At 39.0% G+C, this 121155-nt stretch overlaps 4 protein-coding genes across 5 annotated transcripts; 3 read left to right on the top strand and 1 right to left on the bottom strand.

The window, feature by feature from the left end:
* Positions 1-13319: 13319 nt before the first annotated feature.
* ppil4 (peptidylprolyl isomerase (cyclophilin)-like 4) lies at positions 13320-23924 on the top strand. The gene is made up of 13 exons (XM_079432880.1): positions 13320-13409; positions 13660-13727; positions 13991-14055; positions 14132-14249; positions 14334-14476; positions 15714-15810; positions 16003-16119; positions 16203-16327; positions 17364-17430; positions 18441-18552; positions 18776-18872; positions 19288-19402; positions 22381-23924. Exons 1-13 carry the CDS (start codon positions 13340-13342, stop codon positions 22576-22578), a joined length of 1392 nt encoding a protein of 463 aa, XP_079289006.1. The 5' UTR covers positions 13320-13339; the 3' UTR covers positions 22579-23924.
* A 3724-nt stretch (positions 23925-27648) lies between these two features.
* Positions 27649-39575, bottom strand: LOC306879868 (S-adenosylmethionine decarboxylase proenzyme-like). The gene is made up of 9 exons (XM_079433090.1): positions 39254-39575; positions 35933-36019; positions 34523-34649; positions 34172-34274; positions 34019-34061; positions 33136-33280; positions 32841-32933; positions 32304-32459; positions 27649-29965 (listed from the first exon to the last, which is right to left on the bottom strand). The coding sequence occupies exons 1-9, from the start codon at positions 39361-39363 to the stop codon at positions 29825-29827; spliced, it is 1005 nt and encodes a 334-aa protein (XP_079289216.1). The 5' UTR covers positions 39364-39575; the 3' UTR covers positions 27649-29824.
* A 465-nt stretch (positions 39576-40040) lies between these two features.
* cdk19 (cyclin dependent kinase 19) lies at positions 40041-108303 on the top strand. 2 transcript variants are annotated; one of them, XM_079433087.1, is made up of 13 exons: positions 40041-40313; positions 44600-44675; positions 53712-53822; positions 55773-55913; positions 77469-77526; positions 78529-78660; positions 78743-78886; positions 88414-88483; positions 88784-88856; positions 89650-89747; positions 90370-90448; positions 96230-96445; positions 105379-108303. In XM_079433087.1, the coding sequence occupies exons 1-13, from the start codon at positions 40186-40188 to the stop codon at positions 105490-105492; spliced, it is 1440 nt and encodes a 479-aa protein (XP_079289213.1). In that variant the 5' UTR covers positions 40041-40185; the 3' UTR covers positions 105493-108303. The 2 variants fall into 2 exon arrangements, with proteins under 2 accessions (XP_079289213.1, XP_079289214.1); XM_079433088.1 differs by lacking the exon at positions 105379-108303 and adding an exon at positions 102216-103055.
* LOC306880670 (uncharacterized protein) lies at positions 68615-73477 on the top strand (the record flags this gene model as incomplete). Its single annotated transcript, XM_079434363.1, has 3 exons — positions 68615-69486; positions 72321-72943; positions 73172-73477. The coding sequence occupies exons 1-3, from the start codon at positions 68703-68705 to the stop codon at positions 73475-73477; spliced, it is 1713 nt and encodes a 570-aa protein (XP_079290489.1). The 5' UTR covers positions 68615-68702.
* Positions 108304-121155: the final 12852 nt, after the last annotated feature.

Raw genomic sequence — 121155 nt, forward strand, 5'->3', positions numbered from 1 at the left:
ACCAAAATGTAAGTAATAATCCATTGAAATATAATGCATTTACATGGGATTTCACAATCACTTTATTTATGTAATTAAAACAGCAAAAAGAAAACTTAATTGGGGATTTATTTGTTTAGGTCTCAAACACAGTGTGCTTGATTGCATAAAAAAGACAAAAGTAATTCCTTACAAATATACTGCAAATAAGCCTGACCAACACAACCTTATGGTTTCCAGAGCAATCATGTGGTGATTATTTCAACCAACAGAGAGAGATGCAACCTACTCTGGTCGTGTGCTGCTACTTTCACCAGAAGAACTTCACCTGGACAAGAGCAGAGCATTAATGCAGTTTTACTTCAAAGTATAGTAAAAAATGGTATGATGCATTTCATGATCACATAGTGTACCTCCTTGTTCGAGGAATAAAAAGAAGATCATTTTGATACCAAGAAAGTAACTCCTAGACGATATTAAAGCAGAGATAAACTCATACACTTGAATATAGGAGTTTAAAGTCTAACTAACACAAGTAAAGGTTTGTAACTAGGTTAATATAATAGGGGAATATACATACAACACATGCATATACCAGATACATTTATAAATGCTTAATTATGGCCTAAATAAAGAAAATGTGTTTGTGTGTGTGATGTGTATTTGGAATTGTGAAGACAGATCACTGGTCTAGTCGGGCCGTTGGTGCATGGCACGGGGGTCATTCACTCCTCTTCGGAATGTGTTTGATAGGGAGACCAGAGAGGTGATCTGCTTAGCATCTTTTTGATAGTGGGGAAAAACCATTGGCAATTTAGCACCCATATAAATGTAAACGGTGAGGCCAGGTCGGTAATTTATATGCAAATGTCAAAAGGTTAAAAGGGGTTGTTAAAGCCAAGTGTAATCAACCATCAATGAGCTTACGCAGATGCTACAATTCTTATGCAATCTTGCATATTAAAAAACAAGTTGGTACAAAGTACTATAACTATTTCACCTAAAAAAAATTAAGGCACCCAAATAGTTCCCTTATAGGCTAAGGCATTAGGCTCCCTTAAGACATCTGCTGAATGCACTCCTGTTTTTGATTTAAAGGGGACCTATTATGCAAAAATCACTTTTATAAGGTGTTTGAACACAGTTGTGTGGCCGCAGTGTGTGAAAACAACCAGCCTATAATGTTAAAAATCCACCCACTCATTTTTTTATAAAACTAATAAATCATAAACAGGCTCTCAGAATGAGCAGTTTCAGATTATCTCTCTGTTCCCGTCACCGAGGGGAAAAATAGAGCTCTCTGCTCTATTAGCATAAATACAGCCCTGAGTGAGAAGCTGAGTGCGCCTCCGCCATTATTGATTACTTGCTGCTGGAGATATAATGTCAGCGCCAAAGAGGCATTTCAAGTGTTGTGTTTTGGGATGCACTAACGAACATAATCTGAGCCGCTGAGGACACTGTGGTCAAGTTTCATTGTCTAAGAAAATGTCCTGGAAAAAATCGGTAAAGTCCCCAATAGGGATGTAACGATTACCGGTTTGACGATAAATCATGATAAAATTCCCCACGGTTAGTATTACCGTTTCATTTTTGAATTATCATTAAAACCGTATTCAATTACCACGATTTGAACAACTCACGATAATAAATACTGTCCGGCAGCATAAAGCGCAGTTTTGCACGGCAGCAGAGTGGTTTTGTTTTGAGTGAAAATAGGGCGGAAAAGCTGGGAGGCTTTAAAAGAGTGCTAAGGGAATTATACTAATTAATTTATGAATGAATTAATTATATGAATGTACCTCTGAAGGATCTGACTGTCTTCAGAAACTATTCGATGGCATTTTGTTTTCATCTTCGCTCCATGTAATACTTAAAAGAAGTGTTCTTAATCGCAATACTGCTTTGTTCGCGGGGTTCACGGGGATCAGCTATATTCAGCTTTTCTATAGCGCCACCTGCTGTCAGAAAGTGGATTTACAGACACTTATTTACATTCAGCCTGTGCAGTTTTTGTCTGGCCAAAAAACAGACTAAATTTGCATGACCTGCTGTAAATTTTAACCGGTTGATGAAAAACAAGCTCATGTGGATTCTACACATTTAAACAATTCAGATAAGCTATATAGAATTATTTATGGAGCAGATAAAATACATATAATCATTTATTAATCAATTATCATTTTGACTTAATCCTTTTCTTTATTTAAAGGCTGAAATGTGAGGTTTACATTTTTATGAAGCTTTTTCAAAGCTTTATTTGAACATTTACATTCGATATATAAACATGCTATTAAACTGGTGTCAGTCTAATTGTCATTTTAAATCCGAACATCATTGGTCATGATATTGTTTTAGTGATTATGCAAACAAAACGTAATTTTATTTGTTGTTTGTTCATTTTTAAATATAAAACTTGATTTATGTGTCAGTCATTTTTGAACATCTCCAGCACATTTGAACAATACCGTGATGATACTGATAACCGTGATCATGGTCACTATAATCGTGATAAGAAATTTTCACACCGTTACATCCCTACTCCCCATTACGTGTAGGGATCAATACCAACGCTTTGTGCGCGAACGTCACGCGAACATCAGCTCCAGACAAAGTAAGTATCACGCGTTTGTTTCCCAAATTGCCTTTCTGAAAGAGCTTCTTGGCACTCTGTAAGGCTAATGATGCTAAAGCTACCATTGTCTCTGTCTGTTTTCACTGGTGCTGCCTTCATGAATGATCGTGAATAGGAATGTGGTAGTTAAAAGTTGCATATGAAAGCAATTAAAGCATATGAAAGTCGATTGAGTTTATTGAGTTTATAATCACGAGTGGGTCTTATAAAGTTTGTGATAGCATGCCTTGCACCATGAGACCAGCTATGTTGTTATTTTTATCCCGCTGTGCTCTCCACCTGTGTAATTCATAAACACAAATTTATTATCCACAGTATAATCAGATGACAGACTTTGAAACAGAGTATGTTTTCTGTAAAGATATCAGGCTTGTACTAATAGGGGAATGTTTATTTGCAAAGGTTAGCACTGCTAATGACTTGAGCTCTAGAAGCTCCGCCCTCTTCTCTGGGAGCACCAGCTCATTTGCATTAAAGCAACTCACTCAAATACAGACCTGCTGCTCTAATTAATGTAATGCACAGACATCTGACCTATTGCAAAGACAACAATAAAGACTATAATTTCCTTGTAAAAGGTAAGGATATATTTGAAACCTTTAAAGGGACAACCCTAATCTAACTTAGCTTGTTCAACTGTGTTTAATTAGGGTTGGAGCTAAACTCTGCAGGAAAATGGATTTTTGTTAAATTTCTTTTGCCTTTTTTTTGTTTGTTTGTTTGGTTTTTGAAGATGAGACATTTTAATATGAATGTTTCACTTGTATTAATGCATAAATGAACACTTTACATAAAAACCGAATTGTGCCTACACCTACTTCCCTTAAAAAAAATAATAATAATAACAATAATAACTGAACAATCAATACAAAAAGGGTTTACACACAATTCCATTAAATAATGACCAATATTAGATACATCACACATTATTAACAAACACAAACGCATACTCATCTTATAATAAATTGAAAATGGTTACAAATAAACAGTTAAAATAAACAAGTTATACAAAAAATAATAACATTACATACTAGATTGTGAATGACATTACAGAGACATTGTAATGAGATTCAAACAATCATACACAAGGAAATCATCTAAATGTATGGATTCCTTTAAATACTTCTCTGTAATATTTCAGGAATCTTACAGGGTTATTTATTCTTCATAAAGTAAAGAAATTTCAGAATTAAGTTTAATTCAGTTTTAAAAAGGGATAGGATGGGAAACTATTTGCACGTTTGTTTTTGAATGAAAAATATACCACATAAATAAAAGATAATAGTATATTAATATAGTAATAATTAAAAAAATGAATAGTATTATTAATATTATTATAAACTAATAAACTAAAAAAACTAAAGGAGTGTTCAGCGATGGCGAAATCCAATATATGAGAACCTTGGTCAGACCAAGGGCCAATTCCAAACGGATGTGAGCATCCCTATGCCCTACTCCCTTCGAAGTGCAGAGCCCTTGAAGTGTGTTCTTTGAAGGGTGTTGGGCAGCCCTTGGTGAAGGGAATGACTGACCAAATGTTGCCTTGACAACTCTGCGCGTGCTTATTATTTTACACTCTATCAGTTGTTGCAAATAAATTTCTTCTTATGATTTTATTCAAATATTATCGAATTATGTCTTATAACTGTTAAACTCTTTCAAGCTAAACTTGCTTAAACATGCTTTCACTACCATCTTAAATCATATTTCATATCACTGACGAAAAATATTTTGCATTACATTAAAATAAAGACAAATTTAATTAGCATACTCTACGTTTGTATGTGAAGTCGAAATCAACTTTGCTTTAAAATGCATCACAAGATTTCCTAACCGAAGATCACATGATCACAAATGGAAATCACTTCTGTGACGTGACCATTCGTCATCAGCTAGGAATCTAGGCGTACTTTTTGATAGCAATCTTTCCTTCGAAAAACATGTTTCTAGCATTTGTAAAACTGCATTTTTCCATCTTAAAAATATATCTAAATTACAACCTATGCTCTCAATGTCAAATGCAGAAACATTAATTCATGCATTCATGACCTCGAGGCTAGATTATTGTAATGCTTTATTGGCTGGTTGCTCTGCACGTTTAATAAACAAACTCCAGCTCTTCAAAATGCAGCAGCTAGAGTTCTTACTAGAACCAGGAAGTATGACCACATTATCCCGGTTCTGTCAACACTGCACTGGCTTCCTATTAAACATTGTATATATTATAAGATCTTGCTAATTACCTATAAAGCCCTGAATGGTTTGGCACGTCAGTATTTGAGTGAGCTCTTATCGCATTATAGTCCTTCACGTCTGCTGTGATCTCAAAACTCTGGCCATTTGATAATACCTAGAATATCAAGTGTTTTTGAATCTCGATGAGCTCACAGAGACTGTAACATCATATATCAGTTTCTGTGAGGATGTGTGCATTCTTACCAAGACTCATCTAACTTATAACAACGACAAACCGTGGTTCACTGCAAAACTCAGACAGCTCCGTCAGGCCAAAGAAGATGCTTACAGGAATGGGGACAGAGTCTTGTATAAACAGGCCAAATACACACTGGAAAAGGAGATCAGAGCGGTAAAGAGGAATTATTCTGATAAGCTAAGGATCCAATTCTCTTCCAGTGACACGGCTTCAGTGTGGAAAGGTCTGAAAGACATCACCAATTACAAGACACCAACCCCTAGCACTGTGGAGAATCAACAATTAGCAGACAATCTGAATGAATTCTACTGCAGGTTTGAAAAAAACACCATTCACACCTCCTGCAACCTCCCTCTCCCCCACACCTGAACTGCAGATAAGAGAAGATGACGTGCGCCAGATCTTCAAAAAGAACAAGAGAAGGAAGGCACCAGGCCCAGACGGTGTGAAACCAGCCTGTCTGAAATCCTGCGCTGACCAGCTGGCCCCCATCTTCACACAGATCTTCAACAGATCACTGGAGCTGTGCGAAGTCCCCTCATGCTTCAAACGCTCCACCATAATCCCCATCCCAAAGAAACCCAAGATTACAGGGCTTAACGACTACAGACCTGTGGCTCTAACATCTGTGGTCATGAAGTCATTTGAAAAACTGGTTTTGGCTTATCTTAACGACATCACTGGACCCCCTGCAGTTTGCCTACAGAGCAAACAGGTCTGTGGCTGATGCAGTCAACATGGGACTGCACTTCACACTGCAACACCTGGACAGACCAGGGACTTATGTGAGGATCCTGTTTGTGGACTTCAGTTCGGCCTTTAACTCTATCATTCCAAACCTCCTCCTGCCCAAACTAACTCAGCTCTCCGTCCCCACCTCTGTCTGTCAGTGGATCAACAGCTTCCTGACAGACAGGCAGCAGCTAGTGAGGCTGGAAAAATACACATCAAGCACTTGCACCATCAGCACTGGAGCTCCTCAGGGCTGCATACTCTCCCCACTGCTCTTCTCCCTCTACACCAACGTAGAATGTACCTCTAAAGACCCCTCTGTCAAGCTCCTGAAGTTTGCAGATGACACCACAGTCATCGGCCTCATTCAGGACGGGGACGAGTCTGCTTACAGACAGGAGGTTAAGGAGCTGGCTGTCTGGAGCAGACTTAACAACCTGGAACTTAACACGCTCAAAACTGTGGAGATGATCGTGGACTTCAGGAGAAACCCCCCTGCTCTCCCCCCACTCACCATCATGAACAGTGACTGCAGTGGATTCAGATTTCTGGGCAGCACCATCTCACTGACTCTATTGTGAAAAAGTCCCAGCAGAGGTTGTACTTCCTTCGCCAGCTGAGGAAGTTCAATCTGCTACAGGAGCTGCTGAAACAGTTCTACTCCGCCATCATTGAATCCATCCTCTGGACTTCAATAACTGTCTGGTTCAGCTCAGCTACCAAATCTGACCACAGAAGACTACAGAAGGTAGTCCGGACTGTACCAGAAGGTAGTCCCTCCCCACTCTCCAAGAACTGTACTTATCCAGAGTGAGCAAAAGGGCTGGCAAAATCACCCTGGACCCCTCACATCCAGCAAACTCAAAAAATCCATCTCATGAACACTTTAACTCTTAACAATAAACATGAAACACACAACACTATCATACTTTTTTTGTATTTAATACACATATTTATTACATTTCAAATTTGCACCTAACATACCTGTACATACTGAATTGTCTATTTTGTATATTGTGTTTGTGCTATTTTGCATATTGGCTATTTGTACATTATTTTTTTATTATCAGTGTCCTGTCCTGTTGCTGTCATTCTGTCGCACTGTGGAGGTACTTTCACTAAAACAAATTCCTCGTATGTGCAAACATACCTGGCAGTAAAGCTAATTCTGATCGATACAGCATCATTTTTGTAACACTGTACAATAATTTCTATTTTTGCATAATTGTAAGGGGTAGGTGTAGACATTGATAAAATACAATCTAATAGGTAGAACATTTTATTTAATTGTTAGTTTCCGAGGTACAGAGGTAGTAAATCAAAAATGACGTTACATTCAGCAGATCATTATACAGTTTATATTTTTTAGTGTTATAATTAGGTAGTTAAAGTCACAAAGAAAATTATGTAGTTTTGGGGATGTTGAAGAAAATTTACATTTATGAATATAATTGTCACGAACAGGCTAGGAGACACGGAGGAGTAAAGTCAATACAAGGTTTATTGGAATTGGTGCAAGGGTGAATGCTGAGTGGAGGAGCGGGGGCAGGATCCAGGAAGGGAAGTCGGCGGTGCGCACTGCCGCGGGGAGGACCAGGACTAGGAAGTTCCAGGAGCGGTGGAGAACAGGAGCGGTGGAGACTTGGAACGGGGGAGATCAGGAGGTCTGCAGGTAAGTAACACAAGGTTAGTAGTCTGGCTAGGTTCGGGTAGTGAACGGTAGACCGGACGAGGAAGGAGTGCTGGCGGTGAGTGAATATAGTGCTGTTCATTAGCAGGTGACAGGTGCGGGGAATCAGTACACAGGTGATTGAGATCTGGTTAACAAAGCTTGCAGGTGACTGTGATTCTCTGACAATAATATTTTCCCAACAAAATAAATACATTTCCTATATATATTCTATGTTATGTTTACAATGAGAAAAATAACAAAATATATCACACATAGTTAAATCAATGTCTACATTGGATTTTGAAGAAAATAATTTTGATGCTTCAGATCAAAATTCCTAAAAGAGGTCATCGGATGCCCATTTTCCTCAAGCTGATATGATTCTTTTGGGTCTTAATGAAAAGTCTATAACATACTTTGGTTAAAAATTCTCAATAGTATTCTCAAGTTCTCAAAACACCTTTTTAAACCTGTCAAAATCAGCTCTGTCTTCAGCACGCTGTTCTAGTCCATGTTGCTTTAAATGCTCGTGAGCTCTGCTGACTCCGCCCCTCTCTTCCGTGGAGTGACGAGCAGAACATATATGTGTAGATCCCTATTCGACCGCTCCAGATACGTCGACGCATCAGCCATCTCGCATTCACCATAATAAGCAATGAATATTCAAAGATATACAAGCTTATAACTTGCTGTTGTAGACGCACATAGTCAATGCGCTCAAAGATTTGTTCCGAAAATGGCGGCTGGCTTACGTATCACAGCCCATAGAAACAGTCCATAATGAGGCATCTAGGTATATATATCTATGAAGCATACTAAACTTCAGCCGCGAAACTGGCTTACTAACACATTATTAGGAAAGGTGATTTGCAAAGATTCATAAAAAGCCTTATATTCACTTCTGTAGATAAAGCTGGATCACGAATGATTCGGCCGAACATAGATGCATTTATGTAGATCGGGGATCGGTGCATTCACTTCAAAGCGAAATGTTACGTTAATCCTCTGCGTCTTCAGCAGCTCAGATGTCCGAAGTAAATGATGACTGCTATATTCATTATTACATCCAACAACTAAACACTTTAATTGCTTAATCGGAGACATCTTGTCTTGCAATGCGAGACGACACAATGGCGGACAGCTCTCAGCTCACTCAGGGCGGGTCTAAGGTAAGAAGCAGATCACAGTATGGCCAGACAATGCCACCTCAGCACTGCAGGACTGCTTCCAGGACACAGACTGGAATATGTTTAAAGAGGCAGCCACCTACAACAACCACACAGACCTGAATGAGTACACTGAAACTGTGACTGCTTACATCAAAAAGTGCACTGATGATGTGACAGTCACCAAAACCATCACCACACGTGCAAACCAGAAGCCATGGATGACAGCAGAGGTTCGTGGGCTGCTAAAGACCAGAGATGAAGCATTCAGATCAGGAGATAAAGCAGCCCTCAAAACAGCAAGAGCCAATCTGTCCTGTGGCATCAAAAAAGCAAAACGGTCATATGCCCAAAAAATCAACAACCACTTCACAGACAGCAGAGACACACGGAGCCTGTGGCAAGCCATTCAGACCATCACTGACTACAAGCCCCCGCCACAGGCCTGTGATGAGGACACATCCCTCCCCGATGCACTCAACCACTTTTATTCACGGTTTGAAATGCAGAATGACACACCTGCACAAAAACTGCCCACACCTCCCAACGACCGGGCGCTCTGTCTGTCCCCAGCCGACGTAAGGAAGACCCTATCTAGGATTAACCCACGCAAGGCTGCGGGTCCTGACAACATACCTGGCCGTGTTCTGAGAGACTGTGCTGCACAGCTGACAGATGTCCTAACAGATATCTTCAACACCTCGCTGAGTCAGGCAGTCGTCCCCACGTGTTTCAAATCCACAACAATCATACCGGTACCAAAGAAATCACCTGTGTCCTGTCTCAATGACTACCGTCCCATAGCACTGACTCCAATCATGATGAAGTGCTTTGAGAAGCTAGTCATGCATAACATCAAAACCAGCCTCCCCAACACACTTGACCCGCTCCAGTTTGCATACCGTCCAAACCGCTCTACGGACGATGCAATTTCCTCCACCCTCCACCTGGCTCTTACCCACCTAGAAAATAAAGACTCCTATGTTAGAATGCTGTTCATTGACTTCAGCTCGGCATTCAACACAATAATCCCACAACAGCTCATAAATAAGCTAAACCTGCTGGGCCTTAACAATTCCCTCTGTAACTGGATCCTGGACTTTCTAACTGGAAGACCTCAGTCAGTCCGTGTCGGCAACAACACCTCGAGCACTACAACACTGAGCACAGGTGCCCCACAAGGCTGTGTGCTCAGCCCGCTGCTCTTCACACTGCTGACCCACGACTGCACTGCCAAGTTCAGCTCCAACCACATCATCAAGTTTGCTGATGACACAACAGTGGTAGGTCTCATCAGCAACAACGATGAAACGCACTACAGAGAGGAAGTGGTACAGCTGGCTGAATGGTGTGGCACAAACAACCTGTCCCTCAATGTGGAGAAGACAAAGGAGGTTGTGATGGACTTCAGGAGAAACTCCGTTGACCACCCCCCACTGACCATCGACAGCTCGACTGTGGAGAGAGTCAGCAGCACTAAATTCCTGGGGGTGCACATCACAGAGGATCTCACCTGGACCACCAACACCATGTCACTCTCCAAAAAGGCACAACAGCGCCTACACTTTCTCCGCCGGCTGAAAAGAGCAAGTCTCCCTCCACCTATCCTCACCACATTCTACAGAGGCACCATTGAGAGTGTGCTGACCAGCTGCATCACTGTCTGGTACGGGAACTGCAGTGCTGCTGACCGCAAGACCCTCCAGCGGACAGTGAACACAGCTGCAAAGATCATCGGTGCCCCTCTCCCCTCCATCCTGGACATCTTCCTTACACGATGCTCCAGCAAAACCAACAGCATCGTGAAGGACTCCACCCATCCCTCCCACAGTCTCTTCCAGCTCCTACCATCAGGAAGACGGTACCGGAGCATCAGAGCCCGCTCCGCCAGACTGCTCAACAGCTTTTTCCCCCAGGCTGTGAGAGCCCTGAACTCAAACCACCCCGCCCCCCTCTGAAACCTCATGCAAACCCCTACCTCCTGAACATGGACCACCCCCCACCCCAAACCTTACCACACCAAAGAAAAACTGTATGGAACTTTTATATATTTTTTTATTTATTTTATTCTTATTTTTCTTTACACTATGGACACTCTCCTCTATGTGCACTATGGACACTTTACACTATGGACACTCACACTTTACACTATGTGCACTATGGACACTTACACTTTACACTATGTGCACTATGGACACTCACACTCTACACTAGGTGCACTATGGACACTTACACACACTGCTGCGTGTGCACAATCTCACAAAAAACTCAGCAATATATGTATGTTATGTTTACATGCTCTTGCACTACAAATCATCCTGCACTGTTCCCCAACCAGCTGCTGACTCAAATGTCTCTCTTTGCACATGTACAGTTTGTATTTTTCGTCTTCTATTTTTTAGTTTGTATAGGATAATATTTATGTGAAGCATTCGTATAGTTGTATTTTTTATCCTTTATTCTTTTAGTTTGTATAGGGTAAATACTTATATATAGTATACTTATAGTTAAATCTGTTAGTAGTGTATAGGTTTATAGTGTTTTTTCTTACTTCATTGTTGTATGTCTGTATTTATGTAGCACCGTGGTCCTGCGAGACACGACATTTCGTTCCACTGCATGTCCCCACATGTAGCGGAATGACAATAAAGCTCAACTTGAACTTGAACTTGAACTTGAAGACGGTCTTGTCAATCAACTCTCGTGGGGGCTGTCTGTGCAGAACTACATCATTCTGACAGGAATCTCAGAACAGCCTGGTTTGAGAAAGAGGATTTTAAAATAAGGATTTAAAAAAAAAAACTGGGTGGATTTTTATCATTATAGGATAGATGTGGACACACACTTCCAACACACATTTATGTTCAAACAGCTTGAAAAGTGAATTTTGCATCCGATGACCAATTTAACAAGGGGGCATTTGAAAAAAAGATGATCAATAGACACAATACTGACATTAGAGAAATTGCAATTCAGATGAGGATTACCAAATTTGGATGTAATCTCATTAGTGGGGTATGTATTATGCAAAATCTTTAAATGTATTTCTTTAACTTTATTGGGGACACAGAATTTATAAGGTAAGAGCCATGCTTTTTTCCAATTAATCTTATCTATTAAAGAGTTCCAAAAAAATAAAAATTCCCCTTGGAGTAATTCTTTTCCTTGACTGAAACACATTTCTTATCATTTTATTACAACATTTTGGGTCATAAATGCACTTGTCATCAACCAAAAAAATGACCTCCCTTTTTACAATCACTTCAAACGATAGATGATATTTCATTGAGTGAACAAGACCATTTGGTATAGCTTTAACAATTGTAAGAAATTCCTTATGAACAAACGGAAAATTGTATTTAAACATGAAATCACAGTAAGAATAAACATTCCCTTGTGGATCTAGTATATCGCAAAGCTAAATAATACCTTTTTCATGCCAATTCTTAAGAAAAATCGACTTGTTCTTTACTAAAATACTCTCGTTATCCCATAGCTTCACTTTATGCAGGGAGAAATTGAGTTTTCTCAATGGGGAGTTTAGAAAAGGAAAAGTTACAAGTTAACAAAAATTAAAGTTTTTATAGATATTGTGTGGGATAAAGTACCAAATAGAATCTGGTGAATTGACACAATTCTTAACCCAGTTTGTTTTAAAGTATAATTAATGTCAAAATTAACCTCCATCAGCTTTCTTACCACAGAGCACTTGTTTCTTCAAATGTTGATGTTTGTTTTTTCTGTTTTTATTAAAAGAACTCTACCAAGGAAGGATAAATCTCTCTGAAGCCTACAACGACAACAAAGAAAAAATATATACAATTATATCAAGACATCCAAATAAAAAATACATAAAATAAATAATAAAATAAAAAATAAAAATAAACGTGGTTTACAGTCTACGTTACAGATACAAATATACATTTTTGACAAGAATACAAAGAAAAGACAGCAAGTAAATGCCAATAATCCAAAGACAGCATATGTTAGATCACTTTTCAATTAAATTCAGCTCTTTAGCAAATACAACTTTACATTTTTTACTATCAATAAACTGAAGAGAGTCCATATATGAATGTACATCAACCATAAAAACCTTCAAACAAGGTTTAGAATTATTTCTTTTACTTTTACCGAATAAAATCGTAAGATTCAGCATAAAGTTAACAGATATACATTTTGATTCAAAATAAAATAAAACATCTTTTACAACTATAACCAGTTTTCTCTTGGACATAAATGGATAAGTCTCCCCAAAACGTTTTTGAATAGTTACATTTATATAAAAAGATGTACTAATTTTTCAGGCTGATCTGAACAAAATGAGCATCAATATCCATACATTTTGCCAGAGTATAATTACGAACATAAATGTTATGAAGGATTTTCAAATGTTTGTTAGAAATACAGAATCGATAAGACAGCGACCAAGCTTTTTTCCACATAATATCTGTGAAGAAAACATTCCAGAAAACTTCCCTCTAGGCTATTTGTCTAATAAATGTATTTCTACACTTTTTTACTATTAATGTCAACCCCATTTAGACAAAGTACAGGTTGAGATCGACAGGTATTATATGACTTCTCATCAACATCAGTAGACCTGATGGTTTCATTACAGAATGATATTCTTTATGGTTTCCGGTCGGAGCTGTATCCCTCCTGTACCAGAGTTGTGACGCAACATCTGCGACTCTTTCTGTCCGGCGCATGTTGATGACATGGCGGTGTTGTTGGAAACAACGTTAGGGGATCTCGTGATCGATTTATACACAGAAGAAAGACCGAAAGGTGATTAATAATAAGATAGGGTTTGAACATGCTTGCTCTGTTACACGCGTGATCATTCAATACAATCAGCACAGCAACATGTGATAAATATGGCTTTGGTAAATTCCCGATGGTTGTGTTGGTGTAACCAGAATTCACGGCGTTTCGTTATTTAGTGGTTCATTGAATTTTAAGAGTAGAAACCACTCTTTTTCAACACAGAGCATGATAACTTAACCTTACTGAATGATAATTGTCCTCTAATTTGCAGCTTCGCTGAACTTCCTGAAACTGTGCAAAATCAAATATTACAACTACTGTCTGATTCACAATGTTCAGGTAATATCTCTTTCATTATCTGTGCCTTGCTGCTTACAATATTTGTTAAAGTGTGCTTTAAGCACGTGTGTGCTGTTCTTATTTTAGGTTTATTTCATTATAAGGAATACATAAAATACTCATTTTCTAAGATTTGAGTTCTGAAATTTACACTTATCTCAAAAGGTTTCATAACTGCATGATTGGTAAAATAACATGTATTGCACAAACTGAGGTTGCGTGTGAGGGTTGTCCATATGAAGGTGTTGTTTCCCCCACTCCAGAGAGATTTCATCATTCAGATGGGTGACCCCACCGGCACGGGCCGAGGTGGAGACTCTGTGTTCAGGTGGGAATCAGCTTTTTGTTCTAACTGAATATACACATGTATGCACTGTGTGGTGATGATGCTTGTGTGCTTGTAGTAAACTGTACGGCGATCAGGCACGCTTTTTTGAATCTGAGAAGGTGCCTAGGATCAAGCATAGAAAGAGAGGAACGGTGTCGATGGTAAACAACGGCAGCGACCAGCATGGATCTCAGGTTAGTTGTGCACACGTTTAATACAGTGTCAGTATTGTTTATGGGCTTTGAGTATGATTGAGCGTTTCTTTATTTGGCACCCAGTTTCTGATCACCACGGGAGAGAATCTGGATTATCTGGATGGTGTTCACACTGTGTTTGGAGAGGTCACGGAGGGTATGGATGTGCTCGCTAAAATCAATGAGACCTTTGTAGACAACGACTTCATCCCCTACCAGGACATCAGGTGAGAGCGAGAGACTGACCCACACATTTTTTACATTTAAATTGTACTTTTTTTAATAATATTTAATAACTAATCAGAGTACAGCTGATCAGAACAAGTGATAAAGTTTTCTTCCCAAGTAGAGAAAGTGATTGTTTTCCTGTTGGAAAATGCCAGATTAGTGGCTTTAGATCTTGGAAGACACTGAAAGTGCTTCTCATTTCTTATTTGTGCATCTTCGTTCCCTTTCCTTGCTTCCTGTCGTCGTGTCTTAGCTCCACCCCCTTAGGATGTGAGGGTGCAATTTGCATATTGGAATATTCTTGATCACTTCAAAGCGCCGTCAGTTGCGTTAAAGGGATCTGCCCTTATGTTGTTGAAGTTAGGTTATTTAGGAATTTAATAATATATAGTATTGTAGTCACATGCCCTTGAAATGTCTTGTTTATTTAAATTGCAAAGGTGAAACGTACATTAAGATCATTTTAAGTGATGTGGGGAGGAGAATTTATACGTGCGCAAGGTTTTTTTCAACAAGAAACATTTCCACATAGGATAGACCTGAAATGTGAGAAGCACCCTAAGTTTTGAGGCACTTTGAAGTAAACTAGTTAGCAGTATTGTGCATATCAACGGTTCCCTTAGACTAGTTTTGCACGTATATGAGTGTTAAGATCCCTGATTTAAACTTCTGCTTCTGTGAATCATTCAAACAGTCTCTTTCAGGGGTAGATTCAAAACGTTGATTCGACAGTCGGTTTGTGTCACGACACATGTTTTACTGTTAAACAGCAGTTAATGTGTTAATATTGGGGAAGGTACATTATAAACACACTGTTGCCATTTTCTCAGTTTTTGCACCAAACAAAGCCACAGCAGAATGACCAGTTGCATATCTTCAAACAGCACATAGTAGTGGCCGTCAGAATAAATCTGTGTTTTTGAACAAATCGCTCAAGCGAATGATTTGGTGACTCACAAAGATTTGTCGTCGCCAACAAAAAATCCATTCCTCTAATGCACAGACTGACTGGAACACAGACACAGTCAACCGGAGTGATGCCAACACTGAAAAGTCTCAATGTTATATCAGCACTCAGTGAACAGTGCTGGAATATAGACTATATTTATATAAATACGGTCACTACATAATTCCCATATTTTATTTTGGTTGGCATTCATAGATGAGTGTCATAAGGGCTAAAGACTAAGCATCAGTTGTTGTGTCTGCTAAGTTTGGGCTGTGTTGTGGTTGCAGGATTAATCACACAGTGATTCTGGATGACCCGTTTGATGATCCAGCAGGCCTCCCGGTTCCAGACAGATCGCCTGAACCCACTAAAGAGCAGCTGGATGTGAGTGTCTTCATTCAGTGCATGATTCAAACTCCCCTTATTACAGTACTGTGAGGCGGCAGATTTCTGAGGTGGCGTTTCTAATAATTTCAATGATTAGCATGCAGGAGTTTCAACATTAAATACTAGTTAATCCAGAAAAAGCAGGTAAAGTTAAAAATTCTTCATTCTAAAGTGATATATATATTTCAGAGCGGTCGGATTGGAGCAGATGAGGTGATAAACAATGACGATGGGAAGGATGCTGAGGTGCTGGATGAACTCATAAAGGAAAAGGAAGCAAAGACACAAGCCATTTTACTGGAGATGGTAAATTTCATCACTTAAACATATAGACATCACTCACTCTAGACATCTCTTTCATGACGTGAATGTTTGTTTCCTATTGAAAGGTGGGTGATCTGCCAGATGCAGATATTAAACCTCCAGAGAACGTGCTGTTTGTGTGTAAACTGAACCCTGTGACCACAGATGAAGATCTAGAGATCATCTTCTCACGTTTTGGCCTCATTAAATGGTGAGATAATAAAAAAGTGAATACTGCTGTATTAGTTCCAATAATAGTCTGACCCTCATAGCTGTGGGTAATGATTAGGGCTGTTTGTACCCAAACGATTACATGTTTGAACCTCAGCAAGAGTTGATCTGTGCTCTTAAAGCACTTAACAGGGCTTAGTTGTTCTTTTCTAATCTCAAATATGTGCAATCTGTCATTTAAATATCTCATACATTTCTGTATATAATATACATGGTAACACTTTAGTTTAGGAACCAATTCTCACTATTAACTAGTTGCTTGTTAACATGCATATTACTAGTATATTGGCTGTTTATTAGTACTTATAAAGCGCACACTAATGCCTTATTCTGTATTAGCATATTTTAGATCCCTTAATCCACCCCATACCTAAACTAATAACTACCTTACTAACTATTAATAAGCAGCAAATGAGGAGTTTGAGGCAAAAGTCATAGTTAATAGTTAGTTAATAATGAGAAGTGTGACCATATTTTTTTTATAAACACAGTAAAATAATTTTTTTGTACTAAAGTGTTATTCTGATTATGCCATCTGTTTACTTTTTATGTATTTGCTTATTAGTGTTATTTTGAGACTGAACGGCACTGTTACAATTTTAGCAGCAGGCTGTATGTATGGATTGCCTGGATGACCTTGCTGAACTGTGTGGAAGACTGTATCCCACAATGCAGTGTGCTCGTCATGACTTTCCATTCAAATATTATATTTGAACTGGAAATAATATCTGCTGTGATTTTCAATACCTTCTTGATTGCACTGTATAAAAATGCTTTACTTCTGAGATAGGATGCTACTAGCTGGATTAAACATGTAATATAAAGAGGTAACGTGACCGTGAAGACCGTTAAGATACTGCTGTTTGAATATTGTTACATAGTTTTTCTATAGTAGGCACTTAGGCAGAGTGTGATGACCATTGAGCAATTTCTAGTATGCTAGTATTCAGTTCTGACCATTGCTTGTGCCTTAATCTTGTATGTCTTTGATCTAACGTATTAATGTTCATTTGCAGTTGTGAGATCATCAGAGACTGGAAAACAGGAGAGTCTTTGTGCTATGCATTTATCGAGTTTGAAAAGGTTTGTAATGTCTGTTCCGTAAATATGCCATCTTTGGAAAAAAGTGAAAAGTTACCAAGCAAGCTGTTAAAATCCATTTGCCATGTTTCAAAAGTAGACAAGAATGGTTACAGGGAAGTTATACATCCAAATTCACATACATACAATTTGTATACTAAATATAGTTTTGTGCAGTTGTAGTCCATAGACTTGCACTCATCCTTGATAAATCCTGATAAAATACAAAACAACAAATGATAGTGATTTGTTTTAAGCAAGCCCTGTGTCATCTAGTAAAATAAACTTTTTTTTTTTTTTTTTCTCTCCATCAAGCCAGTCATGATGTAGATTTAAATGGTCAGTTTCTATGCTGAAGTTAGTCCTCTGATTTGAAAAGCTCAGTTGGAAGGGGCATGTCTGCTGTGAGACTGCAATGGAAATGCCCACTGCTTTGATATTTGCATATGAAATGAGCGTTTTTACTATAACGGCTTTGAACTAATGGAGAAAAGTGTTGATTACAGCATTATATTTAGAACTGCTCCTGTTGCATCAAAGGTTGTCAAACACAGTCATGTCTACGGAGCGCACAATGCAATTCGATTTCTGCAATCCCACCAATGCTTTCATCATAACGAACACAGTGAAAACACGATGTAAATAAGAGGTTCGTTGATTAGAACAGGAGGAGTTTTGACAGAAATCAAATCGCTGAAAGACTCGCTGTTCCAGTGATTATAAAAAGAACAGTCTTTGGTCACTTTCTGTATAGAAAAATTGAGAATTGTCTCCATTTCAATGCACCACTAAGAAATGCATGAAGCTCAGTGGTTGAAAAATGAAACCAGATATGGTGATTAAGGCCCTGAATCAATGTGGAGGAGTTTTGTGTCACCCTAAAAAATGGGTTATTTTGCAATTAATGGCCTGCTTTTAAAATGAAATGAAAAGTGTCTTAGTGAGGTCCTTGTACATTCAGAGAAAAAGCTTCAGGCTTTTTGTTATAATGAAGGCATGTGTTGTCTGAGAAGGTGGAGGACTGTGAAAAAGCGTTCTTCAAAATGGACAATGTCCTGATAGATGACCGTCGCATTCACGTGGACTTCAGCCAGTCAGTGTCGAAGATCAAATGGAAAGGCAAAGGTGAGTCCGTGTCCATTTATTAAAAGCATAACCTGTAAAATAATAGAGATATAATAAATTTCTGCTGAATTTTACTGTACTGCTCAGACTATTTACATGTTAAATGTTAACGTTACTAAATCAAAATTAATTACTAATCTTTTAATCCAACTAACGGTAATGTGTACAGAAGATAATATATTGGATAAAGAGTGGTTTTATTGTCGGTTTGTTTCATTTCTAGGTGGGAAATACACTAAAGATGATTTTAAGGCCTATGAGAAAGACCTGGACAACAAATCCAAACTGGCTTTGAAAGACAATGTCAAGACCAAGCAGGAGTATCCTTCTAATAATCTCTTTACATTGAAATCATACTTGGACAATTGCATTCACTTTATAGGATTTTTAATTTAATTTAGTGAACTCTCCAAAAAGGTTTACAGTAGATACTTTGCAGAGATGGTTTGGCTTGAATCACAGGTTTAGTACTTACTTATTTGATCTTATTGTTGGAACCTTTATCCTTTAACGTGTCGTTTTAATTTATCAAAGATTTAGCATGCTGTGTATTGCATTTTGATTAAATACATTACAGATAGTTTTCCTCTGAAGTAACATGCACTTGAGGAATAATTTACTGTGAGACCAAAAACATGTTAGAAAAGTAAAGAGGGTCCCTTTTTGATTTTAAATTGTCCTAAACAAAAAGTTAAATCTTCTCACAAGTCAGTATTTCTTGACTGTCTTCTAAAGCTCCCGTTATGAGCTTCTCTTAGATGAAGATGAGGATGAAAGAAGGAAGGACGACAGAGAGAAAAGAGACAGGAAACATCATTCAGACGAGAGGCCCAAGGACAAAAAATCAAAGGTACAATGCTGTGCATGTTAATAGATATCAGTGGCTCTCACAGGGTCTATGAGTCCCCGTGGCACCTAATGGTCCACATCTGCCCACCATAGAATAGGATCTTATGGCATCTTCTAATGGTGATTTGAGAAGTGTCTTACTGCACCATTTTGCTATACAAGAATATTAGACTCAGCCACAGGCTAACCCAGCCTCTGTAATGTTTACTTTTTATATAACACAGTCACAGGGTTCGTACGGTCATGAAAAACCTGGAAAAGTCATGGAATTTTAAAACCGCAATTTCCAGGCCTGGAAAAGTCATGGAAATCTATTTCACAAAACTCTGTATAATAGAATTCTTTTTAATCCGGTCCTGAATTTTGGTGCGGGATTGCGCATAGGCTATATCGCATAGTTTTAGTCGTTCCTGCTGCATTTGACTTTAAAATAATGGATATTCACACATTTATTCAATAGCCTATAGCATGTAGGTTTGATAAGTAAATAAATCCACATGGACTAGCAGATCTAATCAGTCATTTGAAAACAGCGTGAATGCTTCAGCTGTTCCGCGTCTTCTCTCTTTGACTTTCTCTTAAATTGGCTTCGCATCGGCGCGTCTCGTCTGAACTAAAGAGCTGATGATGATGCTGCTGGCGGAACACTAAACACCGTCCGAGCCGTAGCACAGTCTCGTGTTGTTTCCATCAGTGCCGCAAATCCTTTCATCATCATCACCATAATAATTGATGGATATCTAAAATATAAAAATGAGGAGGAAGCCTAAAACAAGCCCGGTGTGTCTGAGGGCTCGGGCTGAAATGCAGGGCTCCAATTAGCACAACTTGTTGTGTTTAAGCGGCAAAAACACACACAGAATGACGTGAAGTGAATGTAAGCAGTTGCGAAAGAGAAAAGTTTCCAAAACGAAATTCAGATCCTGCGTTTAACAGAGTTAAATAAATGATAATATTCAGTGATGTGATATGTTCTCTGTGTGGAGTCTGGTGCAGTCGCAGCTTGTATTTATTACTGAAGCAAGACAGCAAACGAGTAGCATTATTAGTCGTTAATTTGAGTTAACGCATGCTATAAGTTGAACAGAATTTTATTCTTATTGTAAAATAATGGATCATTAGGTCATGAATATTTGTCTCAAAAGTCATGTAAATGTATTGGTAAACGTGTACGAACCCTGTTCTCCCATCAGTCAGAGAGGCAGGAGATAGTGATGGTAAAATAAGCTTATTGTTTATTGAATAATCTTTGTTGTGTCTTCCCCAATGATCAGTCTGACTTCAACCAAAAGCAGTGGAAAATTACTGCTTCACAACATTGTGCTATGTTAAAAACACCTTGAGATGGAGACATTGACTTATCTCCAGCGGACTTGTCAAGGCAACATAACACAACATTAGATTATATACAAAATCTTTCTATTTCAGATAAAGTGCTGTTATTTTGAACCTTTTATTTGTCAAAGAATCCTGAAAAAAACTATTATACACAACTTTTCAAGTTGTGTATAATATAATATAATAATTCAGCAAATACAGAAGAGTTTAGGATTGGATCATTATTGCAGTGATTAACATGTTCGTTGTTTGTTTTGCAACAATTCTTTTAACCCAAACTGATGCAGTGTGTAGCTTTTCATTTCTTAAATAGCCATGTTGGCAGACGAACACATGTCCATATTCCAGGAGGACAATACTACGGTTCACCAGAGTGGTTCAGTGAACATAAGGAATCATTTTCATGCATGAACTGGTCACCACAGGGTCCTGACCTAAACCCTATTGAAAGTCTGTGGGATGTGCTGGAGTCGACTTTGTAGAGCAGTTCGACAAATCTTGATGGAAATAAATACTGTGATGTTGCATGATATTGTCACAGTGCCACAATGAATGCACAATACAATCAAAGCTAAAGGTGGTCCAACCAAATATTAAGAGTGTGCCACTATTTTTTTGCACTGGCAGTTAAAAGTCGACTCGTCCCAAAGCGTTTCAGTGAAGTTTAGGTCAGGGCTCTGTGGTGGCCAATCCTTCAATTTGAGCCTGATGAATCTTTGTAACGTCATCCTGGAATACAGACATGTGTATGTCTTAAGATACGCAGCCAGTTGCATGAACTTAGCCACCATGTTAAGACTGTGTCTTAAGAACTAGTTTGACCAACTAGCAGCTGCCAAGGGTTAATCAGTCTAGCTTTTCATAACTGAATTTCAAAAGTCTTTTATGACTAGTCTAAACTGTTTATGCAACCGGCCCATGGATGTTTGAGAAATAAAAAGCTACACACTGCATCAGTAAAAAGTATTGTTGCCAAACATACAACATGCCAGAAACATATTATTCACTGCAATAATGATTCAATCTTAAAGAGCCATACTTAGATTTTTTCTTTTTTTTTTCTTTCATTTTTGTGGTCAGACGGTGAATGGCAAATATAATAAAGAAGCAAATTATTATTGCTCTTAGCAGCCAGTAATTTGTTGCACAGATCACATGGTCAGCAAAAACCATGTCAATCCTGATTGCAATGTAACTTTTATTTATTGTGGTCTGCTCTTTAGAGAACAAGGGCATGTCATGCAGTTTGGCAGATGGCCGTGGCATTGGTTGGGCGCACAACTTTTGATGCCAACAGCAAAAGATATAGTGTTTTCTCATATTTCAAACCTGATAAGCTTATTTAATTTGTTACCCTAACTATACATGGTTATAAAGTTAGTTAGTTGTGATTGTTTGTATTTAGCATAGTTTTCCCTGCATCAGAACAAACATGCATCCCATTTTGGTCACAAACTTGAGAAGCACAGGTAAAGTTGTTGCTTTAACAAATCAGGGAAAGGAATATGTTTAAATATTCATCTTGTACAAATTGTCTATATTTGCAAATCAGTTACTTAAAATCTGAGAAAAAAACATGTCTTCTGAGTATTCTCTTCGTGTCTCATCATTTGATTGTTTTTTTCTCTCCTGCCTTTTTAGGATCGTGATGAGAGCCGGAGAGAAAAGGATAAAGGCAGACAGCGTTCACATTCAAGAGACCGGGAGAGATACAAGGAGCGCGAGAGGGGCTGGGACAAGGAAAGAGAGAAGGAGAAACAGAGAGACCGAGGCGGCGATCACAAGCGCCACAGACGAGATCGCAGTCGAAGCCCTAAGAGATCGAAGTATTACAGCTGACCACCACGACTGTTACCGTGTGTCAACAGAGCGGCTTTCCTAACAACTTCCTGCTGTGAACACTGTAAAAAAAATAAATGATACAATTAAAAACCTACCGTATGATTCATTTTTATACATGAAAAGAAAAATCAGTCAATTTATTGGTGAAGTTTGATTTGTAAAGTTGTTAATGCATATATATGGATTGACCGGATCGACAGTAGCCTTTAGTGTGCTCCGGGGCTTTTAACTTCTTAGATAAGCTTTTAGTTCAGAGCAAAAACCTCTGTTCGTTTGTGCTTTTCAGAGCCGTACTCTGGAATACACTTCACTGTATTCAGCAAGTCAAAAGGACAAATATAAATACATTTCTTTCCAACAAATACGTTCATAAGTTTCATTTGTTACTACTAGGTTTTAAATGAAGGTGATAATAGAATAAAATCAGTGATAGGGTTGTTAGCTTAGGCAAGTAAGTCGTTACAAGTGGACTAATTTCTTGTTGGTTAAGACGTTTCGACAGAAATATTTCAGCATCTGAACTTCAGTCATGAGCTGCCTGCCACTTTACAAATCCTGCTGTGATGAAGGATTAGCTCATGAATATTCATTTGGCTAACTTCATGTAAAGCGGGCCACTTTTTCTTAAATTTCTAATTTAGGGATTTTTTTTCTTCTTTTCTATCACCGTTGTTAACATTAATGTCCAGCTGTAATATTTGTATTTAAATTCAGTTCATATAATGTGTTATTTGGAAGGTATAACCCAATATATATTTTGAGATGCACTACAGACAAATGTATTTTCAGTAAAAGTGGGTCGTCTCAAATTATCTCAAATGATCCTGTATTCTTATTGGACTTATATTAAGAATTATTATTATTTTGTTCAACAGCACATTAACAAACAAACATTAAAAAAACATTTAACACACTCAAAAACATGTAGCCTAGGGCTTCCATCTGGTAAGCGCTTCCGTAGCCTGATGGCAAAGACTGAGAGACTTAGGAGGAGCTGCTTCCCCGGGCCATCAGGCTCCCAAACTCTAACTCTGTGTCATAACATCACATGACTCCATGTAAATATCAATATATCTATAAGCTATTCATAATTTTTTCTACCTCATATTGCTGCTATTTACATACCCTGGACAACTTTTTTGCACATTCCTCTTTATTACTATTTAAGTCAACAACATACTGACCTGTACATTTATATTTATATTTTATTCTACTTTTCTTTTTCTTAATATTTGTATTCTATACAATTGCACTGTCCTTGGAGCGGGCCTGATTACATTTCACTGCTGGTTATACCCTGTATAATTGTGTATGTGACAAATAAAAAATCTTGAATCTTGATTAAAATTCAGAGGTTTGTTGAATTCATGCCTGAAATACAAAACAATTCAGAATGTGTTGTTATTAAATTAATGAAAACACAGAAGTTTGATAAAATCAACTGTACAACAGTCAATTAAACATGCAGATTATAGAATAATCAGTGAATGTCAATTTATTTAATGAATGCGAGTAGAATTAGCGATGGTTAAAGGTTGCCCACTTGACCTTAACAACACCATCCCAGTTTATCTAGCACAATGAGCTAAAGTGGACCAGCAATTCACCTTACATGAAAAACTACAATTACCAAGACACCAATACCAGGGTAATACAGTATCAGCCAAAACTATTTTATCATTTGAAGAAAGAATGTCCCTTAAATTTAAGACCATTGTTATGCTCTGAAAGTGTAAAGTCATTGAGGACAGCACAATCGAGCTTAAATAGCCAACATTACCAGAATTCCCCCTGACAGCAGGCACCGTCACCCAATCCTGTCATAGATTATTGCACCTGGAATATGATAACTTTCCATGTGTTTGGGAAAGTACAATTAATCAAAATGCCATCTAAACCATTTAAAAAAAAAACAAAAAAAACAACATCTTGAATAACTCTGCTCCCAATACTAGAATATGAAAAATCCCTTTTACAGCAGCTTAGTATCACACTGCAAACAAAGTTTCCTCAGTATTTGTTATCCAGTGCAAATGTCTAAAGATGCATTTATTTCAGATGCAAAATAAGTCTTTTATGAGCCCCAATGGGCTCAAAAAAAGGGAAAACAAGTTCTTACAAAATGACATTTATTTGTTCTTGTTTTAAGTGTAAACTCAAGTTTGTCCAATTTCCGAAAACAAGACTTCATATGTTGTCAGTTTGCATCAAGCAAATGTATCTTGATTTAAGGAGGTTTAGATATTTCTACTAAGAAACAAACAAACAAACCCATATATATTTATAACAGTGCCTGCATAATTTAATACAATGACTTTCCGCTCTGTTTTGAGACTTTAAGGCCTTTATGAATTTAAGGGTGAATGATGACATAATTAAATATTATAATAATGAAATGTTTTAAAGAAAGTTTGTTTTTAACTAAGGCCTAGTCCTGGCTTAAGCTAAGCCCTGTGTGTGAAACCGGGTCTAAGACCCATGGAAACCCTTGTGATTTACAGTCACGGTCCAAATTATTGTTAAATACAGGTGCATCTCAAAAAATTAGAATATCGTGAAAAAGTTCTTTTTTTTATTGTAACATTTCAAAAAGTGAAACTTTCATGTTTTTTTAGATTCATTACATGTAAAGTAAAGCATTTCAAAAGTGTTTTTGTTTTAATTTTGATGATTAGAGCTTACAGCTCATGAAAGTCAAAAATCAGTATCTCAATATATTAGAATATTTATATTTGAGTTTCAATTAATGACCATCTCTACAGTATAAATTCAGGGTATCTCTTGTTCTTTGAAACCACAATAATGGAGAAGACTGCTGACTTGGCAATGATCCAGAAGATGAACATTGACGCCCTCCACAAAGAGGGTAAGTCACAGAAGGTCATTACTTGCACTACACCTATATCTGCACAGTTCTGTTTTATATAACTGGTTTGAACTCTATCTATTCTGCCATGTGCCTTATGCCACTTTATCTCTTTCTTTATTTTTCTACAAATGTCCTCATTTGTATATCTGTATAGTTGTATGTACATATGTTTAAACTGTACTTAAACGTACTACTGTCAGTGTTTAATGTTAACTGTATGCCCCAAGGGTCTGAGAGTAACGCAGTTTCAATTCTCTGTATGTATGTGCCGTACGTGTGGAAGAATTGACAATAAAGCAGACTTGACTTGACTTGACTGAAAGGAGTGGCTGTTCACAGAGTGCTGTATCAAAGCATATTAAATGCAAAGTTGACTGGAAGGAAGAATTTGGGTAGGAAAAGGTGCACAAGCAACAGGGATGACCACAAGCTTGAGAATCCTGTCAAGCAAAGCTGATTCAAACACTTGGGAGAGCTTCACAAGGAGTGGATTGAAGCTGGAGTCAGTGCATCAAGAGTCTCCACGCTCAGACGTCTTCAGGAAAAGAGCTACCAAGCCACTTCTGAACCAGAGACAACGTCAGATGCGTCTTACCTGGGCTGTGGAGAAAAAGAACTGGACTGTTGCTCAGTGCTCCAAAGTCCTCTTTTCAGATGAAAGTAAATTTTGCATTTAATTTGGAAATCAAGGTCCCAGAGTCTGGAGGAAGACTGGAGAGAAACAGAACCCAAGCTGCTTGAAGTCCAGTGTGAAGTTTCCACAGTCAGTGATGATTTGGGGTGCTGTGATGTCTGTTGCTGTTGGTCCATTGTGTTTTATCAAGTCCAAAGTCAATGCAGCCGTCTACCAGGAGATTTTGGATCACTTTATGTTTCCATCTGCTGACAAGCTTTATGGAGATGCTGATTTTCTTTTCCAGCAGGACTTTAGCACCTGTCCACACTGCCAAAACCACTTCCAAGTGGTTTGCTGACCATGATATTACTGTGCTTGATTGGCCAGCCAACGTGCCTGACCTGAACCCAATATGGTATCTATGGGATATTTTCGAGAGAAAGATGAGAAACAGTCGATCCAACAATCCAGACGAGCTGAAGACTCAATAGTGCCTCAGCAGAGCCACCGGCTGATCGCTTCCATTTTTGTGCTAGAGGAGCCCCGACAAAGTATTGAGTGCAGAAATGAACATAATTTAAAGAACTTGAACTTTTCTGTTTGGCAAATCCTTTTCTTGATTGATCTTAGGAAATATTCTAATATATTGAGATACTGGATTTTTGACTTCCATGAGCTGTGAGCTCTAATCATCAAAATGAAAGCAAAAGACTTTTGAAATGTTTACTTCACATGTAATGAATCTAAAATATATGAAACTTTTTCACGATATTCAAATTTTTTGGGATGCACCTGTATGATCAAAGGCTCTAAAAATAAACCTGCATTATTAATCCTTTTGATCTTTTATAAAAAAAAAAAAACTCAAAAATCTAAACTTTGATTGAACTAAAACAATTGAAAAAGGGGGAAGATCATGAAATAAATGTTTTTCTCAAATACATGGACACAATTATTGGCACCCCTAGAAATTGTTATGAGTAAAATATCTCTGAAGTATATTTCCATTCATATTCACAATTTTGAGCACTCCAGGGTGATTGTGAACATGAAATTATCCAGCCATGGCTTCCTGTTTCACAGAAATATAAATAGGAGGGAAAACAAAGCCCAAATTCACAATGAGAATGATTGAATGGGTGCCGGTAATTGTGGCCAATGTGTATTAAAGAAAAACATTTCATGATATTTCCCCCCATTTTAAATGCTTATTCTCCAATGAAAGGTTAGATTTTTGTGATTTTTTTTTAATAAAAGATCAAAAGGATTAACAATGCAGACTCATCTTCACAGCCTTCTTTGATCATATTTACCAAGCGTGCCGATAATTCTGACCACGACTGTATATACCAACATATACACTTAAGAGCCAACTTCATTGTGAAAGATAAAACAAGGTAACGTGTGAAAATTGAATGTCAATTTATAAAAATTAGAAACAAATTTAATAAAATGTCTATAAACCTACATTATGAACAAAACAAAACATGGCATCATTTTGAATGCACTTAACCCAGCCAAATATCATACTGATATACAGCAGTGCATTCTAGGCAATGAACAAAAACTCACAAGTACAACGCTGATAGTTATGAACTTTATTGAAAGCATCAAGCTCTTAGTACAGATATATTTAGCACATCTTGACCAACCAATGAAATAGCAAGAGAATTGGAACAGCAAAGTTTCCCCTTCCCAACTTCCTGTGAAAATGCCACAAAAGAATCCTTTCTATGGAGTTTCCTTACCAACCAACACAGGCTGGGGAGAACTAGTAAGAAAGAGGAAAAAAAGAGGTCCAAATCATCTGAAAAGTCACTCCCCACCTCAGAACAGGGTCAGAAAAAGAAAAAAACAACATTTAAAAAGTAGTATATAAATGTACTTGGTCCGCAACATCAATGTTTAAGACACATTCGTTACTAGATTGGTGTTCTGTAGGGACACCTGCCGTTTTCAGATTTCTCAGTGGCAGGACCTTCTTAGTAAAGATTTCACAAACCGATCTGCCACTACGAAGGAGACATAAAACCATCATCCTCCTCACAACTACACCAGCTGCGTAACAGCTTCTCCGTCAGCAGGGGAGGGTAAAAATAAAACCACACCCACTGCTCATCACTCAGGACCTATGAACAAAGTGTGTTACGTCGTACGAACAGAAATTAAACGCGTTACAAAGGGCTGAAGTGGAGACACTGCACAGTAAACATCCTGCTACATGCTAGTCGCATGCAATAGCACTTGTCAAAAAAAAAAAAAACTTTTTTCTCAATGCACAAAGAGAGCATGATCTGGAGAGGTGTACAAATCTACTGCAAAAAAAGTCTGCTTGGTGGGGGGGAATAAATAAATAAAACTGTACTTTATGCAGGCGTGGGGCGTGGAATGATCCGGGTCAGCCCTGACATGCTCAGATCAGTGCGTGCCTATTGTGTGCTTCTGTAGAGAAAAAGAGAGAGAACTCATTTTGTTTAGAAAAAGAAAAATGCGTTGCTGTGCGATCGGCACACTAAAGCAAAGTGTCTGTCCAACCGTTTCAATTCAAAGGCCTGCATTGAGCAGGCTCAGCGCTGGACAGCCCCAGGGTCCTTCACAATGACAAACGATGGACGGAAGTCAAAGAACACCATTCCCTCTTTCTGCCACAGGCTTCTTCTGCACTCACTACATTATTCAGAAAAATCCACTTCTTTTTATAGGACATAGTCACCTTTCAACTAACTAATGTCTTTTTTCTTTCTTTTAATACATTCATGTTAAATGTCACGTCATTTGATTTTGAGGAAAGGAAGACAACAGCTGACTTTCACCATAATGGTTATATATTGCAGAGTATATGTTGAGACTTAAGGCAACAGTTAAGTAACATTCACTTCTTTGTATATTTTGATAAAAAGTTGACCACCTGTAAAGCTGATGAAGGGAATCATAAGAATCGTGCGTATTTTTAAGCACTTAATGCTAACCATCTAACTAGAGTATTATTGAAACAAGCACTGTTTTCCAAAACAGTCCCTAAAAGAAGAGCAGGCTGTCGACATCGAAGGTGACAGTTAAGTTACTCAACTTCTAAAACGCTCACTTCTCTAGTACACCGAATAAAGACAGCTGCCTGCAGGGTGACAGAAAATAAGATGAACGAGGAACATTTGAAGTTTGTTTTCAGGACTTCTTCACACTGTCAGAGTAGTTAGCTAGCTACACACAGTTGAGCTGAACACATACTTAGCAAAAAATGAGAGATTTAAATAACCAACACCACGTGTATTACACAAAATGAAATGTAAATCAAAAACAACTCTTCGCACACCAATGAACTGTGTATTGTGAAAGGCGTCGCTTTTGGACTGGGTCGGGAGACGAGACGGATCTGAGCACATCAGGGTCCTGGCCTAGTGAGGTCGGAAACCCTGTCTGTGGGGGATGCGAGGGGACACTTGCAGGAAGGGAAGGGAGCATTGCATGTACCGGGATGGTGTGACATGCCTCTCACACACCACCACGTTCAAGAACTCTACATGCACTTCAAGATCACAGCAAGAATGGGCTAGAATATCTACAGAGACACGAGAAGAGCTTTCATGCACGATATCTACGTCATAGGTACAAGAATGCATAAATGCTAAACTCAGGGAAGATCTACAGCCAGAAGACTCCACGCACAAACACCGCCTCTCCGCTAAAAGACTACGCCGGCCGCCGAGTTGTTCCTCGCGGCGGCAGGATTTCTTTTTACGCTTCTTCATTTCGGAGGTTCAGCTCTGCTTCTGCTGGCGACTCTTGGTGTAACTGGTGAAGACGAAGTTGTAGTCGTTGAAGTGGGCCAACTGGCGGTCCAAGAGGCGGTAACCCTCCAGCTTCTGAGCCGAAGAGAAAACGCTGCGACATTTGGAGCTCTGTTGGGAACCAGATAAATGAGAAGAATGAGATTGATGGTCACACTTTATTTTAAGGTCCAATTCTCACTACTAAAAAAACTGTAACTGTGACTTTTGCCTCAAACTCCTAATTAGCTGCTTACTAATAGTTGGTAAGGTAGTTGTTCAGTTAAAGTATTGGGTAGGATTAGGGGTGTAGAATATGCTCATGCAGAATATGTGCTTTATAAGTACTAACAAACAGCCAATATGTTAATAATAGGCAGTTAATTATAGTAATATAATGTACATGTTGATCAGAGGGATGTGGGTGGGATGTTATGCCAGAGTAAAGTAAAGCCACAACTTACACAACAGTGTCCAGATCATCTTTATTCCTGACAAAATCAATATAATGCAATATTTCTATCTGCTGAATGTAAGCTTTTCTATATTCCAAGCTTGCCTGCTGCACTGGAGACATCACATGCATGTACGAGTCGTGAAAATTATGAAAATAAATCTAGGAATTATTTGATTTTAAATCAGAGGGGTTGAGGCATCAAAAGTAACTAAGCTGTTTTATGGATAGTAACTGTAATATAATCACTGAAATCTTATTAGTAATTAGTTACACTACTAGTTACTGCAAAAAGTAGTATTACAGTAACTAAGTTACTGCCCAACACTGATAATAGGCATGCTAACAAGCAACTAGTTAACAGTGAGAGTTGTTCCTTATTCTAAAGTGTTACCAGTTTGATTACTCCAAATCACAGTGGCTACGTTTACATGCAACAAAATAATCCGTTTGTTATCAGACTGATGGCTTAATCGGACTGAAAACCTTCATGTAAACACCTTAATCGATCCGACTGAACTCCATCTGAATGAAATCTCGACCGGACTGAAAGGGGCGGTTTATTTCTTTTTTAATACAATTGAAAGCGCATGTAAACACTTGATCATATCAGTGTTTCTCCTACAATTATCTTAGGGGGGCACACACACACGCACGCACGCACGCACACACACAGAAGTGAGCACACTCCCACTCGTATTTGTAAATATTAAGCCGCAAAAGACTATTTAAATATGAATTCTGCATGTCTCTGTGTTATGAACGCAGACACGCGGTTTTGTTTACTACTTGTACTGAAGCGCGCTTGATGCTTCCGGTGATATTAGCATCTGCAGTCTCACTAATGAGGACATAAATACATTAACAACATCCCCAGAACTGCTCTGAGATTCACTTCATTTCGAGTAAAATTATCCTCATCGTATCATATACACACAGAAATTTAAAGGTATTCACGGCAATTTATTAAAACATTATTTTAAAGGGATAATCATACAATATTTCTTTAATGTTTTTTATTGTAATGTTAAATCCCCTTTATTTCTCCCCCCCCAAAAAATATCTAATTTTCAGATAAATTAAATGTTTTATGCCTTAAAAATTGCAATACACAACACAGAATTTCTGAGGAAAAAAAGTCATAGGGCTATTGTAAGAATAAATTAAACTTGTTTTTATGCTTTCAAATAACTAGACATGCAAAACACAGAATTTGGTAACAATAAAACATAAGGTTTGAAAATTTTTTATAGGACCCTAAACATGTAATTTTTGTTAAAATGATGTTAAATTGTTCAAGTTTCATGATTTTAATTAGCAAGACATGCTTTTTGATTAATAAAATTTAATCTAACCATTAAAAAGGAGTCAAAAATTAAACGGAAAACAACGGAATCCATTCATTAATCGGAATGAAATCCAATTGAAACAAAAGTTGTGCTTGTAAACATAGCCAGAGTCAACACTGGAAACGACTGAAGGCTAGTGTTGAAGCTGCCAATCAGAGCAGTGAGCTCAAAGCTAGGCTTCAGCAACAGCACAAAATAAAGACAATACAACCAGACACTGACTTTGCACGAGTTATTTTTGAAACGTCAAAACTATTTTACACCACATACGCATTACTACTGCTACAACTGCACTGCAATTAGAACGCCAGAGGCTGGAAACATTGCACACTGCCTTCAATGTTACATAAATATTCATAGTAATATATCTAAATAATATGTTAAAAAATAAACCTTTATTTTAAGGTGTTCTTATTACGCGTTTCATGTATTATATATTACCACTTAATTATGCATAATTACATGCAAGTAACCCTAATCCTAACCATACAGTAAGTACATGTAGTTTATTAACATTATTCAGTACTTAAGTGTGTAATTACACTATAACAAGGACACCTTAAAATTAAGTGTAACCTAAATGTTTTTTTCAGAGCAATGAGGAAAATGTTGTGGAAGTACCCGTTTAAAAATGAATTACTTGTTGATTAGTTGTGTAACAAAGTACCTGATTGACGAAAAGCGTTGTCACAAATTTCCCTGGTTTGAAGACATCCACGACTTTGCGGATAAGCTCATCATAAGACGTCTGGGAGAGGTTGGTTTCAAAGCTGACATAGGAGAACTCCGGTTCGGGGGTGATGTGAATCGTCCAGTAAGATCCCTAGAAAGACAACCAATCTCAATCACGCTGCAGAACACAGAGCAACTCTCTCTCAAAAAAACAACAACTAAAAACTAGTGCGGTCAAACGATTAATCACATCCAAAATAAAAGTGTTTGTTTACATAATATATGTGTGTACTGTGTATATAAATACACACATGCATGTATATATATTTAAGAAAAATTTTATATTTGTATATTAAATATATTTATATATGATATAAATATATAGATGTAAATATTTTCAAAATATATACTGTATGAGTGTGTATTTATATACACAGTACACACATATATTATGTAAACAAACACTTATTTTGGATGCGATTAATCGTTTGACCGCACTTATAAAAACATGCAGCCTTAAATATCTCCTTACATCCGTTTTCATTCCATTCATGGAGTATCCACAAGGGTTGAACATTGTGGCATCAATCACTGAACCTGGAATCAGGTCACGAATTCCACTCATCTGTGAAGACACCACAGATAACCTTAAAGACACCTCACAACATTTTAAAAAGATAAAAATACTGTGGTGTGCATCCATAAACTGTAGTCCATAGTCCATAAAGTACTAACATGGTACATTCTGTTACTATAAAATGGACCAGCATCCAGCAATAAGAGCACAAATGACACTACAGAGCAGAAGCATAGAGGACGAATCGTACACGAGTGACATCATTAGCAGAAACACCGTCTTTCATGTAGAACTGGTCCATCACAGCTAGGTCGAGGTCACTCATCAGAACTTCTAGTGTCTGGTCCGCCTGCTTGTTCTCCCAGAATTCCGGCAGCTCCAGCGTAAACAAATACCTTCAGGACAGAACGGAGAACAGCACCACATAAATGGACATTTTTATATATCCGTTCGGCTCTTTAAGTGACAGCGGGCTAATATTCGTGCTGCCGACTGTGTGCTTTATATTAAGACTAAATCACACACTGCTCTTGACTGAAGGTTTTTTGTGGCTTTAGTAAGAAACACAGGAAGTTTAATTCTTACAGTGAAGACTATGCGGTTTTATTTTACATTAGGTTATTTAATTTCTAGTAGGCTGTTAACTGAATTACTTTAGACTTGCATAAAAAAAAAAAAATGCTTTTTTTATTACTGGCTTTGCATTCCCTTGCTTTTTTTATTATAGGCAGTTTAATTATTTTCAAAAATTTTGAGGACCTTTTTTGTTTGAACTAATGTTATTTACCCTAGTATTCTGCTGTGGTGTTGAGAATTGTGACATTTCGCTGGTCTCTAAAATGTAGATGTCATAGCAACCTTATTTACAGTAAAAATATATCTTTCATATAAATTTTGGTCATGGCCCACTAATAATCGTTTTAAATAATCATTATTACAATATTGACCAAAATAATCGTGATTATGATTTTTGTCATAATCGAGCAGCCCTAAAACAAACCAGACTTTCCAATGTTAAAATTTGGCCTTATTGTAAAATTCTGATGCATATGCAACATTTCAGATTTTCTAATGATGGTTTATCTGAAGTCAAGATAGATTGCGGGAAGTCTAGATGATGTAAAACGGCTCACCAGCAGTCTGAGTTCAGACGTCCCATACAGTAGGCTGCTCCATCTGTGCATGGAACAAACAACAACACCTTTTAATCAGACAACAGTATTACATTTCATTTATAATGTTCACATCATTTGTTGCATCTCATTTTTGCAGGTGTGAAAGCGTACTTGGAAAAATCTGGCCGAGGAACTCGACTTCCTCCTGGAAGTTGCGGTGAGGAAACTCTTGATGGGTGGGCTTCATAAAATTTTTACGAGAATAGAAGAAATTCTAAAAGAAAATGAGATGATCAAGTCACATTTTCATAAAGACGTTTTGTACTGAAAACCGCCAATGATTAATCTATGACATCACGTGTAAACGGACTCATCTGAAGCGCACAGAACGTGTGAAACTCAACGTGAACTCAAATCTGATACTTTTAATGTTATCCTGTCTCGTTTTACTGCGGTTGGAGATGACGTGCCATGAATTCTTCCCTAAACAAGAACCTGTGTGTGTGTGTGTGTATATCGTACCTCGATGGCATCAAAGCCGCAGTACTCACGAGCCAGCTCCAGCAGTGGCACCAGTGCCTGCAGTAAGAGGGTGGTTCCGCATGTCTTCAAAATGAAACGTCTCTTGGAGACAAACATGCTACTCTCACTAGGAGACGCAGAGAGAGAGAGAATCACAAAGGAGTGGTTAGGCCTTTAAATTATGGCTCATTGTTACAGTAAAGTGGACCATTCCCAATATTTCACAATACTTTTTGCTAATATAAAATGAATCAACATTGTGAAAACCAATGACTTTTCCCACACTCGCTCATTCCATCACTAAATGCTTACAGAGTTGAGAAGTTTTAGGAATGAGCTCTATTGAACTGTCCATTTTAATAAAAGAGTTCAAAAGTGATGCATTTTCGACTGTCTATGAAAGCCACTGTGTGGCAAGTATTGCTATAAAGATACATAAAAATTATGCTAATGATTAAATATTCTTCCTTGTTTGAACTTTGTTTTTAAATTTGAGAAACTTAAGCCATTTTAGCAGAATTGTCAACAAAAAAAGCAAAAATCCATCCAGCTTTTCCTCTCCAGACAGCTATGAATAGCTTTGACCTGAGTTCCCCCTTTGACCCTTCGTCTCAGACCAAATAAATGGCTTAGCATCATCCTTAGCAGGACGCGTTTACAAGCACTCTGAATCGTTTAACCCCATGACTGTGAAAGTCACACAGATGCCTTTCATATTAGTCTTATAAGCTTGTGAGTATCTCTAAGCTGAAACGCTACTGTGTGCTTATCAGAGTAAGTTCAGCATGCAAACAGTATCAGCACATTAATGATGCATCAGATCAGTATTGTGATAAACATTCAGGACTTGTAGACACCATCCAGCAATGAGCCAGCAAAATATTTCGGGAACACTATTTTAAGGTGTCCTTGTTACACGTTACATATACTTACAATTATATTAACAATACATTATGCATAATTACATGCAAGTAACCCTAAGCCAAACCCTAACCACACAGTAAGTACATGTAGTTAATTAATATTCCTTAGTAGTTAACTGTATGATTACACTATAACAAGGACACCTTAAAATAAAGTGTAACAAATGTTTTGAGCTTTCACACCTGTATTTAGTTTTTAAAAACAACATGAAATGACATTTGCAACTTATCTAACTTCTTTAAGCCACATTTCCGAATTGCTCAACATTCACAGTTAATCTTTAAATCAGTTTGGGCTGCAATGTCGCTACAAATAACCCAAGGTCCTGGGTTTGTTTCCATTTGTCAGTGGTGTGAGTTAAATGTTAATTTGCTGTTGATTTTGAGGTGTCTGAAGGCCAGCAGCTCTGAAGCAGGATGAAGGATTACAGCGTCATCATCACAATCCTGTCCTCTGCGCTAGGGGACAGACGAATCAATAGCTCACCTGAGTATATAAGCTTCCTGCTTGTCAGACTTTGTCACACTTATAATCAAACAATGCACATTCTCCAGAAGTTTGTCCCACTCAAATCTGAAAATGCACAGAGAGAGAGAAACATTAAGACCTCAATTAATATTAGGAAACACGATTCTATTATTTTCTACATGAATCCGAGTACTACTTCTTAGGCCTGCACGATATATTGCATGCGATAGTCATGTGCATCTCGTCAGTAAAGACGGTTCTGTGATTAGCAGTAACTCTCCATCACCTGCTTTCAGATGGAGACGAGATGCGCATGACTATCACATGCAATATATCGTGCAGGCCTACTACTTATTATTAGAAAATTAACACTTTCCAAACACTGGAACAATGGCAAACATTTCCAACGAGGCAAAATTAGACAGTCACATTTTCTGGAAAGAATAAATAAGTGATTCATTATAGAGCAGAAACGAGCACAGATTGTATGGATTTCATGTTGCGTCTCTGAGGTCATTTGCTCTGCGGCAATGGCGGCACACACAGCTGCTGGCTCGGCTGAACTCGTATCGTAGAGCTCTCAAATTTCACATATTTGGCACAAGCTCGGGTGGCCTGTATGTTACAAGGGGATGGCAATGAAACTCATGAATAAAATGAGGGTTTATTTTGCAATAATGCTATAAATTTAGACAATTCTGTCTATATTTATACATTTTAGTTTCATTATACAAACACTTGACTGCAGAAAGTTGTGATCGACAGTCAAGTACTCAAGAAAAAACTAATTTGCTTAAATTTACCCCACTCAAATTTATTCAAAAGACCCATCAATCTCTTTTGAGCGAGTCTCCTGGGTTTCACATATGGACTATACTTATCTTGTCAAATAAATATCTTGGATGAGATGACTCGATCTTGATGACGATATGTGACATGCAAGTCTTCTTAAAAAACGGATTCAGTAGTCACGCGCCTGACACCGTTTCCAGATTCCAGAAGAAAGTAAGTCTCTTGTAATACACAGCTTGAGGTTTCCTCTCAATAACCATACATAATGTGTGTTTCTTCAACCACAAGAACTAATGCCCCATTGGTGGTATATTATTAACTATAATTGTAGTCTTTTTCTTTCTTAATTATAATCTAAAAACCATATAAAAGCATAAATCCATTTTAATATTAATATTAGTGCACTTGTTGATATAAAACAGGAGACTTAATATGAGAAGAAAACTAAGTATATAAATATTTTCATCACTCCAACAGTAATGGTCAAATAAATAATACACAAAACTGTGAAATTATTTGATTGTGTGTATCGAGGACACATAAAAAGCTAGTTATGAATTATTCGGCAGATGAAGGCTGCTTTGAGCACAGTAACGTGCTTCCTCTCGCTGTAGGAAGGCGAGGGGCAGTTACACGGGCTGCTGCAATTATTTGGGAACTGGCTGTGCTCAGACTCTAATGATCCTCTTTCTATTATCTCTGAGAGTGTTAATGCTTTCCGGGAAGTAAACTAATAGCCCTAATCGTTCAATCTGACAGCCGTACCCAGAGAAACCACAGAGATCAGCTTTCAGTTCTGAGAAACTTTACTGCAGGATACTATACCGCTGAAGTCCTCACTCATTCATATTCTACTCACTTATTTCTATATGAGCTGGAAGCCTGACTGCAACTGACTTAAGGTTATTAAGACATTACAGAGTACTGAACCTTATGAAAAGAGGTACACAGATCCATAGTATGTAAATTAGAGCCCGACCAATATGGGGTTTTTTTGGGGGCAGATGCCGATACCGATATTATGGAGTAAAAAAAGTCAGATACCGATATATCGGCTGATATTCTTTATGTGTGTGTATTTTATTGTACAGTACCAGTGAAAAGTTTGGCCACAGACTCGTGCAGATCAGCTCTTCTGTTCTGTAAAAATAAAAATGTTCATATCTGCGGCATATACGATATATCTGCAACGGGCTCATATCGGCAAAGTGATATATCAGTCGGGCTCTAATATAAATACAATTTTATGGAAACAAACCTGTTAATGTCTTGTTTTTGGAAACTGCAATGGCCTGTTATATGCAGTGTCTTTTTTGGTAGTGTCAGTAGTTTTTTGTTCTTAGCAGGAATCATAATATCAATACAGGACTTTTTTTGTAGTAATTGAACAATATTTTGAGAACATTGGTATCGGTCGTTAAACATGTTAATGGATGATCTATTTACCTTATACATCTCTTCTAGCCTTGCCAACTGATAATGCACACACAGTGAACTACTTTTATATAAAGTGTTTATTTATCTATTACATGATTCATTTGTTGTAATAACTCTGTGTTATATATCAGACATCAAGACAAACACATTATAATATCCAACCATTACTGCATGTTAAATAGACGTTGTGCTTGTTGTAAAATATTGTTTTCTGTCCGCATTAACTGTATGCTCAGCAAGCACCGCAGGAGACGCACGTGTGCCGCCGCAGCTCTCTGCGCACATGTAATAACTACCAATGAGCGACCGGCACTCTTGACCAATCACAGCACGGGGGCGGAGCTTACGACGTGCGCTGCAGACGCGTGACTTTCACATGGAGCTGCGGCGCAGCATCAACCGCCATGATCCTTCCCAAAAATACAGCTCTTGCATACAATCAATCAATGCATGTGGTGAAGCATAAGTGCAATTGTAAAAATTAAAAGATTATTTTTTTTTTACCTATGACGTTGTGGAAAAAATAAATAAATAAAAAATAAATAATAGAAACGCTACGTCAACAAAAGAGCAGTCAAAAGCACCCAGTATGCGTCCATATATACAGATGCTCTCCAGCACTGATGGAGGACTGTGTTGTTTCAGGAGGCGTGTTTGCTATGGCGCCATAACAGCCAAGTTAGCTGTAGCCACTGGCTAATCAATCGATCAATATTCACAGCTCATCGATAACTGATCCAAATACAGCAAAGCTGCACTCGAAACGAGCCACGACTCCAGTGACAGAGCAATACTAGGAGACAGGGACAGGGCCAGACTCGCACCAAAACCCGTATCGAGACGTTGCTTAAACATGTTGTTAATGTTGTTCACAACGACTCGGAGGAGTTTAGATCATAGGTTCAGCTCCAGTCCTGACAGCTCAAATGAATGAGTGTAAAGGGGGATGGGGTCAAAAACGGCCAAAACTGCTGCTGACGCCTCGGGTGTCAGAGCCACATGTCATTCATCAGCTCAGAACCATCAGTCTGACTTTACTCATGCTTTACACGCGTTTTAAGCGATAGGGCGACTAACGTTACTACTAAAGTTAAGCCAGTCCCAGCTCACCTGGGGATAGTGCGCAGATCCCCGGTTCCTTTGGTTTCGTCTTGCCGGGAGAACCACACCTCCAAGAGCTTCTCGGTCCCCTCGAAGAAGTGTGCACTGCTCTCTTCCATCGTGACACAAACTGACTCCAACAACAGAAATTAAACCGTCGGATGGAATCCCAATTAATTAGTCCTTTGTTGGTTGTTATAATTTATTAGCTTAGTTACAGTCCTTGAGCAGTCCAGATGTAGTTGCCTTGTTTTTTTTTACCGTCTTCCCTTTTGCAGAGAATACCGTGGGCGAATGCTAGCTAATATCGCCGGCCATACTGTGTAAGCGCAGAATGGCAGTCTGCGCGGAGCTTTTATTACCTTCCCGCCGACGTCATCCGCAGCGCGGCCAATCACGGCCAAGAAGCCGCCCTCATGTCAGCAACGATTGGCTGTAGCTGTTGTCAATCAAATTTGTCAGCGAATAAATGCTGCGCCAGTACATAGGCAACTGCTAATTAATTGGTCCCCGTTTATTCACTAGTCAGTTAAAGAAAAGTGATGGTTTGCGTGTGTATTTTACACCATCGTATGACAGTACGTTTTGAGGACGCAAGTTACTATCGTACTTCTGTTGCAATGACAGCTAATGCAAAGTTTGAAGCCTGGAAAATATGAAAGGGGATGGAACGACGTCCACATCGCGATTCGCGAGTTGTAGTTTACAGACGACCCACCGTCGTTAACTCAAACCGGTGGATTGAGCTGAGTGCACTACATTTCCCAGAAGGCAATCGTCAACAATAACATACGTCACCGAACACGTGACCATTGAGCGGAGCCGACCAAAATCCCAAACAAGGAAATGGTGGGGTAATAAAACGATCGGATCATTTAATTAATGCATGTAATAATTAATATTTTATTTTATTGTGAATTAAGAAATATTGATGGGTTAAAATGGACCACGACTTCAAAACGAAGCTCGCCGCCGAGAGGGAGAGAGTGGAGGATCTGTTTGAATATGAAGGTTGTAAAGTGGGTCGCGGCACATACGGGCATGTTTATAAAGCGAAGCGTAAAGACGGGTAAGACACACGCGTTTCACTCACTCTACGCGCTTCTGCTGTCAGTGTGTGTGTTTGGGTGTTCATATGTATCGAGGGAATTGTGCTGTTATCTCTACCCTGTGTGATTGTTTTTGTTTTCATGGGCGCACTTCTAACGGTCCACCCCCAAACCAACGTGATGTATGTTTCCCTGCTGTTCACGTGCTCACCTGCTCATGTGTTCATGCTTTCATATGGGCAGGAGTTTACATGCTTAGATCTGCAGTGGCTCGTGTGTTCAGAAATGGACCTGTGCTGCTGGATGTCATGTTTACATGCGTTCATTTGTGTCTGCAGGAGTTCACGTGTTGATTTGTGCAGCAGTTCACCTGAAAGCGTTGCAGATGTTCAGAATGCATCATGTTTACACAGCATAGGAGTTCATATGCTTATGTGTTCAGCAGTATGTTTGTTCATATATTCCACTGGACAAGAGTTCATGTGTTCATTTATGCAGGAGTAACTAGGCTCGTTGGACTTGAATGAGTTCCATGCAGAACCAGTAACCGGTGATCATGCCAGTGAGAAATGCTGTCCTATGCAAAAATACACTAGTGACAGCAAGGTGATCGCAGGTTTTTGAGGCAGTTGCTCTCCTTCAGCTGCAAGCATTGTGGGATTTTTGAGACATTTTTCTGCTGACACAGCTTAATGTTCATAGACTTTGAACAATCACAACAGTGTTATATAATAGAATAAGTGATTTGGATTAAGTGATATTACAGCAATCACATCAAAACATATCATAAAAAGACCTGTTTCATCAGAATTTCTGATATTGATGTTAGATTATTTATCACAGACTCTCAAAAAAGGCACGAAGGCCGTTACTGAGGCAGCACCCTGTATACATTTCTTTCTTCTGCTGAACACAAGAGAAGATATTTTGAAGAATGTGTGTAACCAAACAGTTAATGGTTCCCAGTAAAGAAAAAAGTACGCTGGACATCATTGTGGACCATCAGCTGTTCATTCACACACATTATTCAAAATATATTTTGTGTTGAGCAGAGAAAGAAACTCATTCAGGTCTGTCACAACTTGAGGGTTAGCAAATGACTAACATGCATGTGAAAGCAGCAGTATTTCAGAGGCATTCACTTCTTCAACTCAGAGCATGATCACACTGTCTGCTGTTGTTTACTCACTACGCTGTATGCATTTGGATTGTGGGGAAACCAGAGCTGCTGCTTTATCTGTGCAATTGTTTCAGTAAATTAGTACAGGTGCATCTCAAAAAATTAGAATATCGTGAAAGTTTTTTTTTTGGAAAGTGGAACTTGAATATTTTCTAGATTGATTACATGTAAAGTAAGACATTTCAAAAGTTTTTATTTTTATTTTGATGATTTGAGCTCACAGCTCATGAAAGTCAAAATCCAGTATGTCAATATATTAGAATATTTCCTAAGATCAATGAAAAAAAGGATTTGCAAAGCAGAAAAGTTCAAGTTCTTTAAAGTATGTTCATTTATGAACTCAATATTTGTCGGGGCTTCTTTAGCACAAACTCCAGCATCAGTGAGGAACGGCATGGAAGCGATCAGCCGGTGGCTCTGCTGAGGCACTATTAAGCCTTCAGCTCGTCTGGATTGTTGGATCGACTGTTTCTCATCTTTCTCTTGAAAATATCCCATAGATACCATATGGGGTTCAGGTCAGGCATGTTGGCTGGTCAATCAAGCACAGTAATATCATGGTCAGCAAACCACTTGGAAGTGTTTTTGGCAGTGTGGACCGGTGCTAAAGTCCTGCTGGAAAAGAAAATCAGCATCTCCATAAAGCTTGTCAGCTGATGGAAGCATAAAGCGCTCCCAAATCTCTTGGTAGTATTATTTGCACACAAGCCTCGCTGGTTAAATGTTTCATTCGCGCGCTTGTCTGACGTGCGCTTTTTCTGAGCGCATACACCTGAAGCACGGACACTAAAAAGCCTGTCTAACAGCGCCTGATTACTCAACTAACTTATTTTTTGCGCTAATACTGTCAAAACACACAAGGTTTACATACAGACTCAGTTGGTTATCTCTAAAATGAAAGTAAATAGTTAAGAGAGAAGCGGATGCGTGCCTGTATATTAGATGCGTGCAGCTCTTAAAGAGACAGGACACTAAACATGCTGTCGACTGTCATTAAAGGGATAGTTCACCCTAAAATTTAATTTCTGTCATTATTTACTCACTCACATGTTGTCCCAAACCTCTATTAATTTCTTGTGCTGAACCCAAAATAAGATATTTTGAAGAATGAGGGTAACCAAACAGTTGCTGGTCCACATTGACTTTGATAGGAAAGAGAAATCCTATGGAAGTCACTGAGGACCAGCAACTGTTTGGTTTTCCACCTTCTTCAAAATAGCATTTATGTTCAGCACAAGAAACAAACTCATTCAGGTTTAAAACAACTTTTGAGTAAATGATGGTATAAAAATAAAACATCATGACAGAATTGACAGACAGATGACAGAATATTTATTTTTGGGGGAACTATTAATTTAACGTTAACAAAACAACAAAACACAAAGAGAAAAATCACTCACTATTCTTGACTGAAAATCTTTAATACAGTTGCTTTAGGAATCAGTCTATCTAGTGTTTTATTTTTATATTTGTTCATTCAATTTCATTGAATGCTCTGCTAAATACACCTATTGTACCTGAAAATAAAGCACTGTTTGTTTTATTTGTATATTATGTGTATTTGTAATGTGTATCTTTGTTCTTATTTTTTAATAAGAAAGATAAAATAATGACAAAGATTTTTATCTTCGCCCACTTTGGCCTAAATATCTGCCATGCATCTTTGTCTTTCTAGTTTGGCTGTAATGCTTGTAAAATCAAAATAGTAAAACCAACATGACAAAGAATCGTGATAAAATCGTGATATTTCTATAAAAAACCGTGATATGATATTTTTCCCATATCGCCCACCCCTACCAACAGATAAAAAATCAATAAGTGACTGACTCTGTTAGATGAATTTGACCAGTTATAGTACACTAAAGAAAAACAGAAAGTTGTAGTTCTTCATTCATGCCATTTGGTGTCAGTGATTTTAAATTTATGAATGCAAAATGCTTCTGGTTTCAATAGTTCCTTATTTATATTACCTCCTCGACGTGACCCAAAACCCTCTTCTATTCCTATACATTCCAATCGCTTGATGTCGTATCTCATTTCATTAAAATGTCTTGCTACTGAAGAGGTTGATAGGATATTTGAATGATAGTTCCCCCCATTTTAAATTCTTATTCTCCAATGAAAGGTTAGATTTTTGTGTTTTTTTTTTTTTTTTTTTGTAAATAAGAGATCAAAAGGATTAACGATGCAGATTAATTTTCACAACCTTCTTTGGTCATATTTACCAAGGGTGCCGATAATTCTGACCACGACTGTATATCATGATCAGAAACAGATGAAAGATACAGTATGCTGGTGCGGTACATGTCTGATTGGCTATTTGTCCTGATCATCGGTTGTCGAATGGGTCATGTGTAACTAAATTACAATATGTGAGATAAGATGATACAGAAGAGTACAAAAGATATCAATTAGTTAGGCTAGATGAGGCCAGTGGTTCCCAACCATGGTCCTGAAGTAATAAAAGTATATATTTTGGTATTGAAACACCTATTTTAGGTTTTTCTGGTAATGAGTTGAATGAGGTGTGTTTGATTGTACAAAATGTAGAGTGTTGCATCAGCATTTATTTGATGGTGACCATATTAATTAATGGTATTATTCATTCGATAATTGTGATGTTTATTTTTTTTTCATGATTTCTGAAGGTGTGGTGAAAAAAAGCTTCAAGTCTATTGTCAATATTGGAGTGATATGCATCACAAGTCACACAAATTCACTATCAAACCAAGTAATTTTCTGTCTGTCAGCATGTTGAACAGCGTGAACCTGTTGCGAAATCTGTGTGAGGAAATGTTTTGCCCAGAACATTTGGATTCTTTGTTAATTGATTGTATTCAGTCTGTGAAAAGTCTCAGAACAATGGTAAACGTGACCACACTCTTGATTTCATAACCTGTTCACTGCTCAAACGGTGCTGAGAATACCACAATATTTGAACTGTTTAATGCCATACAGTTTAGAGAAGATCCATTTTGTTATTCATATCTTAAATATAAGTTTCTGAAATACAATAGATAGTTGTTTAATAGTTATTAATATTCAACATTGTTGTAATGGTATATGTACTGTATGTGGCTAGATGCTTTCCTCACCTTTAGTAATGTTGTGTTTGTGTTTTTACAGGAAGGATGAGAAGGAGTATGCACTGAAACAGATAGAAGGCACTGGTATTTCCATGTCTGCCTGCAGGGAAATTGCTGTGAGTTACATAAAAGCTTTTTTTTTTTTTACTACTTTGCATACAATTATTTTTCATCAGGCATCAGTTTTTAAAAGCAAAAAATATGTATGGTAACACTTTAGAATAGGGAACACTTATTCACTATTAACTACGACATTTCCCTTAATAAATTCCTAATTTGCTGCATATTAATAGTAAGGTAGTTGTTCAATTCACGTATTGGGCAGGATTAGGATGTAGATTAATTCATTAACAGAGGAATCCAGCAAGTATGCAGCACACAACTCCAACTGCAATAAACGAATGCAACTTCAACACTGTTTTGAAAATATAACCATAATTCTTAAATATTAGGCTGCTGTATATGTGTGTTTGAGATTAGTACAATAGAATAATTTACCAACCGCTCTGTGTGTAACCAACACAATGCCAAAACCAGCTGGTAATTGGGAAAATAACCTGGAACCTTTCTTTAAGGTTCAGAGGGTCATATTTGGTTTTGTCAAGGGCATTTGATTAAACTCAGGATCTTTTGACTCTCCCACTTCAAAAATCCAGATTTGACCCCTGATTGTAAGGCAGTATTCTTTTTAAAGCTGATTTGCAGTGTGTGTGGTGAAAAGCAATGTGGAGATGAAGTAAAGTTCAATTAAATTGGCTTTTGGAGTTTAATTTCCCTTTAAACTGTTGTGTGTCAGAATTATTGGCACCCTTGGTAAAAATGAACGAAGCCTGTGGAAAATAAATCTGTATTGTTTATCGTTCGTTCGTTCGCTTACTCGCTCGCAAAATTCCAATCCCTCAAGTTAAAGTGGGAGGAAAATCACATTATGAAATAAATACAAAAAGTATTGAATAAAGATGCCATTAATCGTGGCCAGTGTATATTGGAGAAAAACATTACATTTAATGAGATTTTCCCCCTATTTTCAGTTGTTTTACTTCAATGAAAGGTTAGGTTAGGTTTGTTTTTGTTTTTTAAACAAATGATCAAAAGGATTAACAATGCAAATTTATTTTCATAGGTTTCTCTGTTCATATTTACCAAGGGTGCCAATAAATCTGACCATGACTGTAGGCATATTAATGGAACACATTGTTTCTAATTTCTGTGGTAGGTGTGACAGGCTGCAACAGTTCAACCTGTTTTGCCTTTTTATTTTAAAGACGTTTCTTGTGTCACGCAGATTAGCCATACTCTCCCACAATCACATACCAAAATGACAGAAATACCTGTCACAGACACAGGTTTCATGAGGTAATGGTGAATCCTAGAGAATTTCCATGAGGTGTGTTTTGAATGTGGCTGGTGAGTCAGTCTAGTTTGAATTCAGCTGGTGACTCTGTTGTTTGGTTTGTAAGAATTGACCGTAAATTCCTGAGCTTTGTTCACAGTGAAGTACAATAGCTATTTGAGCTTCAATAGAAATGCAGACATTACCTAGGGCTTGGTTGAGAATGATAAAGGTAGACTAAGACTTGATAAACATGAATTGGCATTCAAGGTATTAAAAAGACAAAAAGAAGAGCTGTCTATGCCGTGAGCAGTGATAATTAGGGCTGTATACCTTGGAGAACCTGGCGATACGATACATACCTCGATACACAGGTCACGATTCGATACGTACCTCGATACAGAGCTGTCTCGATACGATTTGATACAATGTGACACGATTCGATACGATTCAATAAAAATACATGGCCCAGAGCCAATTAGTTAATGCTGAACACATTTACTCAACAAACAGAACTCTGCAATTTTCTTCAATTTATTGAAGACAAAAATGCATTATAACAAAGTGCATTTTGCTTAAATATTTGCAACTTTAAGTGCTCTGATTAATTGTACACAAATTGTATTAATCTGGAAATTACCACAAGTCAACATTTAACTTTCCAAGGGTACAGTCTGAGCTCACACAAGCACAAAATCTTCTTCTTATTATTCTTAACTTCTTATTAAATCTTCTTATAATTCTTTTTTGTGACACCATGTACTGCCATAACATATTTCACTATGAAATCGCTTAAATGCTACATCTTGCTTTAACATTTTCCATGAGTTTTTTGAAACTCGCGGGCGCCGCTGCGCCCCCTAATGGCTGGGCGGAGTATCGATACTAAGGGCTAGAATATCGATACTGTATCTTTTTTTATTATATCGGTATGTATCTAAGAATCAATATTTTGAGCACACCCCTAGTGATAATGAAAGATTAGATGTATGACGTGACAACAGAACAAACTAGTCCGGTGTAACTGAAAAAAAAAAAAAAAAAAGCTTAGGTCTGAGCACCGAGACCTGTGGAACTCAGTCATTAAAAGTTGTTAAATAATGAGGAATCAAATTTTCCTTGATCATTTTCAAAAATAAAAATTCTGTCATTAATTATTCATTCTCATGTTGTGCCAAACCCTTAAGACCTTATTTCATCTTCGGAACACAAATTAAGATATTTTTGATGAAATTCAAAAGCTTTCTGACCCTCCATAGACAGCAACGCAACTGACGTGTTCAAGGCCCAGAAAGGTCGTAAGGACATCATTAAAATAGTCCATGTGACATCAGTGGTTCAACTGTAATTTTATGAAGCTATGAGAATACTTTTTGTGCATAAAGAAAACAAAAACAAAGACTTTTTAACAATTTCTTCTCTTATAAGCACATAACAACAATGAAAAAGATCAGTTCAATACTATCCCGATACTGGTGTGCCGATTCAATATATATATTGCTATAATTGAGTATTGTGATTATATAGCTATTGCGTTTCGATTATTACAATTTACTGTGATTTTTGTTTGCTTATTAAAGACCAGACAATGGAAAATACTTGATCACACCCTTAAAGATATGAAGTATATGTATGAGTCATATTAACAAAAACAATGCATCACATCTTTCTGAACTTTTATTTCACAGACACAGTGTAGCTATATTTTAAAGTACCTTGAACCATGAAACTTTCAAGTACCAAAACCCTGAACTTGCACATGAATATAATAGTCAAAAGTTAAACCAAATGAGTAGGGGGAAAAAATAATTTCTGAAATAAAACATTTGTTTTATTTCAGACATTGGGTTTAGTCATGTTTTCCCGGCAGTGTGTAAAATCGAACACACTTGGGATTCAAAACATGAAGGTGCAGAAAGAATTCTGGAAGAGGTTTGATCCTCTGCCTCCGTCATTCAGGGTTGCCAGGTTTTCACAACAAAACTCACCCAATTGCTACTCAAAACTAGCCAAATAGCATTACGAGGGGGGTTCCCCAGTAAAAAGCGTGTTCTGCGGGGTAAAATACACGATTTTGGCGGGGTTTCGCCTGGTAAAATTTGCACTCCATATCGAATATCACGTTGAAAAACAGCACACGGCAACAGTGTTAAAGTTGCCCGATTCTGCTGGAAAAATGCGGACCTGGCAACACTATCATCATGGTTTTGCTTTTTCGCGCTGGCTTGAAACGTATACGCCGTGACCTAAAGCAGCAGCGCTGTGTACGCAGAACGATCGCACCGCTTTGATGTCGATATGCCGATCGGTCTGCGCGGCGCTGCTTCAAGTCCAACACACCGATACATTTCGCCCTCTGTTGGAATAAAAGCGCTAACTTCTCCCCACCACCTCTTAGGAAAAGTAAAATAATTGAATATAAATTGATTCTGAGATAAACCAATCGATTTTTAAATCGTTTTAAAAAAATTGCGATAGCTAGGGGAATCAATTTCTACTATTACTATTCTACTATTTAGACTTTATATAATTTTTTTTTCTGTCAATTGTTAGGATTTATCACTATGCCAGTCATTGCAATTTTGAGAGTAAATCCTGCATTTATATGCGTATGTCATTCCCAAAACTTGGCAGCGCACTTGATGCATTGAGGCTCTCCATAACGCAAACACAAATAAGCATGGAGCATTTGCCAAATCTGCTTTGCAGTATCCTATTATTACAGCTTCAATCATAGCCTATGACTGCTGTTAATAATGTATTGGTAACACTTCAGTGAGGATGCACATTAACTTTACACAGTGGTTACTATGAACTAGTGACCAATAGCATTATTATTAAATATGGGCTCATGGAAATTTCTACATGTACTTGTTTTATATTAAAATAAAGTAAGAGTATTAGTATGAACTAAAATGATCTAAAAATGAACATAATTAATTAACATCATAAATATAAATGTAAAATAATTGACATATTAATATCTTTTGAAAGTGTACTGCCCCAGTGACAGATTTAATAATCTGCATTAGGTCATCCAAGGCATCAGTTTTTTCATATTATATAGAAGGCAAGTTTGATTCTTATGCATTGATTACACATCCTGTTGATTCACGTGCATTGATCAAGAAGTGTGTTTTCTGAATTGTGAATGGCTTTTTTCTGGTCAATAATCATTGAAAATATTTTTTAAAAAGCAACGTGCAAATTGGGTGAAAACATTGATTCAGATGGAGCAAGATGAAAGGCAGGAAACACACGAGAAGGAAAAAACTAAATATGTAAGACCAATAAACCTGAAACAGGGAAAAAACAAACAACCATGAGCGAGGATCCCAGCACAGACATTATCTCTCGTAAAACACACTCACACTGTTGATAAAGCTGCCGACTCATTGCATGGCCTCTGCTGAAATGTCATGGGAACTTTAGCGTTAAAGTCAAAATATTGGCATTTTTGTGGTATTATGTTACAGGAAAAATTTACTGGGTCTTAAATCATAGTTGATGCTGCTTTTTTTTCTTTTTGCCCATAATAACACATTGAGGAAACTGAATGAAGATTATGTAACATTCATGTAGTAAACCGGAGGAAGTAGGATGAACACTACTATTGCTAAAAAAACAAAAAACAGAAGAGTAAAGAGTAAAATGCGTTCATTTCAGTGTGGGTTGTTTTGTGGATTTGTCACAGCTTTGCAAAGAGGTTGTTATGGATTAAAGGATGAGATTCTGTGCCTCAGCAAACACCACTAATAAATGGCCCATAAATATTTGTGCTTATTTGTATTGGAGTTAAGTGCTTTGCATGGTCTTCACCCCACAAACACATGCCCGCCTACCAGCCAATGCATGGGCGGTGCTTCATATTTTCTCTTCCGTCTGAGCTGTTCTCTGAATCGTGGGTGGCGATCTTCACTTTCAAATGCGAGGGACGTCAGCACCACTGTTCGTCTTTCTCTTGGTCCTAATCCGTTTGTTTTGAAAAGACCTTTAAGGTGTGGTAATATTTGAACAGACTGATCTTGAAACAGGTTCAGCAGCATCATGTTGAACAGCCACAGCAGTTTTACAGACCAAAAACAAAACCCAGAAAAAATATCTGTATGGTTGATTCTCTATTCGCAGGAACTTTTTATTCCCTGAATGTTTGTAAAATGAAACGTTCAAAATACCGTAAATAAAACATGTTTCATATCTTCTGAAATGAAGATGTGATCATTGTCTTCAAAGTTTTACAGTTTCTATGGTCATTGAAATGTCACGTAATGACATGCCAAGATTTTAAATAAAAGTTAAGTCACCTTTATTTATTATTGCTTATTTATTGTTTACGTATTGTTTTAATAAAAATTTAGTTTAAAAAAAAGTATAAATGTATTTATTTCTATTTTATATTGTTGCAGTTTCTAACAATAACAGTATTATATTTTTAGTTATTTTATTTTCTTTTAGTTTTATTGTATTTAAGTCGAGGTCTTCACTGGGGATATGTCCCCGGGGCTCATCCAGGTGTCCCGGCCTCCGCCGACGATCTTCCTTAAGCGTAAAGGAACAACTGTATCTAAAGTGCTAGAAAAGTGAGAGTCAATAGTTTCTGTTACATCATCAAGTTGTTCTGCGCTGTTGGATATGCTGAGGAATTGAGATAAATCAGGAAGATTACTTACAAAGCAGTCTTTTGTGGTAGAAGTGATGGTTCGACCATACTTGTAACAAGGTGTAGAATTTACAGTTTTAGCTATATAGAGTTTACACAAGACTAGATAATGATCTGAGATATCATCGCTTTGCTGCAGAATTTCAACACCACTAACATCAATTCCATGTGACAGAATTAAATCTAGAGTATGAAAAGTGCACTATTCACTATATTTAAATCATACAAAAAAATAAAATACATACATAAATAGATAAATAAATCCTACGAATACAACCAATTCCTTTAAGGAAATCATTTTTAAGCACGTGTTATATAAAATAATAAAATAACTTTTCATAAAATACATAACTCTTTTTTTTTTTTTTTTTTTTTCGTTAAGTGTCAACATTTCCTTTGCTTAACAGTCTGGCCCCTTAATTCCAGCGAGGGCAAATCTTAAAGCTATGTCACCCGGAGGATTTGCCTTTCATAACAATGTCCCTGTGCATAATTTCTCCCTTTTTTACTATGTGCCCGAAGTGCATATTTTTCGTGTATGTTGCAATGTAAAAATTAATTTACATTTTAAATTCAATCCTAAATTTGTATTAGCATTTTTCTTGCAACATTTTATTATTTTTAATTAGTATTATTAATTAAATGTTCAAGGTATATTAAAATTCCGTCTGAGAATAGTTTGATATAGATCATTACTGCTGTATCTTTAATCTTCGTCTAAAATAAAATACATTTTCTGAATAAAATGTGAAGAGTGCTAGGTCATGCTACCGCATTGCTTGGGTGTTTGGGTGGTTGCTATTATGGGTGCTATTGGGTGTAATGGGTAGTTAATTTTTGGCCTAAGTAAAAAGAAACCATCATCAAGTCTTTATTCTGGTATCTAGATATGGCTTGGCTCTGTCCTTCACTGTTTCATGATCTGCTAGGTTAAACCTATTTTTATTTGATAGAAAAGTAATATTACACATCTCTTCAGCAATCCACATAATTGCCATCATTCATGTCTGTAGCACAAACAGCATTTAATTTTAATAATAAGTACTTACAACATTTTTTCTAACACTCAGTTAGCATTAATCCAACACAATGTGCCGGGTCCGAGCCTCAAACACAATAACAATATTCGCTTTACTACAACTCTGCATGCCAAGATCCTCAAAGTACCTTAACACAGAATTGATTCCGTAGCAGCACAATTGGCCCAGGTCTTTCCAGAGATTGAAAACAACTGCATAACAACATTGTTGTTGAGGTTGAAACGTCATGGGTATAGAGGTCTCAGAGGGCCACATTGAGTCACGGCACTGAGCATTGTTGTTGCGCTGCTTGCAGACAATTTGTCCATTGAATTGTGTCTGAATTGTTTAAATCCAAGCGATTCTTTGTGTAGTGTGTTGCTGATTTACAGGTCACGTACTGTCTGTCTACCTGTTTGGACTTATGTTTTTACCATCAAACTCGCTTTCTGAATATCTGACCTCTGTTTTATTTTGTTGGAAAGGCAAAACAATATTCATGTTGTCCCAGAGCTGGGTGAAAGGTGTTGAAGTTGGCAAGTATCAGTTGGGAATTGTTATTTGGACTTTGGTTTCTTAATTGTAGGTCCATTTTGTAGCTATATTGAGCTGCATGCAGTTGCCTGTTAGTATGTTTTCAACATTTAATGTGTTTTCTAGTTTTATTAGTTGTATTAAGTGTAAAAATACATTTGAATAAATTCAGCAGTATAGCTATCAGATCACATTTAACACATATTGCCCCCTTAAGTAGTTTTTTGTAAAAAAAAAAAAAAAAAGAAACTTGAGTAAATAAAGCAACTAACTGCAAATATTTTTTTTATTTTCTCTACTTCAGTAGTTGTGCCAACTTATATTTACATTTACATTTATTCATTTAGCTGACGCTTTTATCCAAAGCGACTTACAATTGCTATATATGTCAGAGGTCGCACGCCTCTGGAGCAACTAGGGGTTAAGTGTCTTGCTCAGGGACACACTGGTGTCTCACAGTGGATTCGAACCCGGGTCTCTCACACCAAAGGCATGTGTCTTATCCACTGCGCCATCACCACCCATATTTGAAAGTTAGACCTGACATGAGTTGGACGTGAATTGTTCACCCAAGGGATCAATAAGCCAAGTTGGAGCTGTGAAACAAAGCCCTGAGGTGGAGCTGGAGGGTCGAATGTTCCAGGTTGTGCCCACAAGTCTGAAGACCAGGATGTATCTTGGTCGACAGAAGACCGTGGCTGCGGCGGTGGAGCTGGAGGGCAAAGGAGAGCCGGCGGATCAGGAGAATGAATCAGGGGAACCTATGAAGACTCTGCTCTGATTAAAAGAGCACGGAAATCTGACTAAATCTCCTGTGACAACTTGCGGTGTTGCATATCATCGAGGCAGAGAAAAGCACACAATTCTGCAGGCCGTTATTATCACTGTTTTCTATGTTATGTTAGTGGAGTAAATATTTTTACGCGGCTTTTTAAAAATGCCAGGTAGCCAGTGTTTCTTATGCATTTGGCCAATCAGCGTATACTTACATCACTGATACATTCACCCTAGTCTGAAGTAGGAGATAATTTAGTTCCCCCAAAAGGACTTCCTAGAACTAAAGCCGCTCCTAGTTCCCGTGAAATGTTCACATGGGCTTTTGTTTACTACTGTGTGTATAATAGTGTATAATAACAAAGTGCCTCTTCATGTATAAAGTGCATAAAAACAACCAAGAGTTAACATTGCTCACTGTTTGTAAGTGTTTATTTTTGTGATGAACTGGCAAATGTTTAGTTGTCATATGTGCATGGCAAAAATGCCGTCATCACAGCACTGGCAGAAGTGCAAATTCATTTTGTTTCATGCAGTGGTGTGCAGTTTTTTTGTAACTTGAGCGAACAGTGCAGGCAGTGTTGCATTCAATTATTAAAGACTTCAAGGCAACATTGGCTGGAAAGAAAATATAATCTATTTATAAAATCTATTTATACATTTTCAAAATAGGATATGTGGACGTATGTAAGCATTTCAGAGAATATTATGCATGGATTTCCTTCACTGTGTGATTCTGCATTCCCTGATGTAAATGCCTTTACATGTATGTGACATTTGGAAAATGAACAGGTGAAGGAACAGACGAATATGTCTCTCTGTCTTTCTGCAGTTGCTGAGAGAGTTAAAGCATCCGAATGTCATCGCCCTGCAGAAAGTATTTCTCTCTCACAGTGACCGCAAAGTCTGGCTCCTGTTTGACTATGCTGAGCATGACCTGTGGGTGAGTACACGTGCACATGCACTCACTTTTTTTTTTTCTCGACGTTTTGTGTTTACAGAAGAAAGAAATTCATAAAGTTTCAAAGAAAACGGTGACAGACCTTGCATTTTTGATTTTAATATTTCTTAAATTTTCAAGAGCTTGATACCTTGAATACATCTTAGGAGTGCTTCACACAGAAAACATTTTCTGTTCCACTCTGCTGCGTTGTAGCTGATTTTTCTTTTTGTAAACATGCGTTAGGTGGGAGTCTTGCTAAGTTAAGAAGATGCTGTGTCAAGTTAAAGGAATTCAAACATTGTTGGAGCTGATAGCCTCGTGGTGACTGTACCATCTGAGTTTGAGCTTGTGATCCTTTTCCGATCCTACTAAATAAATAAAAGATAAATCAAAAATAAATCTTCAAATCTTTGTATTTCAAGACCCTGGCTTTGTTTTCTTCATTGCAATCATCATTGCAGTTCTGCCATTTGCACGTATTGTGTATTTTAAAGCTAAAACGTGTTAAGTGTGAATGGCTCAGCTATCATTATGTTTTTTAATCTATCATTAATGTTTAAAACACATTTTTAAATTGTTAAATTAATAAATTTTTTAAAATGTATTTTCGAAAGTACTTTTTTCAACTATTCATTCATAAATGTTTTGTGGTGAGGTACATCACATTTCACAGTCTGAACAAACCTTGCCATGTAAAAAGATCAAATTATCTGATATATTAAGAGACTTGGGGCCAGATTTACTAACAGCTTCTCCAGCGCAAACCTTTTGGTGTTAAAAAACTACTGTCAGGATTTACATTTTATGATTTAAGACATGCAGCAAAAAGTGTGGACACAAGTCATTTTTGCGGCTGATCTTCCTGTATATGCATTTGTAAGTGTTTCCTTTTCAGAAACAAAATTAATAGGAGGAGAATATTTAAATGAATGGAGTGTCTATTTACACTTAGTGCAAATAGCCCACCTTGTTGGCAGAGACTATTTACACTAACTCTGCCCACCAATTTATGATTGGGTTAATCAACATTATAAAAAACGGCTCTGAGTCATCAGCTCCAGGGGCGCAGATGGTAAAGTGTGTACCATGGTATTTTTGATGTGATCGCAGGTTCGAACCCGCCTTTTGCCAAACTTTTTTTTTCTCTCTTTTCAAATCTTGTATCACATCATAAAGGCATTTCTTTTCAATAAAAATGAAGGAAATAATCAAAAAGTTGAAAAGAAAGTATCGGGTAATGTTAGGGTAGGTGTAGGGTGGGCTTTATTGTACCAGTAAGGTGGCATCCATTTAATAATTTGAATTGAATGATCATTTTGCATACTGTTTTATAATGTACTACAATACTGAAGTGCAGATAATTGCCACTATTTGCAACAAGTTAGTATAAATAGCAGAAAATGCACTTAGTGCAAATAGCTGCTGCCTTGAATGATGCAACATGATTTTAGTCTGTTTACTGGTATTATAAGCCATTATTTACCGCCCAAAAAAAGCATCCACCATTTGCATTTGTTAGTAGATTGCATGCACCTGATTATCATGGGCTCTGCTTGTTTGTGCTGCTCTTGGTGGATTGCGATGGTCATTATGGAACTGAATCGGCTGCGTCTGTGTTCTTTATTTTGTGCGTTGTCAGTAAATCACCCGTAGAACTTCCAAATCCCATCTGTGCTGTTATGGGATTGCGCTCTCATGCTAATATGCCCTGTTTAGTAAACCTGGCCCTTATTGACCTTGGCACTTCTGCAGAGTCCTCTGTGTGATTAGTATTGTTTCTGTGCTCTGATGGTTGCCGCCTGAAAAAGTTGAAAAGGTCAGCAGAGATGGAATGTTACAGATCTTAATTTGGTAGTGCGTGCCCTTAGCAGCAAAAAAACTAGAGGAAAGAGATTTATATAATGCATACACACAATGTTCACGCAACTTTTACCCGTTCTTATGTTGTAGCACATCATAAAATTTCATCGAGCATCAAAGGCCAACAAGAAACCCATGCAGCTACCGAGGGGGATGGTGAAGTCTCTGCTTTACCAAATCTTAGACGGCATCCATTACCTGCATGCCAACTGGGTCCTGCACAGAGATCTGGTGAGTACAGACACAGAGAATGCATTTACACTGCATGATGGCATGAAGGCATGATGCACTGGTCCGGTCTTCCGACACATATCTGTTTTTTTCCCCTGCTTATTTACATTCACTTAAGACTTGACAATATGAATTATAAATGTTTTGTAACAGGAGCAGCAGAATGTTCTTTTGCATTTTGGAAGCATGAATTTCTATTGTCCTCAGACAAAACTTGTGTAGTGTTACCAAATGTTAAAGAACTAAAGTCATTTTTGTTATTTAACTTCATTCCTTTACAAACCCATATGCTGGTATTTTTTTGTAAAAAAAAAAAAGTTGAATGCAGATATTTTCCATACAACAACAGCTATGTGGAATTGGTTGACAGTGTGAAGGCAGCCGGAGATGCTTCATACCAGAAAATAACAATGACAGTGGCCAGTTCAATAGATTTTGGCTGCAAAGTGATGTTTAATTCCCATAATTATTAGCAAAATATTTAGGCAAGATTTAGGTTTCATACACAGTGGTAATTCAAAGTGCTTTACATAAAAGAAAGTGAAATAGACATTACAAATCAATAAAAACATGGAAATAAAATTAATAAAAACAAGGAATTTTAAAATGATATAGAAATTGATTAAAAAAATTTAAAGAAAATTATTATACTTAAAATTCATTGCAGTCAGTTCGGACATATAGCACAATGCTCATTCAACAAATGCACAGTTAAACAGATGAGTTTTGAGTCTGGATTTAAATGTGGCTAATGTTTTAGCACATCTGATCTCTTCTGGAAGCTGGTTCCAAGTGCGGGCTGCATAATAGCTAAAAGCAGACTCCCCTTGTTTTGTGTGAACCCTTGGTATTTCTAACTGACTCGATCCTAATGATCGGAGTGGTCTGTTCGGTTTATATTCAGTGAGCATATCAGCAATATATTTAGGTCCTGGGCCATTGAGTGACTTATAAACGAGTAAAAGCACTTTAAAATCAATCCTAAATGTAACTGGAAGCCAGTGTAAGGACCTGAGGACTGGTGTGATATGCTCAGATTTTCTGGTTCTTGTCAGAATCCTGGCAGCAGCGTTCTGGATGAGCTGCAGCTGTCTAATGGTCTTCTTGGGAAGGCCGGTGAGGAGACCATTACAGTAATCCACCCTGCTGGTGATAAAGGCATGAACAAGTTTCTCCAAGTCTTGATTGGAAATAAAACATCTAATTCTTGCAATGTTTTTGAGATGATAGTATGCTGATTTAGTTACTGCTTTGACATGACTACTGATCTGTCTCCAGAATCACCCCAAGATTTCTGACTTGATTTTTAGTTGTTTGACCCCTAGAGTCAAAGTATGCATTCACCTTGAGAACTTCATCTTTGTTTCCAAATGCAATGACTTCAGTTTTCTCCTTGTTTAACCGAAGAAAGTTCTGGCACATCCAACTGTTAATTTCATCAATGCATTGGCAGAGGGAGTCAATGGGGCTGTAGTCATTTGGAGATAAGGCTAGGTAAATCTGGGTATCATCAGCATAGCTGTGATAGGCAATTTGGTTTTTCCTCATTATCTGACTTAGTGGGAGCATATACAGGCAAAACAAGAGCGGTGCAAGAATTGAGCCTTGTGGGACTCCACATGTCATGGCCGTCCACTTAGACTTATGCTCTCCTATACTCACATAGTAACCTCTCCCTTCTAAGTATGACCTGAACCATTTGAGTGCCATCCCAGAAAGCCCGACCCAGTTTTCCAGTCTCTCTAGAAGTATATTATGATCGACCGTGTCAAACGCAGCACTAAGATCTAGTAGTACCAGCACTGATATTTTGCCAGAATCAGAATTGAAGCGAATATCATTTATTATCTTAATGAGTGCTGTCTCTGTGCTGTGATGTGCTCGGAAACCAGATTGAAAATGGTCCAGGTATCCATTTGAGTTTAAGTAGTTGTTCAGCTGATTAAAAACTACCTTTTCAATAATCTTACCTATGAAAGGAAGATTTGATATGGGTCTATAGTTGCTCAACATGGTGTTATCAAGATTGCGCTTTTTCAGAAAGGGCTTAACAACTGCAGTTTTAAGGGAGTTTGGAAAAGTCCCAGTAAGAAGTGAGGCATTCACCACTTCTAAGAGATCAGCTTCTAAACAGTTAAGCACATTTTTGAAAAAGGATGTGTGTCAAGACAGCAGATTGAAGATTTAAGGTGCTGTACTATTTCTTCCAAAATGTTATCAATTTTTTAGGACATTTAGGACACCTGTGCCTTTTTAACAGTTAACATTTTTCATGTTTGTTGGTTGTAGCAGGGTAAATATCTAAAGAAGTAAATGAGAGGCCAAAGTTAATATATTTTTCCATTCCCATTTATTCCAACAGTAAAAAATAAATAAAAACACATCTAAATCTATGCATTGCTGTGATTTTTCGAATGAGAATGAATTATAGCAATCAGAAGAGAGAAGGCGTTAACAAGCTTTTTGTGTTTTGATGCTGGGGTGTAACACAAAGCATAGTGTTATAAATGCAGATTCATTTTTGCAATGTGAAAATATAAGTGGAATTGGCTAGATTTACTGTTATTCTGGAGAGCTGTCATCAGTCTGTGAAAAGGCTCTCTACACCTCAGTATCTTGTTCTGTGTGAACATGACTTTTTAAAGAACCATATTGCGTTATTGTGATGCATTATTAAGCTAGCTGGTCGGAGAGTAAATTGCAACTGCAACCAGAGAGCAGTGAATTTGTCTCTGTGATGGAAACATAAACATAAAAAGAAATGTTACTTTTCTGTGGAGAGTGTTCTCTGCTTCTCTTCCTGTGTGTAGGGTTTAAATCCCTTCTTCTGCAATGAAATTATCGTTCCCTGGTGTCGTTATTATGACGCTCTGCCTTCTTGTTAGTGAAAAGGCTGTGGTTGCCAGGGGTGGTGCAGAACACAGAGGCAAAACACACACTGATAATCGGATTGTCAGCAGATAGACACGGGACACAGAGGTAAGTGCAATACAAACAACAGGTTTATTGAAAAGCAGCAGAGGGGAATAAGATGAGCAGAAAGTCCGGGTAAGCAGGCGGGGAATGGGAAAGTCTCTTGGGGCTTATCTGAGTGTTAATGTCCTTGTTTCTTTATCCAGGGGATCCAGAGGGAACAGCGGAGCATGGAGACGGTGGAGCACAAGAGCGATGGAGAACGGGGATAGGAACACAGGAGCAACTGGTAGGTAGACAAAAGGAAAGTGGGTCAGGTTAGTCAACACAGAAAGTTTGAGACCAGACAGTGAGTGAACAGGAGGAGTGCAGGGATATAGTGCTGCTGATTAGTGCTGACAGGTGGTGGTGATAAGATATCAGGGGATTGAGATCTGGTGAGTGTCGTTGGTGGAGACTGCAGTGACTCTGACAGTACCCCCTCCTCCAGGGGCGGCTCCTGACGCCCTATTACGGCAACGGGGTCGGCCACGGCCTCTGGGTGCGGTATGGTCAGGGTGGTTCTTGTGAAACTCAGCCAGGAGAGAGGGATCCAGCACATCGTCCCCAGTCACCCAGGATCTTTCCTCCGGCCCGTATCCCTCCCAGTCAATAAGATATTCCAGGCGACCACCCCGTCGCCGAGAGTCCAAGATGTTCTGCACCCTGTAGACTAGGGGCTCCTCGACGATATCGGGAGGAGGAGGTACTGCAGGCTCGTCAGGTTCTGTGACAGAGGGAGAGACAGGCTTGAGGAGTGAGACATGGAATGCTGGATGGATACGATACCGTGCATGGAGTTGGAGACGGAAGGTGACCTCATTGATCTGCCTCTCGATGGTAAAGGGACTGATATAGCGGGGATTCAGCTTCCGGCAGGGCAGGCGGAGATGCAGATCCCGGGTGGAGAGCCAGACCTTATCTCCAGGACGATAGACGGGGGTGACAGACCAACAGCATCTGCATAGGTCTTGTGTCTCCGCACTGCCTGCTTGAGTTGGACATGAGCTGAGTCCCAAATTCTTTCACTCGGAAACAGTGGTCGACAGCTGGAATGTCGGAGGGCTCTTCTGTCCAGTGAAACAGCGGGGGTTGGTAGCCGAGTATGCACTGGAAAGGGGTGAGGCCGGTGGTGGTTTGCTTGAGGGAATTTTGTGCGTACTCGGCCCACGGGAGGAAGCGGTTCCAGCTGTGCTGGTTGTCATGACAGTAGGCCCGGAGATATCTCCTGAATCTTCCGCTCAGTCTGGCCGTTAGTCTGGGGGTGATACCCTGAGGAGAGACTGCCGGTGACATCAAGGAGTTTGAAGAATGCCTTCCAGACACAGGAGACAAACTGTGGCCCAAGGTCAGAGTTTAACCCTTGATTAGGGTTAAAGCTAAACTGCAGGACAGTGCCCTCCAGTACCAAGTTTGCCCATCCCTGCTTCAACTCACAAAGAGGCTTCATAAAAGATAAACCCGTTAATTACATAATTATGAATGTCATTTACAAGATGATTAAATATATTTGTTAATATATTTTTTAAATTATAAACAAATGTACAGTATAACAGTGAATGATTTCATAAAAAGAAAGAAAATGTACTTTTATTGGTATTTGCTGCTGTCCGCTCCGGAAGATGCTCGCAGCTTTTATTATTATTTTATTATTACCCCCTGCTCGTCCGGGTGCCAACGGATAGGCACCTAAACTACACTGTAGAGATTGCTGTAAATTTTTCAGTAGCTGGATATATTATTACTGTATTCTCATTTAAAATATTATTCCTGTATTGTCAATATTAGTACTGTTCAGTTTATTTCCTTTTTTTGTGTTATATTGCTGAAATAATGGGGTTGATTCCCAGGGAATGGATAACGATTTAAAAAAACAAAAAACCTTTAACTAGTTTAATTCGGTTGTTACCAGTAATTGAAAATACTGTTTGGGTAGCTTAACGCAATAAAATGTGTACCTAATGCAGCACATGTTGCTTTGGATTAAAGCATCTGGCAAATGCAGGAATGTAAATATAATGTAAAATCAAATGTATTTTGGGTTACCTAATTTCAATAAAATTGGCTGGCCATTTGATTATTCTGCCCCTCATAGTCAGCATCCCTGTTTGAGCTTGGACCAATCTCCTGTAACAGAGTCACAATCCTGTTAGTGTTATTGTAGTTTATGGTCAGTTTATTACAATAACAGAACTTACAGGTTATATTAAAATAAACAAAATTCATAATATTTGTTAGCCAAACTTCCTATATATTGCTAGTCCGTTCCTATACAACCCATTCTGTGGGTAATTGAGCAGCAGCCAGTCTAATTGATACTTGGTCTAATTCGGCTAATATATAACAGCTTACTCACCTGTTGTTACCACCTCTATGATTCAATCACAAGAAAAGACTCCATTACACCTCCTTTGCAGGTGACATTACCAATAGACTAAAACCTGAAAATAAAATAAAAAAGATGTACATAACTGCGCTGTTATGTAACATCTGACATAACCTGCGATAAAAAGGCAATGTAGAATTATTTTGCTTCCCTGATTAATTCCCTGATTGATTCGGTAAACTGACCTTATAACTTAACTTACCAGCTGATGTATTCACCGTAATGATGGCTCCAAAATACACCCCTGACGTTGCAGACGACAAGATCCACAAACTTGAACATAAAAAAAATGAACAACTATAAAAAAATAACAAAAACCAGTGTAGCTCTTCTGATTGGCCGATATCCTCTGATCTCTGAAGAGTGCTCGCCGTTGCCTCTACAGATGCACAAAACATTTTTGCTCCATTTGTCACACAGATATGTGGTGCAAAAGGGAGAGTGCGCGAAACTAGTAATTTGCAAGTGAAAAACAGCATTAAGACTCGTAGCAGCAGATTCAAGCAGTTGTCCTTATGTACTTGTGTTTGTGCTTGAAAAAGCATCTGAGGAAAACAAAATATATATATGTAAGAAAACATTTTACAAGTGTGCAAATCTCATTGCAAGAATTCAGATACTGATCTGTGGATGTACAAAATTCGTCCGGGACTTCAAATTTTTTATGCAGGTGTGTGAATGCGTTTTGCACCATATTCACTGCAGCAATAATAGCAAAACATGTGAGAGTACGAGTTTCTTGATTTGTGATTCGTAGAATAGGATTTGTGTATCTGCAATGAAGGATCCGAGAAGGTGTAACTATTGTGTTGTGTTTGTGGGAGAGAGAAAAAAAATCTACAAGTTTGCGACTTTTGTCTGTGGCTTCAAATTTACTGATACACTTGTGGCTATTCTCTACAACTAGAAATTCTGCTGTCACGGACGCTCAGTTGTTTTGTACAAAATTTACCTTCATATTATAGGCGCTCCACAGGTTCGGCTTCGAGAAGATGCGGGCCCCACGGAGTTTCTCGAGGGCGGCCGGGACCAGGAGAAGAGGATAAGAGAGCTTGACAGTGTGATCATTGAGGGTCCGGTAGTCGATGCAGGGCCGCAAGCCTCCGTCCTTCTTGCCCACGAAGAAGAAGCTCAAGGCCACCGCAGAGGTGGAAGGGCAAATGAACTGTTGTTGTAGAGCCTCCTTGATGTAATCCTCCATCACCTTGCGCTCCGGGATGGACAGAGGGTATACTCGACCCTTGGGGAGTATAGCTCCAGGCAGCAGGTCGATGGCACAATCCCATGGCCGGTGCGGTAGTAACTTAGTGGCTGCCTGTTTGCTGAACACATCCTGGAACGCCAGGTAGTCAGATGGGATCGTTGGAACCTCACGAGATTCGGGGCTCTCCACTAGGGTGGAATGAACTTGGAGCTTCAGTTTACTAACCAGAACTTGATGTGCCCACGCCCGAGCGGTTTTCCCTGTATGGTCTCGATCTTCAGCTCGGCCTGTCTCTGGCGGGGTAAATCAAGCTGTTTTAGGAGGGCTTGTGAGATGAAATTGCCTGAGGATCCCGAGTCCTCGAGGGCGGGTACTGAAATGACGTGGGGTGAGCAGTTGTACCGTTAGCAGTGGTAGGGTAGAGATAGCAGGCTCCAATTGGAGGGTACTCACCGCAGGGCGTGGGAGGCGAGAGGGGCACACCCGAATGAAGTGCCCCAGAACTATGCAGTAGAGGCACAGCCCTGTGGCGAGACGTGGGGATCCGCAGCGGCGGGGTTCGGGAACTCCATCTCCAGTCGTCGGTTCTGGCTTCTGTCAGCAGATAGACACGGAACACAGAGGTAAGTCCAAAACAAACAACAGGTTTATTGAAAAGCAGCAGAGGGGAATGAGATGATCAATAAGTCCGGGTAAGCAGGTGGGGAATGGGAAAGTCTCTTGGGTCTTATCTGAGTGTTAATGTACTTGTTTCTTTATCCAGGGGATCTGGAGGTAACAGTGGAGCGTGGAGCACAGGAGCGATGGAGAACGGGGATAGGACCACTGGGGCAACTGGTAGGTAGACAAAAGGTAAGTGGGTCAGGTTAGTCAACATAGAATGTTTGAGACCAGACAGTGAGTGAACGGGAGGAGTACAGTGATATAGTGCTGCTGATTAGTGCTGACAGGAGGCGGTGATCAGAAATCAGGGGATTGGGATCTGGTGAGTGTCGTTGGTGAAGACTGCGGTGACTGTGGGGACTCTCTGACAAGGAAAACCATTATTGTTCAAATGTAAAATTAAAGAAATATTTGTCAGTGATTACTTTTATTAAAGTAAAATGAATTGCTCATTTGAAATGGAAATCTCCATATTTGATTAGGTACAGTTGATTTACGGACATGCAATATTATGCACTACACAGAAAAGACGGATAAAAGCATCTAAATTATCAAAAATTATATTCTGCATTTTGCGGGGAAGCGTTTTATCTTATTTAAATCATTGGCTACGTTTACAACAATGTATGCAAATGTATTTTATGTAAGGAACTATTTGACAAAGTAAGAAGAAAATAAAGTTGGATTTAGACTGTAGCAGGCTCTTTTTTTTCCTGTGTCTTTTCCAGTAAATCAGTTCTGTTTACATACCTGATCCATGGACTGTATCTTAACTAAACTAAAGTACTTGTGCATTGTTAAGCTGGTGTTAACATTCGTCAAAAGCATCAGCACACGGACTGAGACTGATATGGATTGAATCCAGTGGAAAGTGTCACACACGGATTGTCTCTGCACTGTTATGTAATCCCATCAATCCCTGGTGTGTGTCGATCAATAACATACTTCGTCATTAACCTAGTTGTATATAAGAGAAATAGACAATGTTACAGTGCTCAACAGCTGACTTGGTCAACATGAATTATAAATGTTATTTAACAGGAACAGCAGGATATTCAGTGCTTTTGTATTTATTTAAAAAATATATATATTTTTTACTGCCCTTAGAACAAAACTTGTGTAAGAGTGTTTAAGGGAGAGTTGAATGAAAATTCTGTCATTATTTACCTAACTTCACTGGTAAATATTTTGGTTAGGGAACACTGTACTGCCGGGCAAAGGTAGCAGACCGTAACATCGCTTTTTTGTCAAAATTTAGTTATTGATATTTTTGGGACATTCAAGACATCCTTTATCATGTGCATAAGTATCTTGAGTCAGTTTCGTTGTTTTAATGAGAAAATAATGGGTTGTCTCAACTGTAACTTCGAAAAACCCCGGAGAAACCAAGGCAGAACACCGTATAACACCAGTAATGGCTCTTTCACTTTGTTTGGGGGGGTAACTCAACACTCAAATTGAGTTACGGCGTTCTGCCTTTGTTTAGCCGTGTGTCAAAAGGAAGTTACGGTGCCGGCTTGGTGTTCTCTGCCTTTTTTTTTTACTGTCCATTAAAGTCTGCTGCATTTTAATTTCGGTGTAGACAAACGAATTAGATCGCGATCTACCAAACAGCTCCATATAACAAAGCACTGTAAAGACTAGACACCTTGGCAGCAATACATAATCGTGAATAACCTTTAAAGCTTTTTTTCCCCCTTTTTGTAATGCAGATTATTAACCAGGCTGTCACTTCTAGTTGGATGCGTGTGTACTTGAATGCCATTGCATGTAGCCTGATCAATCATAAAATCAGTACCCTAACAGTTCGCAATTAAATCCATATCCAACCTTTTCTTGTAACCCGATAAAATCAATCCATAGCACTGAACGTCGTCGGAGATGTTTAATTCCCACGCATTTCTGAGCATGCCTGGTTCCTGGCGTTCACATAAATCCACAAATTGTTCTTTTAGGTTAGGCTATTTCATTCAAGTAAATATAAGCAATTATGCTATTTTTATACGTTACTGAGCATAGCAAATAAATTGCTTGCAAAATGGTATCCACTCACTCATGTTTAACTTTTAATCTGCTTGTTACTGTCAAAAAATAAATACATAAATAAATAATACAGTCACATTACTGTATGCAATAGCCAATATGAGAGAGCCCATGATCAGTAGATTTTATACAGGTGTTACTATAACGATTTTGTAAATGGTGATCAGCAATCAAATATTGATAACGTGGAAGTTACTGCCTTTTGCCTTGGTGTGACTTCTCACTTTTTGCAGATAATGCAAAGGCAGAGTACATTAACTTTAAAATAAGGGTAAAAATCAAGTTTGAGCTCACAATTTTTTAATGTAGATAATTTTCATTACTAAAACATCTAATTGCAAAATTTCCAGTGTCCTACCTATAATTAATTTGGCTGGACAAGTAAAAAACTTTATTTTTCTCAGTTTCACACTCTAGCGAGTTAAGGTGTTTTGCCTTTGTAGGGCAGTGTAGTTTCTTATTAGCATGGATATTACTCCCATATTAGCTATTTATTAGTATTTATAAAGAACATATTAATGTCTTATTCTGCATGAACATATTTTAGATCCTTTAATCCGACACCATGCCTAAACTTAACTAACTTATTAACTATTAATAAGCAGCAAATGAGGGGTTTATTGAGGTAAAAACTCTTAAGTTGATAGTGAATATGCGCACATTTACATTTACATTTAGCTGACGCTTTTATCCAAAGCGACTTACAATTGCTATATATGTCAGAGGTCGCACGCCTCTGGAGCAACTAGGGGTGAAGTGTCTTGCTCAGGGACACATTGGTGTCTCACAGTGGATTCGAACCCGGGTCTCTCACACCAAAGGCATGTGTCTTATCCACTGCGCCATCACCACCCCGCGCACCTAATCTAAACATTTTTATTCTATGTTAGTATTTTTATTGTTTTATTTTTTTTCATGCGGCTCTTTTTCATACAGCAGAAGTTGACATTAACTATGTCAAGCTCCAGCATTTAACTTTCAGCTGTAGTTATATGGAAAAGTGATGTTTGTTTTTCTCAGAAAATATAACAGCAAATGGTTTATATAAAGGTGAGTAAATAATTACAGAATTGTTATTTTTGGTTGAACTATTCTTCTAACAGAGGCAGTTATTTTGGTAGAAACTACAAACTTAACCCAACCTTTTGTGTGCGCGCGCGTGTGTGTTCATGTTGTAGTTGCATATGGGTAAGATTAGGGGCAGGTTTTAAAAAATTAAAAAATAATAATCTACTACTGTCTATTTTTGTGTTCAGAAGAAGAAAATAAATGAATGAATTATGCATTTACACTCACCTAAAGGATTATTAGGAACACCTGTTCAATTTCTCATTAATGCAATTATCTAATCAACCAATCACATGGCAGTTGCTTCAATGCATTTAGGGGTGTGGTCCTGGTCAAGACAATCTCCTGAACTCCAAACTGAATGTCAGAATGGGAAAGAAAGGTGATTTAAGCAATTTTGAGCGTGGCATGGTTGTTGGTGCCAGACGGGCCGGTCTGAGTATTTCACAATCTGCTCAGTTACTGGGATTTTCACGCACAACCATTTCTAGGGTTTACAAAGAATGGTGTGAAAAGGGAAAAACATCCAGTATGCGGCAGTCCTGTGGGCGAAAATGCCTTGTTGATGCTAGAGGTCAGAGGAGAATGGGCCGACTGATTCAAGCTGATAGAAGAGCAACTTTGACTGAAATAACCACTCGTTACAACCGAGGTATGCAGCAAAGCATTTGTGAAGCCACAACACGCACAACCTTGAGGCGGATAGGCTACAACAGCAGAAGACCCCACCGGGTACCACTCATCTCCACTACAAATAGGAAAAAGAGGCTACAATTTGCACGAGCTCACCAAAATTGGATGGTTGAAGACTGGAAAAATGTTGCCTGGTCTGATGAGTCTCGATTTCTGTTGAGACATTCAGATGGTAGAGTCAGAATTTGGCGTAAACAGAATGAGAACATGGATCCATCATGCCTTGTTACCACTGTGCAGGCTGGTGGTGGTGGTGTAATGGTGTGGGGGATGTTTTCTTGGCACACTTTAGGCCCCTTAGTGCCAATTGGGCATCGTTTAAATGCCACGGCCTACCTGAGCATTGTTTCTGACCATGTCCATCCCTTTATGACCACCATGTACCCATCCTCTGATGGCTACTTCCAGCAGGATAATGCACCATGTCACAAAGCTCGAATCATTTCAAATTGGTTTCTTGAACATGACAATGAGTTCACTGTACTAAAATGGCCCCCCACAGTCACCAGATCTCAACCCAATAGTGCATCTTTGGGATGTGGTGGAACGGGAGCTTCGTGCCCTGGATGTGCATCCCACAAATCTCCATCAACTGCAAGATGCTATCCTATCAATATGGGCCAACATTTCTAAAGAATGCTTTCAGCACCTTGTTGAATCAATGCCACGTAGAATTAAGGCAGTTCTGAAGGCGAAAGGGGGTCAAGCACAGTATTAGTATGGTGTTCCTAATAATCCTTTAGGTGAGTGTATATAGCGCATTATTGTGTATCGCTGTACACCCAAAGCGCTTTGCAATCATGCATAAACAAAATGCATTTACAAAAATGCATAAAAGCTTGGAATGGCATGAGGGTTACGAAATCAAACAGAATTTTCATTTTTTGGGTGAACTATTCCTGAAGTTTTGCCTACGCTATGTCACACTGACTGTATTTCATTTCAGTATGTGTAATATGCTAGATACGCATTTGTTTTTACATTATTGTACAGGCATGACTAGTGTCTGCATTCAGTGATATTATGTCAATGTTAACATAAAAGTAAGTATTATTTTTTGCTTTGCTTTTCAACATTGAGGCCTGCAGTTTTACAATGGAAAGACTTCACATTTGTTGAAGTGAATTCTAGTGAATGAATAAATGACAGCAATTTTGAGATTACAGTATTGTTGAGTGAATTACAGAAACCTTATGGTTGCTGTTCCCATAGCAACATACCCTCATTAAGGCTCATAGAAACTCAAGCGTCTCAGAATAATTAGAAGACATCATTGTCACGGTATATTAATCTACTGCCTCCTTCATGTCTTGTGTATCATTGTCTGTGTATTGTGTGCGAGTGGGCGTGTCCCTCGCTCCGTGATCAGCGCGCCAGCTGATCTCAATTCCCACACCAGCTGCTGCCAATTCACTCAGCTATAAAGCCTCACTAAATCTTCTCTCCCTTGTCAGATCGTTGAATGTTCCTGGATGTGTTGGATGTGCCCCAGTCAGTGTTTCTTCGTGTACCTTTGTCTTCCTGTTCGTGTTCAAGTGTGTCAGAAGTCTTCGTCCCACCCGGATCATCACCTGCACTGGATTCATCCCCGACACTCTTCACCTGCACTGGATTCATCACCGACACTCTCCACCTGCACGCTGTTCATCTGGTCCCTGCGCCACGACATCATCCGAGAGACTGTTGTCTGTATTGTGCTGTGTAATCTGACTATTAAATATAACTTCACCTGCATCTTTGCTTCCGCCTCAGTTCCGTGACAGAACGATCTGACCAGAGAATGGAAGCAGCAGGCGGATCATCCTCGCCTCTGGAGGACTTCCTCAGAGCCAGCGTCTCTCGGATGGATGCCCAGGAGAAGAGCATGAAGGAGTCCGGGCTGGCGATTCATGCTCTTATGGCGCAGGTGTCCGAGCTCACCCAGAAAATGGAACATCTGCAAATCTCTGCTGCGCCACCCACACCGCCAGCTCCCCTCATACCACCAGAGAGCGTCTCCCAGCCAGAGCCCCGCCTACCAGCTCCGGAAAGGTATAGTGGTGAGCCGAACTATTGCAGAGCATTTCTTACGCATTGTTCTATGCATTTTGCTCTGCAGCCTAGGACCTACGCCAACGAACAGAGCAGGGTGGCGTTCGTGCTCACCCTTCTGACTGGGAGAGCAGCACTATGGGGAACGGCGGTGTGGGAGAACCAGGATCCATGCTGTACCTCGTTTCAGACACTCTCCGCCGAGATGAAAGGAGTCTTTGACCGCGCGGCCGCGGGAAAGGAGGCGGCCCGGATCCTCGCGGATCTGAGACAAGGGGAGAGATCGGTAGCGGATTACTCCATCGAGTTCCGGACCTTGGCGGCAGAGTGTCAGTGGAACGAGGAGGCGCAGTGGGATATGTTCCTGCATGGGCTGGCTGACCGCGTCCAGAGGGAGATCTATATGCTGGATTTACCCACCACCCTGAATGGGCTGATCGAACTGGCTCTTCGGGTGGACTCCCGACTCTCGCGAGTTGAACGGCGGAGGGTTCCTACTCGATTTCCGGAGGAGACGCCGACACTCAGAGCCAGTGACAGGGACGTGGTCAGCCCCGTCTACGATCCCGAGCCCATGCAGGTCGGGCGAGCTCGGCTGTCTCGGGAGGAGAAGGAGAGGCGGAGGTCCCAGGGCCTTTGCCTTTACTGTGGTACGGCGGGACATTTCGCATACAACTGCCCAGTAAAAGGCCAAGCCCGGCAGTGAATCTGAGGCTACTGTCGGGTGGGATTTCCGCTGAAAAGACCTCATTTACATCTACACTCCTCCCGGTAAGACTAAGGTGGACAGCACACACTCACGACGGTCAAGCACTATTGGACTCTGGGGCAGAAGGTAATTTTATGGACCACAAGTTTGCTCTCCGGATTCAGGTTCCCCTCCTACCCCTCACTCATACCATCTCAGTCCACGCCCTCAATGGCCAAACCTTGCCTACCATTTCCTTCACCACTGGACCCATCACACTCATTGTATCTGGCAATCACACTGAAATCATCTCATTCTACATTCTGGACTCCCCCCTGGCACCCATTGTTTTAGGACACCCCTGGCTTACCAAGCACAACCCCAGGATAGATTGGCAGCAGAAATCTGTATCGGAATGGAGCACTAAATGTCATGAGTCTTGTCTTGTGTCTGCTTGTCCGTCTGTTTCTGTTTCCACTTTGCAGGAGGAGGCAGGGGATTTGTCTAACGTGCCCACGGAGTATCTAGACCTGAAGGAGGTGTTCAGTAAGTCTCGTGCTGCTTCTCTCCCTCCACATCGTCCCTATGACTGTGCCATAGAGTTATTGCCAGGTACGTCTCCGCCTAAGGGCAAATTATATTCAATTTCTGTTCCAGAGAGAGAGGTTATGGAGAAATATATTTCTGATTCTCTAGCAGCGGGGTTCATCCGGCCCTCCTCTTCTCCCGCGGGGGCGGGGTTCTTTTTTGTGGGGAAGAAGGACGGATCACTGCGACCTTGCATTGACTACCGAGGGTTGAACAGCATCACGGTAAAGAATACCTATCCTTTGCCGCTGATGTCTTCAGCTTTCGAGAGGTTGCAGGGAGCGTCGATCTTCACTAAATTGGACTTACATAACGCTTATCATTTGGTCCGCATCAGGAGGGGGGACGAATGGAAGACTGCTTTTAACACCCCCAGGGGGCACTTTGAATACTTGGTCATGCCCTTCGGGCTGTCCAACTCCCCGGCAGTCTTCCAGGCACTCGTCAACGACGTGCTGCGAGATATGGTCGATCAATTCATATATGTTTACCTGGATGACATATTGATTTTTTCTTCTTCTCTCCAGGAGCACGTGCAGCACGTTCGACGAGTGCTTCAGAGGCTGTTAGAGAATGGGCTTTTTGTCAAGGCGGAGAAATGCGCTTTTCATGCACAGTCGGTTCCTTTCCTAGGGTACATTGTGTCGTCTGAGGGAGTGCGCATGGACCCTGACAAGGTTAAGGCTGTGGTGGATTGGCCAAGCCCAGACTCCCGCAAGGCCCTGCAGAGGTTTCTGGGGTTCGCCAATTTTTACCGGCGGTTTATTCGCAATTTCAGCCAACTAGCCTCTCCTCTGACCGCCTTGACCTCCCCCAGAACTACGTTCAGGTGGTCAAACGCAGCTGAGGCTGCGTTTGCCAAACTGAAGGACCGCTTTGTTTCAGCCCCCATCTTAATTACCCCTGATCCATCACGTCAGTTCGTGGTGGAGGTCGATGCGTCAGAGGTGGGGGTAGGTGCAGTGCTATCCCAGCGCTCTCCGGCAGACGACAGAATGCATCCATGCGCGTTTTTGTCCCACCGTTTGTCCCCTGCCGAGAGTAATTATGACATTGGTAACAGAGAGTTGTTGGCAGTCAAGCTAGCATTGGAAGAATGGCGCCACTGGTTGGAAGGGTCGGGGGTACCTTTCATCGTATGGACCGATCACAAGAATTTAGAATACATTAAAACTGCCAAAAGATTGAACTCTAGGCAGGCTCGGTGGGCACTTTTTTTCGGACGTTTTGACTTCACTCTCTCGTACCGCCCGGGCTCCAAGAACATCAAGCCCGATTCTTTATCACGCATTTTTGACCGTTCCGATCGCCCGTCTACTCCCGAGTGTATTTTTCCGGAGACCCTTATCATCTCCGCACTCACATGGGAGGTCGAATCGAAGGTCAAGACGGCCTTGCAAGGGGTAACGCCTCCGGTCGGTTGCCCACCGAACCGGTTATTTGTGCCAGAGGGATTACGGTCCGACGTTATTCAGTGGGGTCATTGTTCCAGTGTGGCTTGTCATCCAGGAGTCAGTCGCACTACATCTTTAGTCAAGCAACGATTTTGGTGGCCACTTATGGCTCGCGATGTTCACAGTTTTGTTTTGGCTTGCTCAGTTTGTGCCACTGGTAAGACTTCCAATAGACCCCCAGATGGGCTCCTTCAACCGCTGCCGGTCCCTTCGAGACCCTGGTCCCATATCGCTCTAGATTTTGTCACCGCCCTCCCACCCTCTCAGGGTAACACGGTAGTTTTGACCGTGGTGGACCGATTCTCGAAGGCGGCCCACTTTATTCCCTTGCCCAAATTACCCTCAGCCAAGGAGACAGCGGTAACAGTCGTTGACCACGTCTTTCGGTTACATGGCCTCCCGACGGACGTGGTTTCCGACAGAGGTCCCCAATTTGTGTCCAAATTTTGGCGAGAGTTTTGTAAATTGCTGGGTGCTACTGTTAGTCTGTCCTCAGGGTTTCATCCCCAGAGCAATGGTCAAACCGAGAGAGCCAACCAGGATTTGGAGAGAACGTTGCGATGTCTGGTCTCCAAGAATCCTTCCTCATGGAGCCAACAACTGTCAATGGTGGAGTACGCCCACAATTCGTTGCCAGTGTCATCTACGGGCCTATCTCCGTTTGAAGGTAGTATAGGTTACCAGCCACCAATTTTTCCTAGTCTGGAATCCGAGGTCGCGGTCCCCTCCGCTCACGCCTTTGTCCAGAGGTGTCATCGCACTTGGACTAGAGCCCGCGAGACTCTACTCCAAGTGGGAGCGCGCACCAAGGCCAAGGCCGATCGCCACCGGTCTAGACCTCCCGTATATGTCGTCGGTTCCAAAGTGTGGCTTTCTACCAAGAACATTCCTCTCCGCTCCGTTTCTAATAAACTTGCTCCCAAATTCATTGGCCCGTTTGCTGTCACTAAAATCATTAGTCCGGTGGCAGTTCGCCTCAATCTTCCTCCAGTGTACAGGAGAATTCATCCCGTCTTCCATGTGTCCAAAATTAAACCCGTTTTTTATTCCCGCATTAATCCGCCAGCCCCGGTTCCCCCACCGCCGCGACTCGTAGAAGGGGAACCTGCTTATTCGGTCGATCGTATTCTGGACTCTAGGCGGAGGGGACGCGGATTCCAGTACTTGGTGGACTGGGAAGGTTACGGTCCGGAGGAGAGAAGTTGGGTGCCTGCTAGAGACATTCTGGATCACTCCCTTATCGATGATTACAATCGACAGGTAAGGGAGTCTGGGGACGCCAGGAGGCGTTCCTAGGAGGGAGGGTACTGTCACGGTATATTAATCTACTGCCTCCTTCATGTCTTGTGTATCATTGTCTGTGTATTGTGTGCGAGTGGGCGTGTCCCTCGCTCCGTGATCAGCGCGCCAGCTGATCTCAATTCCCACACCAGCTGCTGCCAATTCACTCAGCTATAAAGCCTCACTAAATCTTCTCTCCCTTGTCAGATCGTTGAATGTTCCTGGATGTGTTGGATGTGCCCCAGTCAGTGTTTCTTCGTGTACCTTTGTCTTCCTGTTCGTGTTCAAGTGTGTCAGAAGTCTTCGTCCCACCCGGATCATCACCTGCACTGGATTCATCCCCGACACTCTTCACCTGCACTGGATTCATCACCGACACTCTCCACCTGCACGCTGTTCATCTGGTCCCTGCGCCACGACATCATCCGAGAGACTGTTGTCTGTATTGTGCTGTGTAATCTGACTATTAAATATAACTTCACCTGCATCTTTGCTTCCGCCTCAGTTCCGTGACAATCATTACTTACTGATACAACAGCCAGTCACCCACAATCGCATACAGATCCATGACGTCTCTGTGTTTCTGTCGGTCCGCTGCATTTCATTGTCCCTTTATAAGCAACAACATTTTGTAAAGCATGAAATGTGTGTATTAGTGGCATCAAATTCGATTGTGAATAAAATAGGTTCCAAACATACAGAATCCAGTAGACATAAAATAAAATATTTGTAATCTTGAGAAAACAAGACAAAAAACTTAGTCTGTGCAGTTTGGAAAACTAATTATTTTTGCAGTTCTGTTTGCTGCCGCTTAAAGCTGTAGTCTACGATGTTGAAAATCAGTCGAGAAAGCCAGAATTTTTAAAAAACTCATCCCGCCCCTCCACACGCACACCCCTCCCCTCTGTGCTACTTGATCCCTCCCACCGGGAAACAACCTGAACAACGTCACTCAGTCAAGCAGGAGTAAACATGGAAAATAGCTCAGAGGCACACGTTTGAGGTCACGCACACGCAAGATTAGCAACACATGCAATGTTCTATCGGCTCGAACAGAAAACCGCTAACGTTAGGCCTACTGAAATAGTCAAGCACTTCAAGAAATATAATTACTTTGACCCGTGATAGGCGATGCTGAACGGCTAACATTCCAATGCCGACCGGTAGCATGATCATGTTGTCAGACTGATAAAAAGCTATTTATGTAATACACCACACCATAAAAGTATAAATAAATGCTTACCTGCTCAACAAAAAGTCAGCCATGTCAGCGTCGGTTTTAAGTCCAAGGTTTCTCTGAAGCTTCCTCCAACGGGCAATGGTGGACCCTATATTGATTCGGCTTTGAGTCTGGCGTTCTTCACATTTTTTTTTTAATCTCTGCTCTTTCCTCAATTGACTTTCTCTTTCTTCCAACCTTGACTGTTGGGGCGAGCAGGGGCCGCTTGCTGCTGTCTGTTTGTTGGTTTTTCTCCATTGCTGAGTTGATGCTGCCTACTTTCGCGCGAAATTTCATGTCGCAGGATGGGGCGGGGTGGGGTGCGGTGGGTGGAGACGCGAGTGGAGCAGGGGATTGGATGAGAGCAGTTAACCAATGTAAGCTGTCCGGCCGGACAGCTTACATTGGTCAATTTCTCTGCGGGTGTACACCCAATAGAGTGAATGGATTTTTTTCATTCTTTTTTCTCTTCATATTATTAGGATTGTACTGTAGAACCATAACCAGCATCTAAACGAGGTTATTAATAATGAACAATCTTTGAAATCATAGACCATAGCTTTAAACTAAATAAACCTCAAAATACAAACCATTTGTTATGAGTAGAAAGATAGTATGCTTTATTAAATTTATAAAGGGTTTTTTAAGTTTCATGCAATTAAAATTACTTGTTTTCTCTGGCATCTGGTACGTTCACTTCAGCGTGGCTTTCAGAAATATTAACACCCAGTAACAGCAGGGAAATTAATATTATGAGATGCGTTTAGAAGAGCGATAACTCAGCACCTGCCACAGCTTTCCTGTGAGACAGAATATTTCCATAAACAAAGTGACTATCATGAATGTATGGTTCATGCAGGTGTGAACAGATATACAGTACTGCATCATTACTGCAGTCTTCAGTGTCACGTGATCCTTCAGAAATCATTCTAAGATGCTGATTTGCTGCTCAAGAAATATTTCTGATTATTATCAATGTTGAAAACAATTATGCTGCCCAATATTTATGCAGACACCATCAGGGCTTGACATTAACTTTTTTGCTCACCAGCCACTGTTTCTAGTGGTTTTCCAAAATTACTAGCCACTACTAGCATTTTCACTGGCCATAATTTTGTTATTGGGAAATTACGTTTTATATGATTAAAGTTACTGCATACTAAAATTTATTTAAATTGATTTTTTCCCCCGTCTATTTAAAGGCCATTTTTCCCTAACCGTATTAAATGCATACATCATCTCTATCTTTGCATATCAAATTCTTACATTTTATTGATAACTTCACTTAATATAATAAGACACTATACAGCTGTTACCAGTCCAATGAAATCAGTATTAACAAAACCGATCTTTCCACTGCAGAAGAAACCGAAGCAGCTGAAGTGGCATTTAGATGCATTTACACAGACAATTTAATGAAGCTGACATATAGCATGAATGCATTTACACTGCACAGTTATAGCAGCATAAATAAGGTTATCAGCTTGGCGTTTTAAATCATTTTTTTTTTATATCCAAAAATGAAATGTTGGGAAAAAATGCAAAGTAAAGGTAGGCCTACTTTTAAATATAAAAATAAACCACCGATAGGTGGCAGCAAGTGACTGTCTTAATGAATGAGGCATTGAGTCAAACGTTTCGTTCAGACGGCTGATTCATTCAAAAATGAAGCAAGTGCCTGTCTTTGTGAATGGACCACTGAATCATTGACTCAAAAATGCTGAATCACTCAGTAGCTGTTATGAACGCTCCTCCAAGAGATACGGGAGACAGTGGGTGAATGGAAAACAGACCTTTAATCAGTCAAGGGATTCAGAATACAAGAAAACTATACATCCATATAATAATCACATAACTTTAAGACACGACAAACCAGACTAAGGAACTCAAGGGTTATAAAGAACAGGGAACAAAGGAGCAAACGAGATAATTAACATAAGACAGGTGAACTGAATGATAATTAACTAAACTAGGACAGGAAATGCCAAATAAGGACAAAAAAGAAACTAGGCAGAAACCAAACCGTGACAGATATCGCCCCCCTCCCGGAAGGTGCGTCCTGCACCATAACAGTCACATCGGGTAGGGGGGGGGGTGTGGTCGCCCGGGAAGCTGGAGCAGGGCCAGGACAGGGAGGAGACAAGGGAAGCCTCCAGGGCGGATCAGGAGACTCGGGAGGCCATGGCGGGACTGGAGACTCGGGAGGCCATGGCGGGACTGGAGACTCGGGAGGCCATGGCGGATCAGGGAGCTCCGTGGCCTTGGCCCTTGGCCTGGCCACACAGGCCGTGACTATATGGCCCCCCAAAAAAAAAATTCTTGGGGAAGTTCCCCTCTGGGAGCCATTGAGGAGGAGTGGGTTCTGTGGGGCGCTCTGGAGGGGCGGGCACTTGAGGGCGCTCTGGAGGAGCGTATTCTTTGGGGCGCTCAGTCAGCGCAGAGCTGGGCGGAACCAGCGGAGACGCAGGAGAGCTGGACGGAACCAGCGGAGAGGCAGGAGAGCACTTGCAAGGAGCAGGCACTGGAGGGCACTTGCGTTTCTCAGATGGGCTTGTCATATACTCAGGCGGCGGGCTTGCCATATTCTCAGGCGGCGGGCTTGCCATATTCTCAGGCGGCGGGCTTGCCATATTCTCAGGCGGCGGGCTTGATTTACCCGCGAACGGCGGGCTTGGTTTCCCCGCGGACGGCGGGGGCACTGACTTCACCGCGAACGGCGTTGGGCTGAGGACCATGTAGATGTTATGTGGATAGTTGGGGCTGGGCAGGCATTTCAGACCATTGGTGTGGTATGTGGGGGTTCTTGGCATGGCATGAGCTGGTGTGACATGCTGTGCTTCAGAGGAGACTGGGCAGCGAGACAGGAATGCTTTCCTCTCAACCACTTCAAACTCAGAAAACTCAGATGCTAAAAATTCAGCTTTGATCACAGAAATAAATTGCATTTGAACATATATTTAAATAGAAAATATTTCTTTCAAATTGTAAATATATTTTGTAATATTACTGTTCATTGTATTTTGATCAAACAAATGCAGGCTTGGTGAACAGAAACAACTTCATTAAAAACATTTAAAAAGTACTGTACAGAGGTGATGATTAATCAAGTCTGAACTACCCTAATTTTGAAAACCTCTGTACTGATCTAGAATTATTCTGATTATTCTGAAGATTTTATAAAAAAATTGCACATCCATTAGTTGAGGATGTTTTACCATAGCACCAAAGCATTACATTCTGAGATAAGCAGATAATTTGTGGTTATTTGTGATCTTTGTCTTTCAGAAACCTGCCAATATCCTGGTCATGGGGGAAGGCCCAGAGCGAGGAAGAGTCAAAATTGGTAAAATACCATACTGACTTTGGCATCGTATTGCAATATAATAATCAAGATTTCCTCAACTGAAAATGTTTTTTTATTGAAGTTGCAAATTATTAAGGAAGAGATATTATGTAATTCTGCTGAACCTTTTTTGGTCGACTCGTTTTCTTTTTAGGTGATATTGTCAAGGTTAAGCGGCTGTAGGGTCAGTCTGAGCAAATGTGAAGCCATTGTCTTATATAAGACACTATTCTGGGTGATGACTGTTCAGGGCTGTGGGCACTATTTTTACCAGCCTGTGGAATTTGTTATTGTGTTATTGTGTTAAGTTACACTGTGGCTTTCAGTGTTATCTTGACTCACTTGAGTATTGGCACCACATCATGTAAGCAGCACAACTTATTGTTTAACCTCTCATGGGCTATGGTACATGGGACAAAACATGGTCAACAATTTCCATTGTTTTGAAAATAGCAAAATTTCTATTTTCCTATTAATCAAGCGCAGGGTTGCCAGGTCTGCACAACAAAACCAGCACAGTTGGTACTCAAATATAGTTCAGTCGTGTTCCTGAGGAAAATGTTTATAAAAAATTGCATGGAAATTCGCTCAAAGTGCATTCTGGGGGGGTTCTACCTCAGTCGAATAAAGGAGGGAGGTTTGCGGTAACAGTATAAGAGTAGCCCAATTCAGCAGGAAAACCGCAGACTTGGCAACACTGATGAAATGGTCTCTAGAATGTTCTCAATACAAATAATATATTATTCATTATTAAACATACTATTTTAATAATACATTTATTATTATAATTATGATGCCACATTGTCACTTCATGAACCCTAAAACCCACCAGTTATTAATAATATTGAATAAAATGCTTGCCAATGACAGTTTGTTACTAGCAGACAGTCTTCTTCTCCTATGTTCATGAAAAACAAAATGCATAGCTCACCTAAGGCTGAAATGATCTGCAAACATGATCAGAGTGGGCTATTTATGGGTTTCTATGTTTGTGTGTCTTAGCTGATATGGGTTTTGCCCGGCTATTTAACTCTCCACTGAAGCCTTTGGCCGATCTGGACCCAGTGGTCGTCACATTCTGGTACCGAGCCCCCGAACTACTGCTCGGGGCAAGACACTACACCAAAGCAATCGGTATGTTGTGCATTGTGTGTATTTCAGGCTGTCTGACTGTATTCTTTGCTATCTGTACTTAATATTCTTTGACTTTTTTCAGATATTTGGGCAATAGGCTGTATCTTTGCAGAGCTGTTGACGTCAGAACCAATCTTCCATTGCCGACAAGAAGACATAAAGACCAGCAATCCTTTCCATCACGACCAGTTAGATCGCATATTCAGCGTCATGGGTTTCCCAGCAGGTGACTGACCCAAAGACCACAGAATACCTTAAAGAGACTTTGACTGACCTTAGCTTATCTTATGGCCACCTTTACTCTGCCTCAATGTACTACTCTCAGGAATTCATTAGATTTGATTTGAATTAAATGGAAAAAAATAGACTGATCAGTTTAGATGAATCTAAATTGGAATGACTGGTCATGGCTGTTTCTGGCTGTTATGTTGGAAAAATAAATTTACTGTAGATTTACAATTTATGATAGTTAAATTACAACTGGAAGACCTGAGATTTATGTTTTTTAAGATTAGGATAGGAACATAATTTAAATTTCTACCCCCCGGTTTCACAGACAAGGCTTAAGCCTAGTCCTGGACTAAAATGTAAATCTGAGCTGTTTCAACTGAAAGAAACTTGCTTTGACTGATCTTAAACATGTCAGTGCCTTTGCTTTGTCTTAAGATGCACACCAGTAATGCTTTTTTCTGTTTATAGTCATGTTTATAAAAATTACTTAAATGTCCTAATTAAACTATGGCCTAATCATGGTTTAGGCTAAGCCCTGTCTATGAAACCAGGCCAATATTTCTTTTTCTCTTAGTGATATACTTGACTTGCCTCTTGCATTTCCTTTAAGTTTAAATATTGTATCTGTTTTTTACTTTCTATAAAGCCTGAATTCTTTTGGCCTTGTGTTGGCCCCCTTCCCACATGTATTTGAGCTGCAAATTTGATATATTAAATTAAGTCAAGTCAAGTCACCTTTATTTATATAGCGCTTTTAACAATACAGATTGTGTCAAAGCACTTAACAGTATCAAATTGGAGGAAAGAATGTCAGTAATGTATAAAAATAAGATTAAACACTCAATTTTCAGTTAAGGCATTTCATTATTGAGTTCAGAGATGTCATTGTCTAGATCAGTTTAGTTTAAATAGTATCTGCTAAATCAAATTGACGATAATCACTAGAAATTAAGTGTCCCCAACTGAGCAAGCCAGAGGAGACAGCGGCAAGGAACCAAAACTCCCTCTGTGATAGAATGGAGAAAGAAAACCTTGGGAGAAACCAGGATCAGTTGGGGGGCCAGTTCTCCTCTGGCCAGGAGATAATTGTTTATTTATTGTTTTAATTAAAATCTTTAAATGTATAAATTAATTTATTTATATTTTATGTTGTTGCAATTTATAACAATAATAGTATTATGTAGTTAGGTATTTTATTATATTTTTAGTTATTTTATTTTCTTTTAGTTTTAGTTTTATTGCATTTAAGTTGAGGTCTTCACTGGGGATATGTCCCCGGGGCTCATCCAGGTGTCCCGGCCTCTACTGACGATCAGGGAGACATCATCTCCCGTCGCCGATCCACCATCTGATCCGGACACGGACTGAGAAACAGAATAAGAAAGAAACAGACAAATATTAGTGTAGATGCCATTCTTCTTACGATGTAACGAGTACATCGTGTGTTATGGGGAGTGTTCCCGGTTCCGGTTGATCTAATTAATGCAGCCTAACAATCCTTTAATGGATTTAAATAATAGAATTGTATTAGTGTGTTATGTGTAAGCCAGGTTAAAGAAATCTGTCTTTAATCTAGATTTAAACTGACAGAATGTGTCTGCCTCCCGAACAGTGTTAGGTAGATTGTTCCAGAGTTTGGGTGCTAAATAGGAAAAGGATCTGCCGTCCGCAGTCGATTTTGATATTCTAGGTATTATCAAACGGCCAGAGTTTTGAGAACGCAGCAGACGTGGAGGACTATAATGTGATAAGAGCTCGCTCAAGTACTGAGGAGCTAAGCCATTCAGGGCTTTATAAGTAATTAACAAGATTTTAAAATCTATACGATGTTTGATAGGGAGCCAGTGCAGTGTTGCTAGAACTGGGCTAATATGGTCATACTTCCTGGTTCTAGCTGCTGCATTTTGGACCAGCTGTAGTTTTTTGATCAAGCGTGCAGAACAACCACCCAATAAATCATTACAATAGTCTAACCTTGAGGTCAAAAACGCATGAATTAGCATTTCTGCATTTGACGTTGAAAGCATAGGTCGCAATTTAGATATGTTTTTGAGATGGAAAAACGCAGTTTTACAGATGCTAGAAACATGGCTTTCAAATGAAAGATTGCTATCAAACAGCACACCTAGGTTCCTAACTGATGACGAAGAATCGACAGAGCAGCCGTCAAGTGTTAGATAATGTTCTAGGTTATTACATGTGGGGTTTTTTGGTCCGATAATTAACACTTCTGTTTTTTCAGAATTTAGCAGTAAGAAATTACTCGTCATCCAGTTTTTTTATACCGACTATGCATTCCGTTAGTTTCTCAATTTGGTGTGTTTCACCGGGCCGCGAAGAAATATAGAGCTGAGTATCATCAGCATAACAGTGAAAGCTAACACCATGTCTCCTGATAATATCTCCCAAGGGTAACATGTAAAGCGTGAACAGTAATGGCCCTAGTACTGAGCCGTGAGGTACTCTGTACTGCACTTGTGATCGATATGATACCTCTTCATTCAATGCTACGAATTAATGGCGGTCAGATAAGTACGATTTGAACCATGCTAAGGCACTTCCACTAATGCCAACAAAGTGTTCTAGTCTATTCAAAAGAATGTTGTGATCGATAGTGTCGAACGCAGCGCTAAGATCCAGTAGCACTAAGAGAGATACAACCACGATCAGATGATATAAGCAGGTCATTTGTAACTCTAATGAGACCAGTCTCAGTACTATGATACGGTCTAAATCCTGACAGGAATTCCTCACAGATACCATTTTTCTCTAAGAAGGAATATAATTGTGAGGATACTATCTTTTCTAGTATCTTTGACAGAAAAGGGAGATTTGAGATCGGTCTGTAATTAACTAGATCTTTGGTGTCAAGTTGTGTTTTTGAGAGGCTTAATTACAGCCAATTTGAAGGTTTTGGGGACATGTCCTAATGACAATGACGAATTAATAATAGCCAAAAGAGGATCTATGACTTCTGGAAGCAGCTCTTTTAGTAGTTTAGATGGAATAGGGTCTAACATACAGTTGGGCAAAAAAGTATTTAGTCAGCCACCAATTGTGCAAGTTCTCCCACTTAAAAAGATGAGAGAGGCCTGTAATTTTCATCATAGGTACACTTTACTTACTTAACTTTTGTCATTTAGCAGACGCTTTTGTCCAAAGCGACTTACAAATAAGAAAAAGTAACTAAAACTAAAAAGTTACAACTCTATAAATACTATCTACCCACATATTTAAGAAAATAAAGAAATTAAATAAAATTGACACATGCATATAACAACATTTCAATAATAAACATATCAATGAAAAAATTAAATAAAAAGCGATAATACTATCCCTTGCCGGTGTCCCTGCCCGGTGGAGTCGCACGGTAGAGTCGATGGTCTTTACACTCTTTGGTCTTCACACTAAGAGGGCTTCACACGACGACTGCCGCGACCTCTGCCGTGGTATAATAACCTTTTTTATACTAATCCAACAAATGATCATTTCAATTCAGCTGGACCCACTTTCCTGTTTATCAACTACAAATGGCCAAGCAAGTGCACACATGATACAGTACGAGACCAAACGCGATTTCAGCAACTCTCATCCCAGTAAACAAAATAAGCGTTTCCTAGCAACGGCAAATGCGCTAAACACTGAGACAAGTAAATACACTTACGAGCTGATTTTAAACTTCCGCTGATAGACTGCTTCTCTTAAAGACCACTTCATTACACTGCCTTCTGCTGGCGCTTGAACCCACTTTCCTGTTTATCAACTACAAATGGCCAAGCAAGTGCACACACTGACAAGATACACTATACAGTACGAGACCAAACGCGATTTCAGCAACTCTCATCCCAGTAAACAAAATAAGCCATACACTTCAACTATGAGAGACAGAATGGGGGGAAAGAATCCAGGAAATCACATTGTCTGATTTTTAAAGAATTTATTTGCAAATTATGGTGGAAAATAAGTATTTGGTCAATAACAAAAGTTCATCTCAATACTTTGTTATATACCCTTTGTTGGCAATGACAGAGGTCAAACGTTTTCTGTAAGTCTTCAAGGTTTTCACACACTGTTGCTGGTATTTTGGCCCATTCCTCCATGCAGATCTCCTCTAGAGCAGGGATGTTTTGGGGCTGTCGCTGGGCAACACGGACTTTCAACTCCCTCTAAAGATTTTCTATGGGGTTGAGATCTGGAGACTGGCTAGGCAGGACCTTGAAATGCTTCTTACGAAGCCACTCCTTCATTGCCCGGGTGGTGTGTTTGGGATCATTGTCATGCTGAAAGACCCAGCGACGTTTCATCTTCAATGCCCTTGCTGATGGAAGGAGGTTTTCACTCACGATACATGGCCCCATTCATTCTTTCCTTTACACGGATCAGTCGTCCTGGTCCCTTTGCAGAAAAACAGCCCCAAAGCATGATGTTTCCACCCCCATGCTTCATAGTAGGTATGGTGTTCTTTGGATGCAACTCAGCATTCTTTCTCCTCCAAACACGACGAGTTGAGTTTTTACCAAAAAGTTCTATTTTGGTTTCATCTGACCATATGACATTCTCCCAATCCTCTTCTGGATCATCCAAATGCTCTCTAGCAAATTTCAGACGTGCCCGGACATGTACTGGCTTAAGCAAGGGGGACTGTCTGGCACTGCAGGATTTGAGTCCCTGGTGGCGTAGTGTGTTACTGATGGTAGCCTTTGTTACTTTGGTCCCAGCTCTCTGCAGGTCATTCACTAGGTCCCCCCGTGTGGTTCTGGGATTTTTGCTCACCGTTCTTGTGATCATTTCGACCCCACGGGGTGAGATCTTGCGTGGAGCCCCAGATCGAGGGAGATTATTAGTGGTCTTGTATGTCTTCCATTTTCTAATAATTGCTCCCTCAGTTGATTTCTTCACACCAAGCTGCTTGCCTATTGCAGATTCAGTCTTCCCAGCCTGGTGCAAGTCTACAATTTTGTTTCTGGTGTCCTTCGACAGCTCTTTGGTCTTGGCCATAGTGGAGTTTGGAGTGTGACTGTTTGAGGTTGTGAACAGGTGTCTTTTATACTGATAACAAGTTCAAACAGGTGCCATTAATACAGGTAACGAGTGGAGGACAGAGGAGCCTCTTAAAGAAGAAGTTACAGGTCTGAGAGCCAGAAATCTTGCTTGTTTGTAGATGACCAAATACTTATTTTACCAAGGAATTTAACAATTAATTCATTAAAACTCCTACAATGTGATTTCCTGGATTCTTTCCCCTCATTCTGTCTCTCATAGTTGAAGTGTACCTATGATGACAATTACAGGCCTCTCTCATCTTTTTAAGTGGGAGAACTTGCACAATTGGTGGCTGACTAAATACTTTTTTGCCCAACTGTATATGTTGTTGGTTTAGATCAGGGGTCACCAACCTTTTTGTGAGTGAGGGCTACCTGAAGGGATAAAATGGTCTCAAGGGCTACTTGTTTAATATACTCCAAATAAATAAATATAATTTTATTTATCATTGTCACATATACATACATACATGACATTACTGTTTTCTCACAAGCATTTTCAATGTTTTTATCAAACCAGGAAAATATTTATCCTGATGATTGTGAAAATGATATCACAATCATTTTTTTCCATGTAATACAATATTAATCATGATATTAATTTACCATTAATGGGGAAGGAAATGCTTTCCACGTTTGTTAGACCTTGACAATGAAGGTTTGTCAAATTATGTGTTTTCCTTTAGATTTTTTTATGGATTCTGTGTTTTATGATTCAGTTAAAAAAAAAAAGCATTTTCATTTTATCAGATAAGATGCTGCACAACGGAACTGTATAAATTAATAATAATAAAAAAATAACTTGGTCATATGATATTCCTTAAAATTATATTATTATTATTATTACTTGCATTTTAGTATACAGTAGTAATATAATCGGTCAAAATATATTACAAAAGTAAAATATATATAATATATAATTTATACAAAAGTTAAACTGGGCTTTTATTTTGGCGGATTGTCGTGAAGGTCTTTCAGTTTTAGTTTCAGCATGTATTTGACGGTAATTTTTCTCAAATGAAACTGCATGAAGCTGGTGAAGTGATTCTCAGAGCAGCTCTGGAGATGAAGTGTGTTCATGTCCTCATATATTGAGACACAGATGCTGAAATGAGTCATGTGTGTTTGAGTTTGTGTATCAGACGAAACTACTCCACACATTCACACAGAGACACACAAAACAGACTTATTAGCGACATGCACTGACTGGCTGCTGAAGCATTAATTTATGGTGTGTGATATGATGTTACATTAATCCATATTGAGTAAAAATGTCCAGCTTATCATCATTATTAACAATTTTTATCATAATCTCGATATGATATCATTTATCACCCGGCGCTAATTCAGGCTGGCTGGCGACTCAGAGACTCCATGCACCAGGTGCTCGCGGGCACCACGTTGGTGACCCCTGGTTTAGATGATTTAACAAGTTTATTCAATTCTTCCTCTCCTATAGTAGAAAATGAGTGGAATTGTTCCTCAGGGGATCTATAGTGCTCTATCTGATGCGATACTGTAAGCTGACGGCTGCATGATTACAATTTTATCTCTTATAGAATCGATCTTGGAAGTAAAGTAGTTCATAAAGTCATTACTGCTGTGCTCTTGGGGAATGCCAACACCTGTTGATGCTTTATATTTCGTAAATTTAGCCACTATATTGAATAAATACTGGGGGTTATGTTTGTTTTCTTCTAGAAGAGACGAAAAGCAATCAGATCTAGCAGTTTTTAATGCTTTTCTGTAGGATAGGGTACTTTCCCACCAAGCTATACGAAATACCTCTAGTTTTGTTTTCCTCCAGCTCCATTTTCCGGGCTGCTCTCTTTAGGGTGCGAGTGTGCTCATTATACCACGGAGTCAGACTGTTTTCTTTGATCTTCCTGAAGCGTAAAGGAGCAACTGTATCTAAAGTGCTAGAAAAGAGAGAGTCCATGGTTTCTGTTACATCATCAAGTTGTTCTGCGCTGTTGGATATGCTGAGGAATTGAGATAAATCAGGAAGATTACTTACAAAGCAGTCTTTTGTGGTAGAAGTGATGGTTCGACCATACTTGTAACAAGGTGTAGAATTTACAGTTTTAGCTATATGGAGTTGACACAAGACTAGATAATGATCTGAGATATCATCGCTTTGCTGCAGAATTTCAACACCACTAACATCAATGTGACAGTATTAAATCTAGAGTATAATTTCGACAATGAGTAGGTCCTGAAACGTGTTGTCTAACCCCAATAGAGTTCAGAATGTCTACGAATGCTGATCCTAATGCATCTTTTTCATTATTGACATGGATATTAAAATCGCCAACAATTAAAACTTTATCTGCAGCCAGTACTAACTCAGATAGAAAATCAGCAAATTCTTTAATAAAGTCTGCGTGGTGCTCTGGTGGCCTGTATACAGTAGCCAGTACAAACATCACAGGGGATTTATCACTAACACGTGTTTCTCTAGATAATGTTATACGCGGCACCATAACTTCAAACGAGTTATACTTAAAGCCTGCCCTCCGAGAAATACTGAGAATATTGCTATAAATTGTAGCAACACCTCCCCCTTTACCTTTTGGACATGGCTCATTTTTATAGCAGTAATCTTGGGGAATAGACTCATTTAAAGTAATGTATTTATCTGGTTTTATGATCATTGATTAAATCATTTACAAAAAGTGGTTTTGTAGAAAGGGACCTGATATTCAGTAAGCCAAGTTTTATCAATTGCTTCTCTGTATTGTAAGCATTTTTTATTTGTTGAACATCAATTCAATTGTTACTCTTAATTTGGTTTGGATGTTTTCTGTATTTTCTAGTTCTGAGAACAGACACAGTCTCTATAGTGTGATATCTGGGTGAAGGAGTCTCTATGTGCTGAGAATTAACTGATTTCTGTGATATTACTTATATTAGCATATATTAGTGATACTGGGTTGAGTTATTTGTTTTAACTTAAGTGTTACATAATGTGAAGCAGTTTGTACAGTGATAAAAGACTCATCATTTTTTTTTTTTTTTTGTTGAATCAATCAATTAATTAATGATGTTGTTTTGTGGGTTTATATGAAATAGATTATACCACAATAATAGACCAGCATGAAAAAACATGATGCAGCAGTTGCTGCAAATGGTTGTACAGAACACACTGGAAGATAGAAGACAATATAGATGCCAATCCAAAAGTGCTCACATTTCATAGACAACAAAGCAACATATTCAGTTGTACTTGTGGATTGTCATGGTAGGTGTTCTAAGTGAAGCGCATGATGAAGATGAATTAGCAATAACAGTCTTAAATATATAAAGCCACAAGAAAACTACTGGTTACTCGCTTACCACAAATTATTAATGAAAACAGACAAATACTCATGGAGAACTGAGGGTTCATAAGCAGGAATCAAGCAAAGGAAAACTAATGAGATAATCGGACAACAGGTGAACTGAATGAGTAATTAAACAGACTAGGGAAAACTAGGTCAAACAGGGCCAAAACAAAAACATAATGCCACAGAAAACAGAGCACAAGCTAGGTGGATATTTACTAAACAGGGTAAATAACGTGAGAGTGCGGCGATGGATTTCCATTATGCAATTTACCAATCCACCAGCGCAAATTAGCGAAGGGCCACAAAAAAGCAGAGCCGATGATGTAAGGCAGGCATGTGTAATCTACTACAAACACAGGTGTAATATGAGTTAAGACATGCTATTTTGGGTGTTAAATAATGGCGCAAATACCACTAAACTGAATAACAAACCTTAGTAAATCACCTTGCATGATTTATTTAACTACTCTCTTCCCTTAAACTTTGTGTTTGAAATTGAAACTCATAAATGCATATGCAATTAGATTAGCTGCAAAAGTAACTGTGCCACATCTTTTCATCACTAATTTTCACTTTGTGTCTTTTAGTAAATCCTGAAAATAGTTTTTTAACACCGAAAGAGTGTTTGCACCAAATTTGATGTAATGTGCTTCTGAAAAACTCTCATTGAATTTACATTTTCTGCTACTGAGGTTATGATACAGGTGGGGTTTTGGGTAGAGTAATTACAGATGTAACAACTGCATTTAATTTTACAGTACATGCTCTTAGGTGTACTTACAGTGTACTTACCTTACAAACTGCTGGATAATATAAGTGATCTATATGATTTAAGGTTAGGTTTAGGGGTAAGATGAGGGTTAGTACCTAGTTATTTACCTCTTTATTGTAAATAGCATAATAAGCACGTGTACATGCAAGACTCTTCAGTAAAGAACTAGTACTAAATGCAGATGCTTTCATTTTAAGTACAGTGTTACAAATGCACACTATAGTACCAAATAATTGTAACAAATGCATAATTTTCAAAAGTACATAGTAGTTAGAGACACCTAACAAGTGAGTTAAAGTGTTATTATTAGTCCTTATTTGGACTCGTAGCCTTGTTAAATGTCACTGTGCACTATTATATTATGTTTATGTATAATTCCTAGATAAAGACTGGGAAGATATCCGGAAAATGCCAGAATATCCTACTCTACAGAAAGATTTCAGAAGAACCACGTGAGTGCAGTGCTCTTTAACAGAATAAGAACAAATGTATTCTCAACAGCAAAAACTAAATGAGTGTTGATATTACATTGTGATTTATATTAATTTATGTGAGTGTTTAACTGAATTTGTTGATGTAAATCTTTTCTAGCTGTATACACAAGAACAGCAAGGCAGTGCATCAGTTCAGTTCTCTACTGTCTGAACACAGCTAACTTAGTATATGTATTATATTTTGTGTAAAGTCTAGCTATACCTAGAGTTTTACCACTGAGTGTGTATATATAGTGATTCTTTGGATGTGTTTTGCAGATATGCCAACAGCAGTCTTATTAAATACATGGAGAAACATAAAGTCAAACCAGACAGCAAAGTGTTTCTACTGGTGAGTCTATTGTACACTTGTATATGGAATCAACTTTAACTCATATAAAAGAGACAGTACTATGAAGATGTCTTAAACACATTATGGCCCGGTTTCACAGAGAGGGTTTAGACTAAACCAGGATTAGACCATAGTTCAATTAGGACATTTTAAGTCATTTTTATAAATGTGCTTAGAAAAAAACATTACTGGTGTGCTTTTTGAGACAAAACAAAGGCACTGATACATTTTAAGATCAGTCAGTGCAAGTTCCTTTCAGTTGAAACAGCTCAGATTTACAGTTTAGTCTGGGACTAGGCTTAAACCTTGTCTGTGAAACTGGGGGTACATGTTTAAAAAAAAATTAGTTTTAAGGTGGTTACTTATGTAAATAATTTGCTTAAGTGTTGCAGTTGGAAATTAAATTAATACATTTTAGGCATTCCTAAAAATTGCAATAATCCAGTAAGATTTTTAAATGAAGCATGGCTTCATTGGCATGGCCCACACAGAGTCATTCTTGGATTACACGAAGATATAGTCTATATAAGCAATTTTGTTATCCTGAGTGTTTCTTACATAAAAACTTTGGAGGTTTTGTGAAATAATTAGTTAATGTTATATCTGTCTATTTATTCTGTAATAATCATCTATCTATTTGTTCAGTATAGTTAGTCTATTAAATTGCCGCATTTAGTGTCCATACATCAAATATGGCCAAAAACATGCCTAACCGTAGCTTTAACACCAAATAGTCAACTAATGATCTAATCTAGTTTATCCTTCCCACAGTAATTAATCTAATCTAATCTAGCTCCAGAAATTGCTGACTATGGACCCCACCAAAAGAATTACTTCTGAGCAGGCACTGCAGGACCCATATTTCCTGGAGGACCCCTTACCTACATCTGAGTAAGACTCATTCCATACGCACACACATTTAGACACATGCTGAGTAATCTCAGAGTAGAAAACAAAACCAAATGTATGTGGTCACCCAAAAATAACACCCATATGTACTTGTTCATCATGAACTTTCAAAACAATTAGCATTAATAGGGAGTTAATCTTCTCTAAAGGCTTTCCCAACTGTAGAAACAAGGCTATGGGAAGTTCATTTTATGTTCATATATTTCATGTTCAGTAGTGTTCATGTCTGAGCTTTGGTTTAGTGTTCTGCATCAGACTCAATGGATCAACTTTTATGGAACTCACTTTGTTCACTTTCATGGTAAAAGAGAAAAAGTACGTAATTCTCTAGAGTGTCGTTCTGTGCCATTGCAATAAGATTTGCTTTCACTGGAACTTAGCCAAACCCTTAAATTAGAAGTGGGTGTCTGCTTTGTTTTCACCATGTAGTGTAGCATACCACAGATATTTCCTGTTTTTCCTCTTTCAAAATCTTTTATAGCAGCTTAAACAAGAACCATAGTTGTTCACCTGCAATTAATTTACCAAATTTACATGAAAAACAGTTGTAGTTCCTATAAAAACTGCTTTAATGTTTTCTTTGTGTGCATGTGTGTGTTTTTAGTGTATTTGCAGGATGTCAGATTCCCTACCCCAAACGTGAGTTTCTAAGTGAGGATGAACCAGAGGAGAAAACAGAGAAGGTAACAATGGCTGATGTAAAAAAAAATTCTCACTTTTTTTCTCATTTAAAAACTTTTTTTCACACTGTATCCAGTTCTGATTAGTTTTTTAGATGTGATCTTTAGCACTGACTTTCCAGACTGTAATTTTGCAAAGAATGAAATCAGATCCTTTTGTTTGGATATTGTAGTCGATATCCCATCTACATTGGTTGCTATAGTTTTACTTAAGAGCAACGACTAGAAACATATAAGAAGTAGACTAGAAATGTTTATATCTCTAATATGATCTGTCATATAACATCTTATTGTGATAAGATAATTGTATTTACATGTGCTGTGCGAGAACCATTCACCATTCAATACATAGTGAATGTCACATTTGAACGTAAATGTTATTTAGATCTGCTGGACTCCTAATATTCTTCAGTTACTGGCCCTACTCATGAGCAAGTTAACTCTTTGAATTTATATCTCTAGGGCCTCTGATCTAATAATACTTACATTATTAATAATTGTTTATCTGATCATATACCTGTTATGTTTAATGTTTTCTATCCATGTAAACCCTCCACTCTTCAGCCTTTTTATGTTATATTCCCACCTTATTACTTCATCCACAGCTCTGGACTTCACAGAAGTTTATATAGCCACCTCATTTTGGAGTTTTATTAGGTCTCCCCTCCTTCTGTTGATCCAGAGGAGTTAGTCACAGTTTAATTGTGTTTGTACAGACATTGTTGACTCTGTTGCTCCAGCTATCCGGTGCGTTGTGATTGGCTGAATACCTCAAGTGTGAGACGGAAAAGGTATGCACCTTACCGTATTGTGATGCCGTGTCCTGGCGCGACGACACAAAAACAATAAAACCCATTATAAACGAGGCATTTGTTGCATCCAGTGGGGACATAATTATTGATTATAAATGACTTGTACTGTCTTTTTGCGCGTCGCGTTGCATCGCGCCACGTAAACATTACCATGTCTGCATTTGTGATCAGAGAAATGACAAACAACAAGCACTACTCTACACTGCTCAAAACTCGCGTTTGAATAGTCAGTGGCAAATTCTTTAAATATGAAAACATACTTACAGGCTGTGAGTCAGAAGCACTAGACTGTCCTTGCAAAGTTGGAATTACCCTACTTTATAGAAACAGCCTTTGTGCAAAGCTGGCAGGCTTCTCCCTGGTTCAGGAAATAGTCCTCCATAAAATGCGCTGCACACACACTAATATTTGGGTTGAACTGTTCTGGAACAGTGTTGTAAATACAACTTAACCACTGATTTGTAGTTGTATCCTCTTTTGGAAACCCAAACAAAGTAGTTTCGCTTTCACAATGAAACGCAACGTCTCCAGGACTTGGCGCCGGCAGCAGCAACAACACTACTACGAGAATAAAAATCACACCATCTTTCTTTGCGTATACATTTGGCCGGTGTTTTGCAAATCTTCCCACACCGTGACGTAAACATGTGGGGGCGTGTTTGAATGAGCCATTTTAGGAGGGCGTGGTCGAGTCTTAACTTTTATAAAGAATATCTCTTTTGAGATAGAGACTTTAAGACTTTTTTTTAGGTTTTGAGACTTTAGTCTTTGCAACTTCAGGGATCTTATCTATGCACAAACAGCTTGTAACACTCCAAAGAGAAAGGAAAACTTGAAATCGCTTCATATGACCCCTTTAATGCGATTAGACTTAATTATAAGCTCACTTTTTGTTTTTGTGATGTGATTCCATATTCCATAGGACTAAATTTCAAGGGACAAGGGAATCATTTTTTTTCTCTCTTAAGGACAGATTACTTATTGTCTACCTATTAGTTGTGAGGTCCCTCAGGGACATGTTATAGGACCTAAGTGATTTTCTTTGTACATGCTTTACTTTAGCCTTACATTTTTTATTTAAATATGGAGTAGATAATGTATGGGCTATATTTGCTTTTCAGACTACCAACTACTGAACTTGTTTGATTTTCCTTTTGTGGACTGTCTGAACAGCCATAGGCGGTTAGTTAATGCAGTGTTTATTGTAAGTATGAGCAGTTTTGAACATCAAAGGACATTGTGATCTTGAGCAAGGCACTTTGGTGCTCCTGGGAGATTGTCCCTGTAAAATGTGTACTGCAAACTACTTTGGATAAAAGCATCTGCTAAAATGACTGCTTTCTTATAGTCTACTGCTAATTTGTAATGTTACTCGTTCCAGTGGAACTAAGAGGGAAGCTGAGTGTAGGTGCAGAAAAGAGAGAGCAGCAGAGCAAGAGCTCAGATAGCAGTGTTGTTAAGCTTTGCACTCGGTCACTGAAGGATGAAATGTATCCAAGCAAAAGGCAAACAAATGCAAACAAACAAACATACACACGGCATAAAATAACCATATCATTTCTGCAATGCTAGAGTGAGCCAATATTTACTTTTACATTTAGTGGTTTTGGCCACACAATATAATGTTCATGCAACTGCTGCTTTTCTGGGTAGCACAATTTCAGGATGGCTGTGAGTGTATTTGAAGAAATTAACCTTGCAAACATAACCACGCATCCATTATTACAGAGACCTACAGACACTAATTGGGTTCCTACCACACAAAGGCCCTGATTTACAAAAGGTTTGCATGTACAAAATACATGCACACTTGACAGCACACACAAAAAAGCTGATCTAATAACACTAGTCTACTTAAGATTGTAGCTTTTATTCTCGTGTCATTTTCAGTGGGTTTCCCATGATGAATTTGGTCATTTGGGACATTTAATTATTCATACACAAAACACAAGATGCTGTCATTGCATACCCAGTGCATTCATGCAATATTAAATTATTTATTGGGAGCAATTTTTTTGTTCAAAATTATATTTATTGAAGTAAACATCATAAATAGGCTTTGACAGTCTCAAACTGTTGCTACCCAGCATATCAACAAACATTTTAGGATGTTTTTAACATACATTCCTAGCCTACACAGGACTCTTGGACATTTTACAGCAACCTATCCAATTAGATTTCAGAGCTAGAAATATGCCTTTTTTAATTACTGGTTGATTAATATAGATTTTTGACTGTGTCTTTGAGATGGATGATATATATGATATCACACTGTTTAAATCGCACATTCACAACAATTGCATTCCATCAATTTCCGTCAATCAAATTTATAAATATTTTATATAATATTTTTGTCTATACAAGCTTGTTAATGGCAATGGAAATAATTCTTACATTCTTTGCTGGCCTAGTGGACCCAATGTAAAATAAAAAAATTAAAATGAATGTAAATTTAAAGAGACAAGTGACTTCCAAATTGTTGAAACAGAATAACAAGCCAATTATATAAAAACATTTTTTTTTTTAAATTTCAGACATAGAATAAAATTTATGTGTGTGTGTGTGATACAAGCAAAACTTTTAATTATAATACTCTTCACAATTTTTTGTGAAGAAAGTAATGTAGAACGTAAACATTTGAAGATTTTTTTTTTATTTGCACAGTCATGTATGTTGCAACTAAACAGATTTATAGAAATGAACATCTTTTATTTTTATTAATTTAATTTCATCTCTATGTTTTAATCTAAATAATGTTCGCCGTATCTTACTAGTTGACACAAGCATGCATGTTTTCTTTTTAATGACCTCCCATTTACAGGTACATCTCAAAAAATTGGAATATCGTGAAAGCTTAATTTTTTTGTAACTTATTTCAAAAAGTGAAACTTTCATATATATTTTACATTCATTACATGTAAAGTAACACATTTCAAAAGTTTTTTTGTTTTCATTTTGGTGATTAGAGCTTACAGCTCATGAAAGTCAAAATCCAGTATCTCAATATATTAGAATATTTATATTTGAGTTTCATTTAACGACCATCTCTACAGTATAAATTCAGGGTATCTCTTGTTCTTTGAAACCACAATAACGGGGAAGACTGCTGACTTGGCAATGGTCCAGAAGAAAATCATTGACACCCTCCACAAAGAGGGTAAGTCACAGAGGGTCATTACTGAAAGGGCTGGCTGTTCACAGAGTGCTGTATCAAAGCATATTAAATGCAAAGTTGACTGGAAGGAAGAAATTGGTAGGGAAAGGTGCACAAGCAACAGAGATGACCGCAAGTTTGAGAATACTGTCAAGTAAATCTGATTCAAACACTTGGGAGAGTTTCACAAGGAGCGGACTGAAGCTGGAGTCAGTTAATACTGATGTTATTTAATCTGTGACTTTTGATGCACATCTCATGTGCTCATATATATAGAGAGATAAAAAAGAGGTCTTGTGTGCCAGGAAAGGTCATAAAAACCATGTAAACATATATAAAAATATATATACTGTATATACAGGTACATCTAAAAAAAATCAGAATATCATGAAAAACTGATTTTTTTTTTTTTTTGTAACTAATTTAATTTAACTTCTGAACCAGAGACAACGTCAGAAGGGCTGTGGAGAAAAAAAACTGGACTGTTGCTCAGTGGTCCAAAGTCCAGAGTCCTCTTTTCAGATAAATTTTAATTTTGGAAATCAATGTCTGGAGTCTGGAGGAAGACTGGAGAGAAACAGAACCCAAGCTGCTTGAAGTCCAGTGTGAAGTTTCCACAGTCAGTGATGATTTGGGGTGCCGTGATGTCTGCTGGTGTTGGTCCATTGTGTTTTATCAAGTCCAAAGTCAATGCAGCCGTCTACCAAGAGATTTTGGATCACTTTATGCTTCCGTCTGCTGACAAGCTTTATGGAAATGCTGATTTGCTTTTCCAGCAGGACTTTAGCACCTGCCCACACTGCCAAAACCACTTCCAAATGCTTTGCTGACCATGATATTACTGTGCTTGATTGGCCAGCCAATATGCCTGACCTGAATCCCATATGGAATCTATGGGATATTTTCAAGAGAAAGATGAGAAACAGTCAATCCAACAATACAGACGAGCTGAAGGCTCAATAGTGCCTCAGCAGAGCCTCACTGATGCTGGAATTTGTGCTAAAGGAGCCCTGACAAAGTATTGAGTGCATAAATTAACATACTTTAAAGAACTTGAACTTTTCTGCTTTGCAAATCCTTTTTTTGATTGATCTTAGGAAATATTCTAATATTTTGAGATACTGGATTTTGACTTTCATGAGCTTCTAAGCTCTAATCATCAAAATTAAAACAAAAAACGTTTTAAATGTCTTTACATGTAATGAATCTAAAATATATATGAAAGTTTCACTTTTTGAAATTAGTTAAAAAAAATTAAGTTTTTTTAGATGTACCTGTATATACAGTATGTGTATATATATATATATATATATATATGTTTACATGGTTTTTATGGCCTTTCCTGGCACAAAAGACCTCTTTTTTTATCTCTCTATATATACATAGTTAATACTGATGTTATTTAATCAATCAATTACCAATTCCTTCTCTCTCCATATATGGAAATAATTAAATGGAATGGTAGTTCTTTAGCAAAGAGGATGCACTTGTTTTTCTATCAAGATATCTAGATAAATACCTGAATATGAAGTGGAGTTTGGTTCAGTTTTGCATTACCATGATACAATTGATGTTTGTTAAAAAAAAACAAAAAAAAAAACATATTCACCAGTATATTGCACACACTGAAAGAGAACGATTATATATGTGCACTCTGCCACTGTAATCTTCTTGTTTAATGTGGTCTTTTAGTGTTTGTTATTGTGAAATAATAAAATCTAGAAATTAATAATGTACGTTAAAATGGTTGTCCAGCTTTCAATGCCAAATAATCAAAGGTAGCATTCAAAGTGCAGTGATATGCTGTGTTGTCTTTAGAATCAGACACAGCAGCACCAGCAGACGGCTGCACAGACGCAGACACAAACGCAGACACAGCAGGCCCCAACCCAGCAGAGCTCAGCGCAGACAAATGGCACATCAGGCACTGCAGGGGCCAACACTGGCCCCTCCATACAGCATGGACAGGAACAGGGGCCACCAAACAAAAAACCTCGCACCTCAGGAACCGGTGTTCTTCAATCAGACTACCAGGTAAGAGAGGCGCCTCAGGGGGGCCCTGGGGGGCAGAAATCTGAATTCTACATTCATCTGTGTTCAGATTCATTCAAAAGACATTATTTATTAATTCATTATCGCTGATTGGATTCATTTGGATTGGCAAAAAATTAACAAACATAGCATCTCATAATCCTTCAGAAATCATTGTAATATACTGATTTGGTGCTCAAAAACATTTATTATTATTGTCAATGTTGAAAACAGTTGTGTTGCACAATATTTTTGTGGAAACTGAGATTTTTTTTTTCAAGATTCTTGAAGGTAAAAAAAAAAAAAAGATTTTATTTTAAATGGAAACCTTTTCAAAAAGTATAAATGACTTTTTAATGAATGCGTCCTTGCTGAATAAAAGTATTAATTTCCAAAAAAATCACATGCTTTGATCAGTAGTGTGCATCCTGTCTCTGAGTTTTCACAGAACAGCTTTATATAAACAGGCATATCCCACTTACACCTTTCATTATTGTCCGATGTGTTTAACTTGACCTCAGGATTAGTTTAGTTGAAATCATGCGCACACATGATAGACTGATAGTACTTCATTCAAATCAATAGGTCATTAAGCAAACACTTAAAAAAAAATCATTAGGCAAACACTTAAGCTTACACTTAGAGATTTGTTTAATATTCAAATGTTAATAGACCTTAGTCAGAGTAGAGCCATATTTCATTTTTGGCAGGAATAAAAACAAGACTGTGAAGGATTACAGTGTGTTTAATGGACTGTAACATTATAGCAATTGTTCAGGTAATGAAATGCTTTTCTGACACAAATTTTCAGTGGACAAATACTCCATAAAATAGTTTTAAAAACTGAGTTGTGAAAATTACTCGATCTAGGGATTTTATGCACTGTGTGCCATTGCAAAGACTTTACGTTTTTCCCCTCACAGCCTTGTTTTCATCCTTGTTCAATTCAATATGCCATCTATACTTAATAACAGTGTCGGGACTCTTAAAGGGACATCTAAATTGTTTATACTAACTGATAAAGTGATGTGAATGTGTACGTAAAGCCAACAATGTATTTATAAAATGATATATGAGACTTATTAGCCAGTTATTATTCACACTTTAGTTTAGGAACCAATTCTCTCTATTAACTAGTTGCTTATAAGCATGCATATTACTGGCATATTGGCTGTTTATTAGTACTTATAAAGCACATATTAATGCCTTATTGTAACAGAAGGACCAGGCTCCTCCCAGAGCCAGTTACCCCGATTTACTTCACCTGAGTTTTGATCGCCTGCACCTGCACCTCATTATCACCAGCCACATATAAGCTCAGTCACCAAAGTCACCAGTGGTCCGATCTCAGGATTACTCCATGGACCATCTCTGCTTCCTGATAAGCTGAGTATAACTACCTACGATAACTTACCTGTCCTTACTTACCTTCTGCCTTGTCCTCTTCCAGTCCTCCTCCTCGTCTGTTCCGGTGGCTTGGTCGGATCCACGTATGTCTCTGCCGCTCTGCCGCGGCCAATCCCCAGGATCTGTCAAGACAGAGAGACTGATTGTGATTGACATTCTTATCTCCTTAACCTCACGAAGTGACACTCACCAAGTCCGAAGAATCCACACGATTGCTGTTTGCTGTTTCACCCTGTAAATAAACACCTTGTCATTTCACTTACCTTCTGTGTCAGACCCGTTCCATTACAGAAGATCGGACCAAGACGGCTACACCATGAGTGTAAACGACCCATTCCAGGAACTTGTCGACACTTTGAAACGGGTATTAGCCCATCCGGCTTCACCATCACCACCGGCCTCTGTTACCACACCCGTCACTTCCGCCTCCACCACTTCTTCGGCAGTAATGTACGCCAGTCCCATGGCCCGACCAGCGCCCTATTCAGGTGATCCAGAGGAGTGCAATGGCTTCCTTCTCCAATGTACACTAACTATTGACTTACATCCTCAGATGTTCCTGACCGATCAGGCGAAGATAGCGTTTGTGATCACGTCGCTCACAGGACCCGCATTGAGATGGGCAGAGACTATTTTAAGCCAAGCAGGACCCGCCACGCACTCTTTCGCCCAGTTTCTCGCCCATTTTAAAGAGGTGTTTAGCAGCTCTCCTGGTGATTCTTCAGTTGGGGAACAGTTATATAAGCTTCGTCAGGGTAATATGACTATTCATCAATACGCCCTGAAGTTTCGCACCCTCGCGGCCGCGAGTGGATGGAACGAGCCATCACTGATAACTGCTTTCCGGCAAGGCTTAAATACCCGCCTGAAAATTCATCTGGCAGCCTACGATGACACCTTTGGGCTAGAGAAGTTCATTCAACTTGCCATCCGCTGCTCCAACCGGATGCGGGCCTGTACATCGGAGACCACAACCGTTACCGCCATTGACACTCCTCCGAGCCACCAGCCAGAGGTTAGACCCATATCTGAATCGATGCAGACTGACACTTTCCATTTATCGCCAACAGAACGACAGAGGCGAATTACCAATGGGTTGTGCCTGTATTGTGGAAGTTCTGACCATAGAATTCAATCCTGCACCCTTCGTCCGCCCAGGCTTTGGGTGAGTGGTATGCAGCCTCACATACCCAAGATGAACCCCTTAACTACCTGTGCTAACATTATAATAATAATAATTCGTTACATTTATATAGCGCTTTTCAAGGCACTCAAAGCGCTTTACATAGTAAGGGGGTATCTCCTCATCCACCACCAGTGCAACATTGTCCTTGTAAATCACCTAATGCCAGTCACAGTCCTCTTGGACTCCGGATCAGCGGGGAACTTCATCTAGGGGAAACTCAGCCGGCAACTCCACCTCACACCCATTGCAACCGAAACCACTTACCAGATCCAGGCCATAACAGGTACTCCACTCACCCGTCGCCTTGTGAAATATTGTGTCTGTCCCCTAGTGCTGAGAATGGGGCAGCTCCATCAAGAGAGTATTCATTTACTGATTTTAGAGGAATCCACTGTAGACATTGTTTTGGGTCGACCCTGGCTGGTTAAGCACAATCCAGTTTTATCCTGGACCTCTGGAGATGTTCTGAAGTGGGGTACTAACTGTTTCCCGCAATGTTTCCCACATATGCCAAAACATCTCCACGTCCAGTTGTTGAATTATCTGTGCAGGCCACGTCCATAGAGAGCCCTGTGGAGAAACAATCTGTGGAGGTTCCACCGGACTACGAGGCTTTCAGGGATGTGTTCTGTCCCAAAAGGGCATCTCGGCTACCACCTCATCGGCCATGGGACTGCGCAATCGACCTCGTTCCGGGTGAACCAGTACCACGGGGAAAGATTTATCCCCTATCACTTCCCGAGCAGAAAGCGATGGAGGAGTATATTGAGGAGGCACTCAAACAGGGTTACATCGTCCCTTCCATCTCCCCTGCTGCTTCGAGTTTCTTCTTCGTGGCCAAGAAGGACGGTGGGCTCCGTCCATGTATAGACTATCGTAAATTAAATCTCATCACGGTTAAATATCGCTATCCCCTTCCTCTTGTCCCTGCAGCGTTGGAACAACTTCGCGGTGCCACCATATTCACCAAACTGGACCTCCGCAGCGCGTACAACCTCATCCGCATCAGAGAGGGGGACGAGTGGAAGACCGCCTTTGTAACCCCTACGGGGCACTATGAGTACCGGGTCATGCCCTATGGGCTTGTCAACGCCCCATCTGTCTTCCAAAGTTTTATGCATGAGGTGCTCCGGGAGTTCCTTCATCGTTTTGTAATTGTCTACATTGATGACATTTTGATCTACTCCCGGAGCCTGGCCGAACATCGCCACCACGTTGCGGAGGTCCTTCAGCAGTTGCGGAAACACCAGCTCTACCTCAAGGCAGAAAAATGTCTATTTCACCAACCATCCGTCCACTTCCTTGGATATATCATCAGTCACGGTGGCATCCGCATGGACAAGGGGAAGGTGGAAGCCATTACATCCTGGCCTCGACCCACCACGATCAAGGAATTACAGCGCTTCCTGGGTTTCTCAAACTTTTACAGAAGATTCGTTGCCAACTATAGTTCAATCACAAGCCCCCTCACTGATCTCCTACGAGGAGGTAAGAAGTCCCTTGCCTGGGATGTGAATGCCACCAATGCCTTCAACCGTCTCAAAGAAGCCTTCACTACCGCACCACTCCTCGTCCACCCCGATCCAGAACTGCCCTTCGTCTTAGAGGTGGACGCATCAACAACTGGAGTAGGTGCGGTATTATCTCAGCAGCAGGGGAAGCCTCCCAAGCTCCATCCATGTGCCTTCTTCTCCAAGAAGCTCAGCCCGGCGGAGAAAAACTACGACATCGGCAACAGGGAGCTTCTGGCCATCAAGCTTGCCCTGGAGGAGTGGAGACACTGGTTGGAGGGGGCAGCTCAACCATTTCTCGTGCTCACAGATCACAAAAACCTCGAATATCTACGAGACGCCAAAAGATTAAATCCACGCCAAGCAAGATGGGCATTGTTTTTCACCCGTTTCAATTACCAAATCTCCTATCGTCCAGGATCCCATAACGCCAAGGCGGACGCTTTATCTCGTCTTCACACCAAGGAGGATTCTCTCGAGGAGCCCGAAGGTATCTTGCCCTCCGACATCATCGTAAGTCCCATTGCTTGGTCCTCTCCTCCAGTGGTCTCCGACACTCCTCCAGCCAATCCGCCGGGCTGCCCACCGGGTCGTCAGTATGTTCCCAGGACACAACGCACTTCCCTCATCCATTCCTCTCACACTTCACTTGGTACTGGTCACCCAGGGGCCAACGCTACTCTCTCGCTGCTGAGCGATCGCTTCTGGTGGCCGAACATGGCCAGGGATGTGAGAAGGTTCGTTCAGGGCTGCCCAGACTGCGCCATATCCAAAAGTTCCCGTCATCTCCCTTCAGGCAAGCTGGTGCCCTTACCCATTCCCAACCGCCCGTGGTCACACCTGGGAGTGGATTTCATAACTGATCTTCCACCCTCCGACCATAATACCTGCATTCTCGTCATCATCGACAGATTTTCTAAATTCACCCGTCTCGTTCCTCTACCTGGACTCCCCACTGCCATGCAAACAGCAGAACTTTTATTCAATCATGTATTCCGTTACTACGGCCTCCCTGAAGACATAGTCTCGGACAGAGGTCCACAATTCATCTCCCGCGTATGGAAGGCCTTCTTCGCTCTCCTAGGTGTGACCATCAGTCTGACTTCAGGTTATCACCCTCAATCAAATGGGCAGACTGAACGCAAAATCCAGGAAATTGGGCGTTTCCTGAGAACCTTCTGCCATCGCCGCCAGAATTCTTGGAACCAGTTCCTAGGCTGGGCCGAGTACGCCCAGAATTCACTCCGTCAATCTTCTACTGGACTCTCTCCCTTCCAGTGCGTACTCGGGTTCCAGCCTCCATTGTTCCCCTGGTCCGGAGAACCTTCCGATGTGCCTGCGGTCGACCACTGGTTCCGAGAAAGCGAGGGAGTCTGGGACTCGGCACATCACCACCTGCAACGGGCAGTACGCAGGCAGAAGATCGCCGCCGATGCTCGTCGTTCAGTAACACCCACCTATCTACCTGGACAGAAGGTATGGCTTTCCACACGAGACATTCGGCTACGCCTGCCCAGCCGTAAGCTGAGTCCCAGGTTCGTTGGCCCCTTCACCATCTTGGAACAGGTCAACCCGGTCACTTTCAAGCTTCAGCTCCCTGCACAATATAAAATTCACCCTACTTTTCACGTCTCCTTACTCAAACCATATTACCCTTCTGTTTCCCCAGAGCCTGGTCCGACCGAGGAACCCCCTCTCCCACTCATCATTGATGATGGAGCCATCTACAAGGTCCGAGACATCCTAAATTCCCGGTGTCGTGGTGGGAGACTAGAATACCTTGTGGACTAGGAGGGGTACGGTCCTGAGGAGCGCTCCTGGATCCCCAGAGATGATGTTCTCGATCCCAGCCTTCTGGATGATTTCCACGCCTCCTATCCGGATCGTCCTGCACTTCGAGGCCGAGGCAGACCACCACGACGCCGAGGTCGGCCCCCAGGAGTGGGCCGTGGAGAGGGGGGTACTGTAACAGAAGGACCAGGCTCCTCCCAGAGCCAGTTACCCCGATCCACTTCACCTGAGTTTTGATCACCTGCACCTGCACCTCATTATCACCAGCCACATATAAGCTCAGTCACCAAAGTCACCAGTGGTCCGATCTCAGGATTACTCCATGGACCATCTCTGCTTCCTGATAAGCTGAGTATAACTACCTACGATAGCTTACCTGTCCTTACTTACCTTCTGCCTTGTCCTCTTCCAGTCCTCCTCCTCGTCTGTTCCGGTGGCTTGGTCGGATCCACGTATGTCTCTGCCGCTCTGCCGCGGCCAATCCCCAGGATCTGTCAAGACAGAGAGACTGATTGTGATTGACATTCTTATCTCCTTAACCTCACGAAGTGACACTCACCAAGTCCGAAGAATTCACACGATTGCTGTTTGCTGTTTCACCCTGTAAATAAACTAAATAAATAAATTTATTTGTAAGTCGCTTTGGACAAAAGCGTCTGCTAAATGACAAAAGTAAAAGTAAGTAAGTAAAGTAAATAAACACCTTGTCATTTCACTTACCTTCTGTGTCAGACCCGTTCCATTACACTTATTCTGCATGAGCATATTTAGGTTCCTTTATCCACCCCATACCTAAACTTGACAACTACCTTACTATTAATAAGCAAAATAGCAGTTTATTGAGAGAAAACTGCTTTGCAGTGTTAACTCCATGTTGCAGTGCCAAACATTTTACATGTGAAACAGTGCGGTGTTGGAATTTTACAGCTGAATGCTTAGAAACAAGACACCCAGCAGACAGTTGAACAGTGTGAGCCTCATATCACAAACTTTATGATCAGATTTTCATCTTCAACCTAAACAAAAGCTCCACATTTCACCATAATGGTAACCCAGTGTAATTGAAATGGTTCTATATCCCAACATAACTGGACATTAAAACCCTGTCAAGTTTCCCCATCTTCTCCTCTTACTTGACAGCAGCAGTTCCTGTGGTAATATCCTAAATCCGAGAATAGCCCTAAAGAATGCATTCCTCAATCTTTCTACTTCAGACACCCTGCTGAAAGCACAGTACGTGTGTCCTAGCACAACCTAGCGTTCAGCCAGTGAGAACACCAGTATAATGGGTATGAACTAGTGCTGTCAAATGATTAATCGCGATTAGTTGCATCCAAAATAAAAGTTTTTGTTTACATAATATATGTGTGTATACAGTGTATATTTATTATGTATATATAAATACAAACACATGCATGTATATATTTAAGAAAAATATGTTATGTTTATTTATTAAATATATTTATATATAATATAAAATATAAGACAATACAATACAAATGTTATTTCTATAGCACATTTAAAACAACTGCCATTGACCAAAGTGCTTTCCAGCATCATTACATAGTCACAAAAACAAACGTCAACAACAATTCAACATTAATTCAACATTAAAATGTAAAACCTGATCCCTCTAATCGACTCCAAAAGCTCTACTAAAAAGGTACGATTTCAATCTAGACTTAAAAGCATCCACAGATGGGGAAGATTTAATATGCATTGGGAGAGGGTTCCATAAACGGGGAGCAGCCACTGAAAAGGCCCCATCACCATTAGATTTTAATCTAGTTTTTGGAACATAAAGAATCATGCGCTTTGAAGATCTCAAGTTTCCTGAATTTTGACAAGGAATTAAAAGGTCAGCAATATATTTAGGGGAAATGCCATGCAGCGCTTTAAAAACCATCAACAAAACCTTAAATTCAATTCTAAATTCTACAGGCAACCAGTGTAAAGAAACCAAGACTGGAGTAATTCTCTCTCCTTTGTACGAGTCAAAAGTCTGGCAGCAGCATTTTGTACTAATTGAAGACGAGATAACTGACCCTGTGAAATACCTATATATATATATATATATATATATATATATATATATATATATATATATATATATATATATATATATATATATATATATATATATATATATATATATATATATATATATACAGAATTACAGTAATCGATGCGTGATGACACAAATGCATGAATAATAGTCTCCAGATCCTTAAAAGTAAGAATAGATTTCAGTTTAGAAATAATTCTAAGTTGATAAAAGGCAGCCTTCACATCACTAGAAACCTGTTTTTCTAAAACTAAAGCTGAATCCATTATAACACCCAAATTCTTAACATGATCCGAAACACTTATCTTCATATAGGCCAACCTACTTATAATTTCCTTGGAAGCAGAGGAAGGTCCAAAAACAACACACTCGGTCTTATTAGTATTAAGATGAAGAAAATTGCTTGCCAACCAGGCTCTTATCTCACCTAAACACTGAGCAAGTCCATCAAAAGATTGACATCCATTTGGATCTATTGGGATATATAACAGTATCATCTGCATATAAATGATACATAATATTATATTTACGAAAAATTTAGCCCAAAGGGCCCATATATAATGAAAATAAAATAGGCCCAAGAATAGACCCCTGTGGCACACCACTACGTAATTTAGCTGATGTCGAACACAAACCTCCAAGGCAAACCGAGAAAGATCTATCTTTTAAGTATGATTTAAACCACTGTAAGGCAGTACCCTTAACACCAACATCTTCCACCTTCCAACATCTTCCAAGTGCAGTTTTGTATTTTATTCTTTAAAACAAAATAAATAAAACATTGAAATTGCAGAAAAACTCTGTGCATCCAGCAACAAGAGTCATTTGAAACACATCAGGTGTGTAAATTAAATAAATGTTTATTTTGTAACAAGTTAGTTACACGTTAGTGTTCAGCTCAGTATTACAAAAAAACTTGGTCAATGCTTGTTCATGCAAAATACTTGATAATTTGAATTTTTTTTCTCCATTGCAGCACTCCAGCTCACGGCTTGGTTACCAGAGCAATGTCCAAGGCTCTACACAGTCGCAAAGCACCATGGGATACTCGTCCTCATCTCAGCACTCTCATCAGTCTCATCGATACTGAGGCTCAAAAACATACAAAAGCACTTAAAAGAAATATTAATCACAAGCATAAAGCCAGGCAAGTCAGCGTTGTGATTCAAATTAATTGCTGGGTCTGTCCCGTAATATGGCCCCAACAAACATAAAACCCAAGTTTATTCCCTTACAAGGCCGCATGCCATCCTACAATTCTCAGCAAATGCTACTCCAACCAAAGCACAACTTTACAATCCCTGTCTTTCGATCAGAGCTCCTCAGAAGAACCAGAACCCTAATTGGGCTTTTTCGTCAATATCTCAACAGTTTTTCAATATACTGTATTAAAACTTCCACCAGCTCCAACACCAACCATTCCTGAATAGTCTGCTGACTGTTTAGCATCTTTAATGCTTATTCATTCTTATTTTACCACCGTTAGACCAAAACAGTCTCAAAATGATCAGCCAAATGCTATTCGGGTCATAGCTACAGATAGAAGTGACATGAGGCTTGCTACAATGGGTCATTAAAGCTGGCGTCCCACTGGCTGACTCAAAAAGTGACAGTGTTCCAGTGACAACTAAGCTTGTCTAACATCACTGCTGAATGATGTCACCCAGATATTTGATGTACAGTCATGATGAAACTGATTTTGCACAGTGGGTGGGACTGTCACGTTAAGGCTGGTTAGGATACAGATCTCAGATTAACTTGAAAGAGACATGAAATGAATTAGATCTGAGGTTGCATTGTTAGGACATTGTGTTAGGATGCAGTTTATGGAATAATTTGACCCTATGAATGCGTGAGATGCTGTATCTGTCCCATTGGGTCTTATATGTTCATACAAATGAAAACTGATTAGTGGGACACCAATCTAATATGTAGTCAGTAACACGATCTAAACTTTGCAGCTATTGCATTTTTTTTTTTTACTTTACCACCCATTATTATTGTGGGTTTATCATCTCGAGGCTTTCTGAGATTCCCCCGTTTGACAACCCTGAAACAAATCAAATAGAGACATCTACGGTATATAAGCAATTGTACATAGGAACCAAAATCCCCTTTTGTCTCTGTCCTCCTCCTCTCTCCCAGAAAAGGGAGCTGCCTGCATGTACGGACAGTCGAGCAGCTGGATTTGTGTAACGTGTGCATATTTTAAAGACTGAACAAAGAGCATCTCTCATAGCTATTGTGCACCACTGCATTATTACACACATTTTCTTTTGTGTAAGAGATTTTTTAATTTTAATTTTTTTTTGTAAAATATACACACACAATATACTTTTCATCCCTTTTTTGCGCTAGTTACAACAATAACAACCAATAAAAATAACATCAGCTATAAAAGAACATAGACATGGTTTACTCTTTCTCTTTTTTGCAGAAGAACATGTTTTAGGATTTTGGTCAGGACTAAAATCCCTAAATCTGTGTGTGTGTGCGTGCATGGATATACTTGCACGTGTGTGTTTATCCGGGGCAGCTAGCAGTTGAACTGCTTCTGTGACTGTTATTGCTTGTCTCCTCTTTGTGTTTTATATGCTTTTATAATCTGTTTATTGTTAGTTATTGTTTTTAAGTGCAGCCAGTTTGTGGACTGGAAGTGAGAGTTTTTTAAAAAGTGCTGAATCAAACAAGGGCACCTGATTCGCTCCTCTGACAAACAATTGGATATCTCATCAAGCAAAGCTGGGGACTTCAGCTGTGTGTATTACAGGTCCTTTCAAGCCGTGTTTGAAACACTGAAACTTTGCGGTGCGCAATATGTGTTGCACAATTAAGCAGACAACTTGGTGTATACAATATACGAGCTCAAATGGGATTCAAAGGAAATCTTGAAACAGAGTCTTTTAACATCTCTTGTTTTAAGCTTTATGGAAGTGAGTCAGTTTGAAAGACCCTGAAGAATAATGTTACCTGAAAGTGGATTGCAGTCACGCAGCGCGAACTGAGACTGATTTCAACCAAATGTTCGCAGAACAAGTGTAGCTAATGGTCGGTTACTGCCATCATACTTCTTGGGTTTCTCTTCTGTCCCATCTTAAGATTCCTTGTTTTTCTGTAATGTGCTTTGTATTTCTGGTAAAAACAAGTGTTATTTCACTATTTTTCCACCCCCTGTTGTGGGTTTCTTCTCACATCAAAGTGAGGTGTACAATTGGGTTGAAATGTTTTTAAAGCCTAGATACTATATAAACAAAGATTTATGATTAAAAACGAGGTTGTGACATATAAAGTATAAATATTTCAGATTCACTTAATGAAATTTAATCAGATTTGTCATTTTACCAATGTTAATTCCATTATACAGAAGTTTTTTGAACATTTTCAATCATGCCAGATGACATGACATGGGCAGCTTGTGTGCTGCATTGCAGATGAAGTTTGTGTACTTTGTTTTTCTATTTTACTTTTTAATGTAAATTGTTATGCTAATTATATAATATATGATGACAACTTTTTTTTTTTTTTTTTTTTTTTTTTTTATTAGAATAGATAAAAAGATAATTTTCGATAGTGTTCTCAGACTTTTGGACACTGCTGTACAGGTTTATTAAATTTTCTGATATTTATAAGTCTAGGATACACAGGGGGTGGATTTTTGTGGACCATTACCTGCCACCATTGACTGAAATAGTGATGGAATAACATTAGTTTCATATTATGGTGTTTATTTCGGGCAAAATAAGAGGAACTGTTGTACAATGTAGTTGGTGCATATCATATTTGGTGTCATATCTTTAGTTTGATAATGTTTCAACCTCTCTCCTGTTTTATTCGGTTTTCCCAAATTTTCAGCAGAATAAACTGAGAATGCAAATAACAAAATAAATCATGACAAACATTGTTTCTGTAGACTGTGACATTTACAGTGGAAGGTTTAACACACATCATATTTTTTCTTTCAGCAAGAAACTTTGGCATCATTAGACTTGCATGACAGTCATGAGGATTTCCATATCTTAAAATTATATATTGGTCATAATTTTGTCATGATATGCACCAAACCAGACCCCTAGTTCTAAAGTTAATTATTTGTCAATATAGTACAATATAAAATGTGTAACAGGTGTTACAAATCTTCAAAGGCCAAGTGATTGTTTTGTATGAGAAAAGCCCCAAAGTTGATCTTCATCCCCATGTGCGCTCAAGCCCTACACACATTCAAACACAAGCGCCTGAAGATCCATTACATCAGCTCTGGCGGGAAATGCCATTGGCCATTAAACCCATTATCTCCTACTTACAGCTATCAAACAGCTTCAGAAGACCTAGATGAGTCATTTGTAGTACTTATACAGTGCTTTTTGTAATTTATTTACTGGGGAACAAATCTTTTATCCTCCTATTATGTTTTATATTGTTGAGCTTTAGGATGGAATGAGATTGAATGCTTACAAAATCTAAAAATCCATAAAAATATTTTTCAGAGCTCATTAAGAAACAAATTGACAAATTTTAGCCAGCACGATTATGAAGATGAGATTTTGACAAAATTGCCTGACACAACATAAATTAACATTTAAAGCAACAACAAAACACCATTTCTTTGTCATTGAAAACTGATTTTCATACGAGCATCTCTTTATGTTAACCTTGCTAGGTGGACTTGAGAAGGTCCTTGCACTGAGTACAAGTTATGGCAATCTGAATTTCTGAAAGATGTTCTAGAATGAAAATATTGGCAAATCAGTTTGCATTAATTCATCAGATTGCATTGTCATCATTAACCACAAACAATAACACATCTCATGAGACTGGAACTGTCCCGGATAAATCAAGACATCTGGTCAACCTCATTACACTCTACATGGCTCCCACTATGCACGGACAGGAACTTTCCCGCTTTAAAAACCTGTTTAAACCAGCCTAATCTCATTTCCTGGTATTACAAGATAGTGTCCCGCAGTCTGATCAGCTAAAAAGTGCCCAAAACTCCTCTAAAACCAGCCAAGAGACCGTGCTGGGTCTGCGACCGTGCTTTTTTATCTTTTATGCAAAAAAAGTTGTGCTACATTGTAGAAGGGAGCTCAAAGACCAACATTTTCTTAAGAACCGACTCAATGAAGGGTTCATGTTTTTTGTGTAGTTTTTTTTAAACATTATTTTGAAATTAAGATAGACTAAATGAAATTGTGTGTGTGTATAACAGATTATATGTATATAATTATATGTTTAAGAGTGTTACTCCTAAATAATGCTTATGTCCCTCTGTATTAATGTTTAAAAACATATTTAATTAGCATTATCACTAAATGTCCTTTAAATCCCTTGAATAGTTATCTCACTCATTCTTTCCTGCTGTGAAAGACTGCACTGTACATATACACACTGATGTAAATGTGTGTTACTGTTAGAAGCAGTAAAATTCACTAAACTCCTCTATCAAGGTTGCAGCAGTGTTGATTACTAGATATTTTCCTGCTTATAGTGGTAACTAGGGTTTTGTAGGCCTTTCACTTTTGGGTGGCTATATAGGCACTAAAGTTGAGAATTGACCAACCTGAAGAAATCAACACAGGTTTCCCAGATATATGGGTCTGTTTAAAAATGTACTGATATTGGTTGGTTAAAGCAGTGATTCTCAACTTGTTTTGCTTGAGAATCCATTTTTGCAGTCCACATCAAGTATGGAAAATTGCCTTATTTAGTCATTTATGAAATAATTACTATATTTGTATGGATTATTTTATGTGGATCTGACATTGTTTTCCCTGCTCTTTGTGGCTCCATCAGAACAGACCCATTTGTGGGTCACGACCCACCAGTCGATAACACATTGGTTTAGAGGTTTGGCTTGACCCATTACAAGCTGCTTTCAATTTGTATAAAATGATATTTTAGAAATAAGTGCTTATGTCACTCTCTTTGTAAACTTTTAAATCTGAAACATCTCACATCATGTAAATGTTTATTTTTTGCCCAATTAATTTTGGTATTATTTTCAGTACATCTGTTTTGTGATTTGATTTATGATTGGTTTATAAGACAGAAATCAGCTTGATGCTTTGCAATCAAAATCTGATGGCCTTGAAGAAGCCATACATATATTATTGTCCTATTAATTCTTCCTCTTACAGTGATAATGTTTTCTGAATAATCCTTCGGTGAATGTTTGTTTATACATTAGTTTATACAACATTTAAAAGGATTGCCATGTTATTATATGTTGCACTGTTATTACTGAATTATTTAGTGGTAAAGTATTCATTATGAATATTTTATTGACGTTTTGTTTAGTTTTGTTTATGTGTATGTGTACACTACACATATGGCATTTATAATACAGAAATAAGCAAGAGAATAAACTTACATGCATTTATATGATAAAGCCCTCTATGTCTGCAGATTTGTCCTCTGATGAAACAGTGCATGTTTATGTTTTTCATTCCAAACCTTGAACTATTTACACATTCATAAATTTATCCTGTTGTCTTGCTTTTTTATAATGTCTCGTGTACTCTTATTTCCTTAGCATGCGTTTATATTTGTGTGCGTGTGTGTGTGAGACCCTGGACCACAAAACTAGTCTTAAGTCGCTGGGGTATATTTGTAGCAACAGCCAAAAATATATTGAATGGTTAAAAATTATAATTTTTTTCTTTTATGCCAAAAATCATTAGGATATTAAGATCATGTTCCATGAAGATATTTTGAAAATTTACTACCATAAATATATATATATATATATATATATATATATATATATATATATATATATATATATATATATATATATATATATATATATATATATATATATTAAAACTTAATTTTTGATTAGTAATATGCATGGCTAAGAACTTCATTTGGACAACTTTAAAGGTAATTTTCTCAGTATTTTGATTTTTTTTGCTCCCTCAGATTACAGATTTTCAATCTCAGCCAAATATTGTCCTATCATAACAAACCATACATCAATGGAAAGCTTATTTATTCAGATGATGTATAAATCTCAATTTAAAAAATTTGACACTTATGACTAGTTTTGTGGTCCAGGGTCACATATGTGTGTGTGTTTGTTCTTATATACCGGTGGGGACTTAAACCTGTATACACACAGACTCATGGGTAAACAAGCTTATAAATCACACAGAATGAAGTTTTTTGAAAATCTAAAAATGCAAACAGTCTCCTGTGAGGGCTAAGTTTAGGTGTAGGGCAATAGAATATACGGTCTGTACAGTAGAAAAACCATTACGCCTATGAGAGTCCCCACAAAGATAGTGAAACAAGTGTGAGTGTGTGTGTGTGTATATATATATATATAATTGGAGCAGTCAGTAAAGTACCTGTAATATTTTTCAATATAGGTAATTCCTCCAATATTATTTAGATGCATTTGCACTTTATTAGCTGCTACACATGCATTCTTGTTCAGAGACAGAGGGAGAGCATGTCAGTGTCAGTGCGCCAGAGATTTGAGTCTGATGACTGTAAAGCCACAAGGTTTATAGAATCAACATTTGACTATGTAGAAATTTTAGCCAACACGATGATATTAGTTCCTGAGGCAGCAATGATGATGCTCATGATATATAACTGGCCTTCACTGAAAATTAAAAATATGTCAGCTCTAAAAATCTATCTGTCTGTCTGTCTGTCTGTCGACATAGATAGTTAATTGACAGTGGTGGAACTACACATGCACACAAATCAGAATTTATTTTTAAGTTTTGCATAAATAACAGCATTTTGTATTTTCAGATTTGGGAGATTTGTTCCCACATTGACTCACAACAAAACGGCACATTTTTACTGCCTAATTTTAATTATTTCTTAATTATTTCATTGTACAAATAACATGTTATCTGAGAACAAGTTTATTTTACAGGTGCTGGTCATAAAATTAGAATATCATGAAAAAGTTGATTTATTTCAGTAATACCATTCAAAAAGACAAACTTGTATATTAGATTCATTCATTACACACAGACTGATATATTTCAAATGTTTATTTCCTTTAATTTTGACGATTATAACTGACAACAAATGAAAGTCCCAAATTCAGTATCTCAGAAAATTAGAATATCAATTAAGACCAATGCAAAAAAAATTATTTTTAGAAATGTTGACCAACTGAAAAGTATGAACATGAAGAGTATGAGCATGTACAGCACTCAATATTTAGTTGGGGCTCCTTTGGCCTGGATTACTGCAGCAATGCGGCGTGGCATGGAGTCGATCAGTCTGTGGCACTGCTCAGGTGTTATGAGAGCCCATGTTGCTCTGATAGTGGCCTTCAGCTCTTCTGAATTCTTGGGTCTGGCGTATTGCATCTTCCTCTTCACAATACCCCATAGGTTTTCTATGGGGTTAAGGTCAGGCGAGTTTGCTGGCCAATCAAGAACAGGGATACCATGGTCCTTAAACCAGGTACTGGTAGCTTTGGCAGTGTGTGCAGGTGCCAAGTCCTGTTGGAAAATTAAATCTGCATCTCCATAAAGTTGGTCAGCAGCAGGAAGCATGAAGTGCTCTAAAACTTCCTGGTAGACGGCTGCGTTGACCTTGGACCTCACAAAACACAATGGACCAACACCAGCAGATGACATGGCAGCCCAAACCATCAATGACTGTGGAAACTTTACACTGGACCTCAAGCAACATGGATTATGTGCCTCTCCTCTCTTCCTCCAGACTCTGAGACCTTGATTTCCAAAGGAAATGCAAAATTTACTTTCATCAGAGAACATAACTTTGGACCACTCAGCAGCAGTCCAGTCAAGACGCTTCTGACGCTGTCTCTTGTTCAAGAGTGGCTTGACACAAGGAATGCGACAGCTGAAACCCATGTCTTGCATACGTCTGTGCGTGGTGCTTCTTGAAGCACTGACTCCAGCTGCAGTCCACTCTTTGTGAATCTCCCCCACATTTTTGAATGGGTTTTGTGTCACAATCCTCTTCAGAGTGCGGTTATCCCTATTGCTTGTACACTTTTTTTCTACCACATCTTGTCCTTCCCTTCGCCTCTCTATTAATGTACTTGGACACAGAGCTCTGTGAACAGCCAGCCTCTTTAGCAATGACCTTTTGTGTCTTGCCCTCCTTGTGCAAGGTGTCAATGGTCATCTTTTGGACAACTGTCAAGTCAGCTGTCTTCTCCATGATTGTGTAGCCTACAGAACGAGACTGAGAGACCATTTAAAGGCTTTTGCAGGTGTTTTGAGTTCATTAGCTGATTAGAGTGTGGCACCAGGTGTCTTCAATATTGAACATTTTCACAATATTCTAATTTTCTGAGATACTGAATTTGGGACTTTCATTAGTTGTCAGTTATAATCGTCAAAATTAAAGGAAATAAACATTTGAAATATATCAGTCTGTGTGTAATGAATGAATCTAATATACAAGTTTCACTTTTTGAATGGTATTACTGAAATAAATCAACTTTTTCATGATATTCTAATTTTATGACCAGCACCTGTATTTCCTGTATTGTAATAAAATCCATTTTTCTTCATGCGAGTTTTCTATTTATTCATTAAACTTTATGAAAATAGTCACCCAATTACATTATGTGCTGTGTGCATGACAGGTTCACACTCAGCCAGGTCTGCAGAGACTTGTGATGTTTACACTATAAGACTTTCCATAACACAGTGCGCTTCATAGTATTTTGGACATGTAAAGCAGCCTATTTCTATTGTAATTAACTTGTGCCCACACCCATCATGGACCCATACGTGCCGCAATATAAAATAAATATTTGAATGAGAGTTGTTGAATAACATGAGGTTGGTAGAGCTCGAGAGCATATGGAGTTGCTGTGTTTCTGCTGAGATCCATTTCAATCAAAGCCAAAATGTTTTGACTGGCTGCCAAAGACAGGAATGAAGTCAACGTGTAAACTGTCAATCACAATTCTCAATTTCAAATCACAGTTTATTAAAATTCAAACATCTTTATAAAAGATTTTAGAAAAGTTCTCTCTGCTCATACAGTATATTTATATATGATAAGTGGGTGACAGAGCCCTCTGGTGTTATTTTGAGGGGACAGCAAATTTACACTGTTATACAAGCTGTACACTCACTACTTTACATTGTAGCAAAGTGTCATTTCTTCAGTGGTGTCACATGAAAAGATATAATAAAATATTTACAAAAATGTGAGGGGTGTACTCACTTCTGTGAGATACTGTATACTTGTACATACATGGCAGTTCTATTCTTGTACCATCTCTACCTATTTTTATGAGCACTTTATGACACACAGATAAATTGCATTGGTGTACAAGTCTATGTATAAGACACATTTGATAATTTCATTCAGAAATAATGTAAAATAAACTAAACGTTTACAAACATTAGAAACATGTTTTTATATTCCCTACCCTACCCTCTAGCAGTGTTCAGAATAGAAAAAAAGAACGAAAACATAAGTAAAAAACAAACACAAATTATAGTGGCATTCACTATAAACATATAGTTATAAATTTAGTTATAATTTAGTTATAAATTATAAATGCCCAGTCTTAAATATTTAACGCGAAACTGAAACTGGCGGTGTGGTTGCTGGAAAATGCACAATTTAAACTCACTTACCTTTTCTCATTCATCACCAATCCTGATGCGCACGCTTTGCGCTTGACCTTGATTACTTTATATAAGTCGCCTTGGAAATTGCTGCACATTTCAGATGAAAAACAAAACGCAATTTATAATCCAGAAAAAAGGTACTATATCCCTTTTCTTAAAAATGTGTGTGGAAAACAGAAGATAGTACATCTTTGCTAGATAAAATGACAAATTATTTCCATGTTTTCCCCACAAAATTACAGCACCCATGAGCAGAAGGATAACGGGATAATGCTGGCATTTGTTCTGATACTGGAAAGTCTGCAGAGCATTTTAAGCATTTTTAATACAGCTCCAATGCAAGGTATTTTTCAAAACAAATGAACACTCTTAAAACAAGTAACTTATTTAAAATTTTGCCAGTTTTGTAGTGTATATAGCTATTTTGACTTTTTATTTTGTATTCGCAGTACGGCTTGAAATAAAATAAATAGACTCAAAAAAAGACTAGGCGCCTATCTTTAGTGAAGCCGTGCAGAGAGCCACTTCTGAAACATGCCGCGGATTGATTGGAGTGGCCGCGATCTGCTCCGGTGGCTGCATCAGAGAGGTGGGACAGTGTGACCCCTGATGTACACTGCACGCGTCTGCGGTGCGTTACGGCTTCGACGCGGCTACAGGAGCTGATCGCGGCCTCTCTAGTCAATGCATGTGTTTACACCAGACGCGCCGCGGCACGTTTCAAAAGCGTCCCAGAAGCGGTTCTCCGCTCCGCTTTGCTAAATATAGGGGCCTAGTCTATTTTTGACGCAATTTCAATTTCAAAATAAACACCCTGTTCAGTCTCCCAATTGTATTTCACGCTCACATATCTTTGGCAAAAGGCCAGAAATGGGCGACGAGAGGTTAATCCTCGAAATAGAAAAACACACGGTGTTATATGACATAACAAATCCTTTTTACAAGGACAATGAGCAACCAAACAACATCTGACCAGCAAATCACGTGGTCTCGCGAATCCTGTTGCTTTGCTTCTGAAACGCTTCTGGTGTACGTTGGCACCGCGTGGAGGACGGAACAAAACCTCTTTGGAGCCGTAACGCACCGCAGACGCGTGCAGTGTAACTTACATCAAGGGTAAAGGCTTGTTTCACACATAGCTACTCCATTTGCAGTGCGTTTGCGGTGCGTATTTTTTTTTCCGCACCCATGTTAACGGATTAAAGCATTCACACTGCACGCGGTTGTGGTCCGGCAGTGCAATCCAGATCATTTCAGCGCCGAGTCTATTTTTGCTGTGCTGCAGGAGCTGAATTAAACTGACAGTGCTTTGTTCACGGTAAAAATGAACATGGATTGACATGGAAATGTACACTGTAAAAAAAAAATCCGTTAAATTTACGGTAGAATACCGGCAGCTGTGGTTGCCAGAACTTTACCGTGAAAAATACGGTAGCAACATTTTAGGATTTACAGAACTGTTTAAATTTACAGTGAAAAAACGTATTTCCTTATCTGATACAATGTTAATATACAAACTGTAACGGGGCGAACAAGATGTGAGACCTGCGGATCTATTTGCAAGGCTTTATTCAAAGGCGAGGTCACAAAACAAGCAAGGTTCATGCAATGGCAAACAGGGACATCACAGGCAAGACAAAGAGTAATCCTAGGGCAAGCGTGGGTCGACGATCGGCGAACAATATCCAACAGGGCAAGGCAGAGAGATAATCCAGGTACACGAGCAATAGTCCAGGAGAGGTGTAAACAGAATCCGAATGGCAAGGCAAAGGGTAAATCCAGGAAACACAGGCAATCATCAAAACACTATAAAACACGCAAGGCAAGGCTATGATAACTGAGTGGGCTTCGTAGAGTAGCTATCGCTAGGAGAGTGATATACGCTATACAATACTCAGCAGAGAGGAAGAGGAAGTCCATGCTTTATGTAGGGTGTGTGATCAGTGCAATCAGCTGTGTGTGTCGTCCGTGCAATGGATGATGGGAATTGTAGTCTGAGGCGTGCAACAGTTAGTGTGGTGCAAGAGTCCATGTTGTGAGCAAGTGACCTCTGGTGGTGAGTTAACAGAAGTTCATAGACCAGATTCATGACACAAGCCTTTCAGTTAACTCATTTTATTTGAAACCAACTGCACTTAAATTGTCCAACTGCCATTTGTTTATAAACTAATATTTATAATGATTAAATAATGTGAACATAAGGGCATTGAGAACTATTTTGCTTAAGTCCATGAAGAAAAAATCTATTGATTTATGCAAAGTCATTAAAAGCATTAGTTCAACTCAAGTCTCTTACAAATAACAGCAGCACACATATGTATGATTGAAATTAGCGAAGAAATTCTTATTGTGTCAGTAACTACACAGTTACTGCCTTTAAATAAAGTAACATGCAGTATAATATCAGTGTTTCTCTGTCCGTCCTTGGCTTAAAGGTCCCATGGCATGAAAATTTCACTTTATGAAGTTTTTTAACATTAATATGAATTCCCCTAGCCTGACCATGGTCCCCCAGTGGTTAGAAATGGTGATAGGTGTAAACCGAGCCCTGGGTATCCTGCTTCGCCTTTGAGAAAATGAAAGCTCAGATGGCCCAATCTGGAATCTTCCCCTTATGTTGTCATATGAGGAAAGGTTACCTCCCCTTTCTCTGCTTTGCCCGCCCATGAGAAAATGAGCTACGACCGTGCGAGGCGAGCGCAATTTTTTTTTTCTAGAGAGACATCATGGCTTGCAAACGAGCGAAGCACTGTATTGCGTCTGAGTAATAAACTGTGCATATTAACAGACAAATTATGTTCATATTTAAAAGTCCAAACAGTCAGTAAGTGACAAGTGCTTGTAAACACTGTTTTGTAAATGATTTATTGATGAGTCTGCTGCTTTAAGGCAAACTGAAAGCGCTGCTTCTCTGCCGCTCGCTGCTCAGAACAGACGCCGAGAGAGGCGACACAGCACTGGGAGAGAGACCTCGCGGGGCAGTACTGGATCCATCTTCCAACTGAATGATAAGTTTTTTTTTTGTTTTTTTTAAGTCGCTAGGTTTGTTAGTATGTACCCGTTATGGGAAAAAAGCTGCCTAAAGGGTCTGAAAGTTACTAAATATTGTTCTAAAGTCGCGCTCGTGTGTGTGACGTGGGAGCTGATGGCAGCGGGCGGTGGATATTGTTGCGGTCCGCCCAGGTAAATGTGTGGGAAACACTGACCGTATCCAGACACAATATTTTAAACTAACCATTCGGAGACGTAAGTAAAGTCATGACGTATGGTCAAGTATAGTGACCCATACTCGAAATTGGTGCTCTGCGTTTAACCCATTCAAGTGCGCGCACACGCACGCACGCGCACACGCACGCATGCAGCCATTTATGCTGCGGCGCCCGGGGAGCAGTTGGGGGTTCAGTGCCTTGCTCAAGGGCACCTCAGTCGTGGTATTGAGGGTGGAGAGAGCGCTGGACATTCACTCCCCCCACCTACAATCCCTGCCGGCCGGGGACTCGAACCTGCAACCTTTCGATTACGAGTCCAATTCTCTAACCATTAGGCCACGACTTCCCCACAGGGGAAGGCCATTAGGCCAGACGTCCTGCTGTAGCCGCTGAGTTGCAACTTCTTCATCCGGTGCTTCTCCATCCGGATCAGATTCTGGGTCAAACTGAAAAGCTTGAAGGACTGCGTGTCTACGAGCCATTGTGATACATCCACTGTCAATATTAGCGCATGGTACCATGGCCGCAAGCTGCAGGACACACACCCACCCTCCACCTTGCCCCGCCTCTGTCCTCATCATTAGTATTTAAAGCTACAGACACAGAAATGGATCGTCCTAGGGAAAGCTCATTGTGGGACTGGCTCGTAGTGGCTGAAATTCTGCACCAAGGCTGAATTTCGGGAACGAGACTTCAGATACAGTACTAGGGACTACTTAGGTCTATATAAAAGCATCCAAAAAACAGCATGTCATGGGACCTTTAAACACAGCGTCTACTCTCCAGCACAATGGTAACCCACAAAACACAACAGGAAGTTATGTTTTACAGTATGTTGCTGTTTTTTTCTTGATTTTACGGTGAAATACCGGCAGCTGTGGTTGCCAGTAATCTACTGGGGTTTTTTTTACAACACACTGTGAAATGTATTTTTAACGTAAATGTACTGCAAAATCCTCAGTTTTAAAAAGCACTTATATGTGTCCATACTACAGAGTGTTGAAGTAACACTGAAGCAGTGAGGAAGTTAATGAGATAATTAAGTGACTAAATAAATGAGGATTGATCTTTAGTGATAAACAGCTGCTGTTAACAAGTAGAATCACTCAACAGCATCACCAGCTTCTTATCACTGTGACTTTATTTCTGTCATATGTGTACAAAAGCTCTTATTGAGATTTTAGGTGTTGTACTTTCATTTGAAGTCACCATAATGGCGATCAGTGGTTGCTTTATTTGAGCTCTTGAACCTTGCCTTTTTTAAATGAGCTTTTTATTGGCTGCTTTAATTAGTTATGTATCTCAAGCACAATTATTAAAGCAAAATAGTCTGAAGAAATCTTTCATCAGATGAGACTGATATTTGTGTTGTCAGAACCATTGTGATATAGTTTAATTCAATGTTTAATTTTTTATTAAATATGTGCTGTGTTCATACATTTAAATTGCACTACAGCTTTCAAATGTTGCTAAACAGTTTTAAGAACAATATGCATAATTAAATGTATTGAATGACAGCAGCATTTAAACACACACAGACATCAACAATCAGCATATGAATTTCAAAACTGGTGACAATCAAAAATTATAAAAAATATTAAAAACTCTGAACATCACAAAACTGTCTGCTGAAAAGTCACAACCAAAACAACACCAAAATAAAAGCAAATAAAGAAAATAGAAAGAACATTCAGCTGCATAATTTATTCATGCTGCAATGCATGCTGGGAGTTTTGCACTTGTACCCAGCATGCTTTGCGGCATGAATTGTGTTTTATTATTAATAGTCACCATTGTTGAGGTTCATGTGCTGATTCTTGATGTCTGTGTGTCTAAATGTTGCCGTAGCTTTTAAGGTTTTGTACATAATTTTTAAGTTCTTTCATAGTTTGTCAACTGGCCTTGTAGAGTAATATTATTACCATAAACAATATTAAATTAATTACAGCTCACCCATGTCATTTGACATTAATTGAGGTCAGTGAATCAGGTCATATGATGACCATCAGCAGTTAACCAAAACTTCTTAATTACAATTTCTCTTGGCTTTACTTGTCATAACAAATGTGCTTCACTAACACAGTTACAAGAACCAGAGAAAAACTAACATTAATGAGTCAAGGGTCAAGAGCCCTACTAAAGCAAACACTGATCACCAAAATCGTCAAACAAACCATTTTCAATATAATATGAACCTCTATTAATTCTCAAAGAATTTCTGTAGATATATGACAGAAATGAAGACAAATTGGTTAGCAATAAGTGGAGCTGGTGATGCTGTTTGTGGAGTTGTTTAATCATCCTCTGCTGTTTTATTTCAGTTGATTCATTTAAGGCTGTGGCTGTCAGAAACCAGACCCTAAACCCTCATTCACTTGTACATTCACTCCCTACATTAGTTCACTATATAGTCCACTAGACAGAGTGATTGAGAACATATGAGTGAATTCAGACACTGATGAACACCTGCTGTTAACAAACACAATCACTGAAGGTTAGGGTTTAGGGTTTCAGTTTAGGGTGTGGTTTCTCACACAGTCTATGAATGTCAATTCTGAGGCTACTTTCTCGAAAACAAAGGTTAGATCTATTACAGTTATTCACCATATATAGTAAGTATATATATATTGTATATTTAGTTTTTCCATTTATTTGTTTATTATTGAAATGTTATATGCATGTGTCAATTTTATTTAATTTCTTTATTTTCTTACATATGTAGGTATATAGTATTTATAGAGTTGTAACTTTTAGTTTTAGTTACTTTTTCTTATTTGTAAGTCGCTTTGGACAAAAGCGTCTGCTAAATGACAAAAGTAAGTAAGTAAGTAAGTAGTAAGGAAACTTACTAATCATTTAATTAGTTTACTAATCATCAGTTTACTAATCATAACTGTTAATCATTTAACAGGTGCACGTACTTTTAGATAAACAAGGCAACATATGCACTTG

The sequence above is a fragment of the Barbus barbus genome (assembly GCF_936440315.1).
Source record: "Barbus barbus genome assembly, chromosome: 14".
In the NCBI taxonomy this organism is placed as follows: Eukaryota; Metazoa; Chordata; class Actinopteri; order Cypriniformes; family Cyprinidae; genus Barbus; species Barbus barbus.

Bases quoted from the DNA above. Each gene is read 5' to 3' on its own strand.
- cdk19 (XM_079433087.1), top strand. From the start codon at position 40,186: ATGGACCACGACTTCAAAACGAAGCTCGCCGCCGAGAGGGAGAGAGTG. The intron at 55,914-77,468 runs GTGAGTACAGAC...TTTGTCTTTCAG, and splicing joins GGGTCCTGCACAGAGATCTG to AAACCTGCCAATATCCTGGT. The intron at 78,661-78,742 runs GTATGTTGTGCA...GACTTTTTTCAG, and splicing joins ACACTACACCAAAGCAATCG to ATATTTGGGCAATAGGCTGT.
- LOC306879868 (XM_079433090.1), bottom strand. From the start codon at position 39,363: ATGGAAGAGAGCAGTGCACACTTCTTCGAGGGGACCGAGAAGCTCTTG. The intron at 32,934-33,135 runs GTACGATTCGTC...GTGTCTTCACAG, and splicing joins CTGCTAATGATGTCACTCGT to ATGAGTGGAATTCGTGACCT. The intron at 29,966-32,303 runs GTACTTTGTTAC...GGTTCCCAACAG, and splicing joins CAACGCTTTTCGTCAATCAG to AGCTCCAAATGTCGCAGCGT.
- ppil4 (XM_079432880.1), top strand. From the start codon at position 13,340: ATGGCGGTGTTGTTGGAAACAACGTTAGGGGATCTCGTGATCGATTTA. The intron at 14,477-15,713 runs GTGAGAGCGAGA...TTGTGGTTGCAG, and splicing joins ATCCCCTACCAGGACATCAG to GATTAATCACACAGTGATTC. The intron at 19,403-22,380 runs GTACAATGCTGT...CTGCCTTTTTAG, and splicing joins CCAAGGACAAAAAATCAAAG to GATCGTGATGAGAGCCGGAG.